Raw genomic sequence first — 144,179 nt, 5'->3', positions numbered from 1 at the left:
GCACGTGCGCCATATTATTCTAAAGAAGCGTGCAAACTTTTATGGAGATCGGGCCATCAGTGGAGGTGTCACAGTTTAAAAGGTAAAAAAAAAAATCACCACATTTCCATGATAAACGAGCTAAAAGGGCAGAAAACTTACTTTTCCCTCTCCGAGGCACATGTTAAAAGGCTTGATAACGTTTTTGGAACGCAGCAGCGCAAGCGGCAAGTGCCTAGACCCTATGGTTTTTTTTTTAGAGGCCTTTTTGTGGCCCTTTTTTAGGCCATTATTAGGGGTTCAAGCACGAAGTGCTGAAACCCTATTGTTATTGTTAATTTTCCCATGATGCAACATTCAGACATAAAACTGATCGGGCAGAACGAACCGTAAGTCGTAGAGCTTTGAAACTTTGGGGGCTGGTAGTACTCACACCGCCTACAACGTCACCAAGGCCCGCCCCGATTGGCCCATAGGTGGCGCTACAGCGGCCAAAAGTACGAAACGGCTCATAACTCCTCAACCGTTAGGCGTAGGCTCAAGTGTCTTACATCGTTGGAATCCTTGGCTCAAGCCGGACAAGATACCTGCCTCGGATTGGCTCGTCACCCTGGGTACATTTTCGGGTATTTTGGGTTTTTCCAAAAACCTACTTTTGCGAACTAGTCCTAGGTTTTTGGCCCGGCCGGAACCAAACCAGTGCAGCGAGATTCTATGGAGTCTGAATGTCAATAATTATCAAAAAAAAGTGGAAATTTCGGTTCACGGTCCCTAAGGGACGCCAAAACGTTCCGAGTGGGAGGAGCCCCTTTTACTAAATTGGCTATAACTCGTGAACGGAACGAGATATTTTCACCAAACTCAGCGCACCTGTGTAAGAGCTCATTCTGTGGTCGCCTGAAAAAGGACGCGGCGACTGGCCACTTGGTGGCGCTATAACTGTTAAAAAGGTGTCAAAATGATGTTTTTTCAATGGCAAATCCCATGAAATGGCTAAAAGCGGCCCTCTTCCTGCCTGATTTGCATACAACCTCACAAAACCGGGTGTGCGCATGCGTCACCTGATCCTAAAGAGGCTTGGAAACTTTTATGGACGTCGGGCCATCGGTGGCGCTTTAACTGCTATAAAGGTGAAAAAATGCTCCATAATATCCTACGCAAAATGACATTTAAATGACTGAAAAATGGTCTGCTCTGCTCAGAACTTCACCAAATTAGCTGAGCACGTGCGCCATATTATTCTAAAGAAGCGTGCAAACTTTTATGGAGATCGGGCCATCAGTGGAGGTGTCACAGTTTAAAAGGTAAAAAAAAAAATCACCACATTTCCATGATAAACGAGCTAAAAGGGCAGAAAACTTACTTTTCCCTCTCCGAGGCACATGTTAAAAGGCTTGATAAAGTTTTTGGAACGCAGCAGCGCAAGCGGCAAGTGCCTAGACCCTATGGTTTTTTTTTTAGAGGCCTTTTTGTGGCCCTTTTTTAGGCCATTATTAGGGGTTCAAGCACGAAGTGCTGAAACCCTATTGTTATTGTTAATTTTCCCATGATGCAACATTCAGACATAAAACTGATCGGGCAGAACGAACCGTAAGTCGTAGAGCTTTGAAACTTTGGGGGCTGGTAGTACTCACACCGCCTACAACGTCACCAAGGCCCGCCCCGATTGGCCCATAGGTGGCGCTACAGCGGCCAAAAGTACGAAACGGCTCATAACTCCTCAACCGTTAGGCGTAGGCTCAAGTGTCTTACATCGTTGGAATCCTTGGCTCAAGCCGGACAAGATACCTGCCTCGGATTGGCTCGTCACCCTGGGTACATTTTCGGGTATTTTGGGTTTTTCCAAAAACCTACTTTTGCGAACTAGTCCTAGGTTTTTGGCCCGGCCGGAACCAAACCAGTGCAGCGAGATTCTATGGAGTCTGAATGTCAATAATTATCAAAAAAAAGTGGAAATTTCGGTTCACGGTCCCTAAGGGACGCCAAAACGTTCCGAGTGGGAGGAGCCCCTTTTACTAAATTGGCTATAACTCGTGAACGGAACGAGATATTTTCACCAAACTCAGCGCACCTGTGTAAGAGCTCATTCTGTGGTCGCCTGAAAAAGGACGCGGCGACTGGCCACTTGGTGGCGCTATAACTGTTAAAAAGGTGTCAAAATGATGTTTTTTCAATGGCAAATCCCATGAAATGGCTAAAAGCGGCCCTCTTCCTGCCTGATTTGCATACAACCTCACAAAACCGGGCGTGCGCATGCGTCACCTGATCCTAAAGAGGCTTGGAAACTTTTATGGACGTCGGGCCATCGGTGGCGCTTTAACTGCTATAAAGGTGAAAAAATGCTCCATAATATCCTACGCAAAATGACATTTAAATGACTGAAAAATGGTCTGCTCTGCTCAGAACTTCACCAAATTAGCTGAGCACGTGCGCCATATTATTCTAAAGAAGCGTGCAAACTTTTATGGAGATCGGGCCATCAGTGGAGGTGTCACAGTTTAAAAGGTAAAAAAAAAAATCACCACATTTCCATGATAAACGAGCTAAAAGGGCAGAAAACTTACTTTTCCCTCTCCGAGGCACATGTTAAAAGGCTTGATAAAGTTTTTGGAACGCAGCAGCGCAAGCGGCAAGTGCCTAGACCCTATGGTTTTTTTTTTAGAGGCCTTTTTGTGGCCCTTTTTTAGGCCATTATTAGGGGTTCAAGCACGAAGTGCTGAAACCCTATTGTTATTGTTAATTTTCCCATGATGCAACATTCAGACATAAAACTGATCGGGCAGAACGAACCGTAAGTCGTAGAGCTTTGAAACTTTGGGGGCTGGTAGTACTCACACCGCCTACAACGTCACCAAGGCCCGCCCCGATTGGCCCATAGGTGGCGCTACAGCGGCCAAAAGTACGAAACGGCTCATAACTCCTCAACCGTTAGGCGTAGGCTCAAGTGTCTTACATCGTTGGAATCCTTGGCTCAAGCCGGACAAGATACCTGCCTCGGATTGGCTCGTCACCCTGGGTACATTTTCGGGTATTTTGGGTTTTTCCAAAAACCTACTTTTGCGAACTAGTCCTAGGTTTTTGGCCCGGCCGGAACCAAACCAGTGCAGCGAGATTCTATGGAGTCTGAATGTCAATAATTATCAAAAAAAAGTGGAAATTTCGGTTCACGGTCCCTAAGGGACGCCAAAACGTTCCGAGTGGGAGGAGCCCCTTTTACTAAATTGGCTATAACTCGTGAACGGAACGAGATATTTTCACCAAACTCAGCGCACCTGTGTAAGAGCTCATTCTGTGGTCGCCTGAAAAAGGACGCGGCGACTGGCCACTTGGTGGCGCTATAACTGTTAAAAAGGTGTCAAAATGATGTTTTTTCAATGGCAAATCCCATGAAATGGCTAAAAGCGGCCCTCTTCCTGCCTGATTTGCATACAACCTCACAAAACCGGGCGTGCGCATGCGTCACCTGATCCTAAAGAGGCTTGGAAACTTTTATGGACGTCGGGCCATCGGTGGCGCTTTAACTGCTATAAAGGTGAAAAAATGCTCCATAATATCCTACGCAAAATGACATTTAAATGACTGAAAAATGGTCTGCTCTGCTCAGAACTTCACCAAATTAGCTGAGCACGTGCGCCATATTATTCTAAAGAAGCGTGCAAACTTTTATGGAGATCGGGCCATCAGTGGAGGTGTCACAGTTTAAAAGGTAAAAAAAAAAATCACCACATTTCCATGATAAACGAGCTAAAAGGGCAGAAAACTTACTTTTCCCTCTCCGAGGCACATGTTAAAAGGCTTGATAAAGTTTTTGGAACGCAGCAGCGCAAGCGGCAAGTGCCTAGACCCTATGGTTTTTTTTTTAGAGGCCTTTTTGTGGCCCTTTTTTAGGCCATTATTAGGGGTTCAAGCACGAAGTGCTGAAACCCTATTGTTATTGTTAATTTTCCCATGATGCAACATTCAGACATAAAACTGATCGGGCAGAACGAACCGTAAGTCGTAGAGCTTTGAAACTTTGGGGGCTGGTAGTACTCACACCGCCTACAACGTCACCAAGGCCCGCCCCGATTGGCCCATAGGTGGCGCTACAGCGGCCAAAAGTACGAAACGGCTCATAACTCCTCAACCGTTAGGCGTAGGCTCAAGTGTCTTACATCGTTGGAATCCTTGGCTCAAGCCGGACAAGATACCTGCCTCGGATTGGCTCGTCACCCTGGGTACATTTTCGGGTATTTTGGGTTTTTCCAAAAACCTACTTTTGCGAACTAGTCCTAGGTTTTTGGCCCGGCCGGAACCAAACCAGTGCAGCGAGATTCTATGGAGTCTGAATGTCAATAATTATCAAAAAAAAGTGGAAATTTCGGTTCACGGTCCCTAAGGGACGCCAAAACGTTCCGAGTGGGAGGAGCCCCTTTTACTAAATTGGCTATAACTCGTGAACGGAACGAGATATTTTCACCAAACTCAGCGCACCTGTGTAAGAGCTCATTCTGTGGTCGCCTGAAAAAGGACGCGGCGACTGGCCACTTGGTGGCGCTATAACTGTTAAAAAGGTGTCAAAATGATGTTTTTTCAATGGCAAATCCCATGAAATGGCTAAAAGCGGCCCTCTTCCTGCCTGATTTGCATACAACCTCACAAAACCGGGCGTGCGCATGCGTCACCTGATCCTAAAGAGGCTTGGAAACTTTTATGGACGTCGGGCCATCGGTGGCGCTTTAACTGCTATAAAGGTGAAAAAATGCTCCATAATATCCTACGCAAAATGACATTTAAATGACTGAAAAATGGTCTGCTCTGCTCAGAACTTCACCAAATTAGCTGAGCACGTGCGCCATATTATTCTAAAGAAGCGTGCAAACTTTTATGGAGATCGGGCCATCAGTGGAGGTGTCACAGTTTAAAAGGTAAAAAAAAAAATCACCACATTTCCATGATAAACGAGCTAAAAGGGCAGAAAACTTACTTTTCCCTCTCCGAGGCACATGTTAAAAGGCTTGATAAAGTTTTTGGAACGCAGCAGCGCAAGCGGCAAGTGCCTAGACCCTATGGTTTTTTTTTTAGAGGCCTTTTTGTGGCCCTTTTTTAGGCCATTATTAGGGGTTCAAGCACGAAGTGCTGAAACCCTATTGTTATTGTTAATTTTCCCATGATGCAACATTCAGACATAAAACTGATCGGGCAGAACGAACCGTAAGTCGTAGAGCTTTGAAACTTTGGGGGCTGGTAGTACTCACACCGCCTACAACGTCACCAAGGCCCGCCCCGATTGGCCCATAGGTGGCGCTACAGCGGCCAAAAGTACGAAACGGCTCATAACTCCTCAACCGTTAGGCGTAGGCTCAAGTGTCTTACATCGTTGGAATCCTTGGCTCAAGCCGGACAAGATACCTGCCTCGGATTGGCTCGTCACCCTGGGTACATTTTCGGGTATTTTGGGTTTTTCCAAAAACCTACTTTTGCGAACTAGTCCTAGGTTTTTGGCCCGGCCGGAACCAAACCAGTGCAGCGAGATTCTATGGAGTCTGAATGTCAATAATTATCAAAAAAAAGTGGAAATTTCGGTTCACGGTCCCTAAGGGACGCCAAAACGTTCCGAGTGGGAGGAGCCCCTTTTACTAAATTGGCTATAACTCGTGAACGGAACGAGATATTTTCACCAAACTCAGCGCACCTGTGTAAGAGCTCATTCTGTGGTCGCCTGAAAAAGGACGCGGCGACTGGCCACTTGGTGGCGCTATAACTGTTAAAAAGGTGTCAAAATGATGTTTTTTCAATGGCAAATCCCATGAAATGGCTAAAAGCGGCCCTCTTCCTGCCTGATTTGCATACAACCTCACAAAACCGGGCGTGCGCATGCGTCACCTGATCCTAAAGAGGCTTGGAAACTTTTATGGACGTCGGGCCATCGGTGGCGCTTTAACTGCTATAAAGGTGAAAAAATGCTCCATAATATCCTACGCAAAATGACATTTAAATGACTGAAAAATGGTCTGCTCTGCTCAGAACTTCACCAAATTAGCTGAGCACGTGCGCCATATTATTCTAAAGAAGCGTGCAAACTTTTATGGAGATCGGGCCATCAGTGGAGGTGTCACAGTTTAAAAGGTAAAAAAAAAAATCACCACATTTCCATGATAAACGAGCTAAAAGGGCAGAAAACTTACTTTTCCCTCTCCGAGGCACATGTTAAAAGGCTTGATAAAGTTTTTGGAACGCAGCAGCGCAAGCGGCAAGTGCCTAGACCCTATGGTTTTTTTTTTAGAGGCCTTTTTGTGGCCCTTTTTTAGGCCATTATTAGGGGTTCAAGCACGAAGTGCTGAAACCCTATTGTTATTGTTAATTTTCCCATGATGCAACATTCAGACATAAAACTGATCGGGCAGAACGAACCGTAAGTCGTAGAGCTTTGAAACTTTGGGGGCTGGTAGTACTCACACCGCCTACAACGTCACCAAGGCCCGCCCCGATTGGCCCATAGGTGGCGCTACAGCGGCCAAAAGTACGAAACGGCTCATAACTCCTCAACCGTTAGGCGTAGGCTCAAGTGTCTTACATCGTTGGAATCCTTGGCTCAAGCCGGACAAGATACCTGCCTCGGATTGGCTCGTCACCCTGGGTACATTTTCGGGTATTTTGGGTTTTTCCAAAAACCTACTTTTGCGAACTAGTCCTAGGTTTTTGGCCCGGCCGGAACCAAACCAGTGCAGCGAGATTCTATGGAGTCTGAATGTCAATAATTATCAAAAAAAAGTGGAAATTTCGGTTCACGGTCCCTAAGGGACGCCAAAACGTTCCGAGTGGGAGGAGCCCCTTTTACTAAATTGGCTATAACTCGTGAACGGAACGAGATATTTTCACCAAACTCAGCGCACCTGTGTAAGAGCTCATTCTGTGGTCGCCTGAAAAAGGACGCGGCGACTGGCCACTTGGTGGCGCTATAACTGTTAAAAAGGTGTCAAAATGATGTTTTTTCAATGGCAAATCCCATGAAATGGCTAAAAGCGGCCCTCTTCCTGCCTGATTTGCATACAACCTCACAAAACCGGGCGTGCGCATGCGTCACCTGATCCTAAAGAGGCTTGGAAACTTTTATGGACGTCGGGCCATCGGTGGCGCTTTAACTGCTATAAAGGTGAAAAAATGCTCCATAATATCCTACGCAAAATGACATTTAAATGACTGAAAAATGGTCTGCTCTGCTCAGAACTTCACCAAATTAGCTGAGCACGTGCGCCATATTATTCTAAAGAAGCGTGCAAACTTTTATGGAGATCGGGCCATCAGTGGAGGTGTCACAGTTTAAAAGGTAAAAAAAAAAATCACCACATTTCCATGATAAACGAGCTAAAAGGGCAGAAAACTTACTTTTCCCTCTCCGAGGCACATGTTAAAAGGCTTGATAAAGTTTTTGGAACGCAGCAGCGCAAGCGGCAAGTGCCTAGACCCTATGGTTTTTTTTTTAGAGGCCTTTTTGTGGCCCTTTTTTAGGCCATTATTAGGGGTTCAAGCACGAAGTGCTGAAACCCTATTGTTATTGTTAATTTTCCCATGATGCAACATTCAGACATAAAACTGATCGGGCAGAACGAACCGTAAGTCGTAGAGCTTTGAAACTTTGGGGGCTGGTAGTACTCACACCGCCTACAACGTCACCAAGGCCCGCCCCGATTGGCCCATAGGTGGCGCTACAGCGGCCAAAAGTACGAAACGGCTCATAACTCCTCAACCGTTAGGCGTAGGCTCAAGTGTCTTACATCGTTGGAATCCTTGGCTCAAGCCGGACAAGATACCTGCCTCGGATTGGCTCGTCACCCTGGGTACATTTTCGGGTATTTTGGGTTTTTCCAAAAACCTACTTTTGCGAACTAGTCCTAGGTTTTTGGCCCGGCCGGAACCAAACCAGTGCAGCGAGATTCTATGGAGTCTGAATGTCAATAATTATCAAAAAAAAGTGGAAATTTCGGTTCACGGTCCCTAAGGGACGCCAAAACGTTCCGAGTGGGAGGAGCCCCTTTTACTAAATTGGCTATAACTCGTGAACGGAACGAGATATTTTCACCAAACTCAGCGCACCTGTGTAAGAGCTCATTCTGTGGTCGCCTGAAAAAGGACGCGGCGACTGGCCACTTGGTGGCGCTATAACTGTTAAAAAGGTGTCAAAATGATGTTTTTTCAATGGCAAATCCCATGAAATGGCTAAAAGCGGCCCTCTTCCTGCCTGATTTGCATACAACCTCACAAAACCGGGCGTGCGCATGCGTCACCTGATCCTAAAGAGGCTTGGAAACTTTTATGGACGTCGGGCCATCGGTGGCGCTTTAACTGCTATAAAGGTGAAAAAATGCTCCATAATATCCTACGCAAAATGACATTTAAATGACTGAAAAATGGTCTGCTCTGCTCAGAACTTCACCAAATTAGCTGAGCACGTGCGCCATATTATTCTAAAGAAGCGTGCAAACTTTTATGGAGATCGGGCCATCAGTGGAGGTGTCACAGTTTAAAAGGTAAAAAAAAAAATCACCACATTTCCATGATAAACGAGCTAAAAGGGCAGAAAACTTACTTTTCCCTCTCCGAGGCACATGTTAAAAGGCTTGATAAAGTTTTTGGAACGCAGCAGCGCAAGCGGCAAGTGCCTAGACCCTATGGTTTTTTTTTTAGAGGCCTTTTTGTGGCCCTTTTTTAGGCCATTATTAGGGGTTCAAGCACGAAGTGCTGAAACCCTATTGTTATTGTTAATTTTCCCATGATGCAACATTCAGACATAAAACTGATCGGGCAGAACGAACCGTAAGTCGTAGAGCTTTGAAACTTTGGGGGCTGGTAGTACTCACACCGCCTACAACGTCACCAAGGCCCGCCCCGATTGGCCCATAGGTGGCGCTACAGCGGCCAAAAGTACGAAACGGCTCATAACTCCTCAACCGTTAGGCGTAGGCTCAAGTGTCTTACATCGTTGGAATCCTTGGCTCAAGCCGGACAAGATACCTGCGGGTTTTGGCCCGCCCTTTGGGCTCCAATTACGAGTAAATTGCGTTTTTGTGTAAAACATACTTTTGCGAACTACTCCTAGGTTTTTGGCCTGATCGCAACCAAACCACTGCAGAAATATTCTCTGGAGTCTGATTGTTAATAATCATCAAAAAAAAATGTAATTTCAATTGTCGGTCGCTAAGGGGAACCAAAACGTTTGATGGCACCAGAGCCACTTTTACTAAAATGGTTATAACTTGTGAACAGAAAGAGATATTTTCGCTAAATTTGGGACACATGTTCATGAGCACAATCTGAGGTCACATGAAAAAAATTGCGACGATTGGCCACTTGGTGGCTCTATAACATGGAAAAAAATCATGACAATGGTTATAACCGCATCCAAACGTTAGTCTAATGAAAGATGGCATGCAGTGTCTTTGTCCAGGGTACCTTGATAATCTATAAGAACATTGCTGTATCTCAAAAACTCAGTATACGTCATCGGCATAATGCCCTGAAGGAGCCTGAGACTTTTCAAGCCAGCGTTTTTTCACGGGAGTGACCTCCCTATACTCCTGAATCCTTGCCGAGTCCAACAATACCAAACATGCTAGGTTTTGCCTTTTGGTTTTGTAACGTGTCATTTAGAGCTTAAAAAAATTACTGTTATCTTCGAAGACCATTAGTCCGATCGAGACAAAAAAAAAAAAAAAAAAAAAAACACAGGCAATTTGAAAACATAAGTAAATAGTAGGGGTGTAAGAAAAAATTGATACACTCGAGTATCGCGATATTTTATTTGGCAATACTGTATCGATTTTCAAAAACGCAATATCAATTTTTTTTTTTTTTACGTGCAAAAATATTCTTGGTAAAACCGTCGTTCACGTTAATGTTGTGTTTAAATATATAAATAATATGCGCGAGGGAGAGAGAGCAAGACAGCGCTCGTGTTGTTTGAAGACGTGAGAGTGCGCACGCGCGGCCGGGTGCTCTCTCTCTCTCTTCTCATGCGCCCTGTCAAGCGCAGCAGTCATTCATCACTCACCGATCAAAAAATGCTTTGGCGGGACAAAAATTTGCTTTGGCGGCCACCAAAAAGCGAACTATCTGACGGGTTTTATAAGATTAAATACAACACAAATCTAAAAAACAGACGCGGCCTCTATTTGAGCCTGTACCCAAACCTGTAGCCACAGCAGGCGTGTAAAAGAGACAGGCGTCCATTTGGGACTCAGCTATTCTTTGAAGTTTTACGGTAGGCTATGTGTTGGATGTACCCTGTGTATGAATAATAGTGCAAGCATTTTTTTTTAATGACAGATTGCACCTCAGATTGCACTTTATGTGTTATGCATTAGCCTAGATGTCACATTCAGGGGCTATGTATTTTCTTTAACTGACAATTTACATTTGTTCCTCAATGTTTACTTTAGGAATCATGTTCGTGTTTTTGCAACACCAAAACGTGTTGGATGTACCCTGTGTACTAGGAATGCAAGCATTTTATTTTATTGACATAGACAAATGTCTTTTCTTTTTTCAGATTGCACATAATGTGTTATGTATTGTGACAGGGGCTATGTATTTTCTTTTATTATGGCCTACTTGAGCATATAAAAAATTGCTCACTAAGATCCTGTGAACCACAATCCCAAACTGGCAGTTTGATTTTCTGTGTACTGAATTGTTTACCTAAAGTAAACTTGTTTGAATTTTATAATGTCTTTTTTAAATAATACTTTTTCTAAAATTATAGTCCTACTTTTAAAAAAATCCCAATATATCGCCTTATGCACGGTATCGAAATATATTGCAATATATTGAATCGTGACCCATGTATTGTGATACGTATCGTATCGCCAGATTCTTGCCTATACACAGCCCTAGTAAATAGCTAAACAATAATGCCCAAATGTCAAAATTATGATAGGAACTGAAAAAAAAAATCCAATCAGTATCACCCATGCATCATTTTTATGCTCTCATAAATATAAGTGTCTCAACTTCAAAACAAAATGAGTTATTTACAACAAATTTGAGACATGTATATGGGCACTCTTTGAGGACTACTAATAAAAGTGGTGGACATCAGGCAGGTCAAGCTGCTATAACTGTCAAAAAACACTTTAAAAAAATATTGTTCCTTAGTAAATTGCCTGTATTGGCTGTAAATGGTCTTTCCTATGATCTAAGTTTATTTATTTGGATCCCCATTAACCAGTACAGAGGCAGCTAGAGGCTTCTCTTCCTGGGGTCCCAACAATTAAATACAAATACTACATTTAATCAAAAAAATAAAAAGTTAAGTCAATGAACCTAACATTTTTTCCAAATATCAAAATCAACAATTTACTATATATAGTGCTAATAAATGTTCCTTAAAATATTTTTTAAAACTCATTTTTCTTGTGTAGAGTGTCTCTTGTCAAAATGTGTAATATCAATGGTAAATCCTTCCATAGTTGTACACTTAACAATCACTGATTGTGCTGCAGTGACTGACAGCCCTGAGAAACAACAGCAGCGGCATATTCATTAGGCCCGCCCACAGTTCGCGCAGGCGCCGCCGTCAGTCAGCATTCAACAGAGGGAATCAGATGAGAACAGTACAGGCAGCAGCACACGGAGCATTTCTGCACACACTTCTTTCACAAAATCATAATCGAACGGGAACTGTGATTGAGTGCACTTGGAAACTTTGGATGCGTCAGGCTGTTGTGTTGTCATAGAGAGAAAAGTGGAGTGGAAATCTGTATTGAATTTGGTTTTGGTGAGTGATTTTTTTAAATATTAAATCTGAATATAAAAAGACATTTGAAAGATATAGATATGTCAATTTCAGAAATGATTTGATATGAGTAGACCGCACTCACAGCGCGAGCTGAGCTAGTTAGCTAAAGCTAAAGCTACCACGTGTAACGATGCTTATTGTATCATGAGTTGAGACAATGAGTGATTTATGAGTGTTGATTGTTCTATAAATGTCGAGAAGTTAGATTAATGTGTCATTTGAGATGCGCATACTTAATTATTGGACGTTTGTCTTGTGTTTTGCAAGGCTGTGTTTCCTTGTTCTCAGTTTTTCCCTATGTGAATGTGATCCGCAGTATCCTGTTTTGAAACTATCAACTGGTAAGATGTCTCCAAGTTTCTTTTGTTTTTCGGACTCCTTTTAAACCTTTTTCGGTTTTAAAGGACTTTGATTCATGGGATTTAGTGATTGATTGGTTTATTTTTGCTTCTGAAATGAACAGACTTTTAACAAAGTCGGAGAACTTTGAACAACTCTTTAAACTGAATCCTTTGATTCACGAACTTTGTTCAACTGAGTCGTTTTATTCATGAACTTTGTTCAACTGAATCTTTTCATCTTTCCAGCATTTCCAATTCATAATGTTGAACATACTGTTTACTATTGACAGTAAATGTGTTTATTGGAAGGAATTCTGAATCATTGTGTTTTAAGTCGAATCCAATATCTGATTACATTTCTTTTTGTACATTTCATCATTCATTCATCCCAAAAGAAATGACTAGTCGTTAATGCTGTAACGTTAGTCAACCAGAGAAATCCTTAGTCGACCAAAGTCCTGTCCTGCACAACCATCAGTCAACAAAATAAAAATAAAAAAAGATGCGATGTTTTGCATTTTTATTGAACATTTATTAAACAATTGTCATAGAGCATTTATAAAACAACAAAAAATCAATACTACAAAACTATAATAATAAAATTAGTTGAAAATTAAGTGATTTTTTTTTTACTGAAAAGTGAGAAGTTCTGTCCTAGATCTATAGTGACCGTCACAATCGCGCACCTGATCACACCACACGCTACAAAAAATATAACTGCTAAAACTGCCAAATAATGTAAAATCATAACAAAAGCTCTCGTTTATACTGGTGTATATTCTTCTTTACTTTCAAAGCTTTGGGTTAACTTTTGTTCAGTCGATCTAGGCATTTTAAAACACACAAACCCAAATAGCCTAAAAAACAATCCTAATAATTATAGGCTGTATAGTAGGAAGGCATATATAGGGCCCTATGATTTCCGCGATCACGGAATCGCGGACGGAATTGGCAAATTAACGCGGAATCTAGTGTTAACGCGGAATTTCGTGGAATTTTACATATTTGGATTGAAATTCTGTTTTTGTGTGGGAGAAGACCGTATGTCTGGTGAAAATGCAGACCGGGGGACCTCCCGTCATTTCAGCTCCAATGACGGCATCAAAACAATGAAAAGCAGCTCCCACGGCTCTGCTTTCCTCGGCGAAAAAGTTAAGAAACTCGACGCTATAAGCCCTCAGTACCGAGCCGAGCAGTTCGCACGTGACTTTTATGCAGTGTTTCCCACACATAGACTAATTATGGCCACAAAATCAACTCCGGCCGCCACATATTGCGTTTCGTTTATTTTTTATACGCTATTTAAATCACGCATCGTATTCTTTCCGTTGTATTTCCTTTCCCCGCTCTCCCTCCATCTCTCTCACTCACGCGTCTCTCTCACATACACACACACACACACACAAACACACCGCGTCTGCGCCTGACTGGACAAAAGCGAAGCAAACTCCGCGAGCGACACTGGGCGAGAGAGAGACAGAGTATGACTTTTATTTAAACTTTAAACTAATATAATTTATTTTACTGGACAGTTTAAAGCTCATAACCATATTTTGTTGTTACTTGAAGAGTTTAGTGTCATGTTGCATCATGCAGTATTTGTCCTGAAAAGGCTACTGAGTAAATGTCTATAATTTAAGGTCATTCCTATTTTATTTGTATACATTTTAACCATTAACTTTAAAAGCACACTCTTTTTATGACTAAAATAACAGTAAAGGGTAAAAAAAAATGAATTCCCAAAAATTAAAATGGAAAAAACGGAATTTGGGAAAAAATAAAACGGATTTCATAGGGCCCTACATATAGGTTTATTTTCATTTTGTTACATTATTTAGGCTATTTTCAAACCTTTTTTATGTTGTGGGCAAAAAATACTAACATGTCCACATTCTTGGGTAAAAGACAGCTCCTCGACTTAACAATAAATCCTGCTTTGGAAAATATGTGCTCTGCAGGAGTGGAGGTTGCAGGGATGCAGAGCAGGCGTCTTTTGCGCGCTCAAATTCGTTATTTCAAATGTAGGCGCGCGGCATGCGCGCTCATAATGGAAGCGACACGGTCATCTTTTCCAAGCGCGTCCACGCCGCATCTAGATTAAACATCTCAACTTTTCAGAATGCTGCAAGCGCACCGTAGGTCATGTGACAAGAACCTTAACAACAACAAGCTTAGAAACAACAGACGCCTCCGGAGCGCAACCGCCCTAGCGCTTTGGAAAAAGGAGAACGCGGCACGACTAGCGTTTTCTACGCCTATATGTGAATGGCGCAGCAGCATAGCTTGCACTCCACAGTCTTGTCTTTTTTTTGGTAAAATTCAGCCAGACAAAAGATTTAGATTTCTTGGAGATTTTGTCGACTAAAGCCAAAACAAATAGCATTCTAACTGAATGAATACAGCAGAACTACCTATATTCTTTACTGATCACGAAGCTGCAATGCAGCCAGCCACAGGTGCGGTTCCCGAGTGTTCTACATGGTGCGCTATACTGGCGCAGAATAGCCTAAATTAAAACATTTAAATTTGGGGATAAAACATAGGCTAATTATATTTAGAATACAGTAATATATAACTGCTTATAAAGGAATAAATATCAAGGAGTAAATCAATTAATTTATTTCTTTTGGTAAAAATTATGCAACTTGTCGACCAATGAGAATGTCAGTCGACCAAGACGGCATCAACTGATTAGTCGACTAAACGACTAAAGTTGACAGCCCTACTAGTCAGTGATGTCTGTTTTGATTTTTTGACTGTTATAAATTGTTTATATTTGTCACTCATCTTTCTGAAACAAACTACAAAGAGAACTATTTCCTTTTAATAAGGAAATAAATATAATTTTCTATTTGATAGCAATACCACTGTCACATGACACCTATCACAGGTCTGAGCTCGTCACTGTCATCACTGCAAAAAACAAAACAAAAAAAACCTTTACATGTTAACATTGTGTTGAATAACATGGATTCATTGATTGTAATGACATGGATTGTGTCTAATGACATTGTGTCTTACATGGATTCATGGTTTTCTAAACAAACATTATCAAAACATGGAGCAAATCCGACCTTTCGCGAGTTGGGGAGTGCAATGTTCCATGCAGGGTGGAAAATTAACTTTTTTGCCCACCAGCCACAGTGGCTGGTGGATGCCCAATTTTACCAGCCACTTATTTTTTACCAGCCACTTTTTCCACAATTCAAATTTATAAAAGAAAGTGCACTAGCATATTTTGAATTCCTTCAATCATTTTTTTAAAATTATTAATACAAAATTAATACATACTATGACTCGTGCTCTTTTATTGACTCAAGGTTAGTTGTTCCTCTAACGAACGAATTGTTTGCATTTTCGGACGACGCATAGGTTCGACAGTAAGTACAGTGCATGGACTGTTCGACGGGAAGGTAGGCTAACCATTCCCTCGGTTTCCCTTTATCATCAATGCGCCACTTGTTCGAAAAGTACCTTCTCTTTTTATTTACTTCGCCCTCAACAGTTTGTACATTCATAGCTACTGCTGACTCCGCGGCGGGCCTCTTAACACCGGGTTTATGTCGCCACATTTTTTTAATTTTCCTTTCGTCTGTACCTCAGCTATATGTGTCACGGTCCGTTCAGCGCTGTGTCCGTGTCGCACAGCACTGAAAACCAATCAAATTAGTTACTCGACAAAAGTGCATTATTGTTACTTAGCAACAGCATTCTTTGACAAAAGCTGTCCAATCCGTTACAAGGAATGTTTTTAGTAACCAATAAAAATGTTTTACAATCTACCCGCCACTGTGGCTGGTATACAAGGCAAAGTCACCCGCCACTTTGAAAAAGTACCCGCCATTGGCTGGTGGCGGGTGCTAATTTCCCACCCTGGTTCCATGATGCGTAATAACATTCCATTCGTAGGGTATTGACTGTAACCCCTTATTTACACTCTTCAGTGCGTTACAGCTGTGATGCTCGGCTACCAGAGCTGATTGCGCCCAATCTAGTGAATGCTTGTGTTTACACCAGCCACGACGCAGCATTTCAGAAGCGTCTCTCCACGCCGCTTACCTAAAGATAGGCGCCTAGTTTATATTCGACGGACACCATGTCCAAGCCACACCGCACCTTATATACAAAATAAGAGTAAAGGTCAATTTCAAATATTTTGCGAACTAGTCCCTGTTTTTTTGCCCAAACGGGACCAGACCAGTCTAGGACAATTCTCTGGACTCTCTAGGTCAATAATTATCAAAAAAGTTGAACTTTTGTGTTTTTCATATTGTTATAACAGGATGATTTAGAAAAGGGGCGTGGCAATAACTCAAAAGCCTATAAATCATAAATAAAAACTCAGAACTTCACAAATTGGTGAGCATGTGACAACATAGTTAACAAACATGCAACATTTTATGGAGATCGGACCATAGGTGGCGTTATAACTGTTAAAAAGCTTTAAGACCATATATTTCCTATGGTAAATTGCCTGTATTGCCTGTAAATTGTTGTTTCCATCTATTATGTCACTGGTTAGGGTTAAGAGGCGCAAAATTAACGTTTTGGGAGGAGCCTATTTTTCTAAAATGGCTATAACTCAAAGTAAATGATATCTTCACTAAACTTGGTACACATGTGAATGAGTTCAATCTGAGGTCACAGTAAAAACATTGTGACGATCAAACAGTAGGTGGCGCTATAACATGAAAAAAAAAAAAATGGCTATGACCACATGACCGTTAGTCCGATTGACCTGAAATTTGGTGTGCAGTGTCTTGGTACCATGTATGTGTAAAAGGATAATGGCATATCTAAAAAAACATGGCCGCCATCGACCAATGAATTTTGAGCACATTAAACAAGGTTAACGGACGCCGAGGTTAACGGAGAATTTTGAAAGAAATCGGCCTTTGGCGCTAAAAAGTTTTACAGCTCTGTAATCACGTGGTGTTGCACACATCCACACAATATGCATATCTTTGATAGATCTAGTTAACGAAAATGTTATAAACCTACTTTTGTGAACTAGTCCTAGCTTTTTCGCTCAATCGGAACCAAACCAGTCTAGGACAATTCTCTGGACTCTGTTGAATTTCCTATGGTAAAATGCCTGTATTGGCTGTAAATGGTCTTTTCCATCTATTATGTCAGTGGTTAAATGTATGCTAAATAAAACTTAATGTCTTAAATGCTTATGTGCTTAAAGGCCTTAACTGCTTGAACCCCGATAAATGCTGCTAGCAGCTTTAATTATTATTATTATTATTTTCCCCTAAAACGCATCGTGCAGCCCAAACCGTAAGTGCTGGAGCTCTGAAACTTTGCCAGTAGGTAGTACAAAAATCGAGGAGAGGTTATCAAATTATGAGCCCGATTGGCCCATAGGTGGCGCTATAGCGCAAAAAACAAAAAAATGGCACTATTTTCCTTAAATCTCAATAACCCTTTGTCCCAGCCTCAAGTGTCTTATATCATTGGAATCCTTGGCTCAAGCCGAACAAAAAAGGCCTCAAGGATTTCATTTCCGGTATGCAAATTTTTTCGCTATTTCCGGTTTTGTCCAAAACCTACTTTTGCGAACTAGTCCTAGGTTTTTTGCCCGATCAGAACCAAACCAGTGCAGAAATGTTCTCTGGAGTCTGAATATCAATAATTATTGAAAAAAAGTTGAAATTTCGATTCACTGTCACTAAGGGGCGTCAAAACGTTCGCAGGAGGCGGAGCCTATTTTACTAAAATGGCTATAACTCGTGAACGAAATGAGATATTTTTACCAAACTCGGTACAGCTATGTATGAGCTCAATTTGAGGTGACAGTAAAAAAATCGCGACGATCGAACACTAGGTGGCGCTATAACATTAAAAAAACATAAAAGGGGGTGTGGCCACCTGACCGTTAGTCCGATTGACTCGAAATTTGGTATGCAGTGTCTTGGTCCAAGGTACCATGTATGTATAAAAGGATATTGGCGTATCTCAAAAAACATGGCCACCATCGACCAATGAAGTTTAAGCACCTATGAGACAAGGTTAACGAAGGCCAATCGGAACGAAACTCGATGGGCATGTTCATCTCATGGCCCAAGAGGTCTGTAAGAGTTTTGAAAGAAATCGGCCACTAGTTGGCGCTAACGAGTTTTACGGCTCTGTAATCACGTGGTGTTGCACACATCCCCCCAAAATGCATATCATTTGATAGATCTCCTCATGGTGAACAACTTTGCCTCTAGAACCATTGCTGTCAATCAAATCGTTCATTAAATATTCACGAATATGTTAAAAACCTACTTTTGCGAACTAGTCCCTGGTTTTTTGCCCGATTGGAACCAGACCAGTGTAGGACAATTCTCTGGACTCTCTAGATCAATAATTATTGAAAAAAAGTTGAAATTTGCCATTTGGTTTATTATAACAGGATCATTTATAAAAAGGGCGTGTCAAAACACACTCAAAAGCCTATAAATCATAAATAAAAACTCAGAACTTCACAAAAATTGATGAGCATATGTGTCATACCATGGTGAGGAAGCATGCAAAGTTTCATGGAGATCGGACCATAGGTGGCGCTATAACTGTTAAAAAGCTTTAAAACCATATATTTCCTATGGTAAATTGCCTGTATTGGCTGTAAATGGTGTTTTCCATCTATTATGTCAGTGGTTAAATGTATGCTAAATAAAATTAATGTCTTAAATGCTTATGTGTTTAACGGCCTTAAAGGCCTTAACTGCTTGAACACCGCTAAATGCTGCTTGCAGCTTTAATTAGGTGTTCAAGCACGAAGTGCTGAAAACCTATTGTAATTGTAAGGATTTTTATTATTATTATTATTATTCTTCCGCCGTAAAACGCATCGTGCAGCCCAAACCGTAAGTGCTAGAGACTTGAAACTTTGTCAGATGGTAGTACAAAAATCGAGGAGAGCTTATCAAATTATAAGCCCAATTGGCCCATAGGTGGCGCTATAGCAACCAAAAGCGCGAAACTGGTTATAACTCCTAGACCTTAAGTCGTAGAGTCAAGTGTCTTATATCATTGGAAAGCTGGACTCTTGACTTAAAAAACGTATATCTCCGATTTCATTTCCGGTATGGAAATTTTTCCGCTATTTCCGGTTTTGTCCAAAACCTACTTTTGCAAACTATTCCCTGGTTTTTCGCCTGATCGGAACCAAACCAGTGCAGAAATGTTCTCTGGAGTCTGACTATCAATAATTATTGAAGAAAAGTCGAAATATTGATTTCCGGTCGCTAGGGGGTGCAAAATAAACGTTGTGGGAGGAGCCTATTTTACTAAAATGGCTATAACTCGTGAACAAAATGAGATATTTTTACCAAACTCACTACACATATGTATGAGCTCAATCCAAGGTCATAGTAAAAAAATCGCGTCGATTGAGCTCTAGGTGGCGCTATAACATGAAAAAAACATATGGCCACCTAGTGGTTAGTCCGATTGACTTGAAAATTGGTATGCAGTGTCTTGGTCCAAGGCCCCATGTATGTGTCTGAGGACATTGGCATATCTCAAAAAACATGGCCGCCATCGGCCAATGAAGTATAAGACAAGGTTAACGAAGGCCAATCGGAACGAAACTCAATGGGCATGTTCATCTCATGGCCCAAGAGGTCTGTACGAGTTTTGAAAGAAATCGGCCACTAGTTGGCGCTAACGAGTTTTACGGCTCTCTAATCACGTGGTGTTGCACATATCGCCACAAAATGCATATCATTTGATAGATCTCCTCATGTTGAACAACTTTGCCTCTAGAACCATTGCTGTCAATCAAACCGTTCATTAAATATTCATGAATATGTTAAAAACCTACTTTTGCAAACTAGTCCCTGGTTTTTTGCCCGATCGGAACCAGACCAGTCTAGGTAAATTCTCTGGACTCTCTAGATCAATAATTATTGAAAAAAAGTTGAAATTTGCCCTTTGGTTTGCTATAACATGATCATTTATAAAAAGGGGCTTGTCAAAACACACTCAAAAGCCTATAAATCATTAAAAAAAACTCAGATCTTCACAAAAATTGGTGAGCATATGTGACATAACATCATGAACAAGCATGCAAAGTTTTATGGAGATCGGACAATAGGTGGCGCTATAACTGTTAAAAAGGTTTAAAACCATGTATTTCCTATGGTAAATTGCTTGTATTGGCTGTAAATGGGTCTTTTCCATCTATGGTCATATAATTTTCATATCATAATGTTCAAAATCAGTGCAGTACAATTCTCTGGACTCTCTAGATCAATAATTATCGAAAAAAAGTTGAACTTTGCCAATTGGTTCATTATAACAGGATCATTTATAAAAAGGGGCGTGTCAAAACACACTCAAAAGCCTATAAATCATAAATAAAAACTCAGAACTTCACAAAAATTGGTGAGCATATGTGCCATAACATCATGAACACGCATGCAAAGTTTTATGGAGATCAGACAATAGGTGGCGCTATAACTGTTGAAAAGCTTTAAAACCATGTATTTCCTATGGTAAATTGCCTGTATTGGCTGTAAATGGTGTGTTCCATTTATGATCATACAATATTTATATCATAATGTTCAAAATCAGGGCAGTACAATTCTCTGGACTCTCTAGATAAATAATTATCAGAAAAGTTATAACTTCTTCAGTTGGATGGCTATAATAGGGTCACTTCAATATGTAGCCTTGACCAAGAAAGCCTATATCTCTTCAATGAATGCTCAGATCTTCTTAAAAACAAGTCAGAACATGTGACTCTAAATAAGATAAGAAATAATGCATCTATAACAGTTTAAAAGGTTAAAGTTATAACATAATGGCATATTAAGCCAATAAGTTGTATTCTACTGCCCCCTGCTGTTTAAAATAGTCATTTTGTCATGCTACTAACTACTAATATTCTATTATTCTTATTTAGAGTTTATAAAATCACTATTTTAACATTTACAGTCACATTTTGTCAAAATTCATCTATTGAAGCATTGTGTCACAGACAAATGTTAATCCTGAATGAGACACAGTTCAGATCACTTTATCTACAACAGAATGTGTGTGTGTAGTCCCATGTTTTTGAATAAATCCTGAATAATCTGATTAATAGCTTGCAAAGACATATATTTTAATGGTCTATAAGCATTTCATATTTTCATAATGACTTGTGTGTGTGTGTGTGTGTGTGTGTGTGTGTCTAGATAGTGTGTCTAGATATGAATGCAAAAAGACTTTATTAATAAGTAGAGTGGCCAGCAGAGGGCAGTAGAAGACCACTTATTGGCTCACTTTCATTTTAACAGCCTTGAGTTTCAACAAAATTCTGAACTAAAGCAAACCAGTTTTTCCATGTTAACTGCAATTTATTCATGCTTACTATAAAATCCATTATATAACAATTACTATTATAACACAATCATATTTTGTCAGAGTGTAACACTTTATTTGTACTGACACATGCATGGTAAATCATACTAGAACGCAGTAAATCATGGTAAACAATGGTAAATCATGCTAGAACAGGGTAAATCATGTAAAGCATACTACAACATGGAATATCATGGTAAAACTATGGTAAATCATGCTAGATTCATGGTAAATCATACCAGAGCGTGGTAAATCATGGTAAACGATGGTAAATTATGCTACAACAGGGTAAATCATGTAAAGCATACTAGAACATTGTGAATCATGCTAGATTCATGGTAAATCATACTAGAACATGGTAAATCATGGTAAAACTATGGTGAATCATGCTAGATTCATGGTAAATCATACTAGAACATGGTAAATCATGGTAAAACTATGGTAAATTATGCTAGATTCATGGTAAATCATACTGGAACATGGTAAATCATGAAAAATCACACTGAAATGTAGTATATCATGGTAAATCATGCTTGCTACATAAAACTTAATGTATTTTGATGCTTTTGTGCTTAACGGCCTGAAAGGCCTTAACTGCTTGAACACCGCTAAATGCTGCTTGCAGCTTTAATTATTATTATTATTATTATTATTATTATTATTCTGCCGTAAAACGCGTCGTGCAGACCAAACCGTAAGTGCTAGAGACTTCATATTTGGGATTAAGGTAGCACAGAATTCGAGGAGAGGTTGAGAGAGTATGAGCCCGATTGGCCCATAGGTGGCGCTATAGCAACAAAAACGCGAAAGTGATCATAACTCCTAGACCCTATGTCGTAGACTCAAGTGTCTTATATCATTGGAAAGCTGGACTCTTGACTTAAAAAACGTATATCTCCGATTTCATTTCCGGTATGCAAATTTTTCCGCTATTTCCGGTTTTGTCCAAAACCTACTTTTGCGAACTAGTCCCTGGTTTTTCGCCCGATCGGAACCAAACCAGTGCATAAATGTTCTCTGGAGTCTGAATATCAATAATTATCAAAAAAAAGTTGAAATTTCGATTTCCGGTTGCTAGGGGGCGCAAAATGAACGTTGTGGGAGGAGCCTATTTTACTAAAACGTCTATAACTCAAGAAGTAAATGAGATATCTTCACCAAACTTGACACACTTGTGTATTAGGACAGTTTGGGGTCACAGTAAAAAAACCGCGTCGATCTAACACTAGGTGGCGCTATAACATTAAAAAAACATAAAAGGGGGTGTGGCCACCTGACTGTTTGTCCGATTGACTTGAAAATTGGTATGCAGTGTCTTGGTCCAAGGCCCCATGTATGTGTAAAAGGATATTGGCGTATCTCAAAAAACATGGCCGCCATCGGCCAATGAAGTTTGAGCACCTGTGAGACAAGGTTAACGGAGGCCAATCAGAACGAAACTCTATGGGCATGTTCGACTCATGGCCCAAGAGGTCTGTAAGAGTTTTGAAAGAAATCGGCCACTAGTTGGCGCTAACGAGTTTTACGGCTCTGTAATCACGTGGTGTTGCACACATCCCCACAATATGCATATCATTTGATAGATCTCCTCATGTTGAACAACTTTGCCTCTAGAACCATTGCTGTCAATCAAACCGTTCATTAAATATTCACGAATATGTTAAAAACCTACTTTTGCAAACTAGTCCCTGGTTTTTCGCCCGATTGGAACCAGACCAGTCTAGGACAATTCTCTGGACACTCTAGATCAATAATTATTGAAAAAAAGTTGAACTTTGCCCTTTGCTTCGCTATAACAGGGTCGTTTATAAAAGGGGTGTGTCAAAACACACTCAAAAGCCTATAAATCATAAATAAAAACTCAGAACTTCACAAAAATTGATGAGCATATGTGTCATACCATGGTGAAGAAGCATGCAAAGTTTCATGGAGATCGGACAATAGGTGGCGCTATAACTGTTGAAAAGCTTTAAAACCATGTATTTCCTATGGTAAATTGCCTTTATTGGCTGTAAATGGTCTTTTCCATCTATGATCGTATAATTTTCATATCTTAATGTTTAAAACCAGTGCAGTACAATTATCTGGACTCTCTAGATCAATAATTATCAGAAAAGGTATAATTACTTCATTTGGATGGCTATAATAGAGTGTAAATCGGATGGCTATGACAGCTATAACAGCTTGGATGGCTATAACAGCCAAAAAGTGGTATTTTACTGCCCCCTGCTGTCATTTCATCATACTACTCTCTAATATTTTTATATATAATTGATATTTAGACTTTATTAAATCATTATTTTAACATTTACAATCACATTTTGTCAAAATTCATCTATTGCTCTGTACTCTCTAGAACAATAATTATACAAAAATGTATAACTTCTTCATTTGTATGACTATAATAGGGTCAATTCAATATGTAACCTTGACCGAAAGGCAATATCTTTTCAATAAATGCTCATAGCTTCTTAAAAAAAGGTCAAGAACAGCTATAACTGCTTGAAAAAAGGCTAACAACCAATAAGTGGTATTTTACTGCCCCCAGCTGTTTAAAAAGTCATTTTGTCACACTACGCAACTATAAGTAATATTTAGACTTTATAAATTCACTATTTTAACATTTACAATAACATTTAGTCAAAAATCGTCTATTGAAGTGACAATTGAGTCACATTGGCTCCTGAAGTTCCAAATGTCTCTATCTACATCAGAATGAGAGTGTGTAGATTAAATTATATGAAAAACATGGCCTATTGTATAAGTAGGCTGTAATAGCACTGTCGTCCACTAGATGGAGCAGCAGCATTAGATATTTTTAATCTTTTTTATCAGCTTTCAGCATTGGCTAACAAACAAATGCTCAAAGCATTTTCTTTATTTAGTTTTATATTATTACATTGCAAAGAAATATGTGAAATGCTCATATACCATTAAAACAGATTTTCACAATACCATATCCCAAAAATGTGTGTGTGTGTGTGTGTGTGTGTGTGTGTGTGTGTGTGTGTGTGTGTGTGTGTGTGTGTGTGTGTGTGTGTGTGTGTGTGTGTGTGTGTGTGTGTAAGCATGCATTATGGAGTTAACATGAAAAAAATGGTTTGCTTCAGTGGAGAATACTGGAGAAACAAAGTAGTTGAAAATGAAAGTGAGCCAATAAGTGGTCTTCTACTGCCCTCTGCTGGCCACTCTTCTTATTAATAGTCTTTTTTTGTATATAGACACTATAAAATCACTTATATAACAATTACTATTATAACACATTCATATTTTGTCAGAGTTTATCACTTCAATTGTTCTTATGCTTCATATAATTGCTGTCAACGTGATAAATCATGGTAAATAACGCCAGAAACATGGTAAATCATAGTAAAAAAGGTAAATCATGCTAGAATCCTGGTAAATTATTCTAGAATGTGCTATATCATTGTAAATCATCATATAACATGGTATATCAAGGTAAACTATGGAAAATCATGTTAGATTCATGGTAAATCATACTGGAACATGGTAAATCATGAAAAATCACACTGAAATGTAGTATATCATGGTAAATCATGCTTGCTACATAAAACTTAATGTCTTTTCATGCTTTTGTGCTTAACGGCCTGAAAGGCCTTAACTGCTTGAACGCCGCTAAAATGCTGCTTGCAGCTTTAATTAGGTGTTCAAGCACGAAGTGCTGAAAACCTATTGTATTTGTAAGGATTTTTAGGTGTTCAAGCACGAAGTGCTGAAAACCTATTGTATTTGTACTGATTTTTATTATTATTATTATTATTATTATTCTTCTGCCGTAAAACGCATCGTGCAGAACAAACCGTAAGTGCTGGAGCTCTGAAACTTTGTCAGATGGTAGTACAAAAATCGAGGAGAGCCTCAGAAAGTATGACCCCGATTGGCCTATAGGTGGCGCTACAGCAATCAATTGCGCGAAACTGCTCATAACTCCTAAACCGTATGTCGTAGGCTCAAGTGTCTTATATCATTGGAAAGCTGGAGGCCTGAAGAACAAAACGTATATCTCCGATTTCATTTCCGGTATGCAAATTTTTCGGCCATTTTGAATTTTGTCAAAAACCTACTTTTGCGAACTAGTCCCTGGTTTTTTGCCCGATCAAAACCAGACAAATGCATACATGTTCTCTGGAGTCTGAATATCAATATTCATTGAAAAAAAGTTGAATTTTCGATTCACGGTCGCTAGGGGGAGTAAAATGATCGTTGTGGGAGGAGCCTATTTTACTAAAATGGCTATAACTCGAGAAAGAAATGAGATATCTTCACCAAACTTGGAACACATGTGTATGAGTTCAATCTGAGGTCACAGTAAAAAAATCGCGTCGACCTAAAACTAGGTGGCGCTATAACACACAAAAAACCTAAATGGGGCTATGACAACCTGACCGTTAGTCCGATTGACTTGAAAATTGGTATGCAGTGTCTTGGTCCAAGGTGCCATGTATGTGTATGAGGAAATTGGCGTAACTAAAAAAACATGGCCGCCATTGGCCAATGAATTTGAGCACCTATTAGACGAGGTTAACGGAGGCCAATCGGAACGAAACTCGATGGGCATGTTCGACTCATGGCCAAAGAGGTCTGTAAGAGTTTTGAAAGAAATTGGCCACTAGTTGGTGCTAACGAGTTTTACGGCTCTGTAATCACGTGGTGTTGCACACATCCCCAAAATATGCATATCATTTGATACATCTCCTCAGGTTGAACAACTTTGCCTCTAGAACCATTGCTGTCAATCAAATCGTTCATTAAATATTCACGAATATGTTAAAAACCTACTTTTGCGAACTAGTCCCTGGATTTTCGCCCGATCGGAACCAGACCAGTCTAGGACAATTCTCTGGACTCTCTAGATCAATAATCATTGAAAAAAAGTTGAACTTTTGCATTTTTCGTATGGCTATAACAGGGTCATTTAGAAAAGGGGCGTGTCAAATACACACAAAAGCCTATAAATCATAAATAAAAACTCAGTACTAAACAAAAATTGGTGAGCATATGTGTCATAACATGGTGAAGAAGCATGCAAAGTTTCATGGAGATCGGACCATAGTTGGCGCTAAAACTGTCAAAAAGCTTTAAAACCATACATTTCCTATGGTAAATTGCCTGTATTGGCTGTAAATGCTGATCTCTTAAATGAATGCTCAGATCTTCTTTAAAACGGTCAAGAACATGTGTAATATCACTCTGTACGGCATTGAAAAATTTCAGACAAATCAGACAAAATTTGCCTCTATAATTAATTGTCACAGGAAGCCTCAAAACGAAAGTAAAACATTGGGCCACGCCCCCCAAGTACAAATTCACTCATAACTCGAAAACGGAAAGTCTCTGCGCGCTCAAATTTTGATGGTAAGGTCCTCTCGGGGATCTTGATCCAAATCTATCGTCGCGGGGCTCGGGAGCGCCCCCCCCGCGGATCGCTAATCTGTGAGAACCCCAACTTGAAACGGCTGTAACTCTTGATCCAGACCATCTAGATCCTTGTGGAAGAGCTTGTTGGAAAGGGCCCGTCCTCATCTAGCTTCGATTCGAGGTTGGTGCGATTTGGCCTGGGCATTCCCGAGATATAAGCCCACAAAATATGCATTTAAACGGACATTACTCCCGCCCCCAATCACCCAGCAACACCGGAATGGTCTTGATCAACAGAGCTCCTCTAACACTATCTAAGTTCTGAGTTTCAGATTTTTTCACTTTCTCGTTCCCGAGATATAAGTAAAAAAAAAAAAACGAATTTCCCGTCATTCATTTCAACCGTTTATGTAGGCTGTAAAACCGCTGTTGTCCACTAGAGGGAGCAACAGCATTAGACGTTTTTAATCTTTTTAACCAGTTTTCAGCAATGGCTAACAAACAAATGCTTAAAGATATTTATTATGTTGGAAATAATATTTATAATAAATAATATAATATTAAATAATGATTTATTAGAAAGTTTAATATTTTTACATCACAAATAAATATCTGAAATGCTTAAGGACCACAAAAAGAGATTTTCACAATATCATAACCCAAAATTGTGTGTGTGTGTGTGTGTGTGTGTAAGCATGCACAATGGAATTCACATTGAAAGACTGGTTTGCTTTAGTGCACAATATTGATTAAACCAAGTAGTTCAAAATAAAAGTGGTACTATAGCAATAAGTGGTCTTCTACTACCCTCTGCTGGACATTATACTTATTAATAGTCTTTTCACATGTGCTTTTGCATTCATATATTTAGACACTAAAAAATAACCTTATGTGACAATTACTATAATAACAATCATATTTTGTCTTTCAATTCACTTTACTGTTCTGAAGCTTCACATAATTGCTAGCAATGTGGTAAATCATGGTAAATCACGATAGAAACATGGTAAATCACAGTAAATAATATTATTACATGGTGTATCATGGTAAATCATGCTAGCAATGTGATTAATCATGGTAAAGAATGTTACAACCCTGGTAAATCATCCTATAACATGGTAAATCAAGGTAAACTAAGACAAATCAAGGTAAACTATGATAAAGCATGCTAGAATCATATTACATCTTAGGCTACTAGAATGTGTTCAATTGTGGTAAATCATGCAAGAACAGGGTAAACTATGGTAAATCATACTGTAACATAGTAAATCATTAACAATCACACTGAAATGTTGTATATCATGGCAAATCATGCTAAAACATGGTCTATTCCATCTATGATGTCAGTGGTTAAATGCTTGCTACATAAACCTTAATGTCTTTTGATGCTTTTGAGCTTAACTGTCTTAACTGTCTTAACTGTCTTAAATGCTTGAACACCGCTAAATGCTGCTAGCAGCTTTAATTATTATTATTATTATTATTTTCCCCTAAAACGCATCGTGCAGCCCAAACCGTAAGTGCTGGAGCTCTGAAACTTTGTCAGATGGTAGTACAAAAATCGAGGAGAGGTTCAGAGAGTATGACCCCGATTGGCCTATAGGTGGCGCTACAGCAATCAATTGCGCGTAACGGCTCATAACTCCTAAACCGTAAGGCGTAGACTCAAGTGTCTTATATCATTGGAAAGCTGGACTCTTAACTTAAAAAACGTATATCTCCGATTTCATTTCCGCCATGATAGATTTTCCGCCATTTTGAATTTTGTTGAAAAACTACTTTTGCGAACTAGTCCCTGGTTTTTTGCCCGATCGGAACCAAACCAGTGTAGAAATGTTCTCTGGAGTCTGAATATCAATAATTATTGAAAAAAAGTTGAAATTTCGATTTTCGGTTGCTAGGGGGCGCAAAATGAACGTTGAGGGAGGAGCCTATTTTACAAAAATGGCTATAACTCGAGAACGAAATGAGATATCTTCACCAAACTTGACACACATGTGTATGAGGACAGTGTGGGGTCACAGTAAAAAAACCGCGTCGATCTAACACTAGGTGGCGCTATAACATTAAAAAAACATAAAAGGGGGTGTGGCCACCTGACCGTTAGTCCGATTTACCTGAAAATTGGTATGCAGTGTCTTGGTCCAAGGCCCCATGAATGTCTATGAGGACATTGGCGTATCTCAAAAAACATGGCCGCCATCGGCCAATGAAGTTTGAGCACCTGTGAGACGAGGTTAACGGAGGCCAATCGGAACGAAACTCAATGGGCATGTTCGACTCATGGGCCAAGAGGTCTGTAAGAGTTTTGAAAGAAATCGGCCACTAGTTGGCGCTAACGAGTTTTACGGCTCTGTAATCACGTGGTGTGTCACACATCCCCACAAAATGCATATCATTTGATAGATCTCCTCATGATGAACAACTTTGCCTCTAGAACCATTGCTGTCAATCAAACCGTTCATTAAATATTCACGAATATGTTAAAAACCTACTTTTGCGAACTAGTCCCTGGTTTTTCGCCCGATTGGAACCAGACCAGTCTAGGACAATTCTCTGGACTCTCTAGATCAATAATTATTGAAAAAAAGTTGAAATTTGCCATTTGGTTCATTATAACAGGATCATTTATAAAAAGGGGCGTGTCAAAACACACTCAAAAGCCTATAAATCATAAATAAAAACTCAGAACTTCACAAAAATTGATGAGCATATGTGTCATACCATGGTGAAGAAGCATGCAAAGTTTCATGGAGATCGGACAATAGGTGGCGCTATAACTGTTGAAAAGCTTTAAAACCATACATTTCCTATGGTAAATTGCCTGTATTGGCTGTAAATGGTCTTTTCCATCTATGATCGTATAATTTTCATATCTTAATGTTTAAAACCAGTGCAGTACAATTATCTGGACTCTCTAGATCAATAATTATCAGAAAAGGTATAATTACTTCATTTGGATGGCTATAATAGAGTGTAAATCGGATGGCTATAACAGCTATAACAGCTTGGATGGCTATAACAGCCAAAAAGTGGTATTTTACTGCCCCCTGCTGTCATTTCATCATACTACTCTCTAATATTTTTATATATAATTGATATTTAGACTTTATTAAATCATTATTTTAACATTTACAATCACATTTTGTCAAAATTCATCTATTGCTCTGTACTCTCTAGAACAATAATTATAGGAAAATGTATAACTTCTTCATTTGGATGACTATAATAGGGTCACTTCAATAGCTGGGTTTCAGTCACGTGATTATGATGACGCGCGGAATTCAGATGGAGGGCAGGGGAGTGAAGAGCGCAATGGACGAGATGGAGGAAAGTCCGCACTGTACTACTTTACACGCTATTACAAGAGAAAGATGTAAACAAAAAATCAAACATATGTTGGACGTGATCCTTACGTTATGAAGAGGAGCGATTTTCAACTGAATTGAAAGATTTTCCTGCCATCGAGGTGGTAGATATCAGCAACTACCTCGTCTTACAGACATACTTGGACTTTACAAAGTTCGTAAATGTTACACGTTACACAAACATAGCCACTTAAGTTGTATTAACTCACCATTGACGAAGTGATCACTGCACAAACGGGCATTTTCCCATTCGGCTCCTCCCGACCGCAGACGTAGGTTTGCTAGCCGTTTTTCCGGAGTTTTTCAGTCAATTTCTTGCATTTTCCCCCTTTATGAACAACAACTTTTGGTACACGATAAAAACTCCTCGTGGTTTGATCGATTTAAGTAACCATAAACGACGCAAAACATAGGCATTTTGAGTTTGTTATAGTGCTTTCTAAATACAGCAAATCACTTCCTGCCCTCCATTTGCATTTCGCGCCATGGCAACGCAGTGGCGTGACGTCATATGAAAACAAGCTATATGTAGCCTTGAGCGAAAGCCAATATCTTTTCAATAAATGCTCATAGCTTCTTAAAAAAAGGTCAAGAACAGCTATAACAGCTTGAAAAAGGCTAACAGCCAATAAGTGGTATTTTACTGCCCCCTGCTGTTTAAAAAGTCATTTTGTCACACTACTCAACTATAATTAATATTTAGACTTTATAAATTCACTATTTTAACATTTACAATAACATTTAGTCAAAAATCATCTATTGAAGTGACAATTGAGTCACATTGGATCCTGAAGTTCCAAATGTCTCTATCTACATCAGAATGAGCGTGTGTAGATTAAATTATATGAAAAACATGGCCTATTGTATAAGTAGGCTGTAATAGCACTGTTGTCCACTAGATGGAGCAGCAGCATTAGACATTTTTAATCTTTTTTTATCAGCTTTCAGCATTGGCTAACAAACAAATGCTTAACGCATTTTCTTTAATTAGTTTTATATTATTACATTGCAAAGAAATATGTGAAATGCTCATATACCATTAAAACTGATTTTCACAATAACATATCCCAAAAATGTGTGTGTGTGTGTGTGTGTGTGTGTGTGTGTGTGTGTGTGTGTGTGTGTGTGTGTGTAAGCATGCATTATGGAGTTAACATGAAAAAAATGGTTTGCTTCAGTGGAGAATACTGGAGAAACAAAGTAGTTGAAAATGAAAGTGAGCCAATAAGTGGTCTTCTACTGCCCTCTGCTGGCCACTCTTCTTATTAATAGTCTTTTTTTGTATATAGACACTATAAAATCACTTATATAACAATTACTATTATAACACATTCATATTTTGTCAGAGTTTATCACTTCAATTGTTCTTATGCTTCATATAATTGCTATCAACGTGGTAAATCATGGTAAATAATGCCAGAAACATGGTAAATCATAGTAAAAAAGGTAAATCATGCTAGAATCCTGGTAAATTATTCTAGAATGTGCTATATCATGGTAAATCATCATATAACATGGTATATCAAGGTAAACTATGGAAAATCATGTTAGATTCATGGTAAATCATACTGGAACATGGTAAATCATGAAAAATCACACTGAAATGTAGTATATCATGGTAAATCATGCTTGCTACATAAAACTTAATGTCTTTTGATGCTTTTGTGCTTAACGGCCTTAAAGGCCTTAACTGCTTGAACACCGCTAAATGCTGCTAGCAGCTTTAATTATTAGGTGTTCAAGCACGAAGTGCTGAAAACCTATTGTAATTGTGCCGATTTTTATTATTATTATTATTATTCCGCCCTAAAACGCATCGTGCAGCCCAAACCGTAAGTGCTAGAGACTTGATATTTGGGATTAAGGTAGCACAGAAATCGAGGAGAGGTTATCAAAGTATGAGCCCGATTGGCCCATAGGTGGCGCTATAGCGCAAAAAACAAAAAAATTGGACTATTTTGCTTAAATCTCAATAACCCTTTGTTGCAGCCTCAAGTGTCTTATATCATTGGAATCCTTGGCTCAAGCCGAACAAAAAAGGCCTCAAGGATTTCATTTCCGGTATGCAAATTTTTTCGCTATTTCCGGTTTTGTCCAAAACCTACTTTTGCGAACTAGTCCCTGGTTTTTCGCCCGATTGGAACCAAACCAGTGCAGAAAGATTCTCTGGACACTGAATATCAATAATTATCGAAAAAAAGTTGAAATTTCGATTCACGGTCGCTAGGGGGTGCCCAAACGTTCGAAGGAGGCGGAGCTAATTTTACTAAAATGGGTATAACTCGTGAACGAAATGAAATATTTTCACCAAACTTGGTACACATATGTATGAGCTCAATCCAAGGTCACAGTAAAAAAACCGCTTCGATCTAACACTAGGTGGCGCTATAACATTAAAAAAACATAAAAGGGGGTGTGGCCACCTGACCGTTAGTCCGATTGACTTGAAAATTGGTATGCAGTGTCTTGGTCCAAGTTGCCATGTATGTGTAAAAGGATATTGGCGTATCTCAAAAAACATGGCCGCCATCGGCCAATGAAGTTTGAGGACCTGTGAGACGAGGTTAACGGAGGCCGATCGGAACGAAACTCTATGGGCATGTTCGACTCATGGCCCAAGAGGTCTGTAAGAGTTTTGAAAGAAATCGGCCACTAGTTGGAGCTAACGAGTTTTACGGCTCTGTAATCACGTGGTGTTGCACACATCCCCACAATATGCCTATCATTTGATAGATCTCCTCATGTTGAACAACTTTGCCTCTAGAACCATTGCTGTCAATCAAACCGTTCATTAAATATTCACAAATATGTTAAAAACCTACTTTTGCAAACTAGTCCCTGGTTTTTCGCCCGATCGGAACCAGACCAGTCTAGGACAATTCTCTGGACTCTCTAGATCAATAATTATCAAAAAAAAGTTGAACTTTGCCCTTTGCTTTGCTATAACAGGGTCATTTATAAAAGGGGCGTGTCAAAACACACTCAAAAGCCTATAAATCATAAATAAAAACTCAGAACTTCACAAAAATTGATGAGCATATGTGTCATACCATGGTGAAGAAGCATGCAAAGTTTCATGGAGATCGGACAATAGGTGGCGCTATAACTGTTGAAAAGCTTTAAAACCATACATTTCCTATGGTAAATTGCCTGTATTGGCTGTAAATGGTCTTTTCCATCTATGATCGTATAATTTTCAAATCTTAATCTTTAAAACCAGTGCAGTACAATTATCTGGACTCTCTAGATCAATAATTATCAGAAAAGGTATAATTACTTCATTTGGATGGCTATAATAAAGTGTTAATTGGATGGCTATAACAGCTATAACAGCTTGGATGGCTATAACAGCCAATAAGTGGTATTTTACTGCCCCCTGCTGTCATTTCATCATACTACTCCCTAATATTTGTATATATAATTGATATTTAGACTTTATTAAATCATTATTTTAACATTTACAATCACATTTTGTCAAAATTCATCTATTGCTCTGTACTCTCTAGAACAATAATTATAGGAAAATGTATAAATTGTTCATTTGGATGACTATAATAGGGTCACTTCAATATGTAGCCTTGACCGAAAGCCAATATCTTTTCAATAAATGCTCATAGCTTCTTAAAATAAGGTCAAGAACAGCTATAACAGCTTGAAAAAGGCTAACAGCCAATAAGTGGTATTTTACTGCCCCCTGCTGTTTAAAAAAGTCATTTTGTCACACTACTCAACTATAATTAATATTTAGACTTTATAAATTCACTATTTTAACATTTACAATAACATTTAGTCAAAAATCGTCTATTGAAGTGACAATTGAGTAACATTGGCTCCTGAAGTTCCAAATGTCTCTATCTACATCAGAATGAGCGTGTGTAGATTAAATTCTATGAAAAACATGGCCTATTCTATAAGTAGGCTGTAATAGCACTGTTGTCCACTAGATGGAGCAGCAGCATTAGACATTTTTAATCTGTTTTTATCAGCTTTCAGCATTGGCTAACAAACAAATGCTTAAAGCATTTTCTTTAATTAGTTTTATATTATTACATTGCAAAGAAATATGTGAAATGCTCATATACCATTAAAACAGATTTTCACAATAACATATCCCAAAAGTGTGTGTGTGTGTGTGTGTGTGTGTGTGTGTGTGTGTGTGTGTGTGTGTGTGTGTGTGTGTGTGTGTGTGTGTGTGTGTGTGTGTGTGTGTGTGTGTGTGTGTGTGTGTGTGTGTGTGTGTGTGTGTGTGTGTGTGTAAGCATGCATTATGGAGTTAACATGAAAAAAATGGTTTGCTTCAGTGGAGAATACTGAATACTTCTACTGCCCTCTGCTGGCCACTCTTCTTATTAATAGTCTTTTTTTGTATATAGACACTATAAAATCACTTATATAACAATTACTATTATAACACATTCATATTTTGTCAGAGTTTATCACTTCAATTGTTCTTATGCTTCATATAATTGCTATCAACGTGGTAAATCATGGTAAATAACGCCAGAAACATGGTAAATCATAGTAAAAAAGGTAAATCATGCTAGAATCCTGGTAAATTATTCTAGAATGTGCTATATCATGGTAAATCATCATATAACATGGTATATCAAGGTAAACTAAGGAAAATCATGTTAGATTCATGGTAAATCATACTGGAACATGGTAAATCATGAAAAATCACACTGAAATGTAGTATATCATGGTAAATCATGCTTGCTACATAAAACTTAATGTCTTTTGATGCTTTTGTGCTTAACGGCCTTAAAGGCCTTAACTGCTTGAACACCGCTAAAATGCTGCTTGTTATTATTATTATTATTATTATTCTTCTGCCGTAAAACGCATCGTGCAGACCAAACCGTAAGAGCTAGAGACTTGAAACTTTGTCAGATGGTAGTACAAAAATCGAGGAGAGCTTATCAAATTATGAGCCCGATTGGCCCATAGGTGGCGCTATAGCAACCAATTGCGCAAAACTGCTCATAACTCCTAGACCGTAAGTCGTAGACTCAAGTGTCTTATATCATTGGAAAGCTGGACTCCTGACTTAAAAAACGTATATCTCCGATTTTATTTCCGTCATGATAGATTTTCCGCCATTTTGAATTTTGTCAAAAAACGACTTTTGCGAACTAGTCCCTGGTTTTTCGCCCGATCGGAACCAAACCAGTGCACAAATGTTCGGTGGAGTCTGACTATAAATTATAATCGAAAAAAAGTTGAAATTTCGATTTCCGGTCGCTAGGGGGCGCAAAAAGAACGTTGTGGGAGGAGCCTATTTTACTAAAATGGCTATAACTCCAGAAGGAAATTAGGTAGGTTCACCAAAAATGGTACAGGTGTGCATGACTTCAATCTGAGGTCACAGTAAAAAAATCGCGACGATCGAACACTAGGTGGCGCTATAACATGAAAAAAAACATATAAAGGACTGACCGTTAGTCCGATTGACTTGAAAATTGGTATGCAGTGTCTTGGTCCAAGGTGCCATGTATGTCTATGAGGACATTGGCGTATCTCAAAAAACATGGCCGCCATCGACCAATGAAGTTTGAGCCCCTATGAGACGAGGTTAACGGAGGCCAATCGGAACGAAACTCGATGGGCATGTTCGACTCATGGCCTAAGAGGTCTGTAAGAGTTTTGAAAGAAATCGGCCACTAGTTGGCGCTAACGAGTTTTACGGCTCTGTAATCACGTGGTGTTGCACACATCCCCCCAAAATGCATATCATTTGATAGATCTCCTCATGGTGAACAACTTTGCCTCTAGAACCATTGCTGTCAATCAAATCGTTCATTAAATATTCACGAATATGTTAAAAACCTACTTTTGCGAACTAGTCCCTGGTTTTTCGCCCGATCAAAACCAGACCAGTCTAGGACAATTCTCTGGACTCTCTAGATCAATAATTATCAAAAAAAAGTTGAACTTTGCCCTTTGGTTCACTGTAACAGGGTCATTTAGAAAAGGGGCGTGTCAAAACACACTCAAAAGCCTATAAATCATAAATGAAAACTCAGAACTTGACAAAAATTGATGAGCATATGTGTCATACCATGGCGAGGAAGCATGCAAAGTTTCATGGAGATCGGACCATAGGTGGCGCTATAACTGTTAAAAAGCTTTAAAACCATGTATTTCCTATGGTAAATTGCCTGTATTGGCTGTAAATGGGGTTTTCCATCTATGATCATATAATGTTCATATAATAATGTTAAAACCAGTGCAGTACAATTATCTGGACTCTCTAGATCAATAATTATCAAAAAAGGTGTAATTTCTTCATTTGAATGGCTATAATAGTGTAAATTGGATGGCTATAACATTTTGGATGGCTATAACAGCCAATAAGTGGTATTTTACTGCCCCCTGCTGTCATTTCATCATACTACTCCCTAATATTGTTATATATAATTGAAATTTAGACTTTATTAAATCATTATTTTAACATTTACAATCACATTTTGTCCAAATTCATCTATTGCTCTGTACTCTCTAGAACAATAATTATCAGAAAATGTATAACTTGTAATGTATAACATTTGGATGACTATAATAGGGTCACTTCAATATGTAGCCTTGACCGAAAGCCAATATCTTTTCAATGAATGCTCATAGCTTCTTAAAAAAAGGTCAAGCATGGCTAACAGCCAATAAGTGATATTTTACTGCCCCCTGCTGTCATTTTCTATCAAAAAAAAAGTTGAACTTTGCCCTTTGGTTTACTGTAACAGGGTCATTTAGAAAAGGGGCGTGTCAAAATACACTCAAAAGCCTATAAATCATAAATGAAAACTCAGAACTTGACAAAAATTGATGAGCATATGTGTCATACCATGGTGAGGAAGCATGCAAAGTTTCATGGAGATCGGACCATAGGTGGCGCTATAACTGTTAAAAAGCTTTAAAACCATATATGTCCTATGGTAAATTGCCTGTATTGGCTGTAAATGGTCTTTTCCATCTATGATCGTAAAATGTTCATATCTTAATGTTTAAAACCAGTGCAGTACAATTATCTGGACTCTCTAGATCAATAATCATCAAAAAAGGTGTAATTTCTTCATTTGAATGGCTATAATAGTGTAAATTGGATGGCTATAACATTTTGGATGGCTATAACAGCCAATAAGTGGTATTTTACTGCCCCCTGCTGTCATTTCATCATACTACTCCCTAATATTGTTATATATAATTGAAATTTAGACTTTATTAAATCATTATTTTAACATTTACAATCACATTTTGTCCAAATTCATCTATTGCTCTGTACTCTCTAGAACAATAATTATCAGAAAATGTATAACTTGTAATGTATAACATTTGGATGACTATAATAGGGTCACTTCAATATGTAGCCTTGACCGAAAGCCAATATCTTTTCAATGAATGCTCATAGCTTCTTAAAAAAAGGTCAAGCATGGCTAACAGCCAATAAGTGATATTTTACTGCCCCCTGCTGTCATTTTCATCATACTACTCCCTAATATTGTTATAGTTCATATTTAGACTTTCTAAAACCATTATTTTAACATTTACTATCACATTTTGTAAAAATGCATCTATTGGAGTATTATGGACTGCATTTATTTATTTTATTTATTACTCTTTACAATTGTGTCACAGGAAGGCTGAAAACGAAAGTTTTTATTTATACAACTGTTTATAGTCTGTAATACCACTGTTGTCCAATAGATGGAGCAGCAGTATTATACAAATGCTGAAGGAGTATTGTTCATTCTTAGTTAATGCTAACTAATGTAGTTAACATTAACTAAGAATGAACAATACTCCTTCAGCATTTGTTAATCTTTGTTAATGTTAATTTCAACATTTACAAATACTTTATTTAAATCTTGTTAACATTAGTTAATGCACTGTGAACTAACATGAACTAACAATGAACAGCTGGATTTGTATTAACTAACGTTAACAAAGATGAACAAAAACAGTAACAAATGTATTGCTCATGGTTAGTTAATGTTAATTAATACATTAATGTTTAATAAATGAACCTTATTGTAAAGTGTTACCGAATTTTTTTTATCTTTTTTATCAGCTTTCAGCATTGGCTAACAAACAAATGCTTAAAGCTATTTTTTATTAAAAAAATACCAAAGTGGTATTTTACTGCCCCTTGCTGTCATTTCATCATACTACTCCCTAATATTGTTTTATAATTCATATTTAGAATTTCTAAAATCATTATTTCAACGTTTACAAATTTTTTTTCTCCAAATTCATCTATTGGAGTATTATGGACTGCATTTATTTATTTTATTTATTACTATTTACAATTGTGTCACAGGAAGGCTGAAAACGAAAGTATAACGTTGGGCCACGCCCCCCAAGGACAAATTCACTCATAACTCGAAAACAGAAAGTCGCTGCACGCTCAAATTTTGATGGTAAGGTTCTCTCGGGGTTCTTGATCCAAATCTATCGTCGCGGGGCTCGGGAACGCCCCCCCGCGAATCGCTAATTCGTGAGACCCACGATTTCAAACGGCTGTAACTCCCGACCTAGACTACCTAGATCCATGTGACAGAGCTTGTTGGAAAGGCCCTGTCCTCGTCTAGCTTCGATTCGAGTATGGTGCGATTTGGCCTGGGCATTCCCGAGATATAAGCCCACAAAGATATGCATTTCAATGGACATTAGGCCTACTCCACGGCCCCAATCACCCATCAACACCGGGATGGTCTTGTTCAACAGAGCTCCTCTAACACTATCTAAGTTCTGAGTTTCAGATTTTTTCATTATCTCGTTCCCGAGATATAAGTGAAAACCAAATTTCCATTCATTAATTATTTCAACTGTATATAGTCTGTAATACCACTGTTGTCCAATAGATGGAGCAGCAGCATTATACAAATGCTGAAGGAGTATTGTTCATTCTTAGTTAATGTCAACTATGTTAATCTTTGTTAATGTTAATTTCAACATTTACAAATACTTTATTAAAATCTTGTTAACATTAGTTAATGCACTGTGAACTAACCTGAACCAAAGAGTATAGAAGAACAAGAGGCGAAACTCCGATGCTTTTCTGGTAACAGCCACTAGGTGGCGCGGCCGCCATTTTGGGGTGAAAATTCCAACTGGAGTTACTGGGCAACAGCACAGATAACAGTTTTTTAGGTAGTTTTTCTTGCATTTTTATGCAACTTTACACATTTACTACTATTATTAGTTACCAACTCCACTAGGCCTGAAATATATTTTGTACGTTTTAATCCCCTGGATCGTGCTACAAACATGATGATCTTAACATGATGCATTGGTGTGTCCGTTATCTGTGTTTTTTTTTTGTTTACATAGGCTTGCTTTAACGGTCATTAATATAAAATAGTACTGCAAAAAAAAACCAGTTTACTGTAAAGCTATTCTATTGCTGTTATATATTTATTGTCCAACATTTACATTTTAGTACAATTACATTTATTTGCTGAATTCATTTATTTCATTGAACTTATTTTTGTATGTAAGGTTATGTGTACCTCCTGGGAAACGGTCTAACGTTATAACTTTATGAACTTACATCACTTTATTCTTCTTACCTGTCACACTTAATGTAGAGATTAATATAATTAATTAAATCCTTGAACTTCCCTGTCTCAAGTTATGTGGGGGAAAAGCCTAGTAGCAACTTCTTTTTAACGGATATAACGTTAACTGTTGTGAATTAAAATAATCACCTAATTATTTCAACCTAAAAATGACCTCTGCACTGGACTAAATATATGTATAATATATGACTGCCGAGTCGCTTTCACCCCAAAATGGCGGACGCGTAGGGCTGCTGCTGGGCGCTGGTGTTGCAATGGAACGTTCTATTGGCTTTCACTTCTTGTCAATATACGTTCTTTGCCTGAACTAACAATAACCAGCTGGATTTGTATTAACTAACGTTAACACTAGAAGTGCCAGAATTCCATAACTACTAGAACTGCCACAAGCGGTCATTTTGACCGTTAGATTGCAAACTCTATATCTTTAATGATAAATACCCAATTGAGAGATTAATGCATTTGTTGTATTAAAATATCTTTTAAAAACAAAACAACACCAAACTGTACATTTTAAAAAGTTTAATTATACATTTATAAATAATAATATCAGTAGCCCGTAATTATCGCATAGGGCCTATTCACAACAGAGCTATATTTCCATATCCCTTCAACATAACTCAGAACAAGATAATAACAACTAAAAGTATCTTATTTAGATATTCTTTTGACAGTGAGAGAGACAATGTCACGGTTTATGAATTCGCTGTCTCCTTTCTCGTCTTGTTGTGTGTGTGTGTGTGTGCGTGGTCGCTGATCAATGCAGCTTATCAGCACGTGCGCTCTGATCAACGCGCCAGCTGCAACTGATCAGCAATTCGACCCTTTTCAGTGTTACTGTTCTCGCCTAGTCTTTGGGTGTTTCTCAAAACCAAGAATTCAAAGAACGGACTTGTGTTCTTGGGGAGAACGCTCTTGCTAGTTGTTCTTGGAAGAATGAACTCACAAGGTGACGAGCACACAGAACGCTGCGGACAGTTTGAGACGATGTGTTCTTGCTGGTATTGCGCAATAATACCCCCGCACAGACACCGTCTGCAGTACCCAAACATAACGAGAATTATTGACGATAACAGCCAGGCTGCAATGGTCTCTTGGCTGTGGGGAAAAACGAGTCTGTGAGCAAACTGGCCGGTTGGCTCGATAGCTAACGTTACACCCGCAGGCGCTTATGGAGATTCTCACTTCCGAAAACGTTTGAGCACATTTTCGATTAGCCATAAATTTTCGTAAAAATGCCAATATTAGAAATCTACACAGTTGATTTCTCGCATCAAATGTTCTCAGAAGTGAATTTAGTGATGAAATAGTGTACGTAATTGTAGAAAAACGAAATACTGTATTGACCTGCCTCTCCTTCCTCGAATGCCGAATTGAATGCTGGGATATTTCTGCCGTCAAGTTCACACAAGTTACCAACCGATGCATCCTCGGTAAAATGGGCGTGTCAAGAACACATCCGGGATTTTTAACTGTTCTTGCCAAAATGCAAACTTGTGTATTGGGACAGTACTTGGGCCACAAAAGATGACGTTTCACAAGAACACAAGGACACAAGTACAGACAAGAACACAGATTGAGAAAGGCCCTTTGTCAGATCGTTGTGGATTTTTCCTGCGTGTTTGTTCCCTGCCTGTATCCGTTTTCCGTGTGTCATCCCGTGTTCAGCACTCCTGGTTCAGCACTCACTCCAGCGTCCCTGTGCTGCCAAGGGCTTCATACCGGACATTTGCACACCTTAACTCTCCCAGCATCTGACCAGCTCTCAATAAACATATCTGTCATTTTGCAATTGAATCTTCTGATTATTTCCTAATAGACAAAGGTCAACCGCGAGAAATGTAACAAAAGAATACCGCGAAATTCAGTGCGGTCAATATGACCGTCTATGGCCGAAATAGGTAAATATGTTCATTTGTTTGTTTGCCTTATGTGTAATTTATATTAAAAACATTTTAAATGAAAATACAGACACTTTTAGGAAAAGTCAGGTACCAGCAGGATTTTATTTATTTTTTCAACAAAGTTATTGCAGATATAAAATTCAAAACGGTCAAAATGACCGTCGTGGCCGTTCTAGTGTTAACAAAGATGAACAAAAACAGTAACAAATGTATTCCTCATGGTTAGTTCATGTTAATTAATACATTAACTAATGTTTAATAAATTAACCTTATTGTAAAGTGTTACCAACATTTTTAATCTTTTTTATCAGCTTTCAGCATTGGCTAACAAACAAACGCTTTAAGCTATTTTTTATTAGTTTTAATATAGTTTTATATTATTACATCTCAAAGAAATATGTGAAATGCATGCTTATACACCATTAAAAGAGATTTTCACAATAACATATCCCATGTGTGTGTGTGTGTGTGTGTGTGTGTGTGTGTGTGTGTGTGTGTGTGTGTGTGTGTGTGTGTGTGTGTGTGTGTGTGTGTGTAAGCATATGTCTACATATGAATGCAAAAGCACTTGTGAAAACACTTTATTAATAAGTAGTGACCAGCAGAGGGCAGTAGAAGACCACTTATTGGCTCACTTTCATTTTGACACACTTGATTTTCACCAGTATTCTGCACTAAAGCAAACCAGTTTTTCCATGTTAACTATTATAACACAATCATATTTTGTCAAAGTTTATCACTTCATTTTTATTGACACTTCACATTAATGCAGCAATGTGGTAAATCATGGTAAATCACGATAGAAACATGGTAAATCATTGTAAACAATACTATTACATGGTGTATCATGGCAAATCATGCTACAATCCTGCGGTAAATATATTTACCATGAATGTGGTATATCATGGTAAATCATCCTATAACATGGTAAATCATGCTAGAATCATATTAAATCATACTAGAATATGTTCAATTGTGGTAAATCATGCTAGAACAGGATAAATCATGGTGAATCATACTAGAACTTGGTATATCATGGTAAACTATGGTAAATCATGCTAGATTCATGGTAAATCATACTGGAACATTGTAAATAATGAAAAATCACACTGAAATGGGGTATATCATGGTAAATCATGCTAAAACATGGTCTATTCTATCTATGATCTCAGTGGTTAAATGCTTGCTACATACAACTTAATGTCTTTTGATGCTTTTGTGCTTAACGGCCTTAAAGGCCTTAACTGCTTGAACACCGCTAAATGCTGCTTGCAGCTTTAATTATTATTATTATTATTCTGCCGTAAAACGCGTCGTGCAGCCCAAACCGTAAGTGCTGGAGCTCTGAAACTTTGTCAGATGGTAGTACAAAAATCGAGGAGAGGTTATCAAATTATGAGCCCGATTGGCCCATAGGTGGCGCTATAGCAACCAATTGCGCAAAACGGATCATAACTCTTAGACCGTAAGTCGTAGACTCAAGTGTCTTATATCATTGGAAAGCTGGTCACCTGACGAAAAAAACGTATATCTCCGATTTCATTTCCGCCATGATGGATTTTCCGCCATTTTTAATTTTGTCAAAAAACTACTTTTGCGAACTAGTCCCTGGTTTTTTGCCCGATCGGAACCAGACCAGTGCAGAAATATTCTCTGGAGTCTGAATATTAATAATTATTGAAAAAAAGTAGAATTTTCGATTCAGGGTCGCTAGTAGGCGCAAAATGAAGGTTGTGGGAGGAGCCTATTTTACTAAAACGGCTATAACTCCAGAAGTAAATTAGATAGGTTGACCAAACTTGACACACATGTGTATAAGGACAGTCTGGGGTCACAGTAAAAAAATCGCGACGATCGAACACTAGGTGGTGCTATAACATTAAAAAAACATAAAAAGGGGTGTGGCCACCTGACCGTTAGTCCGATTGACTTGAAAATTGGTATGCAGTGGCTTGGTCCAAGGCCCCATGTATGTGTATGAGGAAATTGGCGTAACTCAAAAAACATGGCCGCCATTGGCCAATGAATTTGAGCACCTATTAGACAAGGTTAACGAAGGCCAATCGGAACGAAACTCGATGGGCATGTTCGACTCATGGCCCAAGAGGTCTGTAAGAGTTTTGAAAGAAATCGGCCACTAGTTGGCGCTAACGAGTTTTACGGCTCTGTAATCACGTGGTGTTGCATACATCCCCACAAAATGCATATCATCTGATAGATCTCCTCATGCTGAACAACTTTGCCTCTAGAACCATTGCTGTCAATCAAACCGTTCATTAAATATTCACGAATATGTTAAAAACCTACTTTTGCGAACTAGTCCCTGGTTTTTCGCCCGATTGGAACCAGACCAGTCTAGGACAATTCTCTGGACTCTCTAGATCAATAATTATTGAAAAAAAGTTGAAATTTGCCATTTGGTTCATTATAACAGGATCATTTATAAAAAGGGGCGTGTCAAAACACACTCAAAAGCCTATAAATCATAAATAAAAACTCAGAACTTCACAAAAATTGATGAGCATATGTGTCATACCATGGTGAAGAAGCATGCAAAGTTTCATGGAGATCGGACAATAGGTGGCGCTATAACTGTTGAAAAGCTTTAAAACCATACATTTCCTATGGTAAATTGCCTGTATTGGCTGTAAATGGTCTTTTCCATCTATGATCGTATAATTTTCATATCTTAATGTTTAAAACCAGTGCAGTACAATTATCTGGACTCTCTAGATCAATAATTATCAGAAAAGGTATAATTACTTCATTTGGATGGCTATAATAGAGTGTAAATCGGATGGCTATAACAGCTATAACAGCTTGGATGGCTATAACAGCCAAAAAGTGGTATTTTACTGCCCCCTGCTGTCATTTCATCATACTACTCTCTAATATTTTTATATATAATTGATATTTAGACTTTATTAAATCATTATTTTAACATTTACAATCACATTTTGTCAAAATTCATCTATTGCTCTGTACTCTCTAGAACAATAATTATAGGAAAATGTATAACTTCTTCATTTGGATGACTATAATAGGGTCACTTCAATATGTAGCCTTGAGCGAAAGCCAATATCTTTTCAATAAATGCTCATAGCTTCTTAAAAAAAGGTCAAGAACAGCTATAACAGCTTGAAAAAGGCTAACAGCCAATAAGTGGTATTTTACTGCCCCCTGCTGTTTAAAAAAAGTCATTTTGTCACACTACTCAACTATAATTAATATTTAGACTTTATAAATTCACTATTTTAACATTTACAATAACATTTAGTCAAAAATCATCTATTGAAGTGACAATTGAGTCACATTGGATCCTGAAGTTCCAAATGTCTCTATCTACATCAGAATGAGCGTGTGTAGATTAAATTATATGAAAAACATGGCCTATTGTATAAGTAGGCTGTAATAGCACTGTTGTCCACTAGATGGAGCAGCAGCATTAGACATTTTTAATCTTTTTTTATCAGCTTTCAGCATTGGCTAACAAACAAATTCTTAAAGCATTTTCTTTAATTAGTTTTATATTATTACATTGCAAAGAAATATGTGAAATGCTCATATACCATTAAAACTGATTTTCACAATAACATATCCCAAAAATGTGTGTGTGTGTGTGTGTGTGTGTGTGTAAGCATGCATTATGGAGTTAACATGAAAAAAATGGTTTGCTTCAGTGGAGAATACTGGAGAAACAAAGTAGTTGAAAATGAAAGTGAGCCAATAAGTGGTCTTCTACTGCCCTCTGCTGGCCACTCTTCTTATTAATAGTCTTTTTTTGTATATAGACACTATAAAATCACTTATATAACAATTACTATTATAACACATTCATATTTTGTCAGAGTTTATCACTTCAATTGTTCTTATGCTTCATATAATTGCTATCAACGTGGTAAATCATGGTAAATAATGCCAGAAACATGGTAAATCATAGTAAAAAAGGTAAATCATGCTAGAATCCTGGTAAATTATTCTAGAATGTGCTATATCATGGTAAATCATCATATAACATGGTATATCAAGGTAAACTATGGAAAATCATGTTAGATTCATGGTAAATCATACTGGAACATGGTAAATCATGAAAAATCACACTGAAATGTAGTATATCATGGTAAATCATGCTTGCTACATAAAACTTAATGTCTTTTGATGCTTTTGTGCTTAACGGCCTTAAAGGCCTTAACTGCTTGAACACCGCTAAATGCTGCTAGTTATTATTATTATTATTATTATTATTATTTTTCTTCCGCCGTAAAACGCATCGTGCAGCCCAAACCGTAAGTGCTAGAGACTTGAAACTTGGCCAGTAGGTAGTACAAAAATCGAGGAGAGGTTATCAAATTATGAGCCCGATTGGCCCATAGGTGGCGCTATAGCAACCAATTGCACAAAACTGCTCATAACTCCTAGACCGTAAGTCGTAGACTCAAGTGTCTTATATCACTGGAAAGCTGGTCACCTGACGAAAAAAACGTATATCTCCGATTTAATTTCCGCCAATATAGATTTTCCGCCATTTTGAATTTTGTCAAAAAACTACTTTTGCGAACTAGTCCCTGGTTTTTTGTCCGATCGGAACCAAACCAGTGCAGAAATGTTCTTTGGAGTCTGAATGTTAATAATTATTGAAAAAAAGTTGAAATTTCGATTTTCGGTCGCTAGGGGGCGCAAAATGAACATTGTGGGAGGAGCCTATTTTACTAAAATGGCTATAACTCGATAAGGAAATGAGATAGCTTCACCAAACTTGTTACACATGTGAATGAGTTCAATCTGAGGTCACAGTAAAAAAATCGCAACGATCGAACACTAGGTGGCGCTATAACATGAAAAAAACATATAAAGGGCTGACCGTTAGTCCGATTGACCTGAAAATTGGTATGCAGTGTCTTGGTCCAAGGCCCCATGTATGTGTAAGAGGACATTGGCGTATCTCAAAAAACATGGCCGCCATCGACCAATGAAGTTGAGACGAGGTTAACGGAGGCCAATCGTAACGAAACTCGATGGGCATGTTCGACTCATGGCCCAAGAGGTCTGTAAGAGTTTTGAAAGAAATCGGCCACTAGTTGGCGCTAACGAGTTTTACGGCTCTGTAATCACGTGGTGTTGCACACAACCCCACAAAATGCATATCATTTGATAGATCTCCTCATGTTGAACAACTTTGCCTCTAGAACCATTGCTGTCAATCGAATTGTTCATTAAATATTCATGAATATGTTAAAAACCTACTTTTGCGAACTAGTCCCTGGTTTTTCGCCCGATCGGAACCAGACCAGTCTAGGACAATTCTCTGGAGTCTCTAGATCAATAATTATTGAAAAAAAGTTGAACTTTTCCCTTTGGTTTGCTATAACAGGGTCATTTAGAAAATGGGCGTGGCAAAATACACTCAAAAGCCTATAAATCCTAAATAAAAACTCAGAACTTCACAATAATTGGTGAGCATATGTGACATACCATCATTAACAAGCATGCAAAATTTTATGGAGATCGGACCATAGGTGGCGCTATAACTGTTAAAAAGCTTTAAAACCATATATTTCCTATGGTAAATTGCCTGTTTTGGCTGTAAATGGTCTTTTCCATCAATTATGTCAGTGGTTAAATGTATGCTAAATAAAACCTAATGTCTTTTGATGCTTTAAGTGCTTAACGGCCTTAAAGGCCTTAACTGCTTGAACACCGCTAAATGCTGCTAGCAGCTTTAATTATTAGGTGTTCAAGCACGAAGTGCTGAAAACCTATTGTATTTGTAAGGATTTTTATTAGGTGTTCAAGCACGAAGTGCTGAAAACCTATTGTATTTGTACTGATTTTTATTATTATTATTATTATTATTCTGCCGTAAAACGCGTCGTGCAGCCCAAACCGTAAGTGCTGGAGCTCTGAAACTTTGTCAGATGGTAGTACAAAAATCGAGGAGAGGTTATCAAATTATGAGCCCGATTGGCCCATAGGTGGCGCTATAGCAACCAATTGCGCAAAACGGATCATAACTCTTAGACCGTAAGTCGTAGACTCAAGTGTCTTATATCATTGGAAAGCTGGTCACCTGACGAAAAAAACGTATATCTCCGATTTTATTTCCGCCATGATGGATTTTCCGCCATTTTGAATTTTGTCAAAAAACTACTTTTGCGAACTAGTCCCTGGTTTTTTGCCCGATCGGAACCAAACCAGTGCAGAAATATTCTCTGGAGTCTGAATATTAATAATTATTGAAAAAAAGTAGAATTTTCGATTTAGGGTCGCTAGTAGGCGCAAAATGAAGGTTGTGGGAGGAGCCTATTTTACTAAAACGGCTATAACTCCAGAAGTAAATTAGATAGGTTGACCAATCTTGACACACATGTGTATAAGGACAGTCTGGGGTCACAGTAAAAAAATCGCGACGATCGAACACTAGGTGGTGCTATAACATTAAAAAAACATAAAAAGGGGTGTGGCCACCTGACCGTTAGTCCGATTGACTTGAAAATTGGTATGCAGTGGCTTGGTCCAAGGCCCCATGTATGTGTATGAGGAAATTGGCATAACTCAAAAAACATGGCCGCCATTGGCCAATGAATTTGAGCACCTATTAGACGAGGTTAACGAAGGCCAATCGTAACGAAACTCGATGGGCATGTTCGACTCATGGCCCAAGAGGTCTGTAAGAGTTTTGAAAGAAATCGGCCACTAGTTGGCGCTAACGAGTTTTACGGCTCTGTAATCACGTGGTGTTGCACACATCCCCACAAAATGCATATCATCTGATAGATCTCCTCATGCTGAACAACTTTGCCTCTAGAACCATTGCTGTCAATCAAACCGTTCATTAAATATTCACGAATATGTTAAAAACCTACTTTTGCAAACTAGTCCCTGGTTTTTCGCCCGATTGGAACCAGACCAGTCTAGGACAATTCTCTGGACTCTCTAGATCAATAATTATTGAAAAAAAGTTGAAATTTGCCATTTGGTTCATTATAACAGGATCATTTATAAAAAGGGGCGTGTCAAAACACACTCAAAAGCCTATAAATCATAAATAAAAACTCAGAACTTCACAAAAATTGATGAGCATATGTGTCATACCATGGTGAAGAAGCATGCAAAGTTTCATGGAGATCGGACAATAGGTGGCGCTATAACTGTTGAAAAGCTTTAAAACCATACATTTCCTATGGTAAATTGCCTGTATTGGCTGTAAATGGTCTTTTCCATCTATGATCGTATAATTTTCATATCTTAATGTTTAAAACCAGTGCAGTACAATTATCTGGACTCTCTAGATCAATAATTATCAGAAAAGGTATAATTACTTCATTTGGATGGCTATAATAGAGTGTAAATCGGATGGCTATAACAGCTATAACAGCTTGGATGGCTATAACAGCCAAAAAGTGGTATTTTACTGCCCCCTGCTGTCATTTCATCATACTACTCTCTAATATTTTTATATATAATTGATATTTAGACTTTATTAAATCATTATTTTAACATTTACAATCACATTTTGTCAAAATTCATCTATTGCTCTGTACTCTCTAGAACAATAATTATAGGAAAATGTATAACTTCTTCATTTGGATGACTATAATAGGGTCACTTCAATATGTAGCCTTGAGCGAAAGCCAATATCTTTTCAATAAATGCTCATAGCTTCTTAAAAAAAGGTCAAGAACAGCTATAACAGCTTGAAAAAGGCTAACAGCCAATAAGTGGTATTTTACTGCCCCCTGCTGTTTAAAAAAAGTCATTTTGTCACACTACTCAACTATAATTAATATTTAGACTTTATAAATTCACTATTTTAACATTTACAATAACATTTAGTCAAAAATCATCTATTGAAGTGACAATTGAGTCACATTGGATCCTGAAGTTCCAAATGTCTCTATCTACATCAGAATGAGCGTGTAGATTAAATTATATGAAAAACATGGCCTATTGTATAAGTAGGCTGTAATAGCACTGTTGTCCACTAGATGGAGCAGCAGCATTAGACATTTTTAATCTTTTTTTATCAGCTTTCAGCATTGGCTAACAAACAAATGCTTAAAGCATTTTCTTTAATTAGTTTTATATTATTACATTGCAAAGAAATATGTGAAATGCTCATATACCATTAAAACTGATTTTCACAATAACATATCCCAAAAATGTGTGTGTGTGTGTGTGTGTGTGTGTGTGTAAGCATGCATTATGGAGTTAACATGAAAAAAATGGTTTGCTTCAGTGGAGAATACTGGAGAAACAAAGTAGTTGAAAATGAAAGTGAGCCAATAAGTGGTCTTCTACTGCCCTCTGCTGGCCATTCTTCTTATTAATAGTCTTTTTTTGTATATAGACACTATAAAATCACTTATATAACAATTACTATTATAACACATTCATATTTTGTCAGAGTTTATCACTTCAATTGTTCTTATGCTTCATATAATTGCTATCAACGTGGTAAATCATGGTAAATAATGCCAGAAACATGGTAAATCATAGTAAAAAAGGTAAATCATGCTAGAATCCTGGTAAATTATTCTAGAATGTGCTATATCATGGTAAATCATCATATAACATGGTATATCAAGGTAAACTATGGAAAATCATGTTAGATTCATGGTAAATCATACTGGAACATGGTAAATCATGAAAAATCACACTGAAATGTAGTATATCATGGTAAATCATGCTTGCTACATAAAACTTAATGTCTTTTGATGCTTTTGTGCTTAACGGCCTTAAAGGCCTTAACTGCTTGAACACCGCTAAATGCTGCTAGCAGCTTTAATTAGGTGTTCAAGCACGAAGTGCTGAAAACCTATTGTAATTGTAAGGATTTTTATTATTATTATTATTATTATTATTATTATTATTCTGCCGTAAAACGCATCGTGCAGACCAAACCGTAAGTGCTAGAGACTTGAAACTTTGTCAGATGGTAGTACAAAAATCGAGGAGAGCTTATCAAATTATGAGCCTGATTGGCCCATAGGTGGCGCTATAGCAACCAATTGCGCAAAACTGCTCATAACTCCTAGACCGTAAATCGTAGACTCAAGTGTCTTATATCATTGGAAAGCTGGACTCCTGACTTAAAAAACGTATATCTCCGATTTCATTTCCGTCATGATAGATTTTCCGCCATTTTGAATTTTGTCAAAAAACGACTTTTGCGAACTAGTCCCTGATTTTTTGCCCGATCGGAACCAAACCAGTGCACAAATGTTCTGTGGAGTCTGAATATAAATTATAATCGTAAAAAAGTTGAAATTTCGATTTCCGGTCGCTAGGGGGCGCAAATAGAACGTTGTGGGAGGAGCCTATTTTACTAAAACGACTATAACTCCAGAAGTAAATTAGGTAGGTTCACCAAACTTGGTACAGTTGTGCATGAGTTCAATCTGAGGTCACAGTAAAAAAATCGCGACGATCGAACACTAGGTGGCGCTATAACATGAAAAAAACATATAAAGGACTGACCGTTAGTCCGATTGACTTGAAAATTGGTATGCAGTGTCTTGGTCCAAGGCCCCATGTATGTCTATGAGGACATTGGCGTATCTCAAAAAACATGGCCGCCATTGACCAATGAAGTTTGAGCCCCTATGAGACGAGGTTAACGGAGGCCAATCGGAACGAAACTCGATGGGCATGTTCGACTCATGGCCTAAGAGGTCTGTAAGAGTTTTGAAAGAAATCGGCCACTAGTTGGCGCTAACGAGTTTTACGGCTCTGTAATCACGTGGTGTTGCACACATCCCCCCAAAATGCATATCATTTTATAGATATCCTCATGTTGAACAACTTTGCCTCTAGAACCATTGCTGTCAATCAAATCGTTCATTAAATATTCACGAATATGTTAAAAACCTACTTTTGCGAACTAGTCCCTGGTTTTTCGCCCGATCAAAACCAGACCAGTCTAGGACAATTCTCTGGACTCTCTAGATCAATAATTATCAAAAAAAAGTTGAACTTTGCCCTTTGGTTCACTGTAACAGGGTCATTTAGAAAAGGGGCGTGTCAAAATACACTCAAAAGCCTATAAATCATAAATGAAAACTCAGAACTTGACAAAAATTGATGAGCATATGTGTCATACCATGGTGAGGAAGCATGCAAAGTTTCATGGAGATCGGACCATAGGTGGCGCTATAACTGTTAAAAAGCTTTAAAACCATATATTTCCTATGGTAAATTGCCTGTATTGGCTGTAAATGGTCTTTTCCATCTATGATCGTAAAATTTTCATATCTTAATGTTTAAAACCAGTGCAGTACAATTATCTGGACTCTCTAGATCAATAATTATCAGAAAAGGTGTAATTTCTTCATTTGAATGGCTGTAATAGTGTAAATTGGATGGCTATAACATTTTGGATGGCTATAACAGCCAATAAGTGGTATTTTACTGCCCCCTGCTGTCATTTCATCATACTACTCCCTAAAATTGTTATATATAATTTAAATTTAGACTTTATTAAATCATTATTTTAACATTTACAATCACATTTTGTCCAAATTCATCTATTGCTCTGTACTCTCTAGAACAATAATTATCAGAAAATGTATAACTTGTAATGTATAACATTTGGATGACTATAATAGGGTCACTTCAATATGTAGCCTTGACCGAAAGCCAATATCTTTTCAATGAATGCTCATAGCTTCTTAAAAAAAGGTCAAGCATGGCTAACAGCCAATAAGTGATATTTTACTGCCCCCTGCTGTCATTTTCATCATACTACTCCCTAATATTGTTATAGTTCATATTTAGACTTTCTAAAATCATTATTTTAACATTTACTATCACATTTTGTAAAAATGCATCTATTGGAGTATTATGGACTGCATTTATTTATTTTATTTATTACTCTTTACAATTGTGTCACAGGAAGGCTGAAAACGAAAGTTTTTATTTATACAACTGTTTATAGTCTGTAATACCACTGTTGTCCAATAGATGGAGCAGCAGTATTATACAAATGCTGAAGGAGTATTGTTCATTCTTAGTTAATGCTAACTAATGTAGTTAACATTAACTAAGAATGAACAATACTCCTTCAGCATTTGTTAATCTTTGTTAATGTTAATTTCAACATTTACAAATACTTTATTTAAATCTTGTTAACATTAGTTAATGCACTGTGAACTAACATGAACTAACAATGAACAGCTGGATTTGTATTAACTAACGTTAACAAAGATGAACAAAAACAGTAACAAATGTATTGCTCATGGTTAGTTAATGTTAATTAATACATTAATGTTTAATAAATTAACCTTATTGTAAAGTGTTACCGACATTTTTAATCTTTTTTTTAATCAGCTTTCAGCATTGGCTAACAAACAAATGCTTAAAGCTATTTTTTTATTAAAAAAATACCAAAGTGGTATTTTACTGCCCCTTGCTGTCATTTCATCATACTACTCCCTAATATTGTTTTATAATTCATATTTAGAATTTCTAAAATCATTATTTCAACATTTACAATCACATTTTGTCCAAATTCATCTATTGGAGTATTATGGACTGCATTTATTTATTTTATTTATTACTATTTACAATTGTGTCACAGGAAGGCTGAAAACGAAAGTATAACGTTGGGCCACGCCCCCCAAGGACAAATTCACTCATAACTCGAAAACAGAAAGTCGCTGCACGCTCAAATTTTGATGGTAAGATTCTCTCGGGGTTCTTGATCCAAATCTATCGTCGCGGGGCTCGGGAACGCCCTCAATCTTTAGATAATTTTTTCATTATCTCGTTCCCGAGATATAAGTGAAAACCAAATTTCCATTCATTTATTTCAACTGTATATAGTCTGTAATACCACTGTTATCCAATAGATGGAGCAGCAGTATTATACAAATGCTGAAGGAGTATTGTTCATTCTTAGTTAATGTTAACTAATGTAGTTAACATTAACTAAGAATGAACAATACTCCTTCAGCATTTGTTAATCTTTGTTAATGTTAATTTCAACATTTACAAATACTTTATTAAAATCCTGTTAACATTAGTTAATGCACTGTGAACTAACCTGAACCAAAGAGTATAGAAGAACAAGAGGCGAAACTCCGATGCTTTTCTGGTAACAGCCACTAGGTGGCGCGGCCGCCATTTTGGGGTGAAAATTCCAACTGGAGTTACTGGGCAAAAGCACAGATAACAGTTTTTTAGGTAGTTTTTCTTGCATTTTTATGCAACTTTACACATTTACTACTATTATTAGTTACCAACTCCACTAGGCCTGAAATATATTTTGTACGTTTTAATCCCCTGGATCGTGCTACAAACATGATGATCTTAACATGATGCATTGGTGTGTCCGTTATCTGTGTTTTTTTGTTTACATAGGCTTGCTTTAACGGTCATTAATATAAAATAGTACTGCAAAAAAACCAGTTTACTGTAAAGCTATTCTATTGCTGTTATATATTTATTGTCCAACATTTACATTTTAGTACAATTACATTTATTTGCTGAATTCATTTATTTCATTGAACTTATTTTTGTATGTAAGGTTATGTGTACCTCCTGGGAAACGGTCTAACGTTATAACTTTATGAACTTACATCACTTTATTCTTCTTACCTGTCAAACTTAATGTAGAGATTAATATAATTAATTAAATCCTTGAACTTCCCTGTCTCAAGTTATGTGGGGGAAAAGCCTAGTAGCAACTTCTTTTTAACGGATATAACGTTAACTGTTGTGAATTAAAATAATCACCTAATTATTTCAACCTAAAAATGACCTCTGCACTGGACTAAATATATGTATAATATATGACTGCCGAGTCGCTTTCACCCCAAAATGGCGGACGCGTAGGGCTGCTGCTGGGCGCTGGTGTTGCAATGGAACGTTCTATTGGCTTTCACTTCTTGTCAATATACGTTCTTTGCCTGAACTAACAATGAACAGCTGGATTTGTATTAACTAACGTTAACACTAGAAGTGCCAGAATTCCATAACTACTAGAACTGCCACAAGCGGTCATTTTGACCGTTAGATTGCAAACTCTATATCTTTAATGATAAATACCCAATTGAGAGATTAATGCATTTGTTGTATTAGGATATCTTTTAAAAACAAAACAACACCAAACTGTACATTTTAAAAAAAGTTTAATTATACATTTATAAATAATAATATCAGTAGCCCGTAATTATCGCATAGGGCCTATTCACAACAGAGCTATATTTCCATATCCCTTCAACATAACTCAGAACAAGATAATAACAACTAAAAGTATCTTATTTAGATATTCTTTTGACAGTGAGAGAGACAATGTCACGGTTTATGAATTCGCTGTCTCCTTTCTCGTCTTGTTGTGTGTGTGTGTGCGTGGTCGCTGATCAATGCAGCTTATCAGCACGTGCGCTCTGATCAAGGCGCCAGCTGCAACTGATCAGCGATTCGACCCTTTTCAGTGTTACTGTTCTCGCCTAGTCTTTGGGTGTTTCTCAAAACCAAGAATGCAAAGAACGGACTTGTGTTCTTGGGGAGAACACTCTTGCTAGTTGTTCTTGGAAGAATGAACTCACAAGCTAACGAGCACACAGAACGCTGCTGACAGTTTGAGACGATGTGTTCTTGCTGGTATTGCGCAATAATACCCCCGCACAGACACCGTCTGCAGTACCCAAACATAACGAGAATTATTGACGATAACAGCCAGGCTACAATGGTCTCTTGGCTGTGGGGAAAAACGAGTCTGTGAGCAAACTGGCCGGTTGGCTCGATAGCTAACGTTACACCCGCAGGCGCTTATGGAGATTCTCACTTCCGAAAACGTTTGAGCACATTTTCGATTAGCCATACATTTTCGTAAAAATGCCAATATTTGAAATCTACACAGTTGATTTCTCGCATCAAATGTTCTCAGAAGTGAATTTAGTGATGAAATAGTGTACGTAATTGTAGAAAAACGAAATACTGTATTGACCTGCCTCTCCTTCCTCGAATGCCGAATTGAATGCTGGGATATTTCTGCCGTCAAGTCAACACAAGTTACCAACCGATGCATCCTTGGTAAAATGGGCGTGTCAAGAACACATCCGTGATTTTTAACTGTTCTTGCCAAAATGCAAACTTGTGTATTGGGACAGTACTTGGGCCACAAAAGATGACGTTTCACAAGAACACAAGGACACAAGTACAGACAAGAACACAGATTGAGAAAGGCCCTTTGTCAGATCGTTGTGGATTTTTCCTGCGTGTTTGTTCCCTGCCTGTATACGTTTTCCGTGTGTCATCCCGTGTTCAGCACTCCTGGTTCAGCACTCACTCCAGCGTCCCTGTGCTGCCAAGGGCTTCATACCGGACATTTGCACACCTTAACTCTCCCAGCATCTGACCAGCTCTCAATAAACATATCTGTCATTTTGCAATTGAATCTTCTGATTTTTTCCTAATAGACAAAGGTCAACCGCGAGAAATGTAACAAAAGAATACCGCGAAATTCAGTGCGGTCAATATGACCGTCTATGGCCGAAATAGGTAAATATGTTCATTTGTTTGTTTGCCTTATGTGTAATTTATATTAAAAACATTTTAAATGAAAATACAGACACTTTTAGGAAAAGTCAGGTACCAGCAGGATTTTTTTTTTTTTCAACAAAGTTATTGCAGATATAAAATTCAAAACGGTCAAAATGACCGTCGTGGCCATTCTAGTGTTAACAAAGATGAACAAAAACAGTAACAAATGTATTGCTCATGGTTAGTTCATGTTAATTAATACATTAACTAATGTTTAATAAATGAACCTTATTGTAAAGTGTTACCGACATTTTTAATCTTTTTTATCAGCTTTCAGCATTGGCTAACAAACAAACGCTTAAAGCAATTTTTTTATTAGTTTTAATATAGTTTTATATTATTACATCACAAAGAAATATGTGAAATGCATGCTTATACACCATTAAAAGAGATTTTCACAATAACATATCCCATGTGTGTGTGTGTGTGTAAGCATATGTCTACATATGAATGCAAAAGCACTTGTGAAAACACTTTATTAATAAGTACAGTGGCCAGCAGAGGGCAGTAGAAGACCACTTATTGGCTCACTTTCATTTTGACACACTTGATTTTCACCAGTAAATCACAGCACTAAAGCAAACCAGTTTTTCCATGTTAACTATTATAACACAATCATTTTTTGTCAGAGTTTATCACTTCATTTTTATTGGCCCTTCACATCAATGCAGCAATGTGGTAAATCATGGTAAATCACGATAGAAACATGGTAAATCATAGTAAAAAATACTATTACATGGTGGATCATGGCAAATCATGCTAGCAATGTGATGAATCATGGTAAATCATGCTACAATGCTGGTAAATCATTCTAGAATGTGGTATATCATGGTAAATCATCCTATAACATGGTAAATGATGGTAAACTGTGGTAAATCATGCTAGATTCATGGTAAATCATACTGGAACATGGTAGATCATGAAAAATCACACTAAATTTGGTATATCATGGTAAATCATGCTAAAACATGGTCTATTCCATCTATGATGTCAATGGTTAAATGCTTGCTACATAAAACCTAATGTCTTTTGATGCTTTTGTGCTTAACGGCCTTAAAGGCCTTAACTGCTTGAACACCGCTAAATGCTGCTAGCAGCTTTAATTATTATTATTATTATTATTTTCCCCTAAAACGCATCGTGCAGCCCAAACCGTAAGTGCTGGAGCTCTGAAACTTTGTCAGATGGTAGTACAAAAATCGAGGAGAGGTTCAGAGAGTTTGACCCCGATTGGCCTATAGGTGGCGCTACAGCAATCAATTGCGCGTAACTGCTCATAACTCCTAAACCGTAAGGCGTAGACTCAAGTGTCTTATATCATTGGAAAGCTGGACTCCTAACTTAAAAAACGTATATCTCCGATTTCATTTCCGCCATGATAGATTTTCCGCCATTTTGAATTTTGTTAAAAAACGACTTTTGCAAACTAGTCCCTGGTTTTTTGACCGATCGGAACCAAACCAGTGTAGAAATGTTCTCTGGAGTCTGAATATCAATAATTATTGAAAAAAAGTTGAAATTTCGATTTTCCTTCGCTAGGGGGTGCAAAATGAACGTTGTGGGAGGAGCCTATTTTACTAAAATGGCTATAACTCGAGAAGTAAATGAGATATCTTCACCAAACTTGACACACATGTGTATGAGGACAGTGTGGGGTCACAGTAAAAAAACCGCGTCGATTTAACACTAGGTGGCGCTATAACATTAAAAAAACATAAATCGGGGTGTGGCCACCTGACCGTTAGTCCGATTGACCTGAAAATTGGTATGCAGTGTCTTGGTCCAAGGCCCCATGTATGTGTAAAAGGATATTGGCGTATCTCAAAAAACATGGCCGCCATCGGCCAATGAAGTTTGAGCACCTGTGAGACGAGGTTAACGGAGGCCAATCGGAACGAAACTCAATGGGCATGTTCGACTCATGGCCCAAGAGGTCTGTAAGAGTTTTGAAAGACATCGGCCACTAGTTGGCGCTAACGAGTTTTACGGCTCTGTAATCACGTGGTGTTGCACACATCCCCACAAAATGCATATCATTTGATAGATCTCCTCATGATGAACAACTTTGCCTCTAGAACCATTGCTGTCAATCAAACCGTTCATTAAATATTCACGAATATGTTAAAAACCTACTTTTGCGAACTAGTCCCTGGTTTTTCGCCCGATTGGAACCAGACCAGTCTAGGCCAATTCTCTGGACTCTCTAGATCAATAATTATTGAAAAAAAGTTGAAATTTGCCATTTGGTTCATTATAACAGGATCATTTATAAAAAGGGGCGTGTCAAAACACACTCAAAAGCCTATAAATCATAAATAAAAACTCAGAACTTCACAAAAATTGATGAGCATATGTGTCATACCATGGTGAAGAAGCATGCAAAGTTTCATGGAGATCGGACAATAAGTGGCGCTATAACTGTTGAAAAGCTTTAAAACCATACATTTCCTATGGTAAATTGCCTGTATTGGCTGTAAATGGTCTTTTCCATCTATGATCGTATAATTTTCATATCTTAATGTTTAAAACCAGTGCAGTACAATTATCTGGACTCTCTAGATCAATAATTATCAGAAAAGGTATAATTACTTCATTTGGATGGCTATAATAGAGTGTAAATCGGATGGCTATAACAGCTATAACAGCTTGGATGGCTATAACAGCCAAAAAGTGGTATTTTACTGCCCCCTGCTGTCATTTCATCATACTACTCTCTAATATTTTTATATATAATTGATATTTAGACTTTATTAAATCATTATTTTAACATTTACAATCACATTTTGTCAAAATTCATCTATTGCTCTGTACTCTCTAGAACAATAATTATAGGAAAATGTATAACTTCTTCATTTGGATGACTATAATAGGGTCACTTCAATATGTAGCCTTGAGCGAAAGCCAATATCTTTTCAATAAATGCTCATAGCTTCTTAAAAAAAGGTCAAGAACAGCTATAACAGCTTGAAAAAGGCTAACAGCCAATAAGTGGTATTTTACTGCCCCCTGCTGTTTAAAAAAAGTCATTTTGTCACACTACTCAACTATAATTAATATTTAGACTTTATAAATTCACTATTTTAACATTTACAATAACATTTAGTCAAAAATCGTCTATTGAAGTGACAATTGAGTCACATTGGCTCCTGAAGTTCCAAATGTCTCTATCTACATCAGAATGAGCGTGTGTAGATTAAATTATATGAAAAACATGGCCTATTGTATAAGTAGGCTGTAATAGCACTGTTGTCCACTAGATGGAGCAGCAGCATTAGACATTTTTAATCTTTTTTTATCAGCTTTCAGCATTGGCTAACAAACAAATGCTTAAAGCATTTTCTTTAATTAGTTGTATATTATTACATTGCAAAGAAATATGTGAAATGCTCATATACCATTAAAACTGATTTTCACAATAACATATCCCAAAAATGTTTGTGTGTGTGTGTGTGTGTGTGTGTGTGTGTGTGTGTGTGTGTGTGTGTGTGTGTAAGCATGCATTATGGAGTTAACATTAAAAAAATGGTTTGCTTCAGTGGAGAATACTGGAGAAACAAAGTAGTTGAAAATGAAAGTGAGCCAATAAGTGGTCTTCTACTGCCCTCTGCTGGCCACTCTTCTTATTAATAGTCTTTTTTTGTATATAGACACTATAAAATCACTTATATAACAATTACTCTTATAACACATTCATATTTTGTCAGAGTTTATCACTTCAATTGTTCTTATGCTTCATATAATTGCTATCAACGTGGTAAATCATGGTAAATAACGCCAGAAACATGGTAAATCATAGTAAAAAGGTAAATCATGCTAGAATCCTGGTAAATTATTCTAGAATGTGCTATATCATGGTAAATCATCCTATAACATGGTATATCAAGGTAAACTATGGAAAATCATGTTAGATTCATGGTAAATCATACTGGAACATGGTAAATCATGAAAAATCACACTGAAATGTAGTATATCATGGTAAATCATGCTTGCTACATAACACTTAATGTCTTTTGATGCTTTTGTGCTTAACGGCCTTAAAGGCCTTAACTGCTTGAACACCGCTAAATGCTGCTAGCAGCTTTAATTATTATTATTATTATTATTCTGCCGTAAAACGCGTCGTGCAGCCCAAACCGTAAGTGCTGGAGCTCTGAAACTTTGTCAGATGGTAGTACAAAAATCGAGGAGAGGTTATCAAATTATGAGCCCGATTGGCCCATAGGTGGCGCTATAGCAACCAATTGCGCAAAACGGATCATAACTCTTAGACCGTAAGTCGTAGACTCAAGTGTCTTATATCATTGGAAAGCTGGTCACCTGACGAAAAAAACGTATATCTCCGATTTCATTTCCGCCATGATGGATTTTCCGCCATTTTGAATTTTGTCAAAAACCTACTTTTGCGAACTAGTCCCTGATTTTTCGCCCGATCGGAACCAAACCAGTGCAGAAATGTTCTCTGGAGTCTGAATATCAATAATTATTGAAAAAAAGTCGAAATTTCGATTTCCGGTCGCTAGGGGGCGCAAAATAAACGTTGGGGGAGGAGCCTATTTTACTAAAATTGCTATATCTCGTAAACGAAATGAGATATGTTTACCAAACTCGCTACACATATGTAAGAGCTCAATTTGAGGTCACAGTAAAAAAACCGCGTCGATTGACCTCTAGGTGGCACTATAACCTGAAAAAAACATATGGCCACCTAGTGGTTAGTCCGATTGACTTGAAATTTGGTATGCAGTGTCTTGGACCAAGTCCCCATGTATGTGTATGAGGACATTGGCTTATCTCAAAAAACATGGCCGCCATCGACCAATGAAGTTTGAGCACCTGTGAGACGAGGTTAACGGAGGCCGATTGGAACGAAACTCGATGGGCATGTTCGACTCATGGCCCAAGAGGCCTGTAAGAGTTTTGAAAGAAATCGGCCACTAGTTAGCGCTAACGAGTTTTACGGCTCTGTAATCACATGGTGTTGCACATATCCCCACAAAATGCATATCAATTGATAGATCTCCTCATGTTGAACAACTTTGCCTCTAGAACCATTGCTGTCAATCAAATCGTTCATTAAATATTCACGAATATGTTAAAAACCTTCTTTTGCGAACTAGTCCCTGGTTTTTTGCCCGATCGGAACCAAACCAGTGTAGAAATGTTCTCTGGAGTCTGAATATCAATAATTATTAAAAAAAAGTTGAAATTTCGATTTCCGGTTGCTAGGGGGCGCAAAATGAACGTTGTGGGAGGAGCCTATTTTACAAAAATGGCTATAACTCAAGAACGAAATGAGATATCTTCACCAAACTTGACACACATGTGTATGAGGACAGTGTGGGGTCACAGTAAAAAAACCGCGTCGATCTAACACTAGGTGGCGCTATAACATTAAAAAAACATAAAAGGGGGTGTGGCCACCTGACCGTTAGTCCGATTTACCTGAAAATTGGTATGCAGTGTCTTGGTCCAAGGCCCCATGATTGTCTATGAGGACATTGGCGTATCTCAAAAAACATGGCCGCCATCGGCCAATGAAGTTTGAGCACCTGTGAGACGAGGTTAACGGAGGCCAATCGGAACGAAACTCAATGGGCATGTTCGACTCATGGCCCAAGAGGTCTGTAAGAGTTTTGAAAGAAATCGGCCACTAGTTGGCGCTAACGAGTTTTACGGCTCTGTAATCACGTGGTGTTGCACACATCCCCACAAAATGCATATCATTTGATAGATCTCCTCATGATGAACAACTTTGCCTCTAGAACCATTGCTGTCAATTAAACCGTTCATTAAATATTCACGAATATGTTAAAAACCTACTTTTGCGAACTAGTCCCTGGTTTTTCGCCCGATTGGAACCAGACCAGTCTAGGACAATTCTCTGGACTCTCTAGATCAATAATTATTGAAAAAAAGTTGAAATTTGCCATTTGGTTCATTATAACAGGATCATTTATAAAAAGGGGCGTGTCAAAACACACTCAAAAGCCTATAAATCATAAATAAAAACTCAGAACTTCACAAAAATTGATGAGCATATGTGTCATACCATGGTGAAGAAGCATGCAAAGTTTCATGGAGATCGGACAATAGGTGGCGCTATAACTGTTGAAAAGCTTTAAAACCATACATTTCCTATGGTAAATTGCCTGTATTGGCTGTAAATGGTCTTTTCCATCTATGATCGTATAATTTTCATATTTTAATGTTTAAAACCAGTGCAGTACAATTATCTGGACTCTCTAGATCAATAATTATCAGAAAAGGTATAATTACTTCATTTGGATGGCTATAATAGAGTGTAAATCGGATGGCTATAACAGCTATAACAGCTTGGATGGCTATAACAGCCAAAAAGTGGTATTTTACTGCCCCCTGCTGTCATTTCATCAAACTACTCTCTAATATTTTTATATATAATTGATATTTAGACTTTATTAAATCATTATTTTAACATTTACAATCACATTTTGTCAAAATTCATCTATTGCTCTGTACTCTCTAGAACAATAATTATAGGAAAATGTATAACTTCTTCATTTGGATGACTATAATAGGGTCACTTCAATATGTAGCCTTGAGCGAAAGCCAATATCTTTTCAATAAATGCTCATAGCTTCTTAAAAAAAGGTCAAGAACAGCTATAACAGCTTGAAAAAGGCTAACAGCCAATAAGTGGTATTTTACTGCCCCCTGCTGTTTAAAAAAAGTCATTTTGTCACACTACTCAACTATAATTAATATTTAGACTTTATAAATTCACTATTTTAACATTTACAATAACATTTAGTCAAAAATCGTCTATTGAAGTGACAATTGAGTCACATTGGCTCCTGAAGTTCCAAATGTCTCTATCTACATCAGAATGAGCGTGTGTAGATTAAATTATATGAATAACATGGCCTATTGTATAAGTAGGCTGTAATAGCACTGTTGTCCACTAGATGGAGCAGCAGCATTAGACATTTTTAATCTTTTTTTATCAGCTTTCAGCATTGGCTAACAAACAAATGCTTAAAGCATTTTCTTTAATTAGTTTTATATTATTACATTGCAAAGAAATATGTGAAATGCTCATATACCATTAAAACTGATTTTTACAATAACATATCCCAAAAATATGTGTGTGTGTGTGTGTGTGTGTGTGTGTGTGTGTGTGTGTGTGTGTGTGTGTGTGTGTGTGTAAGCATGCATTATGGAGTTAACATGAAAAAAATGGTTTGCTTCAGTGGAGAATACTGGAGAAACAAAGTAGTTGAAAATGAAAGTGAGCCAATAAGTGGTCTTCTACTGCCCTCTGCTGGCCACTCTTCTTATTAATAGTCTTTTTTTTTGTATATAGACACTATAAAATCACTTATATAACAATTACTCTTATAACACATTCATATTTTGTCAGAGTTTATCACTTCAATTGTTCTTATGCTTCATATAATTGCTATCAACGTGGTAAATCATGGTAAATAATGCCAGAAACATGGTAAATCATAGTAAAAAAGGTAAATCATGCTAGAATCCTGGTAAATTATTCTAGAATGTGCTATATCATGGTAAATCATCATATAACATGGTATATCAAGGTAAACTATGGAAAATCATGTTAGATTCATGTTAAATCATACTGGAACATGGTAAATCATGAAAAATCACACTGAAATGTAGTATATCATGGTAAATCATGCTTGCTACATAAAACTTAATGTCTTTTGATGCTTTTGTGCTTAACGGCCTTAAAGGCCTTAACTGCTTGAACACCGCTAAATGCTGCTAGCAGCTTTAATTATTATTATTATTATTCTTCTGCCGTAAAACGCATCGTGCAGAACAAACCGTAAGTGCTGGAGCTCTGAAACTTTGTCAGATGGTAGTACAAAAATCGAGGAGAGCCTCAGAAAGTATGACCCCGATTGGCCTATAGGTGGCGCTACAGCAATCAATTGCGCGAAACTGCTCATAACTCCTAAACCGTATGTCGTAGACTCAAGTGTCTTATATCATTGGAAAGCTGGAGGCCTGAAGAACAAAATGTATATCTCCGATTTCATTTCCGGTATGCAAATTTTTCCGCCATTTTGAATTTTGTCAAAAACCTACTTTTGCGAACTAGTCCCTGGTTTTTTGCCCGATCAAAACCAGACAAATGCATACATGTTCTCTGGAGTCTGAATATCAATATTCATTGAAAAAAAGTTGAATTTTCGATTCACGGTCGCTAGGGGGAGTAAAATGATCGTTGTGGGAGGAGCCTATTTTACTAAAATGGCTATAACTCGAGAAAGAAATGAGATATCTTCACCAAACTTGGAACACATGTGTATGAGTTCAATCTGAGGTCACAGTAAAAAAATCGCGTCGACCTAACACTAGGTGGCGCTATAACACACAAAAAACCTAAATGGGGCTATGACAACCTGACCGTTAGTCCGATTGACTTGAAAATTGGTATGCAGTGTCTTGGTCCAAGGTGCCATGTATGTGTATGAGGAATGAATTTGAGCACCTATTAGACGAGGTTAACGGAGGCCAATCGGAACGAAACTCGATGGGCATGTTCGACTCATGGCCAAAGAGGTCTGTAAGAGTTTTGAAAGAAATTGGCCACTAGTTGGCGCTAACGAGTTTTACGGCTCTGTAATCACGTGGTGTTGCACACATCCCCAAAATATGCATATCATTTGATACATCTTCTCAGGTTGAACAACTTTGCCTCTAGAACCATTGCTGTCAATCAAATCGTTCATTAAATATTCACGAATATGTTAAAAACCTACTTTTGCGAACTAGTCCCTGGATTTTCGCCCGATCGGAACCACACCAGTCTAGGACAATTCTCTGGACTCTCTAGATCAATAATCATTGAAAAAAAGTTGAACTTTTGCATTTTTCGTATGGCTATAACAGGGTCATTTAGAAAAGGGGCGTGTCAAATACACACAAAAGCCTATAAATCATAAATAAAAACTCAGTACTAAACAAAAATTGGTGAGCATATGTGTCATAACATGGTGAAGAAGCATGCAAAGTTTCATGGAGATCGGACCATAGTTGGCGCTAAAACTGTCAAAAAGCTTTAAAACCATTCATTTCCTATGGTAAATTGCCTGTATTGGCTGTAAATGCTGATCTCTTAAATGAATGCTCAGATCTTCTTTAAAAACGGTCAAGAACATGTGTAATATCACTCTGTACGGCATTGAAAAATTTCAGACAAATCAGACAAAATTTGCCTCTATAATTAATTGTCACAGGAAGCCTCAAAACGAAAGTAAAACATTGGGCCACGCCCCCCAAGTACAAATTCACTCATAACTCGAAAACGGAAAGTCTCTGCGCGCTCAAATTTTGATGGTAAGGTCCTCTCCGGGATCTTGATCCAAATCTATCGTCGCGGGGCTCGGGAGCGCCCCCCCCCCCGAGGATCGCTAATCTGTGAGAACCCCAACTTGAAACGGCTGTAACTCTTGATCCAGACCATCTAGATCCTTGTGGAAGAGCTTGTTGGAAAGGGCCCGTCCTCATCTAGCTTCGATTCGAGTTTGGTGCGATTTGGCCTGGGCATTCCCGAGATATAAGCCCACAAAGATATGCATTTAAACGGACATTACTCCCGCCCCCAATCACCCAGCAACACCGGAATGGTCTTGATCAACAGAGCTCCTCTAACACTATCTAAGTTCTGAGTTTCAGATTTTTTCACTTTCTCGTTCCCGAGATATAAGTAAAAAAAAAAAACGAATTTCCCGTCATTCATTTCAACCGTTTATGTAGGCTGTAAAACCGCTGTTGTCCACTAGAGGGAGCAACAGCATTAGACGTTTTTAATCTTTTTAACCAGTTTTCAGCAATGGCTAACAAACAAATGCTTAAAGATATTTATTATGTTGGAAATAATATTTATAATAAATAATATAATATTAAATAATGATTTATTAGAAAGTTTAATATTTTTACATCACAAATAAATATCTGAAATGCTTAAGGACCACAAAAAGAGATTTTCACAATATCATAACCCAAAATTGTGTGTGTGTGTGTGTGTGTGTGTGTGTGTAAGCATGCACAATGGAATTCACATTGAAAGACTGGTTTGCTTTAGTGCACAATATTGATTAAACCAAGTAGTTCAAAATAAAAGTGGTACTATAGCAATAAGTGGTATTCTACTACCCTCTGCTGGACATTATACTTATTAATAGTCTTTTCGCATGTGCTTTTGCATTCATATATTTAGACACTAAAAAATAACCTTATGTGACAATTACTATAATAACAATCATATTTTGTCTTTCAATTCACTTTACTGTTCTGAAGCTTCACATAATTGCTAGCAACATGATAAATCATGGTAAATCACGATAGAAACATGGTAAATCACAGTAAATAATATTATTACATGGTGTATCATGGTAAATCATGCTAGCAATGTGATTAATCATGGTAAAGAATGTTACAACCCTGGTAAATCATCCTATAACATGGTAAATCAAGGTAAACTAAGACAAATCAAGGTAAACTATGATAAAGCATGCTAGAATCATATTACATCTTAGGCTACTAGAATGTGTTCAATTGTGGTAAATCATGCAAGAACAGGGTAAACTATGGTAAATCATACTGTAACATAGTAAATCATTAACAATCACACTGAAATGTTGTATATCATGGCAAATCATGCTAAAACATGGTCTATTCCATCTATGATGTCAGTGGTTAAATGCTTGCTACATAAACCTTAATGTCTTTTGATGCTTTTGAGCTTAACTGTCTTAACTGTCTTAAATGCTTGAACACCGCTAAATGCTGCTAGCAGCTTTAATTCTTATTATGATTTTTATTATTAATGACGCTTATTGTTATTTAGAAGAAGAATGTCGTTATTATTATTATTTGTATTATTATTTAAAAGAAGAAGAATGTCATTTTTATTATTTTGTCAGTCTGAATTATTTTTTGGTCATTGAAAGCCTTTCATTCCTGAACCCAGTCCGTGCGCACCTGCCGGGCCTAACCCTGAAACGTCAGGTAAAGCGCACAGGCTCGCAACTAAAGTAATACATATGCCTACAAATCAAATGCTTTGGTAAAGTCACACAAATTAAACATTGAAGTCCATGTTGCACAAAAATAAACACTGAAGTTTATAATTACTATGTTGTTGGTTTTTTTACAGTGGGTCATAATATATCATATCTTTTAGTTTGTCAGTGTGTTTTGTGGTGTTCGGAATTTTTTTTCTGCGCATTTTCGCACTAACTCAAAATGTGCGTACATGTACAGGTACACCACCTCCTGAGGTGGCGTAGGATTTAAGCGTGCCGTACGCCAACGTCGATATTGATAAATCTCAAAGTCACCGTGGTTTTGGGTGTACGCCAGGTGTATGCTGGAAATTTGGTGTAGGCACTTTTGATAAATGAGGGCCAGTATGTGTTCAGCATAGGAACTGTAAACAACTTACAAAAAAAGTTAGTACTGCATAATAACCAACCTCATTCATTCAATGCAGTGCAGTGAATGGATGGCTTAGAGTTACAAATGTTTATGCAATACTATGCAGTCATACGTATTTTACAGTACATTACTGTAATGCTAAAATTGTCATTAGATAGTTGCATACCTGTTCTTATTTCTGAAGGTTTGAAAACCGTGGTTGATCACATGATCAACAAGTGTTGCCCTAATCTCATCAGAGATGGCTCTCCTTCCTTCTCTTCTTTGCCTTTGCCCTCATCCTCTTCTTCTTCCTCCTCCTCTCCCTCTCCCTCCTACTCCTCTTGCTCTCTGTCCATTGTTGGCATTCATTGTTCAAAACAGGTAATCTGACCTTTGACCTATTTATAGGCCTATACAGTAAAGCAGTGATTGGTAAGTGATCAGTTAAGCAATTAGTGTTTGCACATGTGAGGAGTGTGTGTGTGACCTGGTCAATAAGTGTAGCATTTTGATTGGTTGTGATTGGAAAAGGAAAGCAAGTCACTTCCTGTTAGATTTTTGTGTTTTAGGTAGAGAATTGTGTGTAGTGTTTTGAAAAAAAGTGTTTTATGCAATTGAAAACTGTGTCAAAGGCTGAGAAATAGCTTATGGTTTTGGAGATTTGGAGTGTAGTTTTGCTCTTTGAGTGAGAGGTTTAAAAAATCGTGTGACATGAAACGATTTAGTGTGTAAGCAGTTGGAAAAAACGGTAAATGGCCTAAATAGAGCACATGGAACAGTAAAACTAAACTTTTTTTGAAAATTTCTGAGGAAAATTTGAGTGGTGCTTAGCCATGCAAAACTTGCCACTGTGCTAGGGTGTTCTGGATTGTTGCCGGAGCATTGTTATGTGGTTGCTAATGTGTGCTGAGTGCCTGTTATTGCATTGCTATGCAGTTGTTAAGTGTTTGCTTACTCCAAAAGAGCCCACTGTCAAGTATGTATGATATTCTAGTCTCTAGGTTTGGCTCAGGTTCCTCCTTCTATGTAATTTTTTAGCTTGCCATCTGCCAGACCAAAGTTTAATAGCACACCTCTCCTATAGCCACACTTTTGAGGTATCATTCATGTCCACAGCACAAAAGGTGCAAGTTATGAAACCCCAGTATTGGTGATGCTTGCCTTAGCAATCATCATCCCCATTATATGTTCTTGGAAGAGAATTCAATGATTGCAGACTAGCCTTACTGGTCATATAATCTGAGCAAAGGTCAAGTGTCATTCAGCCGAGATGTGTGCAGAAATTGTATAGATGAGATTGTAAAGAGCCATAGAGGACAGATACGTGCACATTAAGGATATAGATGTGCTATCTTAAATGCTTGCATTTTCACTCAGATATACAAACCTTTCTTTCATTACCGCTGTCCACATACAGTCTGACAGAAGTGCTGTGTTTAGTGTGTGTGTGTGTGTGTGTTTAGTGTGTTTAGTGTGTGTGTGTGTGCGTGTGTCTATTTTAAGAGCAGTCAAGCAGACTTGTGGAGCCGAGTGAGGAGACTTTTGACAGGAGGGTAGGGTCAGAAACCAGACTCAAATACACACTGACCCACTTACTCACCCGCAAAACACAGGCCTATTTTATCTCCAAGTCCCATTGACCCCTAAAAAAAAGCCCAAATAAATGAAAGTATGTTATAGGGTGTAATGACCAGTTGTTTTTTTCCATTACATGTACCAAATTTCACAAATTGCAAACATGTCCAAACTATATTCATTTGTACTATGTGCAGGAATATTTGCCTCCTAAAAAGCATAATGTTTGCAAATTAATCTTTGATTCATGGGAAAATAAGATTTTTTTTAGTGCTACTTTCAAACTCTACTCTAATTGCATATTAGATAGATAGATAGATAGATAGATAGATAGATAGATAGATAGATAGATAGATAGATAGATAGATAGATAGATAGATAGATAGATAGATAGATAGATAGATAGATAGATAAGGGTTTTAAAGTAAACATGTTAAACAAAAGTACTAAAATCTGATAATCTGTCACTTGTAAGCAAGTATTTGAAAAACTCTAGTTTGTGTGTTGTTTTGAACTGGAAAGCTTGCAGTAGTTGTGATTCATGTGTACAACGAATGTGCTAAGATTTGAAAATGACTCTGAAAAATGATAGCCCCAATCAACATTTTCAGTTGAATAATGTGGTCTTTAAAAGAAAGAAGTCGAAGAGCGCTGGAATATGTCACAATTTGAAATAGAAAGCATGCAGTTCAGAGCTGGTCTTATCCTAGTGCATGTACTATAAAAGGGTTGAAAAATGTAATTTGCAGTGCCCCCCCCCCCACACACACACACTTCCACTGCAGGCTATATCATGTTCTATATTATTCAGGGATCATTATGCAAGGAAATGGATCTCCTCACCTGTTATTTGCATAAATCAGCATTATGTTCTTGAGGCCCATTATTCATAGCTGTAGCGCCCTTACAGGCAGCAATAGCAGTGCTGGAATGAACTCCTACACAAAGAGAGTTTGGGTGAGGGCATGTGGTATCAGTAAAGGGGCAGTTGATTAATACCCAAGAGTGGTGGTTTGTTCCGGGGGGATTTGTGCGCGTGAAGAGGGCTGAAGATGCTCCTTCATTGGGTGAGGAACAGCCTGGCCCGTCTGTTATTATTGAGGGCTTCTCGAGAGCACTTGACAGAATGAGAGAAAAAAAGAGAGGCAATGTTCTGACTGCAGGATTACCATTTCACTGGCTACACAAGTCATAGCATTGGAAACAACATGCCAGCAGGCATGAAACAACCATGCTTTAGCGAGGATTAGGACAAGATTAAAATTGAAAAAAAATTGTCAACACTGCAAATCCTCAAACTCCTAATACGTCTAATGATGCGACTTCTATATTATAATATTAGTTGAAATTCGTTCTGCTCTATTTTTCTCAAAACTGCATAAAAATGTGTGCTTTTCAGGCTTTCCACAGACATCAGACCCCACATTAGCCCACAAGACTCATTATGCACTGCAGAATAGCTCATAACCATCTATCCAAAAATGTCTATTTTGATCCAAAAGTACATATTTTTGATCGACTAGTCAGGGTGATTGTCTGAATGACTAAAACAGTGTTCTAGTAAGGCTACTTTTTGGCTCACCTGACCCCAATCAGATGAGTTCCTTTGCTAAGGCATAATAGGAAATTTTTAATAGGAAAAAAAGAGCGCAATGAACAGAACATAAGAGTCTAGCTAACTAAAAATCAAACTATTTTTATCTGCATATGTGTCGTGGCAGTAATGGTGGTGGTTTGGAGATTTTTAACTCTAGCTTGAACTAGCTTGAAACTGCAAAATTACACTCTCTTTGTATGTTAGTACATTCCCAAGAAAATACTCATTGTTTAAAATCTGGAATTCCCCAAGTTCTTTGAAAATCTGAACTATGAATCCAGGGAACAAACTAAGTGTTTTAGTGATGGATTACTTTGGGCTTTGATGTCCTCAACAACCTGAGAACTAACTTTAAGTCCCTTCAAATAAAGCCAAAGTGCCTGTTTGGTTGAACTTAAGCTGTAGACGATAGTGTAAACACACATGAAAGACTCCCAGCTATCTCAGGACCACCCATGAGCATGCCATATTTATCTAACATGGTAACCCATGGAATTTAGGGCTCTCTAATCCACATAGACAGTTACACTGTTTGATAAAGGTTGACAGAATAGTCCCTTTCATCTCTTCTTCTTCCCCTGTGTCATGATTTCCTCATCATCTGTTTTACAGCAGGTGTGAATCAGTCTAGGTTCATCTATACATTTGCAGCACATTCAATGATTTATTAATGTAATCCCTGTGAATCCTGAGTTATGTTGTTGGGTAGATTTGCTCAAAAGCTATAACACTACAAATAAAAAAATGGAATATGAGTAATTAAAGAATTAAACTTGATTGTAAAATGGACTGGAGGCCAGTGACAAGCTTCTGTTCATTGATATGGAAATAAAACAATATTTGACATAAAAAAGCACTATTTGTAATGTCTATTAAATTATCTAAAAGTCTATTGTATAAATAACGTACATTCGTTTTTTATCAAAAATTATGTGAGTGTTACGGAATGAGACTCGGGCGACAGAGATGAAATGCAAACAGGAAGTTTATTGACAACAACAGGGCTGGTGAACGGGAAGCAGGTGAGTGGGAAGTGCAATGCTGGATTGGAGAGTGGTGTGCTGGCAGTGAAAGGAATGTGTCTTCTTACAGGGATGGTGGTGGATCGATGGAGACATGAAGAAATGAGATGCAGGATCCCTGGAGACAGGGAGAACGCTTGTGGAGACAGGGAGATCGTGGAAGGCAAGGTGAATAGTCCTCTTTCCAACCAACGAGACCGGACAGTGAACTGTGGTGAAGTGAGTGCTTAAGTAGTTAGATTGTACTTTAGTAGGGAGTGATGATGAGGTGCAGGTGTGAGTGATCAGGAATGACGTGCAGGTGGGAACAGAGGAGAGTGATGGGAAATGTAGTGCAGGAACCTGGCAGACCTGTAACAGTGAGACTGTGAATGTAAAGCTTATCTGTAGTACAAATTGTCTCTCGAGTTACAGTTCAGCATATTTTTGCAAATAAAAATGAATGATTCCAAAATAACTGGTTTCATGATTCAATTCTGATTCAATTTCAGATCTCATGCATCACAAAAATAAGTAATCATAATCGAAATCATAAGTATAATTAAACCAAAGTCCGAACTAATATTCACACCTCTAATTATCTTCATTTTGGGATTTCTCAAAAATGATTGATTTAATATGCAAATAATTTGATTAATCGTTTATCATAATTTATTAAAAATTTTAAAATGGTTAGTTCCAGTCCTTGATTCTGATTGGTCAATAGCTGTGTTTTATTCACGATAAAACATGGCTATGGTTCTATGTATCCCTACACAACACCTACAGCAACCACTCTTGACAACCTAAACATATGTTCTCATTGATATTGTTCATTGAAGCTAGAGTAGAGTATTGTAAGAGATCGAGTAAGCAAGTGTACCTGCATTTACAATAGATATAGAATTTTCCTTCAGGTTGGTCCTATATTCGTAATAAAAAAATCAGTTTGAATGTCCTCTGCGATATCTTGTCCTTTTAACATTTAAGGGGTTTTCCCATGCCCTGACACACTAGTCATTTGTCAGTTGCATCTTGCTTCTCCGTGTTTACAAGTTTCAGTCCTTTCAATATAAAAGTCTTCTCTACCTGACTCACTAATAAAGACAGTCTTTGCCACAATCTAATGGCGAAATAATGTAACTTCTGTTGCTGTTCACGGTCAGGGACTATTTTTTCCAGCGGAAGTAAGTCACTTTATTTTGATGGTCCCTTTAACACATTATGTTGTCTATAAGTAACATTGCACTACATGTCTACTAACTCTCATTAGAGTATTAGTAGAGTATTAATAGAGTGGTAGGGTTAGGGTTAGAATAAGTTGACATGTAGTTGCAAAGTTACTTATAGTCAATAGTCAATAGTGTCTGTTGGAGGACCATCAAAATAAAGAGTTTGCAGATATTAAGCAGACAGTCTGTTAATACTCTAATGAGAGTTAGTTGACATGTAGTTGCAAAGTTACTTATAGTTAATAGAATGTTCAAAAGGGACCATCAAATAAAGTGTTACCAGTAAGGCTTTTAGTGATTTTACTTCATGAAAGTTGCATTGATACATATTTTTTAGCTTTAATATTTGTATTGTGTGATAACCATTTTATAAAAGCAATAAGGTACTCGGGCTAGTGCTGTACCGTGAATAAGTCACGGCTAAAGGGGTTACTCTGCTTCGCGTTGCGCAACCCCCTTCAGCCGTGACTTATTCACAATCCAACCAGATGGACCTGGATAAATATTGTGAATGTTCTGATCCAATCTGACTTCTGACCTGTAATGTTGCCTGAATCATAATCATACACTGTTCGTTCGTTGGCCAGAGGAGAACTGGCCCCCGACTGAGCCTGGTTTCTCCCATGTTTTTTTCGCCATTCTGTCACCTGATGGAGTTTTGGTTCCTTGCCACTATTGCCTTGGCTTTTGGCTTGCTTAGTTGGGGACATTTAATATTAAACAATATTATTGATCTGCCTTACTTCAGGTGGACGATGACGCAATTTTCTAGAAACAAACTTCTTGTATTATTTTCATGTTATCACTGTGAAGCTGCTTTGATACAATCTGTATTGTAAATAAAGGTGACTTGACTTGACTACAACACAGCCTCTCGTACCTTCTTGCTTATGTATAATTGACATCCCTAAATTCAAAACAACACAAAACACAATATACAATGTAACTGTCACAACTGTCGTGTTAGTTAGTAAACGCATGATGCAGAATATCCAACGATAACTTATTTTATTAACACACACAGGAGAATACAACGAGAATAATAACACTAACTACTCAAATCAAAGACAAGAACCGACAATGAACTGGACAAAAATACACGGGGAAACATAATGATAGACAGCTGAACATAATGAGTAACAAAGAAAACTAACTAGGACATAATCAAAACTAAACTGAACTGAAGCACAAGAAACAAAACACAAAGGATCGAAGAGACAGCTAAACAAAGCACAGCCCTGATAGTAACAAAAGTACACTGTAAAAATATTCCACCTATTTCAACTTAACTTAAGTGCAGTTGCTGCCTTAAATTTTTTATGTATAATCACATTGGTGGTCTTTTTAACTTAAATTATATCAAATTGACCTTAAAAAAAATCTTGTGTAAAAAAAAAATCTTGCTTAAAATATTTGTATGATTTAAAGTAATGTAAAAACATAAGTTACCATGACTTATCAAATAATGTTTATAGTGTACAAAGATCCAGTCAACACTTGGAATTAAAGAAAATAACTTCCTGCGAGGGAAGGTGAGAGGAAGAGGGCGAGTATGAGCAATGAGGAGAGAGACGTGCAATCACATTTGTTAGAAGCCTATTTCTCAGCAACCAGTAGAGAAGTGTAAGAAAAAAGTACTGTTCATGGCCTGTCAGCTTGAATTGAGTCCACATCCAAAACTAATAGCCTCCTTTAATCAGGAAAAAGAAACGGTAGTGAACAGAAAAGTAGCTCCTCTGTGCCGAGATCAGCAGAGCACGGGTGACTGAAGGAGTCAATGGCATGAGTATTTCTCCTTAATACCCCTTGAGTGAGTGTGTGTGTGTATCAGTGTGTGTATCAGTGTGTTTCAGACCCAGATGGTTCATCAGTGTGACCTCAGTGGGTCAGTAAGCTCAGGAGAATGAAGGCGGCACAGCAGGACAGAAAATATTGCATTAAAGGATCATAGCAGCAGGAAAAGTCACCTTTCCAACTGGAAAACATGAGGAGACGTTGAATAACATGTTCACTTTTTTTTACACAAGCAAGAATGCTGTTGTACTGAAGTTATTATAATTGTAACAAGGGATTCATTTCATTGTTATACTTAGGTTTTTGTACATAATATTTTCATGTACTAAGGCGTACATTTGTACCAGTGGCGAAGCAGTCTGAGATAAATAAAAAAATTGGTCGTAAAGCTTCTTGAGGTGGCAATTTTGAATTTGTAACAAATGCTGGATTTGATGATTATGGTTGCTACTGAGAATGGAGATGGAGATCGGAGAATAAGGACTTAAATTTTGGGCTGTTCCTCAAAAAAAGTAAAATATGGATTCTGAAGTTTTGGATTTCAGGACACATCACTTTTTGAGCCATAATGTATTGATACAACTTGTTTTATGTCCCACGGCAAACAAAATAAAATATATCATTATAAGTAATAGTTAAATAATTACAGAAATGTTTTTTACTTTTATTTTAAGGTTTAGTCTTGTTTAACGTTATGTAATCCTTTGAAACTATTTGCTACCAGAAATTATATAACAGAATGAAATGTTGGAATTTCAAATTAATAAATGAGATTGAAAACATACATCTGATTGATCAACAAAATATAATTAATTGATCATTTCCATTAATTAAATATTCACAGATTAATTCATGATTGAATGGTGTAGTTCTGGTTTAGTTCTTCATGAGTCAAACATTAACTCAAGATGATCTGTGCATTACTTAAACATGAATCAATGCATTTTAGCCCACTCGTATAAAGTGTTACAGGATTCGTAAACGTAGATCTAAAAAGTTGTTCATAATAATAATAATAATAATAATAATTCGTTACATTTATATAGCACTTGGAATGGGGAATCTCCTCAACAACCACCAATGTGCAGCATCCACCTGGATGATGCGACGGCAGCCATATTGCGCCAGAACGCCCACCACACACCAGCTTACTGGTGGAGAGGAGACCGTGATGAAGCCAATCAGTATATGGGGATGATTAGGAGGCCATGATGGACAGAGGCCAAGGGGTAAATTTGGCCAGGATGCCGGGGTTACACCTTACTCTTTTTCGAGGGATTTTATTTAATGACCACAGAGAGTCAGGACCTCGGTTTAACGTCTCATCCGAAGGACAGTGCTTTTTTTGACAGTATAGATGTACACAGTATAGAAACACAGATTTACTAAAATGGAGTATAATTTATTTACAACTGTATATCACATGGATATCACACTTTGACACATACAAATACACTCACACTTTCGCAGGAATGCAAAAATCCATTTCACAAGTACAAAGCTGATGCTTCACTGTGATGCTTCACATCCTCTAAGGTGCTGATAAAGCTGCAGCTGACAATCACTGAGAAAGTTTTCATACTGATGAGCTACCCAACCCAAATCCCAAAGCAACCCATAACATGTAAAACGGTACACTGTTAAAAATTGCTGTAAAAATACAGCCAATTTCCAACAGTAAAATACTGTTATTTCAATAAACAGTTTTATCCTGTAAATTTACAGTCTATGTTCCATAAATTAATTGCTTGCTGTAAATTTACAGCATTTATGTGTAAACCAATTTGTTCCTGGAAAAAACAGTATTGGACTGTAAAAAATAGCACGTGTGGGCGGGGCATCTTCAACGCGGTCTCTTTTCGAACAGAAAGCAGTCAAAGAACAAAATGGTTTCGCAACACTCCTGCTGTCTTAAAGAAGGCCACTGTTCAAGGTAAGTTTATTTCTTTGCTGTTATTCTATTATGTTGCTCCAGAGTCCCAACCTGTAAAATCGCCTTTTTTTATGAGGTTTTTTTTTTTTTAACTGCTTACTGAGCGCGAATCGCGTTTTGCAGACAGAGCTCGACGGTTGAGACATTTCGCCTAGCTGCTAATGAATGCTCTCTGAGCTCCGATTACTAAATCAAATCTATGCGATTATTACTGCGAATTCTTTGCTTGGCTAAAGTTGTTACCATTTAGAAATTAGTTGGGCTTTCTTTTGTAGTAGCCTAACCCTTAACTCGATTTATATGAATTTGTGATTCAGTAACGTTACACGGTGCGAATCTTGCATCAATTCGCATAATATCATGCACATAAGATGGAGAATAATTACAAAACAACTCGAAATATCCAGATCCAATGTTGTAATTAAAATGTAGTGGTCAATTTGTTTAGTTTCCATGCAAATAATATTAAAATTCCCAAAGCAAATTAGATATGTATTTTTTCTTTGTTCGATTTAGTGATGCAAGTAACGTTACCTGCGTTTTTGTGAGATTTACATGTAAGTTAGGCCTAACGTTATAGTATTAAGTCAAAGAGGTTGTGTTTGAAAGACGAGGCAAAGACGAATATTCTTTGCGGCGCGAAACACGTTTTTGCAGACAGACAGTTATCAACAGCTGAGGCATTTCACTATTCAATGTTCTCCGCACTCTGACGTCGATTTTCTTTGCTTGGTTAAAGATTTCGAAATAATTATTTTCTTCTTTTTTCCTAGGAATCCTTCACTTGATGTAAATGTTTTACTGAGACAGTTTGCCTTAATCTTTGGTGAGTTTCACGCCATGTATAACTTACTTGCAAACTTACTTTTGTGCACAATCATGCAGTAACGTTACCATTTTTGCATTTGATATTCCAGAAGTAACACAGAAGCAAGGATGACCGACACATGAGCTTCACAATTCTCTGTCACGTCACCATGTCCCTGGTGAACAATCTTATGACAGTAGATCGTAAGTAATGATTTATAGTTCATTTAGTATTTTTTTTATTTTTGTTTTTCTTACACAAAAATAAAATGAGTTAAAACGATTATTATTTTTGTTACACACGTCTATCGTTTGGCTTCAGATTTAGAAGACATTGATTCATCCACGGTGGTCTTGTGAATTAATGTTACGATCGTGGTGTTGTTTTTTAAGTGACAAAAGAATTAAGATTAGTTAAGTACATTAACATGATCATTTTATGTTTCTTTTAAAAGTGTTTGCAGAGTATGTGATCACTTTTTGCAATGTGCTTTATTTTAGCACTAAGATTTTCTTGATTTTCTTTACTCTCAGACCTGGATTTCCTCTCAGACCAGATCTGTCAAAAGCTGATGTGGGACGTATTGGCTGTTTTTTGCCTCTTCCTACATTTCTTCACCCATTGGTTCTCGTGATTATGTCCTCTCAGATCTGGAATTCCTCTCAGGCCAGATCATTCAAAAGCAGGTTTGGGATATTTTGGCAGTTTTTTTTTTTTTTTTTTTTTTGCCTCTATCAAGGATTTTTCATCCATTGGTTCTCAATGTTTTCCTCTCAGACCCAGACTTAATCTCTGGCCTGGTTGCTGATGTGACATTTTGGCTGGTTTTAGTGGGGGTTTTTTTTGCCTCTTTGTAATGTTTCTGTTTGCCTACTGGTTCCTCTCATTGAATTTTAAAATGTATTTTCTGTGACTTTTTTTCCTTAAATACTGTTATTGTATTGTTAAAACCTGTTACCTATTTTAAATAAATGGCAAACAATGTACTAATACATAATCTATTTTGTCTTTATTTTTTCCATTGAGTAAAAAGTCTGTTTGGAATGTCTGTATACATTATGCTACATATAGGGATGTTAATAGATATCAGACAATAGAGTAAATAAAAAACAGTATTTATATTCTAACTTTATGCTGCCAGTACTTTGTGAAATTACAGCACAGCCTTAAAATTAAAAACTGTAAAATTACGGTAAAGGGCTGGAACCACAGCTGCCAGTACTTTACTGTGAAATTACAGCATTGTTGAAACAGTAAAATTACGGTAAAGGGCTGGAACCACAGCTGCCAGTACTTTACTGTAAAATTACAGCATTGTTGAAACCGTAAAATTACGGTAAAGGGCTGGAACCACAGCTGCCAGTACTTTACTGTAAAATTACAGCATTGTTGAAACCGTAAAATTACGGTAAAGGGCTGGAACCACAGCTGCCAGTTCTTTACTGTAAATATACGGGTGAATTTTTTACAGTGTAGAAGTGTGGAAGTTTCTTCCAGAGTGACAGAAGATTTCGTCTGAAACACTCTTAGATAAGCCCACGGGTACCGATATCATCGATCAGTTTGTTATCACCTCCGCTCCTGAAGATCTAATTAAAATCTCTCGCCCCTCTTAAAGGACTCTATACTGTGATTGACGAAGGCAACCGTTCACACAGCTGCAAATATGAGTTAAACCTGCATTAAAACTGCAGGCCTGTGAAGCTAAAAACATTCATCCACTGTCTGAATAATCATGCTGTTACTTTTTCCATCAACCTGCGGGTGAACCATCATTAGCCTTACTGTTCATTATAATCACCAATGCCATACACAGCAATTTCTGCCAAAAACTCTGACTGAACGCAAACAGCTTCCGTAATGGCAGAGTCGTTTTTCTCCAGTCGGGTCTGGAAATGTAAACGCGACAGATAAGTCCAGGCATGCTTAATGTTGTTAGTACACCGCTCTGTAACTACTGGATTTCATTTCCTCCTGTTTCGCACCTCTCCTTACTGGCTTTCTGTTTACCAACTAGAGCCAGACTAATTTGCATAGTAATGACAAGAGTGTATGTGTGCAAAGCAGCAACTTTAAAATGTGTTAATGGCCTCATATTATTCATGGCATTCCAGGGAGAGTCCAAACACATAAAAAAGTTGGTATGAAATACCTTAAAATAATGTATAGGTTTACATATGAAAACGAACATAGAAAAATACTATAGAAGGGTTCCCCCATGTATTGTGAAATACATTTAATATGGCTTGCACCTTAAAAATATGGCAGTACCTTGATCAGCACAGCTTCTCAGCAAATATTGATATACAGTATGTGATCAATTTATTAATCAACATTTCATGTAATTAATTTGATTAAAAATGTTAGACTTTATAAGAAATTGATCTATTGTTTCTGAAAAAAATCTATTAGTTAAGGTATACAAATTTAAATGTGCCTTTTAGCATCTCTGTTGCTAAATATAACAAATTGCATTGTTTATATTCTAAGCAGTGCAAAACTATCAGCATGTTTACACATGTTCTGAAGGCTCAGAAATCATACTTGGTGGAAGAGGCCTCTTCAATAACATTTTTAATAGCTGCATTTCAAATGAAATGTATGAGTTGTTTGCTTAAAGGGAGTTAATCTGTCAGGAAATCGTAGACATCTGGCAGCTTCTTCTTGGGGAGTTACAAACACTTACTGTTTTCTCAGTTCCAATTTGAGATGAAAAATATTTGCTAAAATCTATCAAGGATGTGTTGTACACAGGGACTATAGATCTCTCAGTGTTAGCAGCAGGAGAACAGTGAACTGTCCAGACATTCATATCAGAGGATTAGTCATATCTCTTAAATCGTCATCTCGTCTTCCAGTAAGAACTAGGTCCTACCGATATGCAAATTGGTGATTATTTCAGAATTTACATTTGTCTCAAAACCTAGTGATCTCACTCACTGTCTGCTGTCTAAATAAGCTGTACATAAATAGCATTTTTACATAGATGGGATGATTTTGAATCCTAATGAGCACAAAAATCCACAGCACATCAAATATTAGTTGAAATAATACATTTTAATAAGGTCAAACAGTGTTGGGTGTAATTAATTACTAAGAAAATCTAATTACTGAAATTTTAACAACTTTCTCCTTAAAAAGGTAAAGTAAGGGACTACTCTTAATTTTTCTGTAATTTAATTAGTTACTTCTGATATAATTGCATTTAATACTGTATAGACAATACAACAATTATATAAAACAATAGTGTAATTAACATTAAATTTAATGTTAAAATGTATGTTTTTAAAGTAACCTTCTCCCTAACAGGAAGCAAACATTCTAAGAACACATTTTTGTTAGCTGGAAAGTTACTTACATTTGCCTTACACTCGCCTTACATTTTGTTCAAAATAACTCTGGTACAGTATCTCAAAAAATGCAGTTTGCCAAAAAATGCTATTTGGCTGCTTATAGGAAAAACGTCTCGGGTTATGACTATAACCCTTGTTCCCTGAGAAGGGAACGAGACACTGCGTCGAGAATCGACACTTTGGGGACGCTCCCTAAGCGTGCGCCTCTGAAGTATGAATGAAACTAATCCAATCCTGATTGGTGTTGCGTCGTGACGTAACATGTGACGGCATACCCGGAAGTATAAAAGTGACACTGTCACAACACACACTAGCCTCGCGATGAAGCAAGACGCTCCAAGGCCTCAAGGGGCGTGGCAGAACGACGCAGTGTCTCGTTCCCTTCTCAGGGAACAAGGGTTATAGTCATAACCCGAGACGTTCCCTTTCGAGGGAACTCTACACTGCGTCGAGAATCGACACTTTGGGGAACGAGTGCCCACTAGGCCACGCACCGAATAGGCCTGTCCCGGAGTGAAACTGTTTAGGCACTCAGCAAGGACTGAGCACGTGTGTGCCAGGCGTACTAGGAAGGTGGAGACTGTGGAACCTAATAAAAGCATGTGGAGTAGCCCAACCGGCTGCCTCACAGATCTCCTGTAGAGGAACTCCCGAAAGAAGGGCCCTAGAAGAAGCCATGCTTCTAGTTGAGTGAGCCCTCACGGCTAAAGGTGAAGGCAAATCGCGCACCTTGTAAGCCTCAGTAATAGCCTGAACAATCCAAAAACTAATAGTTTGCTTGGATGCCGGGAGCCCCTTCTTAGGTGACCCAAAACATACTAATAATTGGTCCGACCTTCTCCAAGAAGAGGACCTCTCAAGGTACACGCTCAAAGCTCTGACGGGGCAGAGCAAATTAAGCTTCTCTTCTTCTGCCGACACATGAGGTGGAGGATGGAATGCCTGAAGAACTGTAGACCGAGCCGTATTCGATACTTTAGGCACGTAGCCCGGACTCGGGTGCAAAAAAGCTTTACTCTGCCAGGGGCAAACTCCAAGCAAGCTGGTGTACCAGGGCTTGGAGATCTCCCACCCTCTTAAGTGAGGTAATAGCCAAGAGAAATACCACTTTTAGCGTTAAGTCCTTAGGTGAAGCCGACTGCAAAGGTTCGAAGGGGGCCAGGGATAACCCTTCAAGAACTATTGCCAGGTCCCAGGCAGGAACCCTGGACCTGGTTGCCGGTCTCATCCTCCGAGTACCACGGAGAAAACGAATGACCAACTGGTGCCTCCCCAGAGGCCCATCACTCAAAGGCGCATGGAAAGCCGCAATGGCAGCCACGTACACCTTAAGTGTGGAAGGGGAGAGACCCGCAGAAAAACGATTTTGAAGAAACTCCAGAACTGAAGCCACTGGGCAGTTAACTGGATCTAACTCCTGTTCTCTACACCAAGTGGAAAAGACATTCCACTTGAGGCCATATAATCTCCTAGTAGACGGAGCCCTAGAGCTAAGTATGGTTTCAACCACTCCAGCTGATAGATCAGCATCGGGGGAAATGCGTACAGGCGAAGCCTCGGCCAGGCCTGTACCATGGCATCCAACCCCAGTGGGGCTGGATGTGAGAGGGAGAACCAAAGTGGACAGTGGGATGTCTCTCGAGACGCAAACAGATCCACTTCCAATGGTCCAAACCTCTCCCATACTGACTTCACCACATCTGGATGAAGTCTAAATTCCCCGGGCCTCAGCCCCTGCCTCGACAGGATGTCTGCTCCCTGATTCTGAACCCCCGGAATATACATTGCTCTAATAGAGAGTATTTTCCCCTGGGACCAAAGAATGATCTGATGCGCCAGTCTGCACAGAGGGCGCGATCTGAGTCCCCCTTGTTGGTTCAGATAAGCTACCACAGACGTATTGTCTGATCGTACTAAGACATGGTAACCATTAATGTCTGGGAGGAAGCTCCTCAAAGCCCTGAACACAGCCATCATCTCTAGACAGTTTATGTGCCAAGAATGATGATGGTCCTGCCACAGACCCCTGGCAAAGCGGCCGTCCATGACCGCGCCCCAACCAGTGAGGGAGGCGACTGTCGAAACGGTTTTCCGACGACATGACGCTCCCAGCACTGGCCTGTGGGATAGGAACCAAGGTTTCTTCCAAATTACCAGAGAACGAAGGCATCTGCGCGTAACTCTGACTATACGGAACAGATTCCCCTTGAGGGAAAAAACCCTTGGCTCTCAGCCACCACTGAAGGGGGCCTCATGTGTAGAAGGCCCAAATGTATAATGTTGGATGCCGCTATCATGAGGCCCAGCAGTTTTGAAACTGCTTTACAGTGATGGCCTGGCCTAGCTTTATCCCGGACACCATGGCCAGGATGGATTCGATACGAGCGGGAGACATACGTGCCTGCATTGTAACCGAATTCCATTTCATGCCCAGAAGAGCAGTCTTCTGAGCTGGTTCCAACACATAGTGTTGAGTCTCAACCCCCGATTCTAATCTTGACCAAGGACGACATCTCAATGCCGAACTGCCATTCCTCGAGACTGGGCCAATAAGAGCCAGTCGTCGAAGTAATTCAGTGTACGGATGCCCTGAAGCCTCAGTGGAGCCAGAGTCGCATCCATAAACCTACACATGAACATGCGGGGAGAGAGTGCTAGGCCGAACGGAAGAACCCGATCTAAGAGAACCAGCCTCTCGAGACTGGCCTCTGGTGGTTTCCGAGCACCCTTCTCGACTGCCTGAAGCAGAAGACCGGCAGGCTGTAGTCGATACGGTTTTCGTAACCATAACCGATGCTCGTTTTTTTTTTTTTTTTTTGAGGAAAAACAACGCATAGTGCGTTCGCTGGAAAATGATGCGGCCCGAAGCGTCATAGACGGCGGGCAATACACATCGTTTCCGGGCCCCGCTACAAGAACCACATCCGATCCAGCCTCTCGAGACTGGTCTCTGGTGGTTTCCGAGCACCCTTCTCGACTGCCTGAAGTGGAAGACCGGCAGGCTGTAGTCGATACGGTTTTCGTAACCATAACCGATGCTCGTTTTTTTTTTTTTTTTTTTGAGGAAAAACGACGCATAGTGCGTTCGCTGGAAAATGATGCGGCCCGAAGCGTCATAGACGGCGGGCAATACACATCGTTTCCGGGCCCCGCTGCAAGAACCACATCCGATCCAGCCTCTCGAGACTGGTTTCTGGTGGTTTCCGAGCACCCTTCTCGACTGCCTGAAGCGGAAGACCGGCAGGCTGTAGTCGATACGGTTTTCGTGACCATAACTGATGCTCGTCTTTAATTTTTCGAGGACAGACGACGCAGAGTGCGTTCCCTGGAAAATGATGCGGCCCAAAGCGTCATAGACGGCGGGCAATACACATCGTTTCCGGGCCCCGCTGCAAGAACAACATCGGTTGCCCTGCAACTGAGTGGACAGCCCCAACATTTAGATCTACCATGCCAAACCAGTCCTCGGATCTGATTTGGTTTCCGATAATGGAAATTGTAAGCCTTTTGAACCTGGATCTCCTCAAAGAACAAGTCAATAGCCTTAGATCTAAAATTGGCCTCAGTCCAACATCCTCCTTTGGAACTAAAAAGTACCGGCTGTAACACCTGGACTTTCTATCTGGTAGGGGAACACTCTCTATGGCCCCTTAACTCCGGTAGAGTCTGTACCTCTTGTTCCATAACCCGAGCCTGTTCTGGAACCCCTGCGGTCGGTACGACCCCAACAAAGCTGGGAGGTCGGTAACCGAACTGCAGTCCGTACCCATATTTAAAATATTCAGGACCCATAGAGATAATTGGAAGGCGTTGCCATTCTACAAAATCTACTAAGGGAACCAGCCCCTTGGGACCGGCCTCGGGTGTTTCTCGAGCACTATTCTCGACTTCCTGAAGCAGATGACCGGCAGGAAAAAGTCTAGAAAAATGTTGTGATCATAGTCGGTGCCCGGTTGCAAGCTCTTGGGGTGAACGCCACGGTGTGCGTTCGCTGGAAATCGATGTAGCCCGAAACGTTCAAAAACGGCGGGACACCATATATAGTTTTATATAAATATATATATTTATTTATATATATATATATATATATATATATATTTATTTTATTTATTTATTCATAAACCTGTCGACGATAGAAGTTACAGCGTCGGAGAACAGGCCAGAAGGTGATAGCGGAGCGTTCAGCAGAAAATATTTGTCTTCCCTTTTTTATACCAGACAAATTAAGCCACTGATGTCTCTCAACCATCATAACTGCTACAATAAGCTATGGTACGTTTAGTGCCATTATACGCCTGTAAAATCGTCTTAGAGTACAGGTGAAAAAGAGTGTTGTTTTTTTTTTTTTTTTTTTTCAGGAGAGTTCTTATCTCTTTATTTAAAAACAGTTAGCCCGGCGCTGAGGTTGTGACCTGTGCTGCAGGAAACGCTCATCAAGCTTGCTTTCACTTGCGTTCCTTGCTCATCATGTGGCCAGCTAATGTTAAGTCTGGCCACAGCACGAGTCACAACCTCTACCAGCTCCTCATAGCTTTGGCCGTGAACTGGCGCGCCCAAATCACGGTCATCCGCATCAATACTGAGCACATCCACTTCCTCGGAAGCAGAGAGCTCAAGCATTGGGACCTGATCGTGGGCAGGAGAAGCCGCGATGCAGGCTCCTGTACCACTCTCAGGGGCTACGGGATCCTCAGACGAAGAATGAGAAAGTGCCGCAGCAGTCTCATTCTCATCTGTAAGATCCCGCTGCGAACCCCACGATCTCAATCGTCGCGCCGCCTCAACGGACGCGGGACCAGAACCGTGGGGAACGCGAGCCTGACCGTGCTCATCAAAGCACGCCAGTCGGGAGCGCAGCACTCTAATAGGAAGTGCTTCACAGTCTGCACAAATAGCTCCCTCAAGAGCTGCTTGTGCATGCTGTGCTCCCAAACAATTCACACACAAAGCATGTGTGTCCCCACCCGTAATAAAACGAGGGCAAGGGTGCACACATCTTTTTAAATTGTTCGCTGGCCATTCTGATCAACTGATTGACAAACAACACCAAATAAGACAGACAGTTTCAACACAGAGCGCTTGCTGAAGAGCGAAAGCTAGTGTGTGTTGTGACAGTGTCACTTTTATACTTCCGGGTATGCCGTCACATGTTACGTCACGACGCAACACCAATCAGGATTGGATTAGTTTCATTCATACTTCAGAGGCGCACGCTTAGGGAGCGTCCCCAAAGTGTCGATTCTCGACGCAGTGTAGAGTTCCCTCGAAAGGGAACTGACTGCACATTTTAGCGACTGGACCAATCAGACACACACAATCAGTTCCATTCTATCACTCACCATTTTACCTATGCATGTATGTATGTCTGTATGTATGTTTGTTTAGTTTAGTTATGTTTGTGATTTAGTTCATAAAACTTGTGCACAATATGTATTTGGTTCTGATTCATTATATTTAATAATTAATCTGTTATAATTAATAATTCTGATTAATGAATAATCCAGTGAACTCACTCTCCCAACATCCCAAATGAAGCGAACACACTTTGACAATCACGTTCCTGTGTGTCTTTTGTGTAAAACATTAAATCTTTAGGATCAATATTTCCCTGATAAACAGGGTGGCGTAGTCATGCCTCAGCTAGTGGTGGCGTTTCTATAGTTGCTCCTCACGTGGAAGAGTGAGGTCCCGCTACACCAGCACTCACCACAGCAAATTAAATATATTTTATATAACATGTTCTATCATAGTTAAAGCATAGTTTTTTGCAAAATGTAAAGTATTTTGTCACTTCAACACTTATTTACAGCTAAATTTAAGTTGTGATTTTGAAAATGTGTTTTTTGTAATAAACATTTTTACAAGCATTTTCTTTATGTTCTCATTCCCTGCACAATGCTGTGCCCAAAATGGTTATGTTCCTGTAGATTGATAACTGTTGCCTATAAATGCAGTCACTCCGTAATTAGGCACATAGCTATTTTTAATAAGAGGTCAAGATGTACAAATATATGCCAAATCCAAAAATATGTTACATTAATTTCAAGTAAGTCACTTATGCACAATTTCTTTTGGAAAAATTAAACTTTTTTTTTTTTTAACCTGTTAATGAACTACAAGTTGCAATAATCACAAAGTAAAACAGGGAGTCAGAAAAGGTAGTGCAAATAAGTCACAATGACTGTAGTGCAAGTGAACAGTAGTGCACATATACATTCAACTATTTCTTGAATGTAAATAAAAATACAAATACAATGGCATATATATATATGCAAAAAAACAATAACAATAGTTCAAGCGAACGATGGTGCAAATGCAAAAATGCATATAATAAACATGGTAAAAATGGTAAATGGACTGCATTTATATAGCGCTTTCACAGACCCAATGGCCACCAAAGCGCTTTACATCTATTAGGGTAGCCAAGTTGTAGAGCAGCCATAGTTTGTTGGGGTCTGCGGGGTGACCTGATGGTAGGACACCGGCGACTGCTGAGGAAAAAAAGCAGAAGAGGCCTGGCCAAACTCAGCATCATGCAACAGCTGATGTATTTTTAATTTGACCGAAGACTGTACGACTGGGGACAATCTCCTTAGTGCTGGTATTAAGCCAAGAGCATCATTTTGTTGCTCTCTTCGTTGCTCTCTGCGCTCCTCTTTCTCTCTTCTGCGTTCCTCTTTCTCACTTTCCCTGGCTTCTTTGGATAAGAGGTACCGGTCAAGGAAGTCTGGTGTCTCTGGCCGTTTTCTTTTATTTACAGTACACCTTGTCACAGTTGGGGCGGAGAAGGATGATCCTGGAGACGTGCTTCCTGGTGCTTCTTCACTGTCGCTCACTTCTTTTCGGACCACCACTTGGTCAACCCCTTCATCCATATTTTCAGGAGAAATATTGCTGTGAACACTGTAAAGACAAATTCAGTTTACATCAGAAACAATAACTCACACTGTGGGCCATGCCACACTTCATACCCATCTTGACAAAATACCCAAGAGCTTAATGTTTAATTACTAATTTAGTTTAGATTCATGCTAATTTTAATTTACCATATGTCTGGCAACAAAATTTCAGCAGAGGTTACCTATACACAGAACACAAACTAATATATTGAACGAGTTGTGATCGCATGGTGAACAGGGAACATGCAATGCTATCATGTTAATCAATGTTTAATGTCAATGCATTATAGTATAGCTCACACAGCTATGTATTGTAATGTTCTAATGATAATACCTTCGAAATTCTGTTGATGTTCCGAGGAACTCCATGACCTTCATAAATCTCCACGGCTTCTTGTTTTTAGCAGCCTGTCCACTTCGGCAATCATCTTCGCGCTTTTTTCTTGTATATGTATCTCGCAGGCTTTTCTATTTCTGTTTTACCTCCTCCACTACAGCACACAAATGGCGATTGTCAAACGTTTGTGGGAAAAAGTTACAAGCCGATGTACATGAAAGACAATTAAGTGAAATGAAACTCACCATCAAGGCCCATTTGCTCTGCAATACCACTCCATAACAGGTCTCTTTTGTCGATATTTTTGTAGTCGCTGTCGCGTTTATCATATAACTCTTTATGCTCCGAGACCAGCAGCTCAACATTCATCTTGCCCATAGATATCTTGCCTTACATCTTCCTCATCTTCCGGCAGTGTAGACGCTGGCGTATATCTTCTTCGCCGTTACGTATGTGTGCTCGGCAAGACCGTTTTGTGTTTGAGCGCCCCCAAGTTGTGTTTTACTGTAGCTTCAGAAGCTCCAGACACGTGAGCAAAAGCACCAATCTCATTGGTCGGATAGTTTTTGACCAAAAAAACCAAACCCAAAAAACGAACCCGAGGCGTTTTTAAAAAAATGACGCTTTTACGCGTGGCGTTTTTCACGTCGGTGTGCACACTCACATTGGCGCCCTTTGTTTAGTCACAAGGCGTTAAATCCTATATATTCTATATACACTCACCTAAAGGATAATTAGGAACACCTGTTCAATTTCTCATTAATGCAATTATCTAATCAACCAATCACATGGCAGTTGCTTCAATGCATTTAGGGGTGTGGTCCTGGTCAAGACAATCTCCTGAACTCCAAACTGAATGTCAGAATGGGAAAGAAAGGTGATTGAGGCAATTTTGAGCGTGGCATGGTTGTTGGTGCCAGACGGGCCGGTCTGAGTATTTCACAATCTGCTCAGTTACTGGGATTTTCACGCACAACCATTTCTAGGGTTTACAAAGAATGGTGTGAAAAGAGAAAAACATCCAGTATGCGGCAGTCCTGTGGGCGAAAATGCCTTGTTGATGCTAGAGGTCAGAGGAGAATGGGCCGACTGATTCAAGCTGATAGAAGAGCAACTTTGACTGAAATAACCACTCGTTACAACCGAGGTATGCAGCAAAGCATTTGTGAAGCCACAACACGCGCAACCTTGAGGCGGATGGGCTACAACAGCAGAAGACCCCACCGGGTACCACTCATCTCCACTACAAATAGGAAAAAGAGGCTACAATTTGCAAGAGCTCACCAAAATTGGACAGTTGCAGACTGGAAAAATGTTGCCTGGTCTGATTAGTCTTGATTTCAGTTGAGACATTCAGATGGTAGAGTCAGAATTTGGCGTAAACAGAATGAGAACATGGATCCATCATGCCTTGTTACCACTCTGCAGGCTGCTGGTGGTGGTGTAATGGTGTGGGGGATGTTTTCTTGGCACACTTTAGGCCCCTTAGTGCCAATTGGGCATCGTTTAAATGCCACGGCCTACCTGAGCATTCTTTCTGACAATGTCCATCCCTTTATGGCCACCATGTACCCATCCTCTGATGGCTACTTCCAGCAGGATAATGCATCATGTCACAAAGCTCGAATCATTTCAAATTGGTTTCTTGAACATGACAATGAGTTCACTGTACTAAAATGGCCCCCACAGTCACCAGATCTTAACCCAATAGAGCATCTTTGGAATGTGGTGGAACGGGAGCTTCGTGCCCTGGATGTGCATCCCACAAATCTCCATCAACTGCAAGATGCTATCCTATCAATATGGGCCAACATTTCTAAAGAATGGTAAATGGAAAAATGGACTGCATTTATATAGCGCTTTCACAGACCCAATGGCCACCAAAGCGCTTTACATTTGCCTCACATTCACCCATTCACACACTCATTCATACACCGACGGCGGTGTCAGCCATACAAGGCGCCATCCAGCTCGTCGGGAGCAGCTGGGGTTAGGTGTCTTGCTCATGGACACCTCGACACTTGGTCAGGTGGAACCGGGGATTTAACCACCAACCTTTCGGTTCGCAGACAACCTAAATGAACCACTGAGCCACTGCCGCTAAAGAATGCTTTCAGCACCTTGTTGAATCAATGCCACGTAGAATTAAGGTAGTTCTGAAGGTGGTCAAAGACAGTATTAGTATGGTGTTCCTAATAATCCTTTAGGTGAGTGTATATCCACTTGAAAATTTTATAAACATGTATCTAATTCTCCCATCTCATGAATTTGATAATAAGCCAGATAATAAGGAGCAAGAGGTGCACTAGCAACATAAGTTAGAAGCTGATGTCTCTAGAGTCCTTGTTAGCTTGCCGCCTCCCATGCTGGTAACGTAGGTTCGAATGCCACTCGGAGCGGTGCTAGTAGAACCGGAGGGTTTACATTTGCTCAAAGCATGGGTCCACCTTAAACCAGCAGCTGGGGGCGCTGCTGAGCAACCAATGGAGTAGGACGTGTGTTTAGAGGCTCCGGCAGATTTTCGACTAAACCGTTATTTATCGGCGCTTTTTTGGGGGGTAAATCTTTTAAAACAGATACCCAAGTGAATTCCGTGCTTGTTAGCATTCAGTTTAAAAGAGTTACAATGTCTGGAAGGAACACTAAACTTCGTGCTGCAACCCTGCAGCAGAGGCCTGGCTCACAGGTGACGCCCTCGGCTACAGGTAGTTCATCTCCGCCTTGCGGCTCGACCTCGCCCAGGCCTGACGCTCAAGCTAACGTTACCGATGCGGACACTTTGAAGCTCGAACTGCTAACGTGTTTGAAACAAGACGTTGTGGAGATTTTTTAAACTGAACTCAGAGCGGCATTGGGAGTCGACCTATCTACAATCAGAGCAGACTTTCAAGACGTAAAAACCCAGCTTGCAAATGATAAAGCAGCTGCGGATGCTGAATTAGCCTTACTCAAAGGTACTGTGGGGGAAGTGGAGGTGTCCCTTTCGCCATGTACTGACGACATCGTTGATCTGAAGTGCAAATATGAATGCTTAATTTCCGATTTTTCCAAGTTGGAGAATAAGTGTGAGGACCTCGAATCCAGATCACGCCGGTGTTGTTTCTGAAGACACGGTTGTTAACACTAGCGCGATCGCCGCCCTGCTAAAGGACGTACTGAAGTTGGATAAAGAGCCGCTATTAGACCGAGCACACAGATCAGCCCAGCCGAGGCCCAGACCAGATGAGCGACCTCGTCCCGTTATCGCCAGATTCCATTACTACACTGATTGGGCAGATGTTTTGCGAAGCGGAAGAGAGGGCCAACGGTTCGGTGCGGGAAGCGTGAGGATTAGCATTTTCCCCGATCACACTGCCAAGGTAGCCCGAGCCAGGGCTGCCTTCAACGAAGTTAGGAAGCTCCTGCGAGGCGTTGAGGGGGTCCGCTACGATCTTTTCTACCCGGCCCGACTGCGGATCAGCTATGGAGGTGTGGAAAAGGACTTTGTTTCAGCGGACGATACTAAAGCTTACTTCTAGAAGATGAACATTGGGTAATATTTACAAGTGGCATCTTACAGTTATATCATGCCTTCAGTTTACATTTGAATATTGTTTACATCCTGTGTTCATATATTTAACGTTAGGTTAGGCCTATTTACTTGTTAACTTGAGATTCTTTCATCTCTCCTTATTATTTCTTTGGTGAATTAAAATTGTGGTGTAATAACGGTCTACTTTAGCCCAATGTTATGTTTATAATATAAGTTTAGTTACGATGAGCGAAGTGTTTATATTTCCTCTTTACAATTTAAATTAGGCCTAGTTTGCAAACGCACTTGACTTATATCTTATTATTGTTGTTAGGTCGACCCGTTATGGGGTATATCAGTATTAGCTGAGCCTTAATGCCAATTGACTCTGTGGGAGTGTCTCTTAGGTTTAGCTAAGTGATTCTCCGAGTTGTCACTGTTTGTGGTGACAGTTTTCCCTGTTTGGCACTGCTGTCTCCCTTATGGAGACTTTGTTTTGGTGTGTGTGGGTACATGGGGTTATGTATGTGTATGGGTGGGAATTTGGGGAGGTCACTCACCCTGGCTTTCTGGTTTTCTTATTTATTCTAAATGTGTTCTGCTAACGTTAATTTGAATCATTATGCGGGCAAGCCAATTCGTTTTCTTACTTGGAATATACGAGATATGAGCAATCCTGTTAAAAGATCCAGGGTTTTTACCCATCTGAAGCGGCATAGCGCTGACATTGTTTTGCAGGAAACCCATCTTAGACTTAAAGGTTCTCTAAGCGATGTCGGGTGACGTCACTTCTTGTTGATGTTTAAAGTATTGTCAAACAAAACGGAGGCTAGCTAGACCCCCCCCCCCCCCCCCTCCTCATCCATGCACTAACCCCCCAAACCCCGTCCCCAAGTCCTTCTTGTCGGTGATTGGCTGGAACTGTTTGTCATGTTTCGTGGAGCGGGTTAGCCCAGTTTGTTTTTGTTGCTGTTTGTGGAGCATGGGCTGTCTACAGAGATCGCGTTTCTTTACAGTATGTTCAGGGGACAGGCAGCCAGCGGTTAGTGAGGAAATGTTTGCTCTATGTGACAAAAAAAAATTTTGGCCTAAAAAACACGTGACATCGCTTAGAGCACCTTTAAAGACCATCACAGGCTCCGGTCTTCCTGAATAGGTCAGATCCACCATTCCAATTTGAACTCCAAAGCCAGAGGAGTTGCTATTTTAATTGGTAAAAAAGTTAAATTTCTATCTAGTGAGGTTATTGCAGATAAAAATGGCAGATATCTCATAGTGGCAGGCACATTAATGCAGACCAAGGTGTTGCTTGTCAACGTTTATGCACCTAATTTTGATGATGTTGATTTTGCCAATAGACTACTTAGCAGCATACCTCATTTAAACACCCATTTGTTAATTTTTGGAGGTGATCTGAATTGTGTGTTTGACCCAGTGTTGGACAGATCTAGTCCCCGCACAATGTTCCAATCATCTATGTCCAAATCCTTCGCTGATTTCATGACTCAGAGTGGTTTGGTGAATCCTTGGAGGCATCGTAATCCCTTAGCCAAAAAGTTTTCTTTCTTCTCCCAGGTACATCAGTCTAACTCAAGAATTGATTACTTTTTTATAGATAATAGTATTAATCGTTGTGTTGTTTCCACTGATTATTCAGCCATTCTAATATCCGATCATGCTCCGTTGTTTCTTGATGTTCAATTATCCATACATAAATATACTGCACCGCTTTGGAGACTAAATTCTTAATTGCTGGCAGATAAAACATTTTGTGATTTTATTTCCAATTCTATTGATGAGTTTCTCTCATTTAATCAGAATGAGAGATCACTTCCGGCGCTTTCCGGCGCTTGCCAGAAAAGACCGAAGTGCCCGCGCCCTCAGATCGCTTGGACGTTGCTGTGTTTACAAGAGGTAAAAACGATATAAATACTGTTAGTTTTCTCACACAAACCGCTCGTTTCGTGTCTTAGGCCATGAATGTGTACTTAAATTTACGAGTCATTAAATCATGTTTAATTTGGACTTCTCTGTGCATGCTCTTTGAGGAAGTGACCATGGACCTGCATTACATGACTGACAGACAAGAACGGTTTGACCTAAAAATATCTAAATTGAAACTACTGCGGAAACAAAGACACCTACATCTTGGATGCCCTTGAGGTAAGCTAAAACATACCAAAAATTAATTTCAAAGTGAACTATCCCTTTAATTGCTATTTTTGGGACCCCAGACAAATCAGATCGATTTAATTGGGCACAGAAAGAAATTCTCAAGTTCAAATCTTTATTGGCCAGATGTCGAATTCTTTTCGCAGTGGCTTACTGATGCTATGCATTTCTTAAAACTTGAGAAAATTAAGTACGCAATGAGAGGAAACACTGACAAGTTTTTTTTACATATGTGACCGATCACGGAAACTAGGGACACAAGTCGGTTCTTCGGCATTTTGAGTTATTCATAGATTCTGAAAGTGTAGTCTCCAAGCTTTCCAACGATGTGTAACACGTGGAAATCTGATAATATTTGGAGAAGTTGTGGCCATTTGAAGGTAGGAACTCAAAAAAGCTCAAATGGGAGAAAACGGCCTCAAAAGATTGTGCATTCTCACCTCTCTCTCCTGCTGGGAGTGACAATAGGGCTCATTTACATCTCATTTAGATAAGCCATACCCCCTGTAAAGCTCCCCCTGTGCTTTACAGCTTTTTTTTCTTTCCTGAGCTAGCTAATAACAATAGGTAGGTATGGGAAGGTCTAAACAGACTAAACATGAGATAACATGTACGTGTTCTTAGAATTAAAACAAAACGACAAACTTTAATGTTTAATGCAAACTCACCCCCAGGACCGGCGAATGCACTTCTGCCGCTCTAGGCGAAAAACAATTGTGCTGCCCCTCTATTTGCAACGTTTACCAGCAACAACACACAAAGACCAATATGCCATATACATATAACGCAAAACCAGCAACAACACACAAAGACCAATAAGCCATAGGCCTACATATAACGCAAATAGTGCGCAACGCGCGTGTGCCCAAAATGTCAACAATATTAAAGTTTATGCAGGAGGTAAATGCCTGCTGGCATTTTTCTTTAAGCAGTCATGACAGGAATTTTCCAAATAATCATATTTCCTCCTCAGATTACTGTTGCAAATCTCTTTACACCACTTTCTTATGTGCGTATACACACACAAATGAAATGTCCGCAAGCACATTATATCATCAGCAGGTTCAGCATCTTACATAACGACTAAGGAGCAAATAAAGCTTAACTTACGTTTCAGAAACGCGCACGGCAGGCCTTCATCGCAGCAAAGGTTTTAACTGCATCCTCTATTTCGATTCTCTGTGCCAGTTCATGTTCTATGGAGATTGTTGCCAGTCCATTAAGTCTGTTCCCTGTTCACAAAACGTTCCCCATTCAAAGCAATCGGGACGTCACATACGAAACAGTTAGCCACCGCTGTCAGCGAGCCGAGCCGCCGTATTCAAGCACCGAGGGCGCGCGCGCCGCGCCCATACCTCTGGTTCAGTTTCCCGAGCCCACAAAGTGCGGCGAAAACATTTTCGGTGTAACTGCCACGGTTCAGCTCGTCTGCGACAATCTTTGCGGCATCGATCTTCATTGAATTTTGATATCAGATAGAGCCGGCCAGAGCGCTGCATAATAAGTAGCCACGCTGTTGGGGGGCGGGGGCAAAAGCGCCGGCGGCTATTCAGTATGGAAATACACACAGACAATGACACGCCCCTACTGCATGCTATAATCTCCGAAAAACAAGCCGATTTCAACCTCAAAATGTACGCTTTTAAATATACCAATACTGTTATCTCAAACATGGAGAGGCTTCTTCATGATCTCAACTAACAGATTCTGCAAAAAAGCGGAAATCACCAATTTTGGAAAAAAACGCTTCTTTCTCATTTTGCTCGCAAGTTGTGCTGCCGACTTGTGTCCCTGGTTTCCGTGACGGGTCACATATTATGGCAGCCTTAAAATGTGTTTATTTTGTTTGTCCTTCTTATTTGAATGAACTTTTGATTCCATATAGATCTCCCTACTCTCTTAGACATTCGCAACATACTTTTTTCTTTGTTCCAAAAACTGTTAGTGTAGTTGGACTTAGGTCATTTCTGTATAAAGCCCCTTTTGACTGGAATAATCTTCCTGTTTCTCTGAGATATATTACCTCTCTTAATCGTTTTAGGTTATGCCTATTCTCTTATCTTAAAATAGCTTGTCTATGTTTCTGATTTTATTTTGTTTTCTCTCTGTACTTGAGATCCATTTGAGGATCTTTTGCTGTTATTATGTGGCTCTATGTTGATGCTGTATGATGCTGAGATTTTGTATCGAAACTATGTTGCGGGTGTGGGAAGTCCACAAGAGTGTGGAAAGTAGGTTGAGCTTTTTGGGGTGGGTGGATTTGGTTTGGTTATGTCATGTCTTTTTCCTTTCTTGTTTTCTGTTATCGGTTTAAAATCTAAATTGTAAAAGTTGTCTATTTTGTGTAACTCGATTCAGTTTTCATTAAAAATATGTTGCTGCAAAAAAAAAAACCAGCAGCTAGCAACTGTACTGTATATGTAGCAACAGATATTCAAAACACCTTATAAACCACAAAGCAACGCCTTACAAAGCACCAAACAAAGTGTTTTATTAATTAAATTGAGTTTACATTTATATGTCTGCATTTAGCAGACATTAAGAATGAGTTAGCAAGCGATTCAGAAATAAAATATCTGAATTTGAACAACAAACCTTAATTTAACATGAACAGTGAACTCTCTTCCATCTATCCAAGTATTATCACATTCAGCATTAAAGGCATATTTTATGACATATTTTAGACATTGGCATTGATGTCCAGGGGTCAGTACAGATGTTAGAGGCCAGATGAACAGTGACAGCAACTGCAGATTGAAAATACTTTTAATTATACTATTGTGCTAATCCGAACCAAAAAAAATGTACTCAGCCAGAACTTATCTGCCTGTGCTGGGATCCATTCCCAAACGTCTGGTAGGTCAAAAGTGATATCTTCTAGACTTTTCATACAATTCAAATCCCTTTAATGTCCATCTCTCAGAACCAGTCCTTTGAGGACAGGCCCGACAAAATTAACTGTCATTAAACTCATCAAACGCTTCATAATTGGATTGCTTTTTGAAGCAGACATACTACAAATTAAAAAGAAGGAGAGATGTGAAGAGAGGTGTTCTCTTCAAGAAGGCCTTTTCTGCAGCGCCTTTCAAAGTTTTGAAAGTCTTTTTGAGCCTGAAGAGAGACAATAATGAATGCCTTAGAAGGAATCTTCCCGTTTTATAAGTTAACTTGAAAAGGCTGAGAACGTAAGCAGGGCGATTTCACTAAGCAATTGCACCACCTTTGCTGAAAAGACTATTTTAGACCTGCATGCATATATTTGCTCATTTGGTGCTGGCTGGTGGACAATCATAGCCATATTGTTCACCAAAATTAGTTGGTTAAACAGCTTGGTCTTTCTATTGCATGGCTGCTGGTTAAGCTAGTTAAGCTTGCTAGGGAAATCCGAAAGGCCCCCCTCCCAAAAAAAAAAAAAAAAAAAAAAAAAAATGTATATATATATATATATATATATATTTAGTTAAAAAATTAAAAACATCGTTCCATGCATTGCATTTTTGAAGAAAAAAATAGATCTGTAAAATAATTGACTTTGGGATCCCATGCTTGAGACCAGTTATTCCAAGCTTGTAGTGTGGCAAATTCAGTTTTGGTGCTAAAACAAAGCAGACAGCATGTGCTAATGAATAACATTGTTCATTCTTACTGAAATTTTCAGCATGTTTTATATTACACAGACAGAATGCAGCAGGTTAGAAACGGAAACCCTGGTTGTGGATCAGAATCATGAACTATGTGTTTAGCGGCTATGAGCATCCCGGTCATAGTTCCTTAAGATGGCATTTTTCTTGTGTTTTTGCCGCTTCCCATCTTTGACACAGGGTTGTGAGAACCAGATAGCATCAAACAGTGTGACCTTATTAGCCAGATTTTCTCTGCTCTCCAACCTCGCTAGCATAATGACCCTATCTCCCACATTCTTTGGTGTCACGTATCAGTGCCCAAGCACAACGAATCAAATGTGAACTTTCATTTGAGTACAACTGCATGCGTATCTCTTTCGGTGGGACATTCCGTACGCTTGTTCATCGGAGTCTGTCTCGTGACATTTGGCTGAAATATCACAAAATGTCAGCGCCATGTTGGGGAGAGGGAGGGAACAGGTGGAGCTCTCCATAAACCTGACACAAGGACTGCTCAAGGCATCTGGCTCACTACTGTGAACATGTTGCATATGAGCTGTCATTGTAACATGATGTTGCTCAGATTTGTTTTTAAATACAACTTTCTTCTTAGATTACACCACCTTTTCTTTAGCTTATGCTCTCACACAAACACATGCACATTGGTACAAATACGCCTGCTTGGGATTAATCGGCTTCTAACCTCTGTGTAGATTTGTGCTTAGGCCCATTGACATTTTGGAGTGACACTTTCTGACTGACTCTCATAGGTAGGGATGAGTGATACCACTTACTTTATTGTCAATTAAACACAGATTTAATCAAATAAAATAAAAAAAACAGCATTGCTGACAAATTTTTATTAAACAGAAATATTGTGGGGTTTATTATAGGCATTTAATTATTGCCATTTAAGTAGACTTAAAGGGATAGTCCATTCAAAAAAACTAAAATCCTGTAATCATTTACTCACCCTCATGCTGCTCCAAACTGTATGCATTTCTTTCTTTTGCAGAACAAGATTAACCAAGATAACAAAACAGTTTCGGCTCTCAGTGACTACGATTGTATGGGGAAAAAATACAATGTAAGTCAATGGGAACTGCAACTGTTTGGTTACCAACATTCTTCAAAACATTATGTTCCACAGAAGATAGAAAGTCATGCAGGTTTGGAACATGTCATGTCTATCAGAGTTTTTGCAGTCTGCACAGGTGAAATAAAAGATGGGAGGCGAGAAGGAAAACCTGAATCACAGAACTAGTAGTCCCACGAGTCTTTATGGATAGTTCGCATACACTCTTCACATATCCTCCAGCGGATATGAAGACAGGGTTCTACAGCCCCTACTTCATTGTACCCAAGAAGCAGTGATCGACTGAACACAGACCGTTTCAGCGCTTTGCGTTCGAGGGGCGGGCATACCAGTACAAGGTCCTGGTATTGCGTCTTTACGAAGGTCGTGGAGGAAGCCATTGTTCCACTCTGAGAACGCGGCGTTCGCACTCTCAACTATCTGTGACTGGCTGATTCTGGCTGATTCTGGCTCAGTCTCCGGATCAGATGTGCAAACACAGGGACATGGTGCTCAGTCACCTCAGCCTGTTGGGCCTTCGGGTCAAGTGGGAAAAGAGCAAACTCTCCCTGGGTCCGGGTCCCCGTCACCCCGCACTGCCATCAAACCTTCAGTCCGTGGTCGGACCCTTCGTTCTACGAGCAGGAGTTCCCCTAGAACAAGTGACCAGGCATGCTGTGGTATTCACGGATGCCTCTGCCACCGGCTTGGGGGGGCCACGTAAAACGGGCATGCAGTCTCGGGTCTGTGGAGGGCCCCAACTGCATTGGCACATCAATTGCCTCGAGTTGCTTGCAGTACGCCTTGCGCTGGGCCACCTCAAGGGGCCGCTACATGGCAAGCATGTACTGCTCCTGCCGCAAGTCGCAACTCGCCCGCCATCTCCTCCTATGGAGTCCAAAGTATCTGAGGTCGCTTCGTGCCATTCACATCCCGGGCGTGCTCTATCGTGCAGCCGACGAGCTCTCACGGCAGCCTACGTTTCCGGGAGAGTGGCGTCTCCATCCCCAGGCGGTCCAGCTGATATGGGACTTCTTCGGACCCGCACGGGTAGATCTGTTGTTTCCCCGGACTCAACCCATTGCCAGTTGTTTTACTTCCTGACCGAGGGCACCCTCGGCACGGATGCACTGGCACACAGCTGGCCCCAGGCTCTGCGGAAGTATGCGTTTTCCTCAGTGAGCCTTCTCGCACAGACACTGTGTAAAGTCAGGGAGGACGAGGAGCAGGTCTTGCTAGTTGCGCCATACTGACGTAACCGGACCTGGTTCCCAGAACTCATGCTCCTCACGACTGCCCCTCCGTGGCCCAATCCTCTGAGGAAGGACCTGCTTTCTCAGAGACGGGGCACTCAATGGCACCCATGTCAAGACCTCTGGAAACTCCATGTCTGGTCCCTGGACGGGACATAGAGGTTCTAGGTGACCTACCCCAGGTGGTGGTAGACAACATCCCTTCTGCTTGAGCCCCCTCTATGAGGTGCCTCTATGCACTGAAGTGGAACCTGTTCGTTGAATGATGTTCTTCCCACCGGGAAAATCCCTGAACATATCCGATCAGAGTAGTGCTTTCTCTCTTGCAAGATTGGTTGGAGTGAAGGCTTTCACCCTCCACCCTCAAAATTTATGTTGCCGCTTTTGCCGCACATCACGATGCAGTTGAAGGTAAGTCATTGGGAAAGCATGACCTGATCGTCAGGTTCCTGAGGGGAGCATAAGGTTCCCATACCCTCTTGGGACCTGTCTCTGGTGCTCAGCACACTGCAGAGACCTCCCTTAGGATGGTAGGATGTGGCTTCCGCAGCATTCCCTTGAGCTCCGACTTTCTGCCCAACATTGCGTCCAGGCCAGTAGACTCAAGCGGAGCACTGGAAGGGCCAGCAGCAGTGGCGTGTTGGTAGATATCCCCGGTTCATCAGAATTACCTCTGACGTATGTACGTAGAGAGTGACTGACGAGGGGGAATGTTAGGTTACGTATGGTAACCATTGTGCCCAGAGGAGGGAACGGAGACTGAGCCTCCGCTGTACGGCCGAGTCACAAAGTCCGGCTCCTCAGCGGAAAAACAAAGATGCGACGCGCAGCGATGCACAGCAGCTGGCCAATGTGCATTAGCTTGTTTAGTTAAAATCGAAGTGGATTGGTCTCTCAAGCAATATCCCTAATTTGTCAGAATCACCTCTGACGGACATCTCCGTTTCCTCGGCGGGGAAATGAAAGCTTTAGCATAAGTTCTGCCGGGAAGACTCAATTGTTACGTCACTTATTACCTTCTCATCTATCCAATCGTGTTCTAATACTTGTAGTATAAAAGAGCTGTACTTACACATGTCTGAGTTTGCAGATGCTGACGCTTTCATTCACCTCCATCCTCCCCACCACCACCAAGATGGTTCCTTCCCCTCTATCCTCCCCACCACCACTAAGAGGGTTCCTACCCCTCTATCCTCCACACCACCACCAGGATGGTCCCTTCCCATGCCTCACAGGGTGGGCCCCTGCCTTCGTCTTCAGGCAGGAAATGCAGAGTCCGTACCCTCAGATTGCGAGCTACGGACGGGGCCTACACCAAAGAACTTTATATCATAATATTGCTTGCTGGGCTGTTAATAAACATATAATTGTTACGGTATTTATTCTCCTGAGTCTTTCTGGTAGAACGAGGGTTACCATATGTAACCGAGACGTTATCTGTAGATCAGTTTCGAGGATACATAAACAGTTGTTTGTTATGATATTTTACAATAATATTAAAGACATATGGGTCCTCATAAATATATTCAACCCTATATGTGACATGATACAGTAACAGAGGATGACTTTGTGTGCATGAAATAGGTAGAAATTAAAATGTCATATAATTGCAATATCAATCATTTAGGGGAGGATATTCATAATTTTTTTATTGTTTAAATGTTCTTTTTGTTATTTATATCGCAAATAAGCCTACTGCACTTGTGTCACTGATTTAGTTAACTGAAACTAGAGATCTAATTTAAATTTTATTTATTTTATTCTTATTTTTATAATTCATCCTCACTGCAACTTCGGCATTTAAAATATTTAAAACATTTCAAACTTTTCACTGTCAAATCAATTCTTCTTTTCTTAAGTTTTTGATTACTTGAAACCTACACATCTTTTTCAACTTTCCTTTAAAGCTTCTTTCTATAATTCCATACTTTACTCTTAAGCACTTTTAAAGCCTCTCTGACTGTAAGAGAGACAGACTGCATTTTGAGAGCTCAAGAAGCAAGAAAGGGAAACAGATTTAAAATCTCTTTCTGATTGGGTCTGTGTGCTCGGTTACCTACTTCATGGATTTCCAGAAAGTTGAATAAAAATGTCAAATATACAGCTTCTGTTCATCTGGCTCAAACTCAAATATAAATACAGACAGCAGGGTGGTTAAAAAAAGCTCACAAGTTGCTGAGTGAACGGTTCACCTATTGACATGATTCCTGTCTTGTATTCCCCTTGTCTTGTTTGGACTTTTGTTATTTCCCTGTTCTGTGCCATGTTTTGTAGTCCTTTGTAGTTTTTCTTGTTGATTAGTTCCTGATTGTTCCCAGGTGTGTCTTGTTTGCCAATCTCGCCTTGAGTGTATATATATATATACCCAAGTGTTTCTCTCATGCTCCTCTTGCATGTTTCTGAAACTCTACACTCTTACACCTATACAGTGGTGAAAGCAACTAAAAAGGGGAATTAAAATTCTAAACCTGTGAAATTATCACTTTTTTTTTAATCTTTACCAAGAATTTATTTGGACTGTCAAACATAATGTGTGAACCATTTTAACCCTCTGGGGTCTGAGGTGTTTTTGGGGCTCTTGAGATGTTTTTGGGGCCCTTGAGATGTTTTGACATGCCCTGACATTTGTGCTTATTTCAGCTACTTAAATCATACCATTTGCCAACATATAAATTTGCTGTATTCAGCACAAACTCTGCTACAATAATATGTGAGCAAAATGGATGTACATGTTTGCATTTTATAGAAAAAAAATATTATGCGTGGTTAGTACGTTTTGGGAAAAAAAATGTCACCGCAGTAAGGCCATTTAACACATACTGAATAATTGTCCATGTAACCGTGCTACCCTCTAAATATGAGCTAACACTATGCTAGGTTCGGAAGGAGCTAAGTGATATTAACTGTACCCATAAAAGGAAGTATCAGACCAGGTAAGTTGTAACCAATAACTTTTAGTCACATTACGTTGCAAGTAACAATTGAAACACAATTACATAGCATACATGAAAAATGTCCCATAGCCCATTGTCTTCTCAGGTGTGAATCACAGCAGGTCACACCCCTGCGCATATTGCCTTTCCAAACAAAAAGTGTCATTTTTAAATTTAAACCAATCTATTGTTTTACGGAATGATAAGGCAGGATGATTTTCAGATCATTTTGAAGAAAAAACTCTAGGCGACAACATCCATTAGTCAAAAGTCTTGTGGACACATATTTAGTATGTGTTTTGTGGCCTTATTTCAGAAACTTTAAGTTTTAGTTTTTTCAATAACCACGCATAAACAATATTCTCTCAAAAATACAAAAATGTACATACATGTTGATAACACATTATGGTAGCCCTGTGTGTGCTAAATAGAGTGTAATTACACCTTTGCCAGTAATATGTTTATAAGCAACTGAAAAAAGCACAAATGTCAGAGTATGTCAAAACATCTCAAGGACCCAAAAAACACCTTGGACCCCAGAGGGTTAAGGCCACCATTCCACACACACACACACACACACACACACGAACCTTTCTCCAATATCCTCACCGAAAGACATTTAACCAGATGTATTCGATGTGTTTTTATGTGTGTCTGTTTGTCCATGTCATATTGGAATAACTATGATTTTATCGTAACATAAAGTGAATTATAAATACCTTCATTATGCATTTTAAATATAACTGTATATTCCTTTAACTTTTACATAGCGTTCTTACTACCTGTAAAACGCTTGTGGCGTGAACAACGCGAATATGCATACAAATATAAAGTAAAGTGTATTTTTGATCAGTTTTACTGTCATTCAAGATCGAAGTGTCTTTAGACTGTAAACCCTCCCCCACACACACAGAGATAGGGAGCTTGCGCTCTCAGACAAAGAGTAATAAAAACTAAATTCCCGCCTGTGATTTCCAACTCTCCGATAGGCCAAGCCGACAGGAAGAGGCTGGATTTCTCCAAGGTGATAAATGTCGGCGCGCTCACTCTCTCAGTCTCCTCCTCCCACTCTCTTCCTTCCTGGACTCGCTCTCCTTCGACGCTTCATCATGTGACTCCTTGGTCCATCGGGACCTCGTGTTCGTGCGATGACCCATCTTTCCTTTGTTTGTCGAGTTCAGTTTTATTTTCCCTTTCGTATTCTCCTTTGTTCATTCTCACCGGCGAGTGAAATGAACCTAGTTTGAATCATTTCTTTGGCAACACCTTCAACGGACGATTTGAACATCCCGCCACACGGGCGCGCCGGAAAGGACCTCTGACCGGGTCCGGAACACACACACACGTACACGAGAGAACATGATTTGCAAGTATTCGTTTTCCTACCGAGATCTAAATACTGCTAAGATTGCCTGCCCTGATTAGGGTACGATTTGACTCCAGTTGTCTCTCTTAACGGTTCTGTGTCTGTGATGATTGTTGCCACAAGAAGATCTCTCCAGATCTTCTTACTCTCTTCTCTCTCTCTTTCATTCTCTCTCTCAATCTCTCTCTCACTCCCGTTTGTTATTCGTTTGTCTCGTTAAGTTTTACTGTTTACTGTACATACATGTATCCCGTGTTTGAATGTAGAATTCTGTATCCATAGTTTCATATTACTATTAAAACCATTATATTCTTGATTGTTTCTGAAATGCTCATATTTACAAGTCAATGAAGTGTTTGATCTTAAAACTGTAACCTACAACTGTGACCCAACCAAAATATCTCTCTCACACACACACACACACACACACACTATATGGGCGTTTCTAAACGTTTATCTCTTCCTCCAGTGAAAATGTTGTTGCAAACGTAGCCGCCGCGTGTCTGTCGCTGTGTTCGGCAGGTGCTTGTGTGGGCGGTGCCATCCCATGGAAACTGCGTTGGAAAGCTTGTGCTGTAGGGAAGTGAATGCGTTTTGGTCGCTGGTCGAGGAGCTCACCCCACGACCAGATGTGACGTGCCTCACTCAGCATCCAGGATTTGAGGCATGCTGCCTGAATCCGTTTGTGCTGAAGATAGCATACACCCATTTCAGGCAGGATCATGGTCCCCTTCAAGCCAGCACGCACGAGTATGTTAATTGTTTGTTACTTTTTACATGAAGTCTTATGAACCAACTTAAACAGTTATAGGTGTTAAAATAAACAAGTAGAGATGTGTTGTATAGACAATAAACATGTTTCCAACATACTCATCCCTAGGCAATACCGGTACACTGCATACAGGCAGGCTATACGCTGGGCATATGGAGTTCTTGGCAGGCATATAAGGAAGCCTCTACCCTCCTGTCTGGTTTCAGCTGTCAGGCAACAATTTCATAGTGGTGACGAGACCTATCATGGCTTTCAATGGCCTCGTTTGGATGAAAATGAATAAAAACCATATTGGCATGTACAACATTAATAAAATTATGTATTTTTCAGTTCAAGATTTAAGTCATGCTTGTGCTGTTGTGATCGCTTTACCACCCTTAAAGGGTCACTTCACCCATTTCAACATTAATCTTTATTGAAAGTGGGTCATATATGTAGTCGAAATGTAAAAGAAATTTTGAATTTGATGCCCTCTTGACCGAGAAAAGACAGAAAATAACTTTAGTGCGCATTTGTATGCAAGACAACAACTCCCACAATGCACCACATTGCACAGCTCCGCAAGCCACTCCCACTAATCCAGAACAGCGCAAACATCAGAGAAATCACTTTTCCGTCTACAAGGCTAACATTAGCTGCCACCAGAGTTAGAAATTCATTTCACACAAAATTTCTAGTTAGTTGGCTGTGGCGAGCAGGACGAGGGCGAGGGATGTGATAGGACAGCGCGAGGCCGGTGGCGCGAGTGATAATGAACGACAGCTGTGAGACGCACCGGTCTCTCTCGCGTCTCTCACCGAGGAGCGGACGCATAAAACGAGGAGCGACGACAGGGCAGATCGAGAGAGGAACAGGCCTGATTTTATGTTGTGTTTTGTTTCTGTTGTGTGTGGCCAGCAGTGAGGGGCTGCTCGCTTATATTTTTGTTTTGTATTTGTTTATTTTACTATTAAAATGTTTAAATGTTTGCCGGTTCCCGCCTCATTCTTCCCACAACAACGAACCCCGTTACATTGGCAAACTCATTAGTGAATTACTCCTCGTTTGTATTTCTTTCTATATGGTGAATTATTGCATGATGATGATAAAGTTACCTGGATGTTCAGTCAGAACATATGCGGTGCGAAACTTGGATGGATCACAACACAAACGTCCGTGTGCTTGTCTGATTCAGAGGTTTCGTCCAGGTGATATTGCGATCGTTGAAATTCTCTGCAGCAGACGGACTCTATCTGTGTCCGTAGCGCACAGCGAGAGCCGAGAGCACGACATGTAGGCACCAGCAGTCCGCCCAGCTCGAGCCAGTCCGGGCTTCTCGTCTGCGCCGGGCTGGTCTCCTGCGGCGGCCGCTGCCGCAGCCGACGCCGCCGCCTCTTGTTCCTCCATCAGCCTCAGCTGCTCTTCGCTATATTGTGGCTCGTATAAATAGCCACGAACATCAGTTTCGAGCAAAAGATTTTCAAAATCCTCGTCTTCCATATCGTGTGTCGTAAATTCAGGCATTATGGTAAATCTAACTCCTTGAGCGCTTGTTAGCTTAGCTTGCTGTCTTCCAAGCAAGATGGCGGATTAATAGTTTAGTTTCTTCAGGTTTAGTCCCACCCACTGATCTGTAATAGGCCGGTGGGGTGAGTGGGTCCCACGCCCTTGAATAATAATGAGCTAAAGGCTGTAGTTTTCTTAATATGCAATGAAATTTATCTTCCGTCCTATCGTGACGCAAAATGACGATATTTACGTCACGATAGGACGGAAGTAAAACACTTAAATCCTTTTTTCTCCCATCTCAGAAAAAAAACAAGCAAAATTCCACCATCATTATAATATATGACTGGGTTTCTAACAATACAAACCTTAATGCAAATGGGTGAAGTGACCCTTTAAAATGTAACAATACACAGAACACGTGAATTCCAATAAAAACAGTTTATTAGTTTATCCCAAGTAATGGGAGTACATTACAGAAGAGAGAGACCGGTTGGAAGTCCTGATAAAATAAACAAATCTGAAAAGACTCAAGGGTTAGGCATAAAAAAAAAAAACATAAAATTACCTTGCAATAATGTGGTCTTACCTGCGGGTCAGCTGATGGTTTGCTCTCTCTCTCTCTCACACACACATATACGTGCATACATACAGTGATATCAAAAGCACATTGAGCAGACACATAGTGACCCAAGACAAAAGCGCACAACAGGTACAATGATTGGTAAATTATGTTGTTAATCTAAATTAGATAAAAAGAAATTTCATGCAAACAAAAGGAAAAGAAAACCACAACACACAGAGCCCAAAACATGCAGCATGCAGAACCACTTGTAAAACCACATGGAGCACACAGAAGCATGCAAAAAACATGCAGCATGCAGAAAACCACCACCAAATGAACAGACAGGAAGGAATAAAACTACTACAACTAAAACAACTAACAAAAAGAAAATACTTACAACTAAATGATCGGACCTGTCTGGGAAAAAAATTAAATAAAAATGTTAATGAGATTTGTTGTAGCGTGACTGCTGGGCTAGATAGAGGCTGATGGCCTCCTCCTTAGGAATTTGTTGGAATGATTTGGCGATGGGGGCGGGTGCACAGGCTGACAGGTTGGCGCTAACCTCTTGAAGAGCCTTTGGTGATTGTATGTAGCTCTCCTTAAGGGCCTGGATTAATGATGCTGCATAACCTGCAGAGATAATAATAATGTAAAATACTGTATAAAGATTGCTGTCACTGATCAGATGTCTCATTCGCCATGTCAAAATATGATAACTGCATGACACGGCTTACCGTATGAGGCCTTCTCTTTGATGGGACGCACTACATAGGCACCTTTTCTAAACCGTGGGTATCGCACGCAGTACTTCTCCGTCCCATCACTTCTTCGTGCTGTCTCTCTGTTTGCATTGAAGTTATAATGTAGTGCCGCTAAGAGAAGCCTACAGAATAACAAATTTGAAAACACCTTTGAAACAAAAATTTTGTATATGTATGATAAAATACTGCATTATGTATTCCATTGCACAGCACTGACCTGCTATACATCCCCAGGTATGAGAATCCAGTGTGCTTGGGCGCGAAGTGTAGGATAAGAGAGTGGAAGGCTTCAAGGGAGAAAGTCTGGTGCTGTGGAGACAGCTGTCTCACATCCTTCAGTAAGGACGCCTTTGCGACAATGCTTTCCAGTTTTATTGCTCCCATTGAGCCTGCAAAGACCAAGATATGTAGGCAGACAGGCAGACAGACAGACAGACAGATAGAGAAATAGATAGATAGACAGACAGATTTTTGTTTTCAATGGAAACACACATGAGATTATCCTGCATAGGAATTATAAAGCATGCATAATACTACATACTATGTACTGTACCTGGTTCCAGCCACTCTTTATCACGTTGATCCCCCTCCAGAGGGGGATGAGTGCAACTGGAAAAGGCAGGGGTGTCATGGTCATGAATGTCCTGGATATGATTAACCAAGCTTCTCCATTTGGCCTCCATCACAGCTGGGTTGCCATCTGGGGTTGAGGCTGCAGTCCAGTAAAGATGGTTTACAATAGCTGGCCTCCACAACTGCAGCTGGTCACACTGCCTGTCTTTTGAGGCTGTGTCCAAGGCCTTCCCCAGACCTGGTTTAGACAAATGGTATTAATTGAAATGCAATAACAAAAACTGCTTCAAGGTTCCAACAATGGATACATACTTTTCCCAACGTGCCACACATCAAAATAATGCTGTGTTCCCTCAGGGCACAGCTCTTCTCTCACCCATTTGGCAACCTAAAGAGTACAAAGCAAACTTTGTGTATTCTTGCACTGTCTGGCCATCGGTGCATCAGCCAAAGTACAAACATCCAACATCAGTGCAATTCATAAATCTACATTCTACATCTATAGTCTATTTACCTGGCGATGTCTGTCTGTGATAAGGGTTGACAAATGCAGCTCCTGCCTCCTCAGCAAGCTGATGCTGCGCTTGAGCCCCTCAAGCTCACACCAAGAGCTGTTGGGGACCTCTGAGCTCTGCAACATGACATAACAGTGTTAGTGTAGAATGTTTGTGGTAGTGAAGGAGGCGTGAAGGAACCAGAGGGTTGCTGGTCCACAGATTTAAATTTCTTTGTTGTATAACACCAGGCTTACCTGAACAAGCTGCACATCAACCACCTTGTTCACTCTCTCCTCTATTAATGAGTATGAGCCGTACTTTGCAGAGTGCCCAGGAGAATCTGATCTGGGGATAATTACAAATTTGAATTGTGTTTCAAGTTTTTATTAACCAGTGTCTGTAAAGACAATCCACCATGCCACCTGCAATATAGAATCCAGGTTGTATGTAAAATAAAGTAATGTCATAGAATAAACAATTCTGCTTTACCTGCAGTCACCAGCAACAACTAGGCCTCCATCCATTGCCCTGAGGTCACTCAGATTCTTGGCCTGATCATTCTGCCAGGCCTGAATGATGACAGGGATCGTGTAATGGCGCTGATGGCGAAAGTAGGTGCTCACGCTGATGCACTGAAGGCCAAACAGGGTCATCATTCGCAATGTCTGGGAGGCCAAACATCCAGTAAAATGAATTGCCCCACTTAAAAGGAGGTTGCAGGCTGGCATATTCCTGTGTAGGATCGGCTGGTTTTGCCAGAAACGCTGGTAACCACATGATGCACAGACCTAGATATGTATATATATTAAAAAAAATATATATATATATATATAAAAATCAACAGTACATCAGGATTCAATATAGAGTAAGTACTGTACACTGTACACTTTTGGTCAAACATTTCTTGTTTTCAATGGAAACACACATGAGATTACCCTGCATAGGAAATATAGCAAGCAGAACATGGTGACATTGTCAGAGTAAGAAATAATGATTTTAATCTAAATTTGTGAAAACAAAACCCTACCTGCTCTATTTTAATGAATGTTCCTCCCTGCTGCACGATTCTACTATCACACTTCTCACAACAGGCCGGGCAGATGGCAAACAGGGCCATGAGTTCCACTTTGCATACAATAAATTTATCAATGCCACTAAACGGAAAAAAAGGAGGAGGAGGAGGAGTCATGCAAACTACCAGATACACAAAAATGAAAATTCAAAGTTGGTCTATGTTGATTTTAAATTATCTCACTTTTGGTGGGGGTGACAAGTTTGAGATGGCTCCTCCTCACACAATTCCTCCTCATCCTCGTCAGACATCTGGTCTTCTGGCACCCATGATGAATCACTGATGATGACAGCAGGATCCTCTTCTTCATCAGTTTGTTCCGGACTAGTGAGGGGGGTGGAAGTTTGCATCCTGAAAGTTGTTTGAGTCCCCACACTGACCATCTTGGGCTTTAGATTCACCTGCACAGCTGTGGCAGAGGCAGTAAACATAACCACACATGACAATCATGGCAAATCTAAGAGGTAATGTTTTGGTGTAGGCTATGTTTTAATTTCATCAACGTGTATGGAAATGTCCTCCATGCATAGAATTTGGCAACGAATGTTTTAGGAAGCATATCAACCACTCAAACATTGAACCATCCCAGAAATACTTTTATTTAAAAAAGATTTACCGTGAGACATTCCAGGGGGCTTCAAATGACATTGTGTCCCTGTGTCACAAGTGGAGGAGGAGGGCAAGGGGTCATCTATCGTAGCACGGTCCGCGGTCTCCTGCGTCGAGGCATCTGTCAACATCTTGTGCAAAGAAATCCAAAATGGTCATCAACACGATCACGGTTAAATACATATGAAAGAAAACCGTAATAGTCAATTTCCATCCACTTTAAATCAAGCAGCTAAATCAAACACACACTGTTGTGAAAGTCACTTGATTATCACCAGTGATCTAAACACTAACTTTAGCCAAGGCGCAATCCAAACACTAACTTTAGCCAAGGCGCAAATTAGCTAAATATGACAAGCTTCTGGACATTGCACTTTTATTTTGGTTCTGTCATATTAATGAATCACGAAATGTGCTTTTCTGATTGCAGACTGATCATGACTGTAGTGGAGTGGAAACACGGCATAATAGTATACACAGTGCTAGCTAACGTAAACATTAGTATGAGGCTTACCGTAGCCAGCTCTCGCTTGCGGCGGGCGGCACCGATGTTAGTTCTTCTCGGTCTTGGGGCAGGGCAGGCAGAGAGGTGCGTGTGCACAGACGGCACGGCTGTTGGAATAAGCTGTACCTGGCTCAGCCTCTTCAGCCCAAGAGAAACCATCCTGATATGCCCTGGGTCGTAATCCTCCTCCCTGAAATGCGCGCTGCAGATCTTTGAGTTTGTGGTGACGGAGGTCATTGAAAAATGTGCCCGCCTAACACGGACAAATTGTACCCACTGTCTGAGGGTTGCCTTGTCCTTCATAGGGAAGCCATGGACCCTGTGTCCTGTTTGGGTGGAGTTTTTACTACCAGCACAAACACAGTAGTTCACCATTGTCAATATACTATCTACAATCTACTATATATTTATATCTAGCTGCTAACGTTAGCTATATCTGCTAACGTTATGCTGTCTGTCTATCTCTTTCTATACTCTATCTATCTATCTATCTATCTATCTATCGTATTTATCTATAATCTGCGCTATCTGAATACTCGTCTACTACTTGTCTCTCTAGTCAGTCGCTCTCAAGGCGAAGGCGGGCTTTGGTAAATTCTTTCCCCAACGTGACGTCATGCAATGCATTGTGGGGGAAAGGAGAATCGTTGCCAAACCGCTGTAAGATAGTACCCACTTTTCGTATTATATTCCGTTTTGTGATACCCAACAACATAAAATACAATGGATAACAGTTTAAATGTTTATTACCAACAAGCAAATTACACAAATTCGTTGAAAAATTTACCCTGCAACACGGCCTTTAATCTTACGGCCGTTTGCTGGACAAACAGTTCGATAGCTAAATTAATTCCATTAAAGGTTATCTCATATTTAATCGATCTGGAAAGGGACAATTGATATGAATGAGGAATTATAATTCGTTGTGATTAATCATTCATATATACAATCGATCTATTTTCAATTTCGATAATTTAACTGTAATGTCCAATATATTAATCATATTCATGATTAATTATTAAAATTCCCTATAAATAATTTGAGCTAATTAAGGCACATCTCGATGTGGCTACACCACATATCCAGCATAAGGAACAGGTTCGCCGTTAGCTCCTTCAACCTCTAATATGTCACTCACAGGTTTGATTATGTACTCAATTGATCAGAGACAGATGATCATTGTAGAACGACTGGGATATGGTGGTAACCTGCGAGCCTGTATCGAGTAAGCAGTTACACCCGACTCCATCGACTTTAACATTAGCTGTGCTCTTTCGTCCAACCAGTCCTTTTGGAACACTTCTGGTTTGTTTTACGGTCTGATCTTTCAATATTGCTTTGGTGTTAAGCTTTTCTTGAAGACTTTTCTGTTCTTCAGTTCCTGATCGTCCTTCCACAGGAACCGCTTCTAGTTTAAAGTGGAGGGGTTGCTGGATGCAGTCTTCTCATCCCAAGCCTGTTGCTTTTCTTTTAGCTCTTTTCTTTTAGCGTCAACCAGCATAGGATTAGCAGGGTTACTGCAGCTGCTAACTATGTGACCATCTTCCCCACATTTAAAACAGTACCAGGGCCGGGGTCTTCTAGTGGTCACAAACTGAGCTGAGGAATGCTTCTGAGACATAGGCTGGCTCTCTTTTTGTTTAGCCTTCTGAGCATTAGGCACTTTGGTGTTCACTGCTTTCTCTCCCTTGGAAACTGTGAAGGCCGCAATCTGAGCTTGGAGGTCAGCTATCTGTTTTTGAATCTGTTTCATGGTTAAAGGTATACTGTTATCTTGGATCTTTGTGTCATAATTAGTGATTCCTTCGACACATGCAGCTTGTGCATTAGCCTGGGCTTTTGTTTTTGTGAATCCGAGGTGCTGCTTCATTCGACTCGCCTTGGCTGCTTGCTTATCCTCTTCAGTCCGCAACAACAGCAAAAACTCTGAGAAGGTTGGTGGGTTATTTTGTCTCTGTTCCAGCTGGAGAGTTGCAATCAATGTGTTGTCCCAACACCCTCTACAGAACTGTTTGAGAAGCTGTCTGTCTGCATCACTGGCACTTACAGCCTTCCTTTTCACAACAGCACTCAAAGATGACTGCAGTCTATGAAGGTAGGTAGACGGTTTCTCGCCTGAATTCTGATGTGTGTTAAGAAATTTAGCAAATAACTCATCACCATCTTCTACAGTTGCATATGCAGAGTCAAGCAAACTCAGGTAATCTCGCGGAGTAGCATGACGATCTAAAGGCTTCACCACGTTAGCAGCAGGGGGTAAAAGGCTATCCACAATTCTTCTAACCAACTGTGAATGAGAAACAGTGGAATCAGTCAAGTAGAAATCAACACTGGTTCGCCAGGTTTCATAATCCACCTCATAGTTGGGGCAAGGGACTCTGCCTGAGAAAATCCTCAATTTGGCAGGTGAATGCAATTGAGATGCAATTTCTGTGCTTTTCACAATGTGTTCGACCACTACCCGCTGAACTTCAGGTGTGGTGAGATGATCAGGAGATAAGGTAAAGCTAGGCATGGAGTCCCTCATAACAGATGGAGTGAATGTAGCTGTTGGCTCAGTGTAAGACGGTGTTTCACCAACAGTTTTTCCCGCAGGAGTCTCAGCGAAATTTGGGTGTTGTCCTAGTTGAACTGGTGTGGGTCTAGGCTGAGCTTGGGTCATAGGTGAGAGGGGCTTTATCCTTTCACTCACTGGCAGAGTAGGAGTTGGCTCATGAACTGTCTCCGCTTCTTCCGATGGGACCTGTGCTCTGATAGTTTCTGTAATCCTTGTCAACTCTCCTCGTAAAATGTCCTCAAAAGACTCACCACTTAATCTGGCTATGCCTTTAAGCTCAGACAGAAAGGTGTGAGGGATTTCAGTGCCTACTCTGCTGCTGTAAACACTAGCTAGTGTTTTTACATGGTGTATGACATTGGGGTCCTCAGAACTTGGTCTGTCTAGCGGCAGTGTAGTTTCAAGTGACTGCAGTGCTGCACCTGATTTAAACTCAGTGATGGCCTGTTTGTGGTATTCAGACTCAGGATTCTCAATCTTAAAGATCCTACTGATTGACCCACATTGCTTTAACCCTCTGGGGACCAGAAACGCGCCGGCGCGTTTTGCTCGGTTTTTTTCACATAGCAGAAAAATAGACTTAAAGTACTACCATCATTTCTGTTCATATAGAGTTAAGAAATATGAGAAAATAATCTGTTAAATGTCTACTTTTTTATGTGCCCACATACAATCGAAATAAAATATTGTGCTTTTGTAAAATAAAGAAAATAAACAGGGTGTGCGTTCTGCCTCTCGGTCACCGTGAACTTTTTTTCTGGAGCACGTCTCTAATCTTCAACACAACTCAGCTAATACTATTCACCCAGCCATAAGCAATATATCTTTTAAATAATTTGAGTTTGTACTTTTAAATGATCCGATTCAAAACTAAAATTATTATTCTCCGTTTATGTCCTCTATATAAAAAGAGAGACGTGTCGGCCCGTCTCATTATCGTTCTCTCAGCTGATTATCTCTGGTAATGTGACACGCCCACGGAGAGCACGCGCTATTCAAACGCAAATATGTGAAGCAACACATTGAGACATGTTAACGCCCATAAACTCTGAAAACACACATTATTTTTTAGTCAGATTAATCTAATGTCGTCTTGCGCGGCTATATGAGGAACAATCCTGGGACAATTTACCACAGGGTTTATTTCGAGGATGAACAGATTCAGCTGAGAAGTAAGTGTTTTTTGCAAGTGCTTTGTTCTAATCGCGATATAGAATAACGTAGTGTCTGTAAACGGAAAAATAGCATACTGTTAAATGTGAATCATGTTTGTGTGTGTGTGTGAATGAATGAATGAATGAACGCACAGATACGCACTGTTACAGACTAAATAACAGACAACATTTCATTGACTCGTTTTGGATAAAGTTTTTACTCTAAAATAGACATCAAATAAGCTTTTTTTAGGAGTTTCTGCTCATATGTTAAATATATAGTATGTTTTGTCAATAAACTAATCAACTAAGATGTTATAGTGTTTGTTCAAGCTATATCAAAATAATGAATCCTCAACTTTGAAATTTGTATGATCAAACTAAGACATTTATGGAGAAAGACAATTTTCTTTTCAAGATGTTTCCAACTCTAACTTTGAACTTTGAACTGAAATAAAACCATGTTTATATGGTGAAGGGTGTGTGAAAGAAATGTCCAGACGTATGCACCCTGTATTTTCCTTATATAAATCCAAACAATCTAAAAGCCATTCTTTTTTAAATCTCCTCATTCTTTGTGCAAGGCTCCTGTAATGATATGGCCTGATAGCACCTAATAGGGCCATTATGGGGAGGGTCTTTGTCTTTCTCAGGTGTGGAATGCCACACATATTAGTGAGAGATCACGCCTCCTGCATAAAGCTTTCTCAAACAAAACACGTCATTAAAAATGTAAAAGACTTTATTGACTTTATTGAGGGGGAGGTGTTGCTGTAATTTATAGTAATATTTTCAAAACCACTAAGAAATGTAGCTTTAAATATACTTCTTTTGAAGTATTGGTGCTTAATGTAAAAATATATAGTGTAAACGATAAATCACATTTGAGAATTCTGCTGGCTACTGTGTACAGGCCACCAGGGCACCATAAAGATTTTATCAAAGAATTTGCGGACTTTCTATCAGATTTAGTATTGGCTGCAGATAAAGTACTAATTGTTGGTGATTTTAATATACATGTAGATAATGAAAAAGATGCTTTGGGATTGGCATTTAAAGACATTGTAAACTCAATTGGAGTTAGACAACACATGTCAGGACCTACTCATTGTCGTAATCATACTCTAGATCTAATATTATCACATGGAATAGATGTTGATGCTGTTGAAATTCTGCAGCAGAGCGATGACATCTCAGATCATTATCTAGTCTCATGTAAAATGGAAGCTTTAGCTTAAGTTCTGTCAGGAAGACTCAATCAGCGCGCCATGTATTACCTCATCCCTATCCAATCAGGTGTTAATAGTCACAGTATATAAGATTGGTACTTACACTTGTCTGAGTTCGCAGATGCTGACGCTGCCATTCACCTCCATCCTCCCCAACCACCACCAAGACGGTACCTCCCCTCCATCCTCCCCATCACCACCACCAGGATGGTCCCTTCCTTACCTCCAGGGGGTCGGCTGCGCCCCTGCCTTCATCTCAGGCGGGACATGCAGATTCGGCTAACCTCGCTTTGCTTGCTTAGGACGGGGCCTACGCCAAAGAACTCATAAATTTATGCTTGCTGAGCTGTCAATAAATGTATATAGCCATTCAATTTATCTCCCGAGTCTTTCTGGTAGAATTACATTTAGCCAAGGCTGCAAAGCCGACTCTGTGTTATAAATACGTTAGACCTATAACTTCTGCCACTAAAGATTGCTTTATCAATAATCTTCCTAATCAGTTTCATCATCTCAGCATCCCAGATAGCTTAGAAGAACTCGATATTGCAACAGAAACGTTTAACTCTCTCTTTTCCAGCACTTTAGACGCAGTTGCTCCGTTGCGCTTAAAGAAGATTAAAGAAAATAGTCCAACGCCGTGGTACAGCGAGCACACTCAGGCCCTAAAGAGAGCAGCCAGAAAAATGGAGCGCAACTGGAAGAAAACTAAACTAGAGGTATTTCGGATTTCGTGGAAAGAGAGCTCAATTGCTTACAGAGAGGCTTTAAAAGCTGCTAGATCTGCTTATTTTTCAAACCTATTAGAAGAAAATAAACATAATCCTAGGTATTTGTTTGAAACAGTGGCTAAACTAACGAAAAAGAAAGCTTCAAGCTCAGAAGTGTCAAAGCAACACGGCAGTGATGACTTTATGAACTTCTTCACTTATAAGATTGATAATATCAGGGACAAAATTATAACTATGCAACCGTCTACCACAGTATCGCATCAGGAAGTGCATTGTAGTCTCCCTGAGGAAAAATTTGATTTATTTGTTGCTATAGGAGAGGAAGAATTCTGCAAACTCGTTAATTCATCTAAATCGACAACTTGTATGTTAGATCCTATACCGACTAAGCTACTGAAAGAGATGTTTCCAGAGGTCATATATCCTCTTCTTAATATCATTAATTCATCTTTGTCTCTAGGATACGTACCAAAAACCTTTAAACTGGCTATGATAAAACCGCTTGTTAAAAAACCACAACTTGATCCTACATAATTAGTCAATTACAGGCCGATCTCGAATCTGCCTTTTCTGTCAAAGATATTAGTAAAAGCAGTATCTTCACAACTATGTTCCTTTCTAGAAAGAAATGATATCTGCGAGGATTTTCAGTCCGGATTTAGACCATACCATAGCACTGAGACCGCTCTCATTAGAGTCACAAATGATTTGCTCTTATCATCCGATCGTGGTTGTATCTCTCTATTAGTGTTACTCGATCTTAGTGCTGCATTTGACACCATTGACCACAACATTCTTTTAAATAGACTAGAAAACTATGTTGGCATTAGTGGAATTGCATTAGCATGGTTTAAATCATACTTAACTGACCGTTATCAGTTTGTAGCAGTAAATGAAGAGATGTCTTATCGATCACAAGTTCAGTATGGCGTACCACAAGGCTCAGTACTAGGACCGCTGCTGTTCACTCTGTACATGCTACCATTAGGAGATATCATTAGGAAACATGGAGTTAGCTTTCACTGTTATGCCGATGATACTCAGCTGTATATTTCTTCAAAACCCAACGAAACTTACCAATTCACAAAATTAACGGAATGCATAGCTGATATAAAAAATTGGATGACTAGTAATTTCCTACTACTAAATTCTGAAAAGACAGAGATTCTAATTATTGGACAAAAAACTTCCACACGTAATAACCCAGAATACTGTCTAACACTTAATGGCTGCTCTGTCAAGTCTTCGTCGTCGGTTAGGAACCTGGGTGTGCTATTTGATACCAACCTTTCTTTTGAAAGCCACGTGTCTAGTATCTGTAAAACTGCATTTTTCCATCTTAAAAATATATCTAAATTACGCCATATGCTCTCATTGGGAAATGCGGAACAATTAGTCCATGCGTTCATGACCTCAAGGCTAGATTATTGTAATGCTCTACTGGGTGGTTGCCCTGCACGCTTAATAAACAAACTACAGCTAGTTCAAAACGCCGCAGCTCGAGTTCTTACCAGAACCAGGAAATATGACTATATTAGCCCGGTTCTGTCAACACTGCATTGGCTCCCTATTAAACATCGTATAAATTTTAAAATATTGTTGATTACCTACAAAGCACTAAATGGTTTAGCTCCGCAGTACTTGAGCGAGCTCTTAACGCATTATAGTCCTTCACGTCTATTGCGATCTCAAAATTCCGGCCAGTTGATAATACCTAGAATATCTAAATCGACTGCTGGCGGTAGATCCTTTTCCTATTTAGCACCAAAACTTTGGAACAGTCTTCCTACCATTGTCCGGGAAGCAGACACACTCTGTCAGTTCAAAGCTAGACTAAAAACACATCTCTTTGACCTAGCATACACATAATACATTATAGACTTCTATAAATTCAATGTTAGGCTGCATAGATTAGGTCAACACTTCCCTTAAATCTTGATGTACTCGCTACATCATAAGAAGAATGGCATCTACGCTAATATTAGTGTCTTTGTTTATCCCGAGGTTTTCCCACAGCCGGATCCAGGCCGTGTCCAGATCTGACGAAGGAGATTCGCCTGGACCCGATGACAATGCAGTGCTGAAGTATCCACTATCCTCTCCCTATGGAGGATCCCTTTCCCACTCTACAGATAAAGCGCTGTGAATTCCGGCTCGCGTACCCCGAAGTGATAAAATAAAACAAAATTCTGTATCAAATTTATAGGCAAGAAAAGTAGTTTGTTTAGGCTGGGTTGTATGAATTACAAACCTGCGCACATATTTTAAAAAGCACATAACTATAGAATTCTGAATGAGCATGTGAATGAGCACGTCAGCGTTAATCACAGGTTCGCGTTTAAAGTCTGATCATTTCGACGGAGGTGAATCAATCAAAGTTAACTTTAGCTGGAAGTAACATTATTCAAGAACCGCTATAACGCCAAAACAATCTGTTACCTTAAATTATATGTTTATCTCTGTAAAGCTGCTTTGAAACAATTCATTGTTAAAAGCGCTATATAAATGAAGATGACTTGACTTGACTTGACTTATCTGAATGAGTAGTCAGGATGATTCTCACATAGTTTTGGAGCAAATATTCTAGGCTATGTGATACAATTTTCAAAAGTCTTGTGAAGAAATAATCAATATGTGTTTTGTGGTCTTATTTCAGCAACTTTCATTTTTATTTTTTTCAATAACCACGCATAAACATTATTCTATTAAAAATACAAACATGTACATACATGTTGCTCAGATATCATGGTAGCCAAGTTTGTGCTATATAGAGTGAATTTACACCTTTGCCATTAACATGTTTATAAATAACTGAAAAAAGCACAAATGTCAGTGCATGTCAAAACATCCCAAGGGCCCCAAAAACACTCTGGTCCCCAGAGGGTTAAGTAATCGAAAATCTCTTCATCTACAGGGGTATAGGATAACCCACTTACTATGACTGAGTTTGGTACTTTGATATTTTCTGTCTCAACAATCTCCATTTTTCAGGTGTAACACTAAATCCTAAAAAAAAATCACTTTTAATACAAAAAAAATGCAATTCAAAATTGTATCTGCAGGTGGCGCTATAACTGGCCTTCCTGTATGGCAACAGTCTACTCACAAAGCTCCTGGCTGGCTCGCCAAGTTTTATGTAACCGGGCTACCCTCTAAATATGAGCTAACACTATGCTAGGTTCGGAAGGAGCTATGTGATATAAACTGTACCCATAAAAGGAAGTATCAGACCAGGTAAGTTGTAACCAGTAACTTTTACTCACATTACGTTGCAAGTAACAATTGAAACACAATTACATAGCATACATGAAAAATAAAAAATTGGGCCCTTTGAAAATAAATGAGTCTTTGGTTTTTTCTTTTGTAGTCGTTAAAGTCTGTCTGTTTGTCAATAAGTCAATCCACTGTCAATAGTTCTCTGTTAAAGTGTGTGTCACCAGTTCTGTGACAGTTTCCTTGTTTGAGAAGAAAGTTGCCACTTTTGGATGAAGTGTGTGTACCAGCTCAGGCGACTGATACTTTCCTACCACCAAGGGAAGTGTTCGATGAGTTGGTCTGCGTCTCTTCAAGATCACACTGGGAGGCTCGCCATCGATACAAAGGGATCTTCCAAGTAGTTCTCTCTCTGTCCATAAGACCTGACCTATTTTTTGCAAACAGGTTTTTAAAATTATGTTTTATATATCTATATGTTGTACAACAATCATACTAAAGCATAACAACCATGTAACATTTAAGCATCACATGCTGCATAATACTCAATGATCACATGTTCAGGCCTATTTATTACACTTCAGTTCAAATTTTAAATCTCAGCTCAATATCTAGATACAGTATATCTACAGTAACCAGCATATAACATGCCAAACCTTGTACTTATTCAATAACAGTTGATAATAAATCAACAGAAATAACATCAAGATACTCTTATCCCGGTATTAGGAAAACTGTAGGCAGTACAGGCTCTGCATAAGTTAAGTTGCAATGCTAATACTCTCATTAGAGTACCCTTATCAGAAAACATGTTTTATGCATGTTACATGTTAGGAGCTCACCTTCAGAGAGGCCTGGTGATGCCTACTACCTGACAGCCACAATATTTGGGAGCTCACCTTCAGGAAGGCCTGGTGAGGCCTACTACCCAACAGCAAGTCAGGCTAGCTGTCCAGTTGCCTGTCCTTTGGGCTTTGCCTTCAGGGATGCCTGGTCAGGGCTACTACCTAATAGCACCATATGTGGGAATTCGCCTTCAGGGAGGCCTGGTGAGGCCTACTACCTGATAACCATCCTAAGTGGGAATTCACCTTCAGAGAGGCATGAAGAGGCCTACTACCTGATAGCAATCTAAACAACTGGTTGCTATGAGCCCTGAATCCGGGTGACGGTCCCAGGGCCGGCCTGCTAATGGTGGATTAGGATAAGGCCAACCGCTGCTGGATACTCGCCTATCAGGGAGGCCTGGTCGGGCCTACTAGCTGATAGCAAGTCTATTCTGCTACAACATACACTGTTGGGAACCATACTGTTTTAACAAAACTATTGGGCCCACCCACAGGAGGCCTAATGAGGCTAGCTACCTGGTCGCGGCCATAATGTATGTCCCACAATGTTGGGACCCACCTCCAAGGAGGCCTGTTAAGGCCTACTATCCATCAGTGAGTCTACTGCCCGAACTACTAAGGCCAACCACCTGTGGTAAGCTGGCCTAAAGAGCCCTCTTGGGGGGCTGCCCGGTCAAGGAGGCCTGCTGAGGCCTACCACCTAACCACGCAGCCTTCGTTGGCAGAAAAGCTGTTTAAACAGCGCCTACAGCATCCTGGTACTTAATTACATTGCCAAAGGCAGCGTACTCAGCAAAAAAGAAATACCATTTAATCAAGGGGAGTACAACATATGCCACTCTGCCTCAGTGGAGGCCCCAGATTGAGGGGCCAACCATCTATATGCATGGGCGTCAGCTCATGGCAATGCTCTGGCTTCAGGGGAGCGTAATTCAAAAACCAGAATAAAATGAAGTTTAGAACTCTCCACTCAACCCGAGCCATCGTGGTGTGAGGTAGATTGATACAGAGCAGTACAGGCAGTACAGGCTCTGCATAAGTTAAGTTGCAACACATAACTGTAGTTGCAATGCTAATACTCTCATTAGAGTACCCTTATCAGAAAACATGTTTTATGCATGTTACATGTTAGGAGCTCACCTTCAGAGAGGCCTGGTGATGCCTACTACCTGACAGCCACAATATTTGGGAGCTCACCTTCAGGAAGGCCTGGTGAGGCCTACTACCCAACAGCAAGTCAGGCTAGCTGTCCAGTTGCCTGTCCTTTGGGCTTTGCCTTCAGGGATGCCTGGTCAGGGCTACTACCTAATAGCACCATATGTGGGAATTCGCCTTCAGGGAGGCCTGGTGAGGCCTACTACCTGATAACCATCCTAAGTGGGAATTCACCTTCAGAGAGGCATGAAGAGGCCTACTACCTGATAGCAATCTAAACAACTGGTTGCTATGAGCCCTGAATCCGGGTGACGGTCCCAGGGCCGGCCTGCTAATGGTGGATTAGGATAAGGCCAACCGCTGCTGGATACTCGCCTATCAGGGAGGCCTGGTCGGGCCTACTAGCTGATAGCAAGTCTATTCTGCTACAACATACACTGTTGGGAACCATACTGTTTTAACAAAACTATTGGGCCCACCCACAGGAGGCCTAATGAGGCTAGCTACCTGGTCGCGGCCATAATGTATGTCCCACAATGTTGGGACCCACCTCCAAGGAGGCCTGTTAAGGCCTACTACCCATCAGTGAGTCTACTGCCCGAACTACTAAGGCTAACCACCTGTGGTAAGCTGGCCTAAAGAGCCCTCTTGGGGGGCTGCCCGGTCAAGGAGGCCTGCTGAGGCCTACCACCTAACCACGCAGCCTTCGTTGGCAGAAAAGCTGTTTAAACAGCGCCTACAGCATCCTGGTACTTAATTACATTGCCAAAGGCAGCGTACTCAGCAAAAAAGAAATACCATTTAATCAAGGGGAGTACAACATATGCCACTCTGCCTCAGTGGAGGCCCCAGATTGAGGGGCCAACCATCTATATGCATGGGCGTCAGCTCATGGCAATGCTCTGGCTTCAGGGGAGCGTAATTCAAAAACCAGAATAAAATGAAGTTTAGAACTCTCCACTCAACCCGAGCCATCGTGGTGTGAGGTAGATTGATACAGAGCTGGGAATGGAGTACTCAGAACTACCCTGAGTCAACGGGGGAGTAACAACCATCTGCCCCTGATCCTTTTAAAAGGGTACGGGCCTGCCAGTGGCTCTAGAGGTGACAGGGATTCTCCTGTGCCCAGCCTAGGGGAGTGGGGCTCGCTTGCAAGTCAACCACCTTCAACCCATCGCTTGAGCAGTAGCTCAGCGAGCTGAACGGAGCCAACTCTGGAGGCCCATGTCCATATGCTAGCTCTGTACGGCGGGGTCTGGCAACAAACGATCTCTCCGCAGAGCGAAAGATGGCCTAACCCTGCCCGAAAGACCCATAGTAATGGGGAGGCCTTACTGGAGGCCTAACCCTAGATCTTTAACCCTCTGGGGTCGGCGGTATCGCCGGCGATACCAGCTGACTTTTTTCCTTATCAGTGCAAAAGAGACTCAAATTACTCTGTTGATTTTGATCTTACATATAAGTGTTATACATCATTCGATCCTGTTAAGTTTGTATTTTTTTTGTGGAACCTCACAATAAAAACAAAGTGTTGTGCTTTTCGCCAAATAAAGAAAAATAAACATGATGCGCGTTCTGCGTTCTCTCTGTCAGTGAAGTCCATTCTGAAACGCGTCCGAAAAATGAACTGTAACTAAGTCAATACTTGCCACAGATACATGAGACATGTGTCTTTTTAAAGCTTGTATTCTCTTCTTTTAAATGAAGTAATTTATTAAAAAAATAAATATTTCCAGTTTATGTAATCCGTTTGAAACCAAGGAGAGGTACAGTTTTTTTGTTCTCCCTTCATTATTTTTAATGAGCCGAGGCCGCCACGCCCCTAGCACTTTTCACATGGTAAATAGGTGATCTAACGTTATGCATGGCACACGCCCAGCGATCAATGGCATAAAAACATGAAGGGCCCTATTTTAACGATCTGAAACGCAAGTGTCAAAGCGTAAAGAGCAAGTAACTTTGTGGGCGGATCCCGGCGCTGTTGCTATTTTCCCGGCGGGATAAATGCTTCTTGCGCCTGGCGCAAATCTAAAAGGGGTTGGTCTGAAGTAGCTTCATTATTCATAGGTGTGGTTTGGGCATAACGTGAAATAAACCAATCAGAGCGTCATCTCACATTCCCTTTAAGAGCAGGCGCGCTTGTTCTAAAGCGGATTCCTATTATAACGGCGGATTTGCCAGGCGCGCGCCAGGAGCGGTTCACAGCCGAGGAGAGCAGCGTTCTCGTCAGAGAAGTGACATTGGGGATGGAGAAACCCACCCAAATTAACTTCTGTTAAACAGGCGTATGATAATTTGGGTAAATGTGTAAGCTACATGCTTTTATAATAAATTGTCTTTCTATCTATCTATCTATCTATCTATCTATCTATCTATCTATCGTAATAATGTATGATTTGCAAAAATGAAAACTGCTGCTTAGATGAGAGAATCAACGTGTATGCGCGTTGTGCACACGCTACATTGATTATGGCCAAGCATGCGCCCTTAAAATAGCATAATGAACAACGCGCAACGCGCCACTGACTTTAGACTAGTTTTTTTCTGGTCAGTGGCGCAATTGTTTTATAGAACAGCAAAATAGCATGAGGGAAAGTTTGCGCCGGAACACGCCTCCTTTTTGCGCTGAACCGCCCCGGGGAGCGCAAGTGTATTTCTTAGTTAACCGACGTGCGTCTGTGGAGGGAAAAGTCCGGGTGCAAAATAGGAATGATACATGCGTCAGTGTACAAAGTAATTTGTGCCGAGTGCAAGATAGGGCCCGAAGTTTCTTCACTGATAGATTCATTGCGTTTTGAGGATGGCACGGTACTCCGACAAAGAGGCCCTTCAGATGATTCTGGACAGCGAGGAAGAATTCACTTTTCCTCAGAGGAAGATTATAACTCGGACGAGGAACGGCTGCATTTTGAAGAACGAATTGATCCCGCGCCGAGGATAGGCCTACAAGTTGTTTAGTGTTTTATCATTTCTTTTCTGATTGTATAGAGCTCAAATGAATTTTCAGACTATATTTTGCCTAGCTTTTGACATCTCACAGAAAAGATTGCCTCACAATATCCCTAACATTCGCTTGTGTAAACTTTTTAAATGTGATATTACTCTCTAAACATATTTGTATATTAAATATATAGTTTTGATTAGCTTATGACACTGATTATCATGCTAAAATACTGCCTTATGCGTGATGTATTTTGTTTGCGAATAACTGCATGTTTAGGTATAGCCTATTGTTTTAGTGAAATATATTTCAGCCTCCGGTAAAATATGTGATACTGTCTAAATACAATATGTTTTTTATATAAAAATGTTGAGTTTTGGTTAGCCTATGACACTACTTATGCTAAAATAGTGCTTTATGCGTAATGTAGCCTATTTTGTTTGCGAATAACTGCTTAGGTTATATAACGAGAAATATATTTCAGGCTCCGGTAAAAGAGGTCTAAATACAATATATTTTTTATATAATTAAATGTTCAGTTTCAGTTAGCCTATGACACTATAGCCCCTTTCACACAGCGCTTTTAACCCGGCAAATTGCCGGCAAATTGCCAGAGTGCCTTCTGTGTGAACGCAAACACGACCCGGGATTGATGCCGGGTTGGGGACCTAGAAACATTGCCGTGTTCAGACCCGGAACGCGCGCTGTGTGAACAAAAGCCAGAACCAATGCCGTATAAGGGGTGTGTCGTAGTGAGGATTCACGAGCCTTTGCAATGACGTAGTTTTTGTGCGGCTCAGTTACTCTAGAAGAAAGTTTGTGTTCGTCATCGATACAAGAAAGAACGAAAAAATGTCTGCAAACTGTACTGAAGTAGAGACCCGTCACATCCAACGTCACGCGTCTTTCCGGAACATTCATGGGTTGTGTGTGAACGCGCTCTCTGATTCCGGCAAATCACTGGCAGTGTGAATGAAGCAATCATACTGAGTAAGTGCACAGACGTAATATTTTACAGATGAAATTTAGCCTAATTGTGTTTACATCGTCATAATGTAGGCTACCTATTCTTGTGTGAAATTACAAAAAAAAAAATTATCCATGGCAATTAGTGATTGATAATGATAATAATACAGTTTATTTGATTGTGTTATCAGCATGCTCATGCTTTTTTCTTTTTTACAACAGATGTGACAATGAACACGTCCATCCACCAGTTCCGAAGAGAGCCAAGGCAAACAAGCAGGCAAGCAACAGGCAGTCCACTTTTTTATATATATAAAAAAACAAGTTTGGTCTTTTTATGTTTTTTTTTTACATTTTTTAAAGGATGTGTTAAGTGATAGTAATGACTTTAAGTCTTTACGTTCTTAGGAAATATTTCTATTTTGAATAAATGCTGTTCTTTTTAACTTTTTATTCATCAGTGAATCATTCTTAGTTCAGGCTGCCTCACAGCACCTTGATGGGCCATTGGGGGAGTGTCTTTAGTCTTCCCACCCAGGTGTAAATCACATTAATATCCATGGCCATTCACACTCCCACGCATACAGCAGTGCTGACCAAAAACTGACGTAAGAAATTTAAATCATTATATTGTTGTTTGTGAAAGAGTGGTCAGAATGATTTTCACTTCATTTTGAAGTAAAAATTCTAGCCTACAAGAATAGTAACTCAAAAGTCTTGTGGACAACTATTCAGTATGTGTTAAATGGCCTTATTGCTGTGACATTTTTTTCCCCAAAACGTACTAACCACGCATAATATTTTTTTCTATAAAATGCAAACATGTACATCCATTTTGCTCACATATTATTGTAGCAGAGTTTGTGCTGAATACAGCAAATTTATATGTTGGCAAATGGTATGTTTTAAGTAGCTGAAATAAGCACAAATGTCAGGGCATGTCAAAACATCTCAAGGGCCCCAAAAACACCTCAGACCCCAGAGGGTTAACAATCATGCCTCTACTACCAACCTGCATTACTCTTAGCACCCCTGAATGCAGAGAAGGGTGTTTGCCTTGGCCGAACGACTCCCTATTATGGGAGGAGGCTGTAATCTAGGGAATAAGGAAGCCTAAGCTCAGGTAGTGAATGGCCAGAGGCAGAAATTCTTCAGCAGAACGCCTCCACTCTCCCTAGTATTGCCTAGGCCAGCTTTTAGAGGCGGCCCTGGTAAGGGCCAGCCTATAAGCATAGATCTACCTGAGGCTCGGAGGAGCACTAGGAAAATGTCAGACGGCACCGTGGGCCGGGCATACGATCTATCTGAAGCTCCAGCGTCAGTCTAGAAAAAATCTACTATACTCTCAAATTAAATAATTATTACTAAGAGAGGAGACAGACTACTCTACCCTGAGGTGGCTAATAGCCCAAGGGCTGACAAGAACTTAGCGCTCCGCTAACATTCCATTATGTGAATGAGCGGCGGCCTCAAATGCTCTCATCATGAGAGGAAGCCTAAGCTATTAAAAGTCTGTAGCGTCTGGACCAATTAGACACACAAATTATTCATAATCCAGCAAACTCACTCTCCTAACAAAGGTTTGTGGAATTTCCCCCAAAACTAACCTCACAAATGAAGCCTACCCACTGGCAGAACCTGGTGTCCTGTTACAGGACACATTAAGACAGATAACAAGCTTTACAACCCAATGGAATTTCCAGAGAGTTGTGACACTCTCTTAATTCTTGCTGAGAAGAAGAAATGAACCATTTTAATCCTATATATTCTATATATATAACCATGTGATAAATGTATTAACATGTATCTAATTTTCCATCTCATAATTTTCCTTTTATGGGGTTTGGCCTATGTCTTCATTCTCTCTTCTAAACTATTTTGGTCTGAAACATGACTTGCATACTATGGTTAACTAAAATCATATGTGTAGCATGTTTAGTCTCTATAAACTCCAATCTTCGTCCCCCATTTGTTAATTTACATTACATTTTGCTAACTTTATGACGCATTAGTATTATAAGAATCTTGAAGATTCTTTTCGTAAACACCCAATGAAATTAAACATTCGAATGCCCTGCTAGAAAACAAAGGGTCGTAAAAAGTGACGGCTTTGTATTGGCTCACGCACCTCCAGAGGGTGTGACATCTTCACGCTTTAAAATTCACTAATCACAAGATTAGCTCTCTTGTCCTCTTTGTCCTCTTGCTCTCTTGCGCTCTTAGCCTCTGGCTCTCTTACTCTCTTGGTCCTTCCTGAGAAGTCCTAATGTGAAGATGATGCTGAACTAGAAGTCCCCCAAGGAGCCCCAAGCTTGCGCCAGGCTGCAGCCTTTTCTTTCCATTCACCAAAGATCCTCTGACTCCCACTGGTTCTCTCTCATCAAGACCACATCAGCAAAGATCAACTGGAGCCTCAACAAATTGCATCAGGACAGTTTAATTCAAATGGACGAGACATGCAAGTATCAAACTTAGTCTCATTATTTGATACATTAAGTATCCTTACCCCTTTTTAAGAAGGGCGCGTTAGAACTAAACTGATGGTTTGCTCAGGCTGTTGATCTGCTGAACATCAAACAATGCTATAACTTCTTGCTTTCCTGTATTCTGCTTCAGCTCTCTTTCCCTTGGTAAACTGTATGCATGTATGTATGTGTATGATAGAGTAGTTTAAATGTTTAGTCTAGTTAATAAAGTCTTTTTCATTTCACACGTATAGTTGTCCATGTCTCAAGCTCATATCTGGAGTCACTAATCATAGATTTCTGGCTACAGGCTCTGAATAGTACTGTACAGTAAGAAAGACATTTCCCATGCCCCGGAAATGTACATTTCTTAGAATTAACCCTCTGGGGTCTGAGGTGTTTTCAGGGTCCTTGAGATGTTTTGGTATGCTCTGACATTTCTGCTTTTTTCAGTTGCTTATAAACATATTAATGGCACAGGTGAAATTACACTCTATATAGCACACACAGGGCTACCATAATATGTGAACAACATGTTAATACATGTTTGTATTGTTGAGAGAATATTGTTTATGCGTGGTTATTGAAAAAACTAAAAACTAAAGTTTCTAATATAAGGCCACAAATAACATACTAAATATCTGTCCACAAGACTTTTGACTAGTGGATGTTGTTGCCTAGAGTTTTTGCTTCGAATTGATCTGAACATCATTCTGCCTAATCATTCACATAAAACAATAGATTGTTTTAAATTGTGAAAAACATTTTTTTGTTTGCAAAGGCAATATGCGGATGGGCGGAACGGCCCAACCCCCTCATGAATAATTAGGCAGTTCTCACTTGAGCAGACTGCATACTAATGAGCCTTTCATTCAGTGGTGTCACACAAGAAAGAATGCAAGGACAATATATATATATAAATAAATAAATAAATAAATAAATATGTATATACACACACACACACACACACACACACACACACACATATATATATATATATATATATATATATATATATATATATATATATATATATATACACTACCGTTCAAAAGTTTGGGGTCAGTGAGAATTTTATTTTTATTTTTTGGAGGAAAGAAATCAATACTTTTATTTATCAAGGAATAATTAATTTGATCGAAAGTGACAGTAAAGACATTTATAATGTTACAAAAGATTCTAACCCTAACCCTATTAATCAAAGAATCCAAAAAAAAAAAAAAAAAACTGTACAACTGACAGACCAACAACTGTTTCAACATTGATAATAATAATAAATGTTTCTTGAGCATCAAATCCTCATATTATACTGATTTGTGAAGGATCATTTGACACTGAAGACACTGACACTGGTGATGCTGAAAATTCAGCTTTGATCACAGGAATAAATTACACTTTACTATATATTCACACAGAAAACAGCTGATTTACACTGGAATAATATTTAATACTATAACTGATTTTTGTTGTATTTTTAATCAAATAAGCGCAGCCATGGTTAGCAGAAGAGAATTCTTTTAAAAGTATTTAAAATCGTACCGACCCCAAACTTTTGAACGGTAGTGTGTATATATATACAAACAATCAAAATATAAATGAAAGCCAAAAGCACATTTTTAGTCACACCTTTTAGCCATCCACATACCATTTTTAGCCATCCACCGCGGTAAAAATAAACCAGTCGCATTTCAAAGTCGTTCGCGAAACGACCGCCAGGTGGCGCAAAGGGACATTTAGCAAAACGTAAGTGGGGCTAATGTCTGTAGCCTAAGGATGAAATACTACAAGTTATGGTAATTTCCAAATAAGCCTACAACAAACATTTATAGCCTACTCCGTAATTGTTGGTCATACAGATAAGATATAATCTTTTAAAACTGTAAAAGGCTAAAGTATAGGCCTACACTCACAGGCTAAATGAAAAAATCGCTCATGTGAGAAACAGACGTTTGGGTATTTCTCAGTGAGAAAATTCATAGCTGAGTGGTAAAACTTAGGGTTCATCATCAAGATGACACGGGTTCAAATCCCGCACAAACAAGGTCTGCTGTATTTTTTATATTTATTTAGATTTGTCTAGCTCTAAAACTCTGTTACACCATACAGTTTTTTTTTTTGCTTATATTTATAAAATACAATTATCATGCATTTCCATTTTACACTAAGGAAAAAAAATAGTATCCAACAGAACGACTTTGCATCTGTATAATAATAGGCTACCAATCGTAATTTCAAAAGCAGTTATGTAAAAAAAATAATTATATATAGCCTATATATATATATATATATATATACTATATATATACTATATATATATATATTATTTTTTTTCAGGGCTGCCAACTCTCACGCATTGAGCGTGAGAGTGACCCAAATCTCACGCTCTCACGCCACACCCCCGATTTCTCACGCTGAAGTGTCAACCCGGTCGGTCAAATTCCTAAAAGATATAGTTTATCTATAGATCTACCTGTTGAGCCACTCGTGATCGACTAGTTATACCGCAAATTAGTTAAAATATCCCGTAATCTATCTAGAGCGAGCGTGCATGCGAGACAGATATTGTGCTCCAAACCATGCGCGCGCATGGCAGAGAGGTCTGTTCCCTACAACCTAGAGTTTTTAAAAACATGGTTTTAAGTAAAGTGTGATTTGCCAGGGGGGACTAGGATTTCCTTCTGGTCTAAACATCCCTGCTTCTGCTGAATTATTTTAATCCCCCCCGTAATTTTTTGGTCATACAGATAAGAGTAGGCTTACATCGTTCAAAACTGTAAACTTGTATTCATATAGGCTAACGACAAAAACAGTATAGGCCTACAGAGGATCTACTCAAACATGCAATGTAAGCGCTTCCCAATGAGAAAATGACAAGACAAGGGTGAAAATCTCGCTGTCACGGTAGACGCATTCTCTGTTCCTTCTCGTCTCGTGTTTATGTTGTGGTATGAATGCACGTGTGTAGTGGGCGTGAGTGTATGACATCACCTGATCCGCTCCAGCTGATTCCCATCCACTTCACCAGCTGCAATCACTCTCACCACTCTACTTATACTTACCGCTGTTCTATCATCTTTGTCAGATCGTTGTTTGATGTCGTTCGTGTTGGTGTTCCGGTGTCCAGTTCCTGCCTTGTGTTCCTGTTCTTCGTCTTCGTCGCTGGGTTTCGTCTGTCGTCTCATCGTCACCACACCTCTGCACTTCATCACGGATCCTGACCACCGAAGTCCCTGTGTCACCTGTTTACATCTGCCTGTACTGCTTCACTTCAACCATTAAATAACTGTTTCACTCGCTATTGCTTCCAGCCGTTCTTCACACGCCATGACAGAACGATCTGACCTAGAAATGGAAGCAGCGAGTTCAACTCAGAGATCGATGGAGGAGTTTGTTCATCATAGCATCAGGAGAATGGATTCTCACCAGAAAGAGATCGGCGACACGGGCCGCGCAGTACAGGCTTTGGTGACGCAGGTGTCTGAGCTCACCCAGCAGATCCAACGCCTACAGGGTCCCACTGCGCCGCCCACACCTGCCGTTCCTCCCACTCCACCTGAGCGACCCTCCCAGTCAGAGCCCCGCCTTCCGGTTCCTGAACATTATGCCGGTGAGCCAGCTTTCTGTAGAGCATTTTTGACCCGCTGCACGATGCACTTTGCTTTACAGCCCCGCACGTTCGACACAGAACAGGCTAAGGTGGCATTCGTTCTCACCTTACTGACTGGGAAGGCGGCGCTTTGGGGAACGGCGGTGTGGGAGAACCAACACCCATGCTGCGCCTCGTTCCAGACCCTCGCCGCCGAGATGAGGAAGGTGTTCGACAGGGCTGTCTCGGGAAGGGAGGCAGCCAGGAGACTGGCGGAGTTGAAGCAGGGAGAGAGATCGGTCTCCGAGTATTCAATAGAGTTTCGGACCCTGGCGGCGGAGTGCGGCTGGAACGAGGAGGCGCAGTGGGATATGTTCCTGCATGGGCTGGCTGACCACGTCCAGAGGGAGATCTATGCCCTGGATCTACCCACCACGCTCAACGGGTTGGTCGACTTGGCTCTGCGGGTGGACAATCGGCTGTCGAGGGTCGAGCGCCGAGTCCCGTCCGCCCGTTCCTTCGCAGGGGCCGACCCGTCACGATCCAGCGGCAGGGACGTGGTCAGCCCCGTCTACGATCCCGAGCCCATGCAGGTGGGTCGAGCTCGGCTTTCCCGGGAGGAGAGGGAGAGGCGGAGATCCCAGGGCCTTTGCCTGTATTGTGGGGGAGCCGGACACTACGCGTACAACTGTCCGGTAAAAGGCCAAGCCCGATAGTAAGATTGAGGCTACTATCGGGTGGGATCTCCGCTAGGAAGACCTCATCATCGATTACATCTACCTCCACACTCCTTCCGGTAAGACTGAGGTGGTCAGTCCAACAGCACGACTGCCATGCACTTCTGGACTCTGGGGCTGAAGGTAATTTTATGGACCACACTTTTGCACAGAAGATTCAGATTCCCCTCAGACCCCTCACTCACAGAATTGCAGTTCACGCACTCAACGGACAAGAACTTCCCACCATTTCCCTTTGCACTGAAGACATTACCCTCACCACTTCCGGCAACCATTCTGAAACTATTTAATTCTACATCATGGACTCACCTCTTGCTCCCGTCGTCCTCGGACATCCCTGGCTCATCCTTCACAACCCCCGAGTGGACTGGCACCATAGATCAGTACTGGAGTGGAGCAAGGAATGTCATAAGTCTTGTCTCGTGTCTGCCTGTTCGTCCGTGCCTGTTTCTGTGTTTCAGGAGGAAGCAGCGGATTTGTCTAACGTGCTTGCGGAGTACCTGGACCTGAAGGAGGTGTTCAGTAAGTCTCGTGCTGCTTCTCTCCCTCCGCATCGTCCCTATGACTGTGCTATAGACTTATTGCCAGGTAAGTCTCCGCCGAAAGGCAAGTTATATTCACTTTCTAATCCAGAAAGGAAGGCTATGGAGAAATATATTTCTGATTCTCTAGCAACCAAGTTCATTCGCCCTTCCTCTTCTCCAGCGGGGGCGGGATTCTTTTTTGTGGGGAAGAAGGATGGTTCTCTGCGACCTTGCATTGATTACCGAGGGCTGAATAACATCACGGTAAAGAATACTTATCCTTTGCCGTTGATGTCTTCAGCCTTCGAGAGATTGCAGGGAGCATCCATCTTCACAAAATTGGATTTACGTAACGCTTATCATTTGGTTCGCATTAGGGAGGGGGATGAATGGAAAACTGCATTTAACACCCCCAGGGGGCACTTTGAATATTTGGTTATGCCGTTCGGGCTGTCCAACTCCCCAGCAGTTTTCCAGGCACTGGTCAACGACGTGTTGCGAGATGTGATCGATCAGTTCATATATGTCTACCTGGATGACATATTGATTTTTTCTTCTTCTCTCCAGGAACACGTGCAACACGTCAGACGAGTGCTTCAGAGGTTGCTAGAGAATGGGCTTTTTGTCAAGGCGGAGAAATGCGATTTTCATGCACAGTCGGTCCCTTTTCTAGGGTACATCGTCTCGTCTGAGGGAGTGCGGATGGACCCTGAGAAAATCAAGGCTGTGGTAGATTGGCCAAGCCCAGATTCCCGCAAGGCCCTGCAGAGGTTCCTGGGGTTCGCCAATTTCTACCAGCGTTTTATTCGCAATTTCAGCCAACTAGTCGCACCTCTGACTGCCTTGACCTCCCCCAGAACGACGTTCAGGTGGTCAGACACAGCGGAAGCTGTGTTCTCCAAACTGAAAGGCCGCTTTGTTTCAGCCCCCATCCTTGTGGCCCCTGATTCATCACGTCAGTTCGTGGTGGAGGTCGACGCATCAGAGGTGGGAGTAGGCGCAGTGTTGTCCCAACGCTCTTCCACAGACGACAAGATGCATCCCTGCGCGTTTTTGTCTCACCGTTTATCTCCAGCCGAACGCAATTACGACATTGGTAACAGAGAGTTGTTGGCAGTTAAGTTAGCGTTGGAAGAATGGCGCCACTGGTTAGAAGGGTCGGGGGTACCTTTTATTGTCTGGACTGATCACAAGAATCTGGAATACATCCGAACCGCCAAAAGATTGAACTCCAGGCAGGCTCGGTGGGCATTATTTTTCGGTCGTTTTGATTTTTCTCTTTCATACCGTCCGGGTTCCAAGAACATCAAGCCTGATTCTTTGTCCCGCATATTTGATTTTTCCGAACGCCCGTCTACTCCCGAGTGCATTTTGCCCGAGACTCTATTCGTCTCCACACTCACATGGGAGGTCGAATCGAGGGTCAAGAAGGCCTTAGAAGGGGTAACGCCTCCGCCCGGTTGCCCACCGAATCGCTTGTTTGTGCCGGAGGGATTACGGTCCGACGTTCTCCAGTGGGGTCATAACTCCAACGTGGCTTGCCATCCAGGAGTTAATCGCACTAGTTTTTTAGTCAAGCAACGATTCTGGTGGCCACTCATGGCTCGCGACATTCACGATTTTGTTTTGGCTTGCTCGGTTTGTGCCATTGGTAAGACTTCCAATCGACCTCCTGACGGGTTACTTCAGCCGCTGCCGGTTCCTTCGAGACCCTGGTCCCACATCGCGCTAGATTTCATTACCGCCCTCCCGCCCTCTCAGGGTAACACAGTCGTTTTGACTGTAGTGGACCGGTTCTCGAAGGCAGCCCATTTTGTTCCCTTACCCAAATTACCCTCAGCTAAGGAGACAGCGGTTACTGTCGTAGATCACGTTTTTCGGTTACATGGCCTTCCGATCGACGTGGTTTCCGACAGGGGACCCCAGTTCGTGTCCAAATTTTGGCGAGAGTTTTGCAAATTACTAGGGGCGACTGTTAGTTTGTCCTCAGGGTTTCATCCCCAGAGCAATGGTCAGACCGAGAGAGCCAACCAGGATTTGGAGAGAATGTTGCGATGTTTGGTTTCCAAGAATCCTTCCTCTTGGAGTCAACAACTCTCCATGGTGGAGTACGCCCACAACACGTTGCCAGTGTCGGCTACGGGCCTATCTCCGTTTGAGTGTAGCGTAGGTTACCAGCCACCAATTTTTCCCAGTCTGGAATCCGAGGTCGCGGTCCCCTCCGCTCACGCCTTTGTTCAGAGGTGTCACCGTACCTGGACTAGAGCCCGTGAGACTCTACTCCAGGTGGGGGCGCGCACTTAGGCTAAGGCCGATCGCCACAGGTCGAAGCCTCCCGTATACGTCATTGGTCAAAAGGTGTGGCTTTCAACCAAGAACATTCCTCTTCGCTCCGTATCTAATAAACTTGCTCCCAAATTTATTGGCCCGTTTACTGTCACCAAGATCATTAGTCCGGTGGCAGTCCGCCTCAAATTACCTCCCGCGTACAGGAGGATCCATGCCGCCTTCCATGTGTCTAAAATTAAGCCCGTGTTTCATTCTCACATTAATCCGCCTATCCCGGTTCCTCCCCCACCGCGACTCGTAGATGGGGAGACCACGTATTCGGTTAATCGTATACTGGACCCTAGGCGGAGAGGACGCGGATTTCAGTACTTGGTGGACTGGGAGGGTTACGGTCCGGAGGAGAGAAGTTGGGTGCCTGCTAGAGACATACTGGATCACTCCCTCATCGATGATTACAATCGACAGGGTAGGGAGTCTGGGAACGCCAGGAGGCGTTCTTAGGAGGAGGGGTACTGTCACGGTAGACGCATTCTCTGTTCCTTCTCGTCTCGTGTTTATGTTGTGGTATGAATGCACGTGTGTAGTGGGCGTGAGTGTATGACATCACCTGATCCGCTCCAGCTGATTCCCATCCACTTCACCAGCTGCAATCACTCTCACCACTCTACTTATACTTACCGCTGTTCTATCATCTTTGTCAGATCGTTGTTTGATGTCGTTCGTGTTGGTGTTCCGGTGTCCAGTTCCTGCCTTGTGTTCCTGTTCTTCGTCTTCGTCGCTGGGTTTCGTCTGTCGTCTCATCGTCACCACACCTCTGCACTTCATCACGGATCCTGACCACCGAAGTCCCTGTGTCACCTGTTTACATCTGCCTGTACTGCTTCACTTCAACCATTAAATAACTGTTTCACTCGCTATTGCTTCCAGCCGTTCTTCACACGCCATGACACTCGCTCTATGTAGGCTAAATCGCCCCGGAATTAAAATGTAAAAACAAATCAAATAATGTATTTGTCGAAATGTTGCGATATTGTTTCATTTAAGTTCATAATTATTCTATAAATGTTATTTAATTTAGCAGCATTACCACGAAGCACCGTGTTTCGATATTTATTTGAATAATACAAAATAAAATAAAAACTTAATTCACAAATTGCATGCCTTGTAAGGATCCAAAAATCCCTGTAGAATTTAATATTGAGCTGAACATTTTGTTCATGACAACAAATTAACATGCGTTTTTTCAGATTATATTTAGTTTTGCTTGGAAAAAGCTGGCCCAAACCAGTTTTATTTCATCAATTATTGAAATAATGAAATATTTAGTAATAAACTTTTGTGACAGAAATATCACTAGGCTACATGTAACTTAAATCATTTAATTCCTTCATTATCAACACTGTCTAGAATAGCGATTTAAGTGTGAATTGCGACTTCTCTTTGTGTTAAGTCAGCCTCAGACTCCGATAGCCTGTGGGGGGTTGGAGGGACATTGCTGGACAAAGGTGTTAATGTTCCTCTTTCATATGGAGAGTGTCGGATAGCCAGCCTGATGAGCAGGCAAAATTATTGTAAGGATAAATCTGTGTCCAAATGTAGACCCCATATATTATTAAATTATAAATATTGTACTTTATTTATTGTAGCCTATTTAAAGTTTTTTTCACACAAAATTTCAATTGAAGTTATTGTAAGGTGAATTCAACAAGGCATGCAGTGTCTTTGAAGCAACAATTAAAGGTTAAATAATTTTTTCGTGATTTGTATGGCTGACACGCAGCGACATATACAGTATTATCAGCTGTATGATGTGTTTTTACCCTGAAATGTTTCATTTCGAGAGAGAGACCCGCGCGCGCAGCGAGGGAGACTAAATAAACTTGTTAAAAAGAGATCCAGCGCGAGAGAGGCAAAGAGAAACGCATGTTTTTAATTTAATTATGTTTCTTTGGACAATTTTCGTTTTGTAGGCCTACTGTTTTAATTGTTTAATTTAGCTGTAATTTCTTTGGCAATACAAATTTAAAATGTCGCAAGAATAAGATTAGCCTAGTGTTTCTTATTTTGCATCGCAAAAGAAATAAACTCTAAACAAGATGCAACCCTGTTTTAAATTAAAAAATGTAAACCTTGAAATGTTCGAACTTGGTTTCAAACTTAAGTAATTTTAGTGTTCTTTTACATTACACAATAATTTAGCAGACTAAAGACGAGCTTCTTCATTTTCATTTTCTGATGCAATCGGCTGACAATCTTCCTTCATCAGTTTTTGTCGTTTGTGCAGCGGCTGCGGTTCTACAGGAATGTAGCAAATTTATGTTGTAATGATAATCAAACAAAACTCTTGACTTTAAATAAGTAAACAGATATAAACAGTTACCTATTTAAGCATCAAGGTGGGAAAATATAAACGTAGGACAACATCGGTTAACAACATGTATGCTACATTGAGATTCGATCTCGGGTCGAATGAAGCTCCTCGAAGCTCTTGTCGTAGCGTTGATCACTGAGCTACCGTCTGTACGCTGATAAAGATGTAAAGCCTCATTCATGTAGCCTAAATGTTTTTATTGCAATGTTTTATGTTGAAATGTTTTCATTATTTATTCAATTACATTTCAGTAGCCTAATTTCAGTATTGTGATTATGAATTATTTTAACTACATTTCACTTGTTGAATTCTTCTGCTACCAGCTTTCAATCGCTCTGAATCAGCGCGGTGCGGCAGCAGATTACACATTAGAGAGAATAAACCGGAATAAACGAACACTTTTCAGAGTCTATGATTGTAGCGCCTCTTAGCGGTAAAAGGCAGCAAATACACCACACATTTAACCGCCGCGGTGGAACGGCTGATGTGGGCATTGTCATGGCTTGCCTCGACATTTGCGTTTGAATAGCGTGCGTCCTCCGTGGGCGTGTCAGATTAACGCGTAATGAAGTGTAATGAGCTGGGGAAAAAAATACTGACAGCACTCTCTTTTCATACAGATTGCATAAACTGAGAATATTTGTTTTTTATATAAATTACTTAATTTAAAAGAAGAGAATTTAAGCTTCATAAAGAAAAACCTCTCGTGCCTGTGTGAAAAGTAATCGCGGAGTTACAGTTAATCTTAGGACGCGTTTCAGAATAAACTTCACTGACAGAGAGAACGCAGAACTCGCATCATGTTTGTTTTTCTTTATTTGGTGAAAAGCACAACACTTTGTTTTTATTGTGAGTATCCACAAAAAAAATAGAAACTTAACAGGATCTAATGATGTACAACACTTATATGTAAGATCAAAATTAACCGAGTATTTTGAGTCTCTTTTACACTGATAAGAAAAAAAGCGAGACAATCGCGCCGGCGCGATAGCCGACCCCAGGGGGTTAATAATCAATATTGAGTGTTCACAGGATGAACCGAGTAATTGGTTGTAATGTTAATGTAGCTACATCAAGTTAACCCGATTAACTGATCCAAATATTCATAATCAATTATAACAAGTTATTATTGATTATTAATATTTCATAGAGATAATTTGCTACAAGTCCTTATAACTAGAATGAGCAGTGGCACACCCCGTGAATAAAAAGGAAGCCATAAGACACTCAAAAAGAAGCCCAATAGCTGGTGCTTCTCTATTGTTCTAGCCACCTAACAGGGGAACTTCAGAGCCCCAACATCCAAAATTTACCTTACCTTATTTCTTAATGTAAACATGCTCCCCTAACTCTATACAGGGAACAAAGTCTGTAGGGAAATACATTTTTAGTGTTAGTTACACTCAAAAAATGCTCCTTAAAGAAGACCAGTCAGCTCACCTGCAGCGTGCGGAGTGAAGACTCACCAGATAGTTCTCTATGAACCTGGGGTCCACCACTTTACATGCCTGAAAGAGGCGCTCTCACTAACCAAGCCGAGGCGGGCCATCAGAACATAGTTCTCATCATGGGCCCAGCACCAGGCCTGATGTAAGGAATGCCTGGGGAGTCGGGAAGAGAGGAGAGGGGCTGTGATGTAATGAGGCCCTCTGGGGAGATTATCCATCACCGACGCTGTGTGCGCTTGTGCTGGATAACCTCCCTCAGATCCCTCTTCTTGTGGGAGTCACGCCTCTTCTGCATTCTGCTCCTCCATGGAGGGGGTGCACGAGAGGCGACACTGGTTCTCTGGCCCTGTCTATGGTCCTCGGACCAGAAAGGGCCAGGCCTTCCCGCCTGCCTGGGCGTGGACCCGGATCGCATTGGTATGCAGGTCCTGAAAGCAGCTGAGCGGAGGTGCCAAAGAGTTCAGAGGGATAGACCGGTGAATCGAGGGGAAAGGCCTTCTCTTTCTCCCCGATGTCAGCCAGGTTTAACCACAGATGCCTCTCCGTGGCCACCATCGCCACCATCGACCGACAGCAGTCTGTTTGGTGGCCCGGAGAGCAAGATCCAGGGTACGGCACAGCTCAGCGACCACCTCAGGGGACATCCCTGCCCCCTGGTCGAGATCCCCCAGCAGGTCGGCCTGGTACGCCTGTAGCACTGCCATGGTGTGCAGAGCAGCACCGGCCTGACCCGCTGCCGTGTATGCTCTGCCATTCAAACGTGTTGTTGTCTTAAGCGGTTTGGATGGCAGGGTTGGAGCTCTCAGTGTTGACGCCTGCCCAGACACGAGATAGTTCACAAACATCTCATCAATGGGCGGCATCAACACATACCCATGCTCTCCGATCCCCTCAACATTAGCGAAACTAGCCCGCTGATGTCGATGAATATGGGAAGAGTATGGGTTCTTCCATGCCCTCTCGATCTCTGTGTGAAGATCAGGAAGGAATGGAAGGCTCACCTGAGCTGGTGGCCTATGGTCGGGGGAGAAACCGATCGTCAAGCCTGCCGCGAGCGGTCTCTCCACTAACGCGCCGCCATAAGGCGCGCTCCATAACATCCACCAGCTCCGCATACACGGGGCAGGATGGCTGAGAGGGCTCAGGATCTACCTGATTATCACCCTCATCAACCATCTCCTGCTAGTCCTGAAGAGCACTCGCTGCAGGAACAGTAGGAGAATAGTCTTCCTCATCCATCTGCAGTTCACCCTCTTCAGCCATTGAATCGTCTGAGAGGTTTACACCCCTCTCAAGACGATCGACGAGCTCCAACTGGGAACCCCATGATGCAAGTGGCATCTGCCTCAGCATGAGCTGGACCTGAACCACGAGGTCCAGATGCTGAGACCTCTCATTTGAGAAGGCCAGATGAGAGTGGAGAACCTCCCGTGCGTGCTCTTCACCCAGGCAGAAAACGCACAGTTCATGTGTGTCACCCGGCATCAAAAATCTTGGACACGGGTCGGCACATTTCAAAAAACAATCAGCCTTCGCCGTGCGTTCCATTATTATTTTCTTACCCGTAATCATTTAGCGTTACAGACAGAACAGTCCCTGAAGTCATGTTTGCAAGGCGCCCTTTTATACTTTCAGGTCGCACGTTAATCATTCACGCTAATGATTCATGGGCTTGCCGCCGGTCAACATGATTGCCGTGATTTGATAGTGATTTCAGACAACTGTCACGCCTGAGCCGTTCCCCAAAGCGTCGTCGACGCAGTTCAAGTTCCCTTTTGAAAGGGAAAACAGACCTGCAACACACTCATTATACAGACACATGAATATTAAAATATGACCATGGAGAAAAAAAACAACCTCACAAAAAAACAGTTGAGGGCACCTTGATGCATTTTAAAAATATAACTCTATGACAACAAACTCCCAAGAACGAGGGAGAAACGCGGAAGAACATTAAAAGGTCTAATAATATTTTCATTACATTTACGAGCACTACAGTCTCTGAACAAATGGCCATCAGTTAAGCACAGAACGAATAAAGGCATAGTTACTTTTTTGTCCATTGTTCTTTGAATTTTCGGTCTACATCATTGTCTTCTGTGTATCAGAAGAATAACTCATCTTGTCATCGCGTTCAAGATCAGACATATGGCTGTATCAGTGTCCTTATTTGTACATATATTTAATTTTAAATATACGTGATTAAATGGTTCATGTTTAGAACACTAGAGTATATGAAATATGTCCGTAAAAACTTGAAACAGTCCATATATGATCTATGATCCACGTTGCGAGCGTTGTTAAAGGGCCCCTATTATGCTATTTTAAAGTTTCCTAATGTTGTTGTGGAGTCTCCTACAACATGTTTACATGCATCAAAGGTAAAAAAAAAAACAGTTTAATTTCCTCATAATATACATTTGCACATCATCACATTTTCAATCCCTCTAAATCCCTCCTTTCCGCGAGCTACTCTGTTCTGATTGGCCAGACAGCTCAGTCTGTTTTGATTGGCCTACCGTGTACAGCGCGTCGAAAACAAAAATGCCCATTGCCATAACAACGTCAGCTCTGCTTGTCCTGAGGCTTCCTACACTGTAAACTAAACACAGTAACGAACAATGACGTTGATTTGACCATATCAATGCGAGCGCGAGTCCGATGATGAAACACTGGAAGAGCTAGTTATTCAGCCCGAACCTCCATCGCAAGGAATGCAAGGAACGCAGGATGTTTCACAGTGATACACTACTCAGTTTGAGGCACATTATAAGATGTTGCAACTGTAATTCCTCACCATCAGCCATCAGCATTAACAAGTGCATGTCCATCAACAAACCGATTATTTTACTTGTAATAATTTATTTACCGAGTATTTTTCTAATATATTGCGGTGAATACGTGGAAACTGTATCAATAACAGCGCATGTGTGCAATGTACATTGTCCGAGCTCTAGAGTGAATGATCTGATGTAACATAAACGTTGGTAAAACAAATATTTCCTCAAAGTAACGTTAGTGAGAACGACAGACAATCAATCTGCATTAATAGACACCGTTATAGGTAATAGTGGCCCACAGCTGATAAGCAAAAGTATTTCAGTAAGACATTAATAATGTGAGTTAGCCTGTTCGCAGGTGTCACGTGTGGGTCTTGTCTGTCACGTGATTCCCTGTTTGTCATGTGATCCTGCCATGTGTCTTGTTATTTGTTTGCTTATTGTCCACAGGTGTTCCTGGTCTTGTTGATTAGTCTCCCCAGGTGTCTAGGATTAACATGCCCCCTTGTTATCTTGTTTAGCTTGTTTGCTTGTGTATTTATACCTCTGTGTTTCAGTTGTGGTTTGTCGGTCGTTGTTGCTTGTAGTGTTCTCCATGTTCCTGTCCTGAGTTCCTTGTTCCTTTGTTTGACCTGTTTCCTTTATTAAATTAGCTGCATTTGGATTCTCTCACCGTTTCGTCCTTCCCGCATCATAACAGAACGACCGACCGAAAAGATGAATTCAGTAGCACGGATCTCACCTGATCTTCCCAGCATGAGCCGGGAATTCGCAGGTCAGATCGTGGCCTTGGCCCTGGATAGCCCCGATCTGTTACAGTTCACGTGGGGGTTTATTCCTCTCGCTGCTTCCTGCTCCCTCGGAGACGAGCCAATTAAGTTGTGTTAACAGCTGGGGGCTAAGGAGGTCAACCCGAGGGAGCTTCCCAATATCTCCGGTCTGGACTGGAGAGAGGCACTCCCCCGATGTCTGGAGAGCTTCCTCCCACGGTACGCCAGGTCATCATCTGATCTCCACGCCCAGCAGGATTTTCATGCCCAGCTTGATTTCCACGACAATCCAGAGACTGTCCACGTCACGTCTGCACAGCCAGAGACTGTCCACATCACGTCTGCACAGCTAAGCCTACGCATCACGTCAGGGTCACCGACTGTTCAGCTGGATTTTCATGCCCAGCTTCATTTCCACGACAATCCAGAGACTGTCCACGTCACTTCTGCCGAGCCAGAGACGCTTCACGTCACTTCTGCCGAGCCAGAGACGCTTCACGTCACACTTCTGCCAAGCCAGTGTCTACGGACAAGATGGCCGCCTCCGAGCCAGTGTCTACGGACAAGATGGCCGTCGTCACAGAGTCTGTTCCTGTTCCTGAGCCAGAGTCTGTTCCTGTTCCTGATCCGGTGTCTGTTCCCGATGCGGTGTCTGTTCCTGTGCCCGAGCCGGTGTCTGTTCCTGTGCCCGAGCCGGTGTCTGTTCCTGTGCCCGAGCCGGTGTCTGTTCCTGTGCCCGAGCCAGTGTCTGTTCCTGTGCCCGTGCCTGAGCCAGGGTCTGTTCCTGAATCACCGCCCTGGCTGCCCGAGGGGTCTGTTCCTGTTCCACCGCCCTGGCCGCCAGAGGGGCTGTCGTCTCCGCCGTGGCCGCCCGAGGGGCTGTCTTCTCCGTCGTGGCCACCCGAGGGGCTGTCGTCTCCGCCGTGGCCGCCCGAAGAGTTTTCTCCACCGTGGTCCCCTGCACAGCCTGCTCTGCCCTGGTCCCGTTCCCTGCACAGACTTGGCCCTCCTTCCCTCCCCCAAGACCACCTCCGCTTCACCCCCCTCCTGAACTTTTTTGTTTTTTTTTTTGTACTAAGGGGCGTCAGGAGCCGCCCATAGACGGGGGGCTATGTCACGGTGTGGGTCTTCTCTGTCACGTGATTCCCTGTTTGTCATGTGATCCTGCCATATGTCTTGTTATTTGTTTGCTTATTGTCCACAGGTGTTCCTGGTCTTGTTGATTAGTCTCCCCAGGTGTCTCGGATAAACCACACCCCCTTGTTATCTTGTTTAGCTTGTTTGCTTGTGTATTTATACCTCTGTTTTTCAGTTGTGGTTTGTCGGTCGTTGTTGCTTGTGGTGTTCTCCATGTTCCTGTCCTGAGTTCCATGTTCCTTTGTTTGACCTGTTTCCTTTATTAAATTAGCTGCATTTGGATTCTCTCACCGTTTCGTCCTTGCCGCATCATAACAGCAGGAGACCTACACAATATAAAAA

This window comes from Rhinichthys klamathensis, unplaced genomic scaffold (genome assembly GCF_029890125.1).
Source record: "Rhinichthys klamathensis goyatoka isolate OS25496 unplaced genomic scaffold, OSU_Roscu_1.1 h1tg000133l_1, whole genome shotgun sequence".
In the NCBI taxonomy this organism is placed as follows: Eukaryota; Metazoa; Chordata; class Actinopteri; order Cypriniformes; family Leuciscidae; genus Rhinichthys; species Rhinichthys klamathensis.
The sequence above is the reverse complement of the archived record's forward strand: the minus strand, read 5'-3'. Positions refer to the sequence as shown.